The following is a 144,179-nucleotide window of genomic DNA, read 5'->3' as shown; positions in this document are numbered from 1 at the left end:
TAGATCCTTTTGTTTTTATACTTTGTACTTGTACCTATTAAAGAACTGCTCCTTGACAGCCACAGTCATAAATACACCACAGGACAAGGCCACACAGGCCTTGAAATGATGGGTACCGAATTGAGGCGAATGATCAAATGCATTCATTTAACCCTCTTTCACCCCAACCTGGGAGATTTCTGTCAAATATTCACATTTAACTCTAAAGACTATAAAAAAAACCTACTACTGCAATGCAGAGCCGTATAGTGGGAGAGTTTAACCAGTGGGTGTGGTGACAAACGTGACGGAGAGGAGGAAAAGGAGGAGAGCGCCGAAGGAGGGAGAGAGAAGGCAGCAAAAAGGAGACGACCGCTATTTTGACGCAACGCTGTTGGCGCGGAGCACTGCTGAGGCTATGTGTCGTCTGCTACTGGCTTAATTCATTTTTGCCTTTATAAAAGTTTGCGTTTAAACATGGAGAAACTTCTTTCTTTAGGTTTTTAAGCCACCGAGGAATAACACTATATTATTTTATTGCCAGAGCCTGCCAAATAAAAGCAAAGGGCAGGTATCTGGATAGAAAGAGTTTAGTTGGCGCACCAAGAGGCTAACCAATAAAAATGGGTACCACTCTGCGCAAAATGCCTAAAAAGCGTGCATCTCTACTTGACACTAACAGCGGCACACACTATCTATTTTACTGACTCAAGGGTACTAGATCATTATTTTCAGCTAACTAGTCAAACTAGATATTCTTGCCGACTTGCTTTTTAGGAAAATTTTTAAATTTACAAGAACTATTAAGACAACAGCTAAAAAAACGCAATGGCAAAACCAACAATCGAATTCGCCTGCTCTCCAGTAGCACGACATCTATAGAAGGCAGACCTGCAGAATGAACAAGCAGTCTAAAGAAGAGTAAGTCCCATGTATAATTTGTTTCCATGCTGCAAAGCAAGTGCTGGAAAGAGGTATCACGACATTAACAAAATTTCTTGCAATCAGTTGAGAACAAGTTAGAGCAGTGAACTTGTCCTTGCCCTTGGCATAACGTTTTAGTGTTGCCCATGGAAACTCAAATAAATTTGTGAATAAAAACAAAAAAAGACTAACCTTTATAAAAAAAATCTAGCTTTCGCAAAGAAAAGGTATCTTGAACAAAATATGCGGGATACGGTTCTACAGCATCCATTTCTGTGCTGAACCAATTTTGAGGCAAATCTGCGACAATGAAAAGAAAACGCCCGAGTACATTAGGGAAAGACAGAAAGGATGCATACCTACAAGAAAAAAATTTAGAACGACCACGGGCAGGAACCTCTGGTGAGGCTCTCGGAGTGACTCCCTGCAATGGGCCTGCGCAGACCAGAGAACAAGATCGGTCAGAGCTTGCAGCCATAAGGTGCTTCATACCATGAAGTTCCAGAAGTAGCTGCAATTGGAAGCAAAGTGCATTTCATTTCTCTGCAGAATGGAGAGTTTAATAGCTAGTATGCATTCATAAGGTGATACAGTCACGAATGCAGATTTTTCAATGCAGCACTATATCACCAAATTGTTAACCGTGCCGGGCAACACTAAAAACCGAGAGCATTATTCCAAACTATCTCAGTTTAAAGTTAACCACGGCAGAAGCTGCAAGCCATGTGACCTTCAAGTTGGACGCCATGGTACGTCGAGCTTATAATCATGTGTCACACTGTTTTTGCTGCAATGGCTTGTAGTGTAAAAAGTGGTCCAGCTTAAAGAGATGCAAAGTATAGACGTTTGTGAGTGGGGCCCTGACCTAGTCTTGAGCTACATTGCGAGGAAGGACGTTTCAACCGGGATGTTTGCTGCCTGTATCCACACAACCAGCTTGTGGACAGCGATTGCTCGAGCCGAGTACATGTCCTCGACAGTGCCATTATTTGACAAGCAGTTTTATGAATGTTAAACATGACTGACTTACAGAGAGACTGCATCTCAACGACTAATGACTTGGGATACCTAACTGAATACTGATATATTAACTGAATGCAAAACAAATTACCTGGCAGGCATTAAATTTATCAACAAGGTGGGTCGACTCCGCATTAAGTTGGAGTCGATGCGTCAGGCACGTAGCCAGGATTTTGTTTCAGGGGGGGGCCCACTCATAACAAAATGCTGTATGAAGGGGAGGGGGGAGAGGAGGACCCATGCAAAATGGAAGATATCGGGGGGGGGGGGGGGGCCGGGCCTCATAAGCCTCCCCCTGGCTACGTGCCTGCGATACGTAATAGGACAATACAAACAAAGATATGCCTTACAATTCCTCTTGCACCCCCAAAATGATGTGTTTTTGAAGGTAAGATACACAATGTTCTTGATTCAGAAAGTGCCTCAGCTGTACAAATGCATATGCAGTAAGGGCACTCGCCAAGCCTATTCTCCTCAGCTCTGTGCAGGTTAAGTTAAGTTAGAGTATAGAGGTACACGCTCACTGACAGCATGAGGAAGGCAGGGAGAAGTCTCCGTTGTTCCACCACCAGCCCGTCTGCTACCTTCGATGACGTTTCAGCGCCTCATGAGCCTGGAGCGAGCACATCTGTCCAAAGTGGGGTAAAAAGCACAAGCACGTGCTGGAGGACGCCCAGCCATTCTCTTTTTGTCATCGGCTATTCTACATATTTTAGTATGACATATTTTTAAGTGAGAAAAAGTATTGCAAATATGCAGTCCAACTTTGACCATAATACAGAAGTCTGATAAAGATAACAGTTGCCATTCACCATTTTCCAAATAAGTGGTCCCATGTATTGGAACATCTACACATGTGGTGCGTGAGTGGGTTCAGGACTGAGACGCTAGAAAACGAAGTGCTCACAAGGCTTGTCTGGCCCTTCCAACCATGCGGGTACATTCATCGCAAATCCCCGATTTTTAGACAAAATGATTTATAATGAGCAAATCTTGTCTACGCCCGAGGTAGAACATTGAATTGTGATTCCCCCATGTTGTGCCAACCATCCTTCAACCTGCGGTACCACCTGCAAATGAACTATGTTGCGCTGCGGCACGCGTCCATGCTGCCTACTTCAGGGAAAACCACTGCTCGTGTTGAAGACGACATCCCACAGTGTACAGGCAACAATGTTTAACGAACTAAAACAAAATTGATATCATTCAATAGACACAGATAGGCTCACAAAGTGTCGACACCATGATTGTTGTTGTTGGTTTTACTCTTGCATACAAACAAAATGACTTCCTCTTTCCTCCGATGTACAGTAAAACCCCCTTATCTTCGTGGCCCCTATTTCTTCTCGAATCGGTCACAGAGCACATAATCGCAGCCACTGAATTCTGCAAAATTAAAGGCCGCGAAAATTAAAGGTTCGCCAACGTTAAAAAGTTTACTGTTCTTCCGTGTGTCACATTATGTTAACATTTCAAGGAGGCTGAAGGTATTGGTTTAAGAAAAAATTGACCTATAAAAAAAATGCCCTTCTCCAGGTTAGGCACGCGAGGTTCTTTTGCACTACCTATAAGGCGGCAAGTTTGTTTCGGCAGAGCTTTTGGTTAAACGGAGTCACAAAAGTAGCTATACTTGGAGTCAACTATTTTGTGCTGCATTATAAAGCTAGAGTAAATTCCACTGTGCTTCTGCACAGCACTGCTTGTTGCGAGAGCATATGTGGTTTAGTGTTGCATCCCATTTGCATGATCTAGAGAAACTAGCACTAGCAGAGTTGGAGCACTCAAAAAAAAAAAAAAAAACACAGCCGATTGTGGAAACATTGAGAGATGCACAGATGCGAACTGTGCATTTCTTAAAAGTGGATTCCAGCAAAGGTAAAGACAATATGTATACTTACGGCGGCCATACTTGCCTTTCCCAAGCATGACCACTTTTCCCTCGGTAGCACCATCCAGTAAGCACCAGCAACACGCCCATGAGACGCCGCCGACTCATGGATTGAATGACGACCCGCCTGAGGTCTTGGAAGGAGATCCGGAACACTGCTTTAGGCCAGATGTGGTATTTAGAGGGGGCAGGGACTAAAAGTAAAAATTAACAAATTTATCTGAAGCGCTACATTCCTATAGCATAAACTCTAGGATAGCAGTATCTTTTTTTTTTTTTTTTGAGGTCAGTGATGCATTTTAATTAAACACAAATGGTTGGTTTATATGATGAACCAGCAGCCCCTATTTTCCTTAAGTGTAACGGAGTGCCTAACGTTACGTCCGACGGAACCCGAAATAAAAATTAAAGTTACGCCCAACGTAACTGTCAAGCATTCGAGTTGCGTCCGACGTAAACCAAAATAAAAATTAAAGTTACCGTATTTACTCGAAAATAGGTCGAACCCTATTTACTGGGTCCATAGAGAATAAAAAAAAGTAATTCAAATATAGGTCGACTTTTTTTTTTATTTTTAAGAACAGGGGAAATTTTGGGCAAAAGAAAGAAACAAACCTTTATTTACATCACTCTCAGCTAAATCACGGGGCGATGCCAAAAACTTCATCACCGTCAGAACTTCTGGACATGTCATCGTCGTCCGAAGCTTCTTCAGCTGGGTAGACATCCTCGCGTATTTGCAGCAATACTTCACTGACACCGTTGTAAAATGACGACAGGAAACGAAAGAAGGTGCGAAGCGACGGAAGACAAACTACAAAGACGCAAGCAAAGCCGCCGTGTCGCCATGAGCAACACGCGAGCCGAGCCGCCTCAAGCAACTAACAAAAGTAACTTTTTTTTTTTTTTTTTTTTTTTGTGCGCGTTTGCAAGGATGGAGGGTAAAGTGCGTGGCGCATCGCGTTCCTCTCCTTCCCCGTTGCCCAGCAAGGGGAACGCTAGAGGCGCGATGTCGACATCCGACGCCCGAGGAGCGGCACGGGCCACCGCGGGCGGCGAGCCATTTCGGTTACCAAAAGCTTTTTGAAACAAGAAGCGGCGCGGCTCTACGGCAACGCCGGCTCAGTGACTCGATAGCTTCATGCCTCCGGTAGGGTCACAAAATTTGGTCGCGAATACAGGTGTCGAAATTCTTTAGTCACAATTTCCGAAAAAAAAAAAAGAAAAAAAAAAAGGTCGACTTATATTCGAATAAACACGGCCGCGCGACGACACACACATTATGAAAGCGATTGGTGCGAGCGACCAAGGCGATGAGCGACGTTTTCTAGAAGCCCAAGAACCGAGCGGCGCAAGCAGCGGGAGTAAGAAATCTTCGTCGCTCGGCGCCGGCACTCGTAGCTTCTCGCCGTCGCTCGTCTCGTTGATCGCTATATTGCTTACATGCCGTTCAGAAAGGCGCTCTAAGTGCTTACCATTGCATTGGGACCAGCCTCGCATCCAACCGTAACCAGTCTTGACTTTCTTTAAAGCCGCACAGGTAGAAGTTAACATCGTACATACATCGTTTTCAAGCATGGCTCCTCGTTCATTGCTCGATTTACATTTGCGGTAAATGACAAACCGCAATGAAGCACAATTATTCTAGTTCAAAATTGTCACGAACACTTGGCACGCATGCTTACACAGTAGCGCACCAAACGTAATTTAAAAGTAGAACGAAAACGGGACGAGATTCGCTTACCGTTTCACGGAGACAGACGCCTTCGGATCCCAGGCCTAAAGAACTCGGAAGTCGCCGGCGGTCCGGAGATCGGACGAGGCGAGCCGACCGCGCTGACCCAGGCCGACCACACCCGGTTGAACTATGAGAGGCGCCGTCGAGTTTAGAACCAGAGACGCAGTAGAAACGGACCGCAAAACATCTGTCCCGTAACCGTAAACGAGCCAACGAACCACATCGCGCTATCTTCGCCATTGTTCGCCATCTCCGCGACGACCGGAAGTGGAAGCCGCGAACTTAGAAAAGCCGCGGCAGCGGAAGCACCGAAGCCACTGGGCGGAAGCCTTAAGTTTCGGTTTCGGTTTTCTCCAACGCCGGCTACGGTCGCTACGGTTGCGGGCTGGTGAGTTTGTGGCTGGTTGCGAGGACGCGAGGGGCCACGAAAAGACGCCGAGTTTGCCGAGTACGAGCAACGGGCCGTTTGCCACTGTCGACCGGCGATGCGGTATCCGCGGCTTGGTGTTACGATCGGTTTCTTGCCGTGCACGTTAACTCAAAGCTCGAAGTTCCGCAGTTCCGTTCCGGCACCAGCCGCACCACGTTTTCCGGTGCATCGCACGTGGAGTCCTTTCGACGCATTCAGTGAAAGTAAAGATCGTGTCCGCTGTCTTCGGTGCTGTGGAAGAAGTTGCGAGACGGAAGAAGCATCAAAACCAAGGCGTTTAGGACTCCAGGCCGGGCCGCCGGTTCACTCTGAACGAGAGGCGACGTGTGTGCCCACGCTTTGAGGAAGCCTCCGCGTTTCGCCGCGCCAGACCTCGCCGATCGCGACAGGACCAACCGGACCCCGAGTCCGAGAGGCTCTTGCGCAGCCAGGAACGGCACCGAAGTAGGAGCTGCTCGTTCTGCGCTACCATGCAGTGCTCTACAGTGCTCGGAGCTCTCGGTGTCATTCGTGCTTGCACTGAAGCCATTGTGACCCCTTCGGACGCGCAAGTCGTACTTCGCAAAGGTTTGGACGGGGCCGCCCTCACCGAGCAGCTCCGCTATATTCCGCTTACTTATGATCGCAACAAAAGCTTGCGTTTGTTCTCGGGAAAAAAAATTGCGGGACCGCTCTCCGCGCCGCTGACGAGGTTGGCCGCCGCCATGTTCTCAGCTGTTCACTCGCTCCTGCAGCGAGCGCCTTGCGATTATCCTTCCCGTTCCAAAATGCGATGCGCTTTGCGCATTATGCCGTTTACATGATCATATATTGAATGCGGCAACTGGATTCAATGCGACTAAGTCGCATTCATGTAAACGCGGCTTGTGTTCTTTTTCGACATACATGGTGTATGTACGATACCGGTGGTGAACGATGGACGTTTTTGGTGGAAGATGGTGGTCGTCTTTCTGCATGTATGATTTAGTTATACCGGTGGTCGTGTGGTGTAAGCGTTTTGTTGGAAAGAAGGCGGTCTACTACGTCATTGGACGCAAAATCATACCAGCCACACGGAATCATATCGGCAAGCAAACTGGCTGCCAGTATAGACAGACCCGGAGCCATAGCGGTGCCGGTATCTCCAGTTATGCAGAACGCCAAACCAAACTAGCTGCATACATAATACCAAGAAATTATGCTGGTGTCATACCTGAATTGTAAAAGCGGCAGGTTTGTTTCTTGTACGTTTTTCCAATAGGGTTTTGCGCTGTGTATGTGTAACTTCTCTGTCTACGTACGAATGTGCTTTCTGTTGTTTATGGCTGCTCTTGTGAGCTTCGTTTGGAATGTGTTCTGTCTCGTATATGCGCGTGTTTTGGAATGTTCGTATTTGCTTTGGGCTCCGAGCCTTTTGATTGGCGCTAAGAAAACCCCTCTTGATTGGTCCTTACCATACCTTCTGATTGGTGGACTGGAGGACCACAGAATGCTGCTGAACCCAATATAAGCGGCCACCGAGGGGCCGTAAGGCGCTTGGCCCCCGGATACCAAGCCTTGGACATCTCCCTGCCTCTGGAAAACCAACCTGCACGTCCGACTCCCCTTCGGCTGTGGAGCCGTCCGCCCGCTAGCTCGCAAACTTGGTCCCCCTTACGGCTGTGGAGGAGTTCGGCTCGCCCGCCTTTGTGTGGAACTGTGTTTGTCGAGTTTGGCTGTGGTCGGGGCCCCCGCTGAGGGTGTGTGTGGTCAGGGAGGACGGCAGGGAAAGTTTCCAGAGGTTAGGATTGTTCCCCCCAACATTTAATGACGAATTGGCCATATCTGTTGTAAAGATTTTATATCCTATCACTTAAATAAAAAGTTGTATTTGTTAATATCAGCATCTTTAATCAACGGAGAAAAGAGGAGTCTATTATTTTCTTCGTTACAGTATTTACTCGAAAATAGGTCGAACCCTATTTATTGGATCCACCAAGAACAAAAAAAAGAAAAAAGAAAAATTCAAATATAGGTTGACCTTTTTTTGTTTTTAAGAACTGGGGAAATTTTGGGCAAAAGAAAGAAAAAACCTTTATTTACATCACTCTCAGCTAAATCACGGGGCGATGCCAAAAACTTCATCACCGTCAGAACTTCTGGACATGTTATCATCGTCCGAAGCTTCGTCAGCTGGGTAGACATCCTCGCAAATTCGCAGCAATACTTCACTGACACCGTTGTAAAATGACAAGAAACGAAAAAAGGTGCGAAGCGACGGAAGACAAACTACAAAGACGCAAGCAAAGCCGCCCTGTCGCCATGAGCAACACGCGAGCCGAGCCGCCTCAAGCAACTAACAAAAATAACATTTTTTTTTTTTTTTTTTTTTTTTTGTGCGCGTTTGCGAGGATGGAGGGTAAAGTGCATGGCGCATCGCGTTCCTCTCCTTACCCGTTGCCCAGCAAGGGGAATGCTAGAGGCGCGATGTCGAAATCCGACGCGCACCGCGGGCGGCGAGCCATTTCGGCAACCAAAAGCTTTTTGAAACAAGAAGCGGCGCGGCTCTACGGCAACGCCGGCTCGGTGACTCGATAGCTTCATACCTCCGGTAGGGTCGCAAAATTTGGTCGCGAATGTAGGTGTCGAAATTCTTTAGTCACAATTTCCAAGAAGAGAGAAAAAAAAAAGAAAAGGTCGATTTGTATTCGAATAAACACGGCAGTCAGCCGCGCGACGAGACACACATTATGAAAGCGATTGGTGCGAGCGACCAAGGCGATGAGCGACGTTTTCTAGAAGCCCAAGAACCGAGCGGCGCAAGCAGCGAGTGAGAAATCTTCGGCGCTCGGCAGCGGCTCTCGTAGCTTCTCGCCGTCGCTCGTCTCGTTGATCGCTATATTGCTAACATGCCGTTCAGAAAGGCGCTCTAAGTGCTTACCATTGCATTGGGACCAGCCTCGCATCCAACCGTAACCAGTCTTGACTTTTTCTTTTTTTTTTTTAGCCGCCCAGGTAGAAGTTAACATCGTACATACACCGTTTTCAAGCATGGCTCCTCGTTCATTGCTCGATTTACATTTTCAGCAAATGACCGCAATGAAGCACAATTATTCTAGTTCAAAATTGTCACGAACACTTGGCACGCATGCTTATACTGTAGCGCACCTAACGTAATTTAAAAGTAGAACGAAAACGGAACGAGATTCACTTACCGCTTCACGGATCCTAGGCCTTCAGATCCTAGGCCTAACGGCCGTACTTGGAACTCGCCTGCGGTCCGGCGATCGGACGAGTCGAGCCGGCCTGACGCAGGCTGACCAAGCCTGGTTGAACTATGAGAGGCGCCGTCCAGTTGAGAGCCAGAGACGCAGTAGAAACGGACCGCAAAACATCTGTCCCGTAATCGTAAACGAGCCAACGACCGCCCACACCGCTCTATCTTCGCCATCTCCGCGACGACCGGAAGTGAAACCGCAAAGTTAGAAAAGCCGCGGCAGCGGAAGCCACTGGGCGGAAGCTTTAAGTTTCGGTTTCGCTTTTCTCCAACGCAGGCTACGGTCGCTACGGTTTCGGGCTGGTGGGTTTGTCGGGTTTGTGGCTGGTTGCGACGACGCGAGGGGCCACGAAAAGACGCCAAGTTGGCCGAGAACGAGTCACGGCCCACGATACGAGCAACGGGCCGTTTGCCGCTGTCGACCGGCGATGCGGTATCCGCGGCTTGGTGTCACGATCGGTTTGTTGCGTGCGCGTTGACTCAAAGCTCGAAGTTATGCAGTTCCGTTCCGGCACCAGCCGCACCACGTTTTCCGGTGCATCGCACGTGGAGGCCTTTCGACGCATTCAGTGAACGTAAAGATCGTGCCCGCTGTCTTCAGTGCTGTGGAAGAAGTTGGGAGACGGAAGGCGTTGAGGACTCCAGGCCGGGCCGCCGGTTCACTCTGAACGAGAGGCGACGTGTGTGTGCACGCTTTGAGGAAGCCTCCGCGTTTCGCCGCGCTAGACCTCGCCGATCGCGACCGGACCAACCGGACCCCGAGTCCGAGAGGCTCTTACGGAGCCAGGAACTGCACCGAGGTAGGAGCTGCTCGTTCTGCGCTACCATGCAGTGCTCTACAGTGCTCGGAGCTCTCGGTGTCATTCGTGCTTGCACCGAAGCCTTTGTGACCCCTTCGGACGCGCAAGTCGTACTTCGCAAAGGTTTGGACGGGGCCACCCTCACCGAGCAGCTTCGTTATATTCCGCTTACTTATGATCGCAATAAAAGCTTGCGTTCTCGGGAAAAAAATTGCGGGACCGCTCTCCGCGCCGCCGACGAGGTTGGCCGCCGCCATGTTCTCAGCTGTTCACTCGCTCCCGCAGCGAGCGCCTTCCGATAATCCTCCCCGTTCCAAAATGCGATGCGCTTTGCGCATTGTGCCGTTTACATGACCGCATATTGAATGCGGCAACTGGATTCAATGCGACTAAGTCGCATTCGTGTAAACGTGGCTTATGTTCTTTTTCGACATGTATGGTGTATGTAACGATAGCGGTGGTGAACGATGGATGTTTTTGTTGGAAGATGGCGGTCGTCTTTCTGCATGTATAATTTGGTTATACCGGTGGTCCTGTGGTATAAGCGTTTGGTGGAAAGACGGCAGTCGCTACGTCATCGGACGCAAAATCATACCAGCCACACCGAATCATATCGGCAAACAAAGTGGCTGCCAGTATAGGCAGACCCGGGCCATAGCGGTGCCGGTATCTCCAGTTATGCAGAACGCCAAACCAAACTAGCTGCATGCTTAACACAAAGCAATTATGGTGGTGTCATACCAGAACTGTACAAGCAGCAGGTTTGTTTCTTGTACGTTTTTCCAGTAGGGTCATGGCGACACGGCGGCTTTGCTTGCGTCTTTGTAGTTTGTCTTCCGTCGCTTCGCACCTTCTTTCGTTTCCTGTCGTCATTTTACAACGGTGTCAGTGAAGTATTGCTGCGAATATGCGAGGATGTCTACCCACTGAAGAAGCTTAGGACGACGATGACATGTCCAGAAGTTCTGACGGTGATGAAGTTTTTGGCATCGCCCCGTGATTTAGCTGAGAGTGATGTAAATAAAGGTTTGTTTCTTTCTTTTGCCCAAAATTTCCCCTGTTCTTAAAAATAAAAAAAGTAGACCTATATTTGAATTTTTTTTTTTTATTCTCTATGGACCCAGTAAATAGGGTTTGACCTATTTTCGAGTAAATACGGTAGCTTTAATTTTTATTTTGGTTTACGTCGGACGCAACTCGAATGCTTGACAGTTACGTTGGGCGTAACTTTAATTTTTATTTCGGGTTCCGTCGGACGTAACGTTAGACACTCCGTTACACTTAAAGAAAATAGGGGCTGCTGGTTCATCATATAAACCAACCATTTGTGTTTAATTAAAATGCATCACTGACCTCAAAAAAAAAAGATACTGCTATGCTAGAGTTTATGCTATAGGAATGTAGCGCTTCAGATAAATTTGTTAATTTTTACTTTTAGTCCCTGCCCCCTCCAGATACCACATCTGGCCTAAAGCAGTGTTCAGGATCTCCTTCCAAGACCTCAGGCGGGTCGTCATTCAATCCATGAGTCGGCGGCGTCTCATGGGCGTGTTGCTGTTGCTTACTGGATGGTGCTACCGAGGGAAAAGTGGTCATGCTTGGGAAAGGCAAGTATGGCCGCCGTAAGTATACATATTGTGTTTACCTTTGCTCGAATCCACTTTTAAGAAATGCACAGTGCGCATGTGTGCATCTCTCAATGTTTCCACAGTCGGCTGTGTTTTTTTTTTTTTTTTGAGTGCTCCAACTCTGCTAGCGCTAGTTTCTCTAGATCATGCAAATGGGATGCAACACTAAACCACATATGCTCTCGCAACAAACAGTGCTGTGCAGAAGCACAGTGGAATTTACTCTAGCTTTATAATGCAGCACAAAATAGTTGACTCCAAGTATAGCTACTTTTGTGACTCCGTTTTACCAAAAGCTCTGCCGAAACAAACTTGCCGCCTTATAGGTAGTGCAAAAGAACCTCGCGTGCCTAACCTGGAGAAGGGCATTTTTTTATAGGTCAATTTTTTCTTAAACCAATACCTTCAGCCTCCTTGAAATGTTAACATCATATGACACACGGAAGAACAGTAAACTCTTTAATGTTGGCGAACCTTTAATTTTCGCGGCCTTTAATTTTGCAGAATTCAGTGGCTGCGATTATGTGCTCTGTGACCGATTCGAGAAGAAATAGGGGCCACGAAGATAAGGGGGTTTTACTGTACATCGGAGGAAAGAGGAAGTCACTTTTGTTTGTATGCAAGAGTAAAACCAACAACAACAATCATGGTGTCGACACTTTGTGAGCCTATCTGTGTCTATTGAATGATATCAATTTTGTTTTAGTTCGTTAAACATTGTTGCCTGTACACTGTGGGATGTCGTCTTCAACACGAGCAGTGGTTTTCCCTGAAGCAGGCAGCATGGACGCGTGCCGCAGCGCAACATAGTTCATTTGCAGGTGGTACCGCAGGTTGAAGGATGGTTGGCACAATATGGGGGAATCACAATTCAATGTTCTACCTCGGGCGTAGACAAGATTTGCTCATTCTAAATCATTTTGTCTAAAAATCGGGGATTTGCGATGAATGTACCCGCATGGTTGGAAGGGCCAGACAAGCCTTGTGAGCGCTTCGTTTTCTAGCGTCTCAGTCCTGAACCCACTCACGCACCACATGTGTAGATGTTCCAATACATGGGACCACTTATTTGGAAAATGGTGAATGGCAACTGTTATCAGACTTCTGTATTATGGTCAAAGTTGGACTGCATATTTGCAATACTTTTTCTCACTTAAAAATATGTCATACTAAAATATGTAGAATAGCCGATGACAAAAAGAGAATGGCTGGGCGTCCTCCAGCACGTGCTTGTGCTTTTCACCCCACTTTGGACAGATGTGCTCGCTCCAGGCTCATGAGGCGCTGAAACGTCATCGAAGGTAGCAGACGGGCTGGTGGTGGAACAACGGAGACTTCTCCCTGCCTTCCTCATGCTGTCAGTGAGCGTGTACCTCTATACTCTAACTTAGGTTAACCTGCACTGAGCTGAGGAGAATAGGCTTGGCGAGTGCCCTTACTGCATATGCATTTGTACAGCTGAGGCACTTTCTGAATCAAGAACATTGTGTATCTTACCTTCAAAAACACATCATTTTGGGGGTGCAAAAGGAATTGTAAGGCATATCTTTGTTTGTATTGTCCTATTACGCATCGCAGGCACGTAGCCAGGGGGAGGCTTACAAGGCCGGGCCCCGCCCCCGATATCTTCCATTTTGCATGGGTCCTCCTCTCCCCCCTCCCCCTCATACAGCATTTTGTTATGAGTGGGCCCCCCCTGAAACAAAATCCTGGCTACGTGCCTGACGCATCGACTCCAACTTAATGCGGAGTCGACCCACCTTGTTGATAAATTTAATGCCTGCCAGGTAATTTGTTTTGCATTCAGTTAATATATCAGTATTCAGTTAGGTATCCCAAGTCATTAGTCATTGAGATGCAGTCTCTCTGTAAGTCAGTCATGTTTAACATTCATAAAACTGCTTGTCAAATAATGGCACTGTCGAGGACATGTACTCGGCTCGAGCAATCGCTGTCCACAAGCTGGTTGTGTGGATACGGGGAGCAAACATCCCGGTTGAAACGTCCTTCCTCGCAATGTAGCTCAAGACTAGGTCAGGGCCCCACTCACAAACGTCTATACTTTGCATCTCTTTAAGCTGGACCACTTTTGACACTACAAGCCATTGCAGCAAAAACAGTGTGACACATGATTATAAGCTCGACGTACCATGGCGTCCAACTTGAAGGTCACATGGCTTGCAGCTTCTGCCGTGGTTAACTTTAAACTGAGATAGTTTGGAATAATGCTCTCGGTTTTTAGTGTTGCCCGGCACGGTTAACAATTTGGTGATATAGTGCTGCATTGAAAAATCTGCATTCGTGACTGTATCACCTTATGAATGCATACTAGCTATTAAGCTCTCCATTCTGCAGAGAAATGAAATGCACTTTGCTTCCAATTGCAGCTACTTCTGGAACTTCATGGTATGAAGCACCTTATGGCTGCAAGCTCTGACCGATATTGTTCTCTGGTCTGCGCAGGCCCATTGCAGGGAGTCACTCCGAGAGCCTCACCAGAGGTTCCTGCCCGTGGTCGTTCTAAGTTTTTTTTCTTGTAGGTATGCATCCTTTCTGTCTTTCCCTAATGTACTCGGGCGTTTTCTTGTCATTGTCGCAGATTTGCCTCAAAATTGGTTCAGCACAGAAATGGATGCTGTACAACTGTATCCCGCATATTTTGTTCAAGATAACTTTTCTTTGCGAAAGTTAGATTTTTTTTATAAAGGTTAGTCTTTTTTGTTTTTATTTACAAATTTATTTGAGTTTCCATGGGCAACACTAAGACGTTATGCCAAGGGCAAGGATAAGTTCACTGCTCTAACTTGTTCTCAACTGATTGCAAGAAATTTTGTTAATGTCGTGAAACCTCTTTCCAGCACTTGCTTTGCAGCATGGAAACAAATTATACATGGGACATACTCTTTTTTAGACTGCTTGCTCATTCTGCAGGTCTGCCTTCTATAGATGTCGTGCTACTGGAGAGCAGGCGAATTCGATTGTTGGTTTTGCCATTGCTTTTTTTAGCCGTTGTCTTAATAGTTCTTGTAAATTTAAAAATTTTCCTAAAAAGCAAGTCGGCAAGAATATCTAGTTTGACTAGTTAGCTGAAAATAATGATCTAGTACCCTTTAGTCAGTAAAATAGATAGTGTATGCCGCTGTTAGTGTCAAGTAGAGATGCACGCTTTTTAGGCATTTTGCGCAGAGTGGTACCCATTTTTATTGGTTAGCCTCTTGGTGCGCCAACTAAACTCTTTCTATCCAGACACCTGCCCTTTGCTTTTATTTGGCAGGCTCTGGCAATAAAATAATATAGTGTTATTCCTCGGTGGCTTAAAAACCTAAAGAAAGAAGTTTTTCCATGTTTAAACGCAAAGTTTTATAAAGGCAAAAATGAATTAAGCCAGTAGCAGACGACACATAGCCTCAACAGTGCTCCGCGCCAACAGCGTTGCGTCAAAATAGCGGTCGTCTCCTTTTTGTTGCCTTCTCTCTCCCTCCTTCGGCGCTCTCCTCTCTTTGCTCCTTTCCGCCACCTTTGTCACCACACCCACTGGCTAAACTCTCCCACTATACGGCTCTGCATTGCAATAGTAGTTTTTTTTTATAGTCTTTAGAGTTAAATGTGAATATTTGACAGAAATCTCCCAGGTTGGGGTGAAAGAGGGTTAAATGAATGCATTTGATCATTCGCCTTAATTCAGTACCCATCATTTCAAGGCCTGTGTGGCCTTGTCCTGGGGTGTGTCTATGACTGTGGCTGTGAAGGAGCAGTTTTGTAATAGGTACAAGTACAAAGTATAAAAGCAAAAGGATCTATGTGCTGATCACGAAAGAATATGCTAGCCATTCTAATGTAGCTCTGCCAAGTACTTGATTGTGATTTGTTTTTATTTACAGCTACTTGGTTGCCTCAACATCTGGGGATCCTAGTGGACACAAGCTTGGACTCAATCTTCTTCTGTGGTCCGGCAACAAGAGCATCACAGTATCTCCCTGCTTGTGACTTTCGATTAGCATCACGACAAGGGAGTCCTCATGCCACCAAGTGTTAGGTATGCTACTCGAAATAAGCATTCTTACCTATTCTTGAAGTGGAACAGCAAAAGCACTGCTAAGCCTAAAATGCAAAAAACATTCAAATCTCGGGTTGGATGGAGTTCCAATTACAAAAAGGCGTCTGCAGACATGATTCACATGTGAACTTAAAGCCCACGGATGTAGGTTCGACGGAGTCACAGAAATAACTTCCCGCAGACGGCTTCGCTAGTGCTATACCCAAACAAATTCTTAAAATAATCATTGTGTTACGTTGGTGTCATCAATCTTATGTACCTACCCCACCCAGCAGTCGGGAGATTTGAAATATAAAAAAATGGGAACTTGCACATTGTCAGCTCTGCAAAGATAATATATTGAACCGAGCATAGCACGTTCAACTTAAGAAAGCAATTCAGTGCAGGCCTAGTTTTAAGGTTCACATATTTGTTACTGCCCTTCATAATTAAGTAAAAACTGCTGAAGTTGTGGCCCACTACAGGCCTTCTATTAGTGTTAAAAAGTGTTATGGCAGTTTAAACAGCTCGCTCCAAATATTTTCTTGAAATGCATAGGTTTATGGAAATTATTATGTGGATGTTTGCAGACAGTCATGGTGAGACCAATCTTTAGTGCCAAGTGTTCCACTTATTCAGAGTTGGTTGAGTCTGTAAATATTGTAGGTCGCAAATTAAATTTTTATGGTATGCAATGGGCACAATCATCCGTAATGACTAGCTCTACCTAGGGGAACTTTATATGTTTACTACGGCAAGATGGTTTCGCAAAACTAAGTATTTAGTTTATTCAACTCCTGCACTAACCTTCTCTCTAGAAACTTTTTATATTCTTTACGATGCTGAGTTAGGATTCTGGAAGTAGTTTTTCTAGAACTACGCTAGACATTTCCGGTTCATAATTTTTCTCGCCAAGCATTCGAGAGAGCCAAACCCTGTAAAATACGGAAGGAACTCGCAGAATGATGCGACTGGCAGTTTGAAACATTCGGCACTGCAACAGTAATAATGCCATGTCACTTGCCTATGTAATGCTCATTTTCGCAGATCAAACTGCTTTTTCCGTCTGCACTCATTTTCAGTGGACTCATTCAGCGAACTCGCACCCGAGACTGCAGCGCTGGGTTCTGCGAAGTAATTTGAATGAATATAGATGCAACAGGTTTCTTTGAGTGTGCGTCTAACACGTATTCTTCACATTGAATCTGCTACTGTATTTATGACCGTGTCCTTAAATGTATCCACATTCCAGCTTATTTTTATTTTGACGTTTGAGTTTTCTTCAGTACTTTTCTCAACATCTGTGCTTGTTGAGCCGTACTCAAGACCATACATCTTGTCTTTCCCTATTACATTAATATATAAAACTGTTGATGCCGAGTGAGAATTCAAGGTACCGAATCTGTCATGCGAGTTAAATAAGAACCAATAGAAAGCTCTACAAAGGAAATTTTGTTAAAGGAGGCTGTATAAGCATTAGAATAGCACATGCCATGCTAAAAAAAAATACAAATTCTTGTTAGGTAGGCAAGGATGACACTGCTGTGCTGTTTCTGATGTGTCGCAAAAAAATCAGTGCCATACAGTGTTCCTTATGGAAGTACAAACTGTCGAATTCAAAGCCCAAAAGTTTTATTCAAGAATGTTTCTCAATACAAATGTATTTAGAGATCTGAGCCACTGACTCATACATGACTATGTGGCGAACATTCATTTTCATGTGCATTATAGTTTACAAGGTCTAGTCTGCATTGATTTATTGCATTCATGCTGAAACTGGGAGGGGTTCTTTGGGTATGAATAAAGATATAAACATTTCTTGAAATCAAAACATTTGAGAACGGACAAAAGGAAGGATCTGAGAACCTGATCTTAGATTCTCTTTTCTTTTTCTTATCTCTAATTTTCACTTTATTTCACCTGATGCATTTAGTTTTTTTTAGCGCAGCTCTTAGCACCCGTTTCCGCGCTTTGCGGCGTCGCTGTCGGCGTAATTGCCCAACTAAACTTGGCAGGAAATTGAATTAATGTTGCGGTCATGTGACGTTAATATTTCCGCTAAGTCTAGCTGAGAAACTGAATTTTTTATGGATTACATGACACGGTCGTGCGACGTCATTTTCCTTGCTACTTTTAGCAGGAAAACTGCATTTGTGTTGAGGTCATGTGACATCAATTTCCGCGCTAAATTTAGTGGAAAACTTAACCCGCTAAATTTAGTGGGCAAATTTTCCCGCTAAATTCAGGGAAATTTCCCGCTAAATGGGAGGGAGCAGAAGAGTAGGAGGGTTAGGGGGTGGGGGTCATACCCTCCCATCCTCCTGTTCAAGATCTGTGCTCTAATTTCACATTACAGAGAATTGTAAACGTCTCATATTTCATCTCATGTTTATTCAACTTTTATATTGCAGGTGCGCTTGCAGCACAAATCTGGGTTGTGCTGATCCTCTACGCACAAGTTAGGAACTCCTGAGTGGCAAGAGTGGGAGTTTGGCCTGACAGCTCAAGGACACCATTGTTCAGTATTGAATTTTTAATTATCTTCTTTTGAGCAAAGTTAAGCTTTGCTGCATGCAGGTCTTCTAAAAATAAATATCTGCAACCAATTTTACCACGTCACGACATTTTGCCTCTGCTCTTAGTGCTCCTGGTGAGCCTCGGATAAGAGCTTTCTGGTGTGCAAACATCATGCTTGTTTGAAACCACTTACTGATGTAGAGACTCGCTGACATCCAGCATTCCAATGAAACGCTGGATGTCCACAAGTTTTTCTTGAACAATGCAAGCGGGAAAGGAACCATACAATCGTATCGTATTCGGGGACATTCTAGAGAGTGTTTATTTGTATGTTTTTCAGATATTTTTAAAAAAGCCGTAAAAGCTACATTTATGCGGTCTGTGCACGTGAGTTGCGTGTCTAAGGGGAAACAGGACCTTGGGCGCAGAGATGAGCTCTGATAAGGAACTGAAACCTAGAAACTCGTCCAAATAAAGCGTTTTTATAGAACGCGTAAAAGGCTACCCCTGCATTATATCCTTCTAAAAAGAGTTGATTTTGTGGTTTTCAATGACTCAGCAAGTTTCTAATTGAAACCATATTTTCATTTTCACTAATTAAAAAGTTAATTAACAAATTGTATTTAATTATCTGACTGATCGTTACGACTAGGTCCCTACACTACGTACGCCTGGCCGTATAACTCACCTGGACAAACCGCATTGATTTAGCTTTCACGACCTTTCTAAACATATATGTAAAGCTTAAAACTAAATCGCCCTGTACAACAGTGAAAAGGCGAAACCAGCATGTTGGAGCCATATGGCTCCACCGTGCTGGTATCACCTTTTGGCTGGTATAGGTTGTCCCATATTACGTTATGCATGTATGGTTCCACATGATTCCGCCATATTCCACTACGCTGGTATAGGATGTCCCATAATACGACATGCTTGTATGGTTCCGCCTACCTGTATCGTTCCGCTCTAATCCACTATACTGGATCCGATGATTCGCTTGTATAGGATGGCCCATATTACGGTTACGCTTGTATGAGCCTTTTCCGTCATCTTTCCATCATCGAAATTTTCCAACAGGGGGGTCATACCCTCCCATCCTCCTGTTCAAGATCTGTGCTCTAATTTCACATTACAGAAAATTGTAAACGTCTCATATTTCATCTCATGTTTATTCAACTTTTATATTGCAGGTGCGCTTGCAGCACAAATCTGGGTTGTGCTGATCCTCTACGCACAAGTTAGGAACTCCTGAGTGGCAAGAGTGGGAGTTTGGCCTGACAGCTCAAGGGACACCATTGTTCAGTATTGAATTTTTAATTATCTTCTTTTGAGCAAAGTTAAGCTTTGCTGCATGCAGGTCTTCTAAAAATAAATACCTGCAACCAATTTTACCACGTCACAACATTTTGCCTCTGCTCTTAGTGCTCCTGGTGAGCCTCGGATAAGAGCTTTCTGGTGTGCAAACATCATGCTTGTTTGAAACCACTCACTGATGTAGAGACTCGCTGACATCCAGCATTCCAATGAAACGCTGGATGTCCACAAGTTTTTCTTGAACAATGCAAGCGGGAAAGGAACCATACAATCGTATCGTATTCGGGGACATTCTAGAGAGTGTTTATTTGTATGTTTTTCAGATATTTTTAAAAAAGCCGTAAAAGCTACATTTACGCGGTCTGTGCGCGTGAGTTGCGTGTCTAAGGGGGAACAGGACCTTGGGCGCAGAGATGAGCTCTGATAAGGAACTGAAACCTAGAAACTCGTCCAAATAAAGCGTTTTTACAGAACGCGTAAAAGGCTACCCCTGCATTATATCCTTCTAAAAAGAGTTGATTTTGTGGTTTTCAATGACTCAGCAAGTTTCTAATTGAAACCATATTTTCATTTTCACTAATTAAAAAGTTAATTAACAAATTGTATTTAATTATTTGACTGATCGTATTTGTATTTAATTATTTTACTGATCGTTACGATTAGGTCCCTACACTACGTGCGCCTGGCCGTATAACTCGCCTGGACAAACCGCATTGATTTAGCTTTCACGACCTTTCTAAACATATATGTAAAGCTTAAAACTAAATCGCCCTGTACAACAGTGAAAAGGCGAAACCAGCATGTTGGAGCCATATGGCTCCACCGTGCTGGTATCGCCTTTTGGCTGGTATAGGTTGTCCCATATTACGTTATGCATGTATGGTTCCACTGTTTCCGCCATATTCCACTACGCTGGTATAGGATGTCCCATAATACGACACGCTTGTATGGTTCCGCCTACCTGTATCGTTCCGCTCTAATCCACTATACTGGATCCGCTGATTCGCTTGTATAGGATGTCCCATATTACGGTTACGCTTGTATGAGCCTTTTCCGTCATTTTTCCATCATCGAATTTTTCCAACAGGGTAGTACATCACATCGTGCCGATAAGAACGGTCGTCTCTCCGCATCGCCTGCCCCAGCCTGCCCCGATACAGCAATGAACAAATCTAGCATAGTAGTCGTTACGATTTGTCGTCGCCACGAATGAAAGATATAAAGCGAAATATTCCTAAAAAATCGCGATCACCAAAAACGTTACGGTTATGGAACGATACCCTGTTGGAAAATCTCGATGATGGAAAGATGACGGAAAAGGCTCATACAAGCGTAACCGTAATATGGGACATCCTATACAAGCGAAAAAGGCGGCTCCAGTATAGTGGAATAAGGCGGAACGATACAGGTGGGCGGAACCATACAAGCGTGTCGTATTATGGGACATCCTATACCAGCGTAGTGGATATAGGCGGAACCATGTAGGCGGACGGAACCATACATGCATAACGTAATATGGGACATCCTATACCAGCAAAAAGGCGATACCAGCATGGTGGAGCCATATGGCTCCAGCGTGTTGGTTTCGCCTTTTCACTGTTGTACAGGGCGATTTAGTTTTAAGCTTTACATATATGTTTAGAAAGGTCGTGAAAGCTATATTAATGCGGTTTGTGCAGGCGAGTTATACGGCCAGGCGTACGTAGTATAGGGACCTAGTCGTAACGATCAGTCAGATAATTAAATACAATTTGTTAATCAACTTTTTAATTAGTGAAAATGAAAATATGGTTTCAATTAGAAACTTGCTGAGTCATTGAAAACCACAAAATCAAGTTTTTTTTAGAAGGATATAATTCAGGGGTAGCGTTTTATGCATTCTGTAAAAAGCTTTATTTGGACGAGTTTCTAGGTTTCAGTTTCTTATCAGAGCTCATCTCTGCGCCCACGGTCCTGCTCCCCAGGGGCATAGACACGCAACACACATGCGACTTGCTTCCCTTCATCCTACGAGGGAGGCGAGGGGGCGGCTTCGCACTGCGGTCACCGGGCAGCTGGACCGCAGGTGCAAAGATGCGCTCTGGTAAGAAACCGAAGTCTGGAAATGCGTCCAAATTGACCATTTTTTTATAACGCCATAAAATGCTACTCGTCTTATATCTTTACAAAGAAAATTGATTTAGTGTGTTTTGATGATGCTTAGCAGGTTTCTAATTGGAACCATGGGTCTATTTTCACTGATCAAAAATTTCACGAACATACTATACTTAGAGAGAGGCTGAAGCAGTTTTGTATTTGAGAAAACACTTTTAAATCTTCTTCATTCGACCTCCAGAATCTCAAATATCAAAATTATTTGCTAATTTAATTAATCAAGGCTGCATAGTCATTTTTAAAGCGCTGTGAAAGCACCTCCCTAGAGAGCGATGTCACAACAGCAGCTTTCAAAATCTTTGTTCACGCATCTTCAGCGCCTATCAAAGCTATGCACGCACATGCTATTTTTTAAAAGGGCAGAAAAATGTGTCACGACTGGTGCCAGTGCCGGAGAATATACCTAGAAAACTTGCGATTGGACGCGCGGCCCTTAAGCGACACACGCTTGGCGGCCGAAAGGTCTTCTTACGATGTCACTGTTGGTGGGATGTTTTTTGTGTTTTCTCACGTTTAGTTATATCTTTGAGGAAAACGAACGGGATATTCAGATTCGCGGGATAAAACTACGCTAGAATGAACCTCCATCTAGTTTTCTGAAAGAAGTCTGGCACATCTCTGTAATAAGCCGACGGATCATTACAAATTAGCCTTTTATACTATGCCGCCCTGGCCATATAACTCACGTGCACAGACCGCGTAAATGTAGCTTTTACGGCTTTTTTAAAAAAAATCTGTAAAACATAGAAAAAAACTCTGTAGAATGTCCCCCAATACAATACGATTGTATGGTTCCTTCCCCGCTTGCATTGTTCAAGAAAGACTTGTGGACATCCAGCGTTTCATTGGAATGCTGGATGTCAGCGAGTCTCTACATCAGTGAGTGGTTTCAAACAAGCATGGTGTTTGCACACCAGTAAGCTCTTATCCGAGGCTCACCAGGACCACTAAGAGCAGAGGCGAAATGTCGTGACCTGGTAAATTTGGTTGCAGGTATTTATTTTTACAAGAACTGCATGCAGCAAAGCTTAACTTTGCTTAAAAGAAGATTATTAAAAATTCAATACTGAACAATGGTGTCCCTTGAGCTGTCAGACCAAACTCCCACTCTTGCCACTCAGGAGTTCCTAACTTGTGCGTAGAGGATCAGCACAACCCAGATTTGTGCTGCGAGCGCACCTGCAATATAAAAGTTGAATAAACATGAGATGAAATATGAGACGTTTACAATTCTCTGTAACGTGAAATTAGAGCACAGATCTTGAAGAGGAGGATGGGAAGGTATGCCCCTCCTCCCCCTCCCCTCCTCCTCTTCTGCTCCCTCCCATTTAGCAGGAAACTTCCCTGAATTTAGCGGGAAAATTTCCCCACTAAATTTAGCTGGTTAAGTTTCCCACTAAATTTAGCGCAGAAATTGATGTCACATGACCTCAACACAAATGCAGTTTTTCCGCTAAAAGTAGCAGGGAAAATGACGTCGCATGACCGTGTCACGTCAGCCATAAAAAAAATTCAGTTTCTCAGCTAGACTTAGCGGAAATATTAACGTCACATGACCACAACATTAATTCAATTTCCTGCCAAGTTTAGCAGGGTGGTTACGCCGACAGCGACACCGCGAAACGCGGAAACGGGTGCTAAGAGCTGCGCTAAAAACTAAATGCATCAGGTGAAATAAAGTGAACATTAGAGATACTGTAAGAAAAAGAAGAGAATCTAAGATACCGTTCTCAGATCCTTCCTTTTGTCCGTTCTTAAATGTTTTGATTTCAAGAAATATTTATCTCTTTATTCATACCCAGAGAACCCCTCCCAGTTTCAGCATGAATGCAATAAATCAATGCAGACTAGACCTTGTAAACTATAATCCACATGAAAATTAATGTTTGCCACATAGTCATGTATGAGTCAGTGGCTCAGATCTCTAAATACATTTGTATTGAGGAACATTCTTGAATAAAACTTCTGGGCTTCGAATACAACAGTTTGTACTTCCATAAGGAACACTGTATGGCACTGATTTTTTTTTTGTGACACATCAGAAACAGCACAGCACTGTCATCCTCGCATACCTAACAAGAATTTGTATTTTTTTTTTTTAGCATGGCATGTGCTATTCTAATTCCCATACAGCATCCTTTAACAAAATTTCATTTGTAGAGCTTTTTATTGGTTCTTATTTAGCTCGCACGACAGATTCGGTACCTTGAATTCTCACTCGGCATCAACAGTTTTATATATTAATGTAATAGCGAAAGACAAGATGTATGGACTTGAGTACGGCTCAGCAAGCACAGATGTTGAGAAAAGTACTGAAGAAAACTCAGATGTCAAAATAAAAATAAGCTGGAATGTGGAATTATGGACATGGACATGAATACAGTTAGCAGATTCAATATGAAGAATATGTGTTAGACGCACGCTCAAAGAAACCTGTTGCATCTATATTCATTCAAATTACTTTGCAGAACCCAGCGCTGCAGTCTCAGGTGGGAGTTCGCTGAATGAGTCTACTGAAAATGAGTGTAGACGGAAAAAGCAGTTTGATCTGCGATAATGAACATTACATAAGTGACATGTCATTATTACTGTTACAGTGCCGAATGTTCCAAACTGTCAGTCGCATCATTCTGTGAGTTCCCTCCGTACATTACAGGGTTTGGCTCTCTCGAATGCTTTGCGAGAAAAATGATGAACTGGAAATATCTAGAGTAGTTCTAGAAAAACTATTTCCAGAATCTTATCTCAGCATCGCAAAGAATATAAAAAGTTTCTAAAGACAAGGTTAGTGCAGGAGTTGAATAAACTAAATACTTTGTTTTTCGAAACCATCTTGCCGTAGTAAACGTATGAAGTTCCCCTAGGTAGAGCTAGTCATTACGGATGATTTTGCCCATTGCGTACCATAAAAATTTAATTTGCGACCTACAATATTTACAAACTCAATTAACTCTGAATAAGTGGACCACTTGGCATTAAAGATTGGCCTCACCATGACTGTCTGCCAACATCTACATAATAATTTCCATGAACCTATGTATTTCAAGAAAATATTTGGTGCGAGCTGCTTAAAACACAATAGCACTTTTTTAGCAAGTGCTGATTGTTGGGCAAGTTGGTACGGTACGTTAGAAAACATGACTGTGCTTTGAAGACGGGGACATAGGAAGGACAGACACCACAGAGTGCTAACTTTCAACTGATTTAATTCAAGAACCTCGGCGTAGAAACACACTGCGTCACCGCACCACATCTCAACCAATCCGTGGCCCTGCCACGGACCGCAAGTACGCCAACTCCTTATCCGCCAAGTCAATTAACGCCACACTGACACAACACGTGCCGGAACTATTTATAGCATCAGCCTCCATAATCTCTCTAACAGTCATATCTTTGTGCCTAGCAAGAACAGTAGACTGAGCAAATAATGGTTTGCACTCGCAGTCATGATCTGTCGTGTCACTGTCATGACTGCGGGTGCAAACCATTATTTGTTTCGTCTATTGTTCTTGAGAGGCACAAAGATATGACTGTTAGCGAGATTATGGAGGCTGACACTATAAATAGTTCCGGCACAAGTTGTGTCAGTGTGGCCTCAATTGACTTGGCGGATAAGGATTTGGCGTACTTGCGGTCCGTGGCAGGGCCACGGATTGGTTGAGATGTGGTGCGGTGACACAGTCCGTTTCTACGCTGAGGTTCTTGAATTAAATCAGTTGAAAGTTAGCGCTCTGTTGTGTCTGTCCTTCCTATGTCCCCGTCTTCCAAGCGCAATCATATTTTCTACCGCACTTTTTAACACTAATAGAAAGCCTGTAGTGGGCCACAACTTAAGCAGTTTTCACTTCATTATAAAGAGCAATTACACATATGTGAACCATGAACATAGGCCTGCACTGAATTTTTTTCTTAAGCTGAACGTGCTATGCTCTGTTTACTATATAAATCTTTGCAGAGCTGACAATGTGCAAGTTCCTGTTTTTTTATATTTCACATGTCCCGACTGGTGAGTGTGGTAGGGACATAAGATTGATGACACCAACGAAACACAATGATTATTTTAAGAATTTGTTTGGGTATAGCACGAGCAAGGCGATCTGCGGGAAGTTATTTCTGTGACACCGTCGAACCTACATCCGCGGGCTTTAAGTTCACATGTTAATCATGTCTGCAGACTCCTTTTTGTAATTGGAATTTCATCCAACCCAAGATTTGAATATGTTTTTTTTTCATTTTAGGCTTAGTAGTGCTTTTTATGTTCTATTAATAGGTAAGACAAATGCTTATTTCAAGTGGCATACCTAACACCTGGTGGCACGAGGACTCCCCTGTCGTGACGCAGACCGAAAGTCACAGCCAGGGAGATACTGCGATGCTCTTGTTGCTGGGATTACCTCCCCCATGGTCCTGCCCAGACCACAGAAAAAGATTGAGTCCAAGCTTGTGGCCACTAGGATCTCCAGATCTTGAGGCACCCAAGTAGCTGAAAATAAAAACAAATCACAATCAAGTACTTGGCAGAGCTACATTAGAATGGCTAGCATATTCTTTCGTGATCAGCACATAGATCCTCTTATTTTAGTCATAGTCACCCCCCAGGACAAAGCTACGTAGGCGTTAAAATGATGGGTACCGAATTTAGGTGAATGATCAAATGCATTCATTTAACCCCCTTTCGCCCCAACCTGAGACTTCTGTCAAATATTCACATTCAACTGTAAAGACTACAAATAAAACTACTACTGCAATGCAAAGCCGTATAGTGGGAGAGTTTAGCCAGCGGGTGTGGCAACGAAGGCGCCGGAGAGGAGGAAAGGGAGGAGAACGCCGAAGGAGGGAGAGAGAAGGCAGCAGGGAAACAAAGAGGAGACGACCACCATTTTGACGCAAAGCTGTCTGCACGGAGCACTGTTGAGGCTACGTGTCGTCTGCTACGGGCTTATTTATTTTTTTTGCCTAAATAAAAGTGCGTTCAAACATGGAGGAACTTCTTTCTTTGGGTTTTTAAGCCACCGAGGAATAACACTAGGTATATCATTTTATTGCCAGAGCCTGCCAAATAAAAGGAAAGAACCGAAATTTGAATATCGATCCCATGCCGGGCGAATGAATGAAAATGGCGGCCCTCCCCGCTCAGCTGGGAGCAGCCTAGAGTTCACGCGCATGCGCTCACGCCTCTTGCTCTGTGCCGCGAGCTGATCAGCTCACTCGGAAGGGAAACGTTACGGCAGCGAAATCATAGACTGCCAGACTCTCCCCATATATGGCTCTGCTGCAATGGAAAGATTTTCCTACCCTCGTGCTCAGCGAGTGTCGACTGTGGATACAACTCCGGTTCATACACTCGCTGAACATGAGGGTAGAGTGTACCAGCAGAGGGCAGGTGTCTGTATACAAAGAGTTTAGTTGGCACACCAAGAGGCTAACGAATAAGAATGGGTACCACTCTGAACAAAATGGCAAAAAAGCGTGGATCTCGGCTTGACACTAACAGCGGCACACAGTATCTATTTTAGTGACAAAGGGGTACTAAATCATTATTTTCAGCTTCCTAACTAAACTAAATGTTCTTCCCGGCTTGCTTTTTAGGAAAATCTCAAAATTTACAAGAACTACTAAGACAACGTCTAAAAAAACGCAATGGCAAAACCAGCAATCGAATTCGCCTGCTCTCCAGTAGCACGACATCTATGGCAGGCAGACCTGCAGAATGAGCAAGCAGTTTAAGAAACAGAGATGTCCTATGTATAATTTTTTTTTTATGTTGCAAAGCAAGCGCTGGAAGGAGGTTTCCAACATTAACGAAATTTCTTGCAATCAGTTGAGAGCAAATTAGAGCAGTGAACTTGTCCTTGCTTCTGGCATAACGTTTTAGTGTTGCCCATGGAAACTCACATAAATTTGAAAATAAAAACAAAAAAGACTAACCTTCATAAAAAAATCAAACTTTGGCAAAGAAAAGTTACCTTGGAAAAAATATGTACAATACAGTTGTACAGCGTGCATTTGTGTGCTTAACCAATTTTGAGGCAAATCGGCTACAATGAAAAGAAGACGTTTGAGTACAATTAAGGGAAAGACAGAAAGGATGCCTACCTACAACAAAAACATTTAGAACGACCACGGGCAGGAAACTCTGGTGAGGCTCTCGGAGTGACTCCCTCATATGGGCCTGCGCAGACCACAGAACAAGATCGGTCAGAGCTTGCAGCCATAAGGTGCTTCATACCATGAAGTTACAGAAGCGGGTGCAATTGGAAGCAAAGTGCATTTCATTTCTCTGAAAAACGAAGAGTTTAATAGGTAGCTTGCATTCATAAGGTGATACAGTCATGAATGCACAGACTTTTCAATGCAGCGCTATATCACCAACTTGTTAACCATGCCGGGCAACACTAAAAACTGAGAGCATTATTTTAAACTATCTCAGCTTAAAGTTAACCACGACAGAAGCTTCAAGCCATCCTTGCAAATTCAGTGCACAAAGCAAGCCATGTGACCTTCTAGTTGGACGCCATGGTACGTCGAGCTTATAATCATGCGTCATGCTGTTTTTGCTGCAAAGGCTTGTAGTTTCAAAAGTGGTCCAGCTTAAAGAGACTAAAAGTATAGACGTTTATGAGTGGGGCCCTCATTTAGTCTGCAGCTACATTGCGAAATAGGACATTCCAACCGGGATGTTTGCTGCCTGTAACCACACGACCAGCTTGTGCCCAGCGATTGTTCGAGCTGAATACATGTCCTCGACAGTGCCATTATTTGACAAGCATTTCTATGACTGTTAAACATGACTGACTTACAGAGAGACTCCACCTCAACGACTAATGACTTGGGATACCTAACTGAATACTGATATATCAACTAAATGCAAAACAATTACCTGGCAAGCATTAAATTTTTCAAGAGGCTGGGTCGACTCCGCATTAAGTTGAAGGAGTCGATGCGTAATAGGACAATACAAACAAAAATATGCCTTAGAATTCCTTTTGCACCCCCAAAAATGATGTGTTTTTGAAGGTAAGGTACACAATGTTCTTGATTTAGAAAGTGCCTCAGCTGTACAAATGCATATGCAATAAGGGCACTTGCCAAGCCTATTCTACTCAGCTCTGTGCAGGTTAAGCTAAGTTAGAGTATAGAAGTACATGCTCACTGACACCATCTGAAAGGCAGGGAGAAGTCTCCGTTGTTCGACCTCCAGCCCGTCTGCTACCTTCGATGACGTTTCAGCGCCTGATGAGCCTGGAGCGAGCACATCTGTCTAAAGCGGGGTGAAAAGCACAAGCATGTGCTGGAGGACGCCCAGCCATTCTCCTTTTGTCATCGGCTATACTACATATTTTTAGTAAGACATATTTTTAAGTGAGGAAAAGTACTGCAAATATGCAGTCCACCTTAAAGATAACAACAGTTGCCATTCACCATTTTCCAAATAAGTGCTCCCATGTACCGGAACATCTACACATGTGGTGCGTGAGTAGGTTCAGGACTGAGAGGCTAGAAAACGAAGCGCTCGCAAGGCTTGTCTGGCCCCTCCAAACATGCGGGTACATTCGTTGCAAGTTCCCGATTTGTAGACAATATGATTTAGAATGAGCAAATCTTGTCTACGCCCGAGGTAGAACATTGAATTGCGATTCCCCCATATTGTGCGAACCATCCTTCAAACTGCGGTACCACCTGCAAATAAACTATGTTGTGCTGCGGCACGCGTCCATGCTGCCTGCTTCAGAGGAAAACCACTGCTCGTGTTGAAGACGACATCCCACAGTGGACAGGCAACAATTTTTAACGAACAAAAACAAAATTGATATCATTCAATAGACACAGATAGGCTCACAAAGTGTCGGCACCATGATTGTTGTTGTTGGTTTTACTCTTGCATACAAACAAAGGTGACTTCCTCTCTCCTCCGATGGACAGTAAAACCCCCTTATCTTGGTGGCCCCTATTTCTTCTCGAATCGGTCACAGAGGACATAATCGCAGTCACTGAATTCCGCAAAATTAAAGGCCGCGAAAATTAAAGGTTCGCCAACATTAAGGGGTTTACTGTTCTTCTGAGTGTCACATGATGTTAACATTTCAAGGAGGCTGAAGGTATTGGTTTAAGAAAAAATTGACCTATGAAAAAAATGCCCTTCTCCAGGTTAGGCACGCGAGGTTCTTTTGCACTACCTATAAGGTGGCAAGTTTATTTCGGCAGAGCTTTTGGTAAAACGGAGTCACAAAAGTAGCTATATTTGGCGTCAACTATTTTGTGCTGCATTATAAAGCCAGAGTAGATTCCACAGTGCGTGCTTCAGCAGAGCACTGTTTGTTGCGAGAGCATATGTGGTTTAGTGTTGCATCCCATTTGCATAATCTAGAGAAACTAGCACTGACAGAGTTGGAGCACTCCAAATATTAACAGCCGACTGTAGAAGCATTGAGAGATGCACACATGCGAACTGTGCATTTCTTAAAGGTGGGTTCGAGCAAAGGTAAAAACAATATCTATACTTACGGCGGCCATACTTGCCTTTCCCAAGCACGACCACTTTTCCCTCGGTAGCACCATCCAGTAAGAAGCACCAGCAACACGCCCATGAGACGCCGCCGCCTCCTGGATTGAATGACGACCCGCCTGAGGTCTTGGAAGGAGATCCGGAACACTGCTTTAGGCCAGATGTTGTATCTGGTGGGGCAGAAACTAAAAGCAAAAATTAACAAATTTATCTGAAGCACTACATTCCTATAGGACAGCAGTATTTTTTTTAGGCCAGTGATTCGCTTTAATTAAACACAAATGGTTGGTTTATATGATGAACCATCAGCCCCTATTTTTCTTAAGTGTAACGCAGTGTCTAACGTTACGTCCGACGGAACCCGAAATAAAAATTAAAGTTACGCCCAACGTAACTGTCAAGCATTCGAGTTACGTCCGACGTAACCCAAAATAAAAATTAAAGTTACCGTATTTACTCGAAAATAGGTCGAACTCTATTTGTTGGACCCACCGAGAATAAAAAAAAAAGAATTCAAATATAGGTCGACTTTTTTTTTTTATTTTTAAGAACAGGGGAAATTTTGGGCAAAAGAAAGAAACCTTTATTTACATCACTTCACAGCTTGGTAGACATCCTCGCAAATCCGCCACAATACTTCACTGACACCGTTGTAAAATGACGACAAGAAACGAAAGAAGGTGCGAAGCAACGAAAGACAAACTACAAAGACGCAAACAAAGCCGCCGTGTCGCCATGAGCAACACGCGAGCCGAGCCGCCTCAAGCAACTAACAAAAGTAACATCTTTTTTTTTTTTTTTTTTTTTTTTTGTGCGCGTTTGCGAGGATGGAGGACAAAGTGCATGGCGCATCGCGTTCCTCTCCTTCCCCATTGCCCAGCAAGGGGAACGCTAGAGGTGCGATGGCGAAATCCAATGCCCCAAGAGGTGCGCGCGATAGCGGCATCGGCCATCGCCGTTGTTTTCGGTTGTTTAACAAAAGCCTTTGGAAACAAGAAGCGGCGCAGCTCTACGGCAACGCCGGCTCGGTGACTCGATAGCTTCATGCCTCCGGTACGGTCGCAAAATTTCGTCGCGAATGTAGGTCGAAATTCTTTAGTCACGATTTCCGAAAAAAAAAAAAAAATAAATAAAAGAAAAGAAAAAAAAAGGTCGACATATATTTGAATAAACACGGTAGTCAGCTGCGCGACGAGACACACATTATGAAAGCGATTGGTGCGAGCGATCAAGGTGATGAGCGACGTTTTCTAGAAGCCCAGGAACCGAGCGGCGCAAGCAGCGAGAGTGAGAAATCTTCGTCGCTCGGCGCCGGCACTCGTAGCTTCTCGTCGTCGCTCGTCTCGTTGATCGCTATATTGCTTACATGCTGTTCAGAAAGGTGCTCTAAGTGGTTACCATTGCATTGGGACCAGCCTCGCATCCAACCGTAACCAGTCTTGACTTTTTTTTTAAGCCGCCCAGGTAGAAGTTAACATCGTACATACATCGTTTTCAAGCATGGCTCCTCGTTCATTGCTCGATTTACTTTTTCGTAAATGACAAACCGCAATGAAGCACAATTATTCTAGTTCAAAATTGTCACGAACACTTGGCACGCATGCTTACACTGTAGCGCACCTAACGTAATTTAAAAGTAGAACGAAAACGGGACGAGATTCGCTTACCGCTTCACGGAAACAGAGTCCTTCGGATCCTAGGCCTAACGGCCGAAATCGGAAGTCGCCTGCGGTCCGGCGATCGGACGAGTTGAGCCGGCCGCGCTGTGCTGACCCCGGCTGACCACGCCTGGTTGAACCATGAGAGGCGTCGTCGAGTTGAGAGCCAGAGACGCAGTAGAAACGGACCGTAAAACATCTGTCCCGTAAAACGCAGAAGGAGCCAGCGCCAAAACCGCTACGTCTGGCTGCGTCGCCATCTCCGCGACGACCGGAAGTGTGTAAACCGGGACTGGCCGGGAAGTTAGAAAAGGCGCGGCAGCGGAAGCCACTGGGCGGAAGCTTTACGTTTCGGTTTCGCTTTCCTCCGACATCGGCCACGGTCGCGGGCTGGTATGTTTGCGGCTGGTTGCGACGACGCGAGGGGCCACGAAAAGTCGCCGTGTTGGCCGAGTACGAGTCACGGCCCACGATACGAGCAACGGGCCATTTGCCCCTGTCGACCGGCGATGCGGTATCCGCGGCTTAGTGTCACGATCGGTTTGTTGCCGTGCACGTTGACTCAAAGCTCGAAGTTATGCAGTTCCGTCAGTTCCGTTCCGGCACCAGCCGCACCACGTTTTCCGGTGCATCGCACGTGGAGGCCTTTCGACGCATTCAGTGAACGTAAAGATCGCGCCCGCTGTCTTCGGTGCTGTGGAAGAAGTTGCGAGACGGAAGAAGCATCAAAACCAAGGCGTTTAGGACTCCAGTCCGGGCCGCCGGTCCACTCTGAACGAGAGGCGACGTGTGTGTGCACGCTTTGAGGAAGCCTCCACGTTTCGCCGCGCCAGACCTCGCCGATCGCGACCAGACCCCGAGTCCGAGAGGCTCTTGCGCAGCCAGGAACGGCAGCGAGGTAGGAGCTGCTCGTTCTGCGCAACCATGCAGTGCTCTACAGTGATCGGAGCTCTCGGTGTCATGCGTGCTTGCACCGAAGCCGTTGTGACCCCTTCGGACGCGCAAGTCGTACTTCGCAAAGGTTTGGACGGGGCCGCCGTCACCGAGCAGCTCCGCTAAATTCCGCTTACTTATGATCGCAATAAAAGCTTGCGTTTGTTCTCGGGAAAAAAATTGCGGGACCGCTCTCCGCGCCGCCGACGAGGTTGGCCGCCACCATGTTCTCAGCTGTTCACTCGCTCCCGCAGCGAGCGCCTTCCGATAATCCTCCCCGTTCCAAAATGCGATGCGATCTTCGTTTACATGGGCTGAATGAATGCGCACTCGCCATCTCGATCCACCTCTGTCTAGCGACTTTAATGCGATGCGCTTTGCGCATTATGCCGTTTACATGACCGCATATTGAATGCGGCAACTGGATTCAATGCGACTAAGTCGCATTCATGTAAACGCGGCTTATGTTATTTTTCGACATGTATGATGTATGTAACGATACCGGTGGTAAACGATGGACGTTTTTGTTGGAAGATGGCGGTCGTCTTTCTGCATGTATGGTTTAGTTATACCGGTGGTCTTGTGGTATAGGCGTTTCGTTGGAAAGATGGCGGTCGCCTACGTCATCGGACGCAAAATCATACCAGCCATACCGAGTCATATCGGCGAGCAAACCGGCTGCCAGTATAGACAGACCCGGAGCCATAGCGGTGCCGGTATCTCCAGTTATGGAGAACGCAAAACCAAACTAGCTGCATGTATAATAACAATAAATTATGGTGGTGTCATACCAGGACTGTACAAGCAGCAGGTTTGTTTCTTGTACGTTTTTCCAATAGGGTACAGTTTTCTGAAGCCAAGATTCTACTCGCGAGATTAGGAAAATTCACTGAAGATTGTCTGAAAACTCAGAAAACGAAAGAAATTGAATTTTCGTTGTTTTATTATTTAGAAGCGCCGCAATTTAATGCGAACGGCAGAGGTGTCGACAATCAGCTGATCGCCGAGATCATGTACTGCCACTATTCAACGCGCTGATCGAATTGAAGGATACGCGCTGCATGTGTAAATAAACAAGGTGGTAAATAACAATACGTTACGGTTATGCGAAAATTAGTAAGTACATACGAATAAGCTCGTTGACAGAAGAACCAACGGGAAGACAGACGTGAGCCACGTGCTCCGTACGCATCTCGGTTAGGGCTAACACGCCCTGAGAGTGGAGAGCCAACTTGAAAACAGGGATCGATAAACACTTCACGCGACAATATTTTGCATCCTTGTCACAATCGAAGGTCATTTTGTCGAGACTTTCACGCTGATGTAGCCTAAAACACTTTGCACAACCAGTTTCGTCCACCGCGTCGACCGCGACAAACCAGCCGCCATGTTTTTAATCCAGGATTAAGAAACAACCAAAAGCAAAGCGCCCAATGTTGAGCGCTTAAGTTAAGCGTAGTTTAGTGCTAGGTTTAAGGCCCGTTCACACTCTTGCGACGGCTTGCGACCTCTTAAACCTGGGTTCCTTAAAACTTCCTATACCAGAGAACACACTGGCGCCATCTATTGGGAAGCAGTGTAAACTCGGCGGTCCGGCATATTTTTTTTTTATTTCTCGCGCAATATCCTTTCTTTTTTGGCTCGAAAAACTTTTGTCAATGTTATAAACGAGCCTTTCAATGGGTATTACGCACATTTGACCTCGGAAATCCCGCAAAACCTTCACTTTTGTGAAATGCAGTTCTAGGGTCACCGCATAGATGGCGCCACAATGTCAGTGTGTTCCCTCATTCTAGAAACATTTAAAGGCCCGTTCACACTCTTGCGACCGAGTACGACTGAGAGAGACGAGATCTCTTAAAGCCCGTTCACACTCTTGCGACTGCTTGCGACCTCTTAAGTTTTAAGGAACCTGGGTTCCTTAAAACTTCTTAAAACGAGAGAACACACTGGCGCCATCTATTGGGAAGCAGTGTAAACTCGGCGGTCCGGCATATTTTATTTTTTATTTCTCGCGCAATATCCTTTCTTTTTTGGCTCGAAAAACTTTTGTCAATGTTATAAACGAGCCTTTCTATGGGTATTACGCACATTTGACCTCGGAAATCCCGCAAAACCTTCGCTTTTGTGAAATGCAGTTCTAGGGTCACCGCATAGATGGCGCCACAATGTCAGTGTGTTCCCTCATTCTAGAAACATTTAAGAAGTTGTAAGAGATCTCGTCTCTCTCAGTCGTACTCGGTCGCAAGAGTGTGAACGGGCCTTTACAACTTCTTAAATGTTTCTTGAATGAGGGGACACACTGACATTGTGGCGCCATCTATGCGGTGACCCTAGAACTGCATTTCACAAAAGCGAAGGTTTTGCGGGATTTCCGAGGTCAAATGTGCGTAATACCCATAGAAAGGCTCGTTTATAACATTGACAAAAGTTTTTCGAGCCAAAAAAGAAAGGATATTGCGCGAGAAATAAAAAAAAAAAATATGCCGGACCGCCGAGTTTACACTGCTTCCCAATAGATGGCGTTAGTGTGTTCTCTGGTTTAAGAAGTTTTAAGGAACTCAGGTTTAAGAGGTCGCAAGCAGTCGCAAGAGTGTGAACGGGCCTTTAGCGATAAGCGAGTTTGGTGCAACCGAACGAAACCGAAACTAAGCTTAGGTTCCCGGCTAAGCTCCGCTTTGCGCTAAGCGGCGTTGGTGCAACCGGCCCTAACTAGGGTATATGTAAGACTCGATCACCCGAATGTCTTGTGGGCGCCACCATTTTCTCGGCTAGCACAGAGGGGGGGGGGGGGGGGGGGTGCATTTGACGGTAGATACGGTTATAAAATTCTACTTCCTCAACTTTCGTCACGGTGTCAGGTAGGACAGGTCAATGTTGTTTTTTATATGTCGTAGACTGTTTTAAAATTTGCGGAAGGAAAATTGCTTGCTAAGGTTTCGGATAAAGCTGCAGACACCTGGCAACAATCATTTTTAGCAATAAGATGGTTCTAAATACGACTAAAGCCTTGCTGGAACACTACACGGCTCACTTCATGCAATGGTTCAGAAAATTAATGATAATCAGAGCCGACTCCGAACATGTTCTTTATTATTATTTTTTTTCCTTTTAAGGGAAGGAGGTTTTGGCACGAATAAATTATTACCGGAACCCGGCTCCGGTTTCGGCAAAACTACCTCTGAACCAATCATTTCCCTCTTTCTCTTTCTTTCATATTAGGTGCGTGTTTACTTCCCAGCTTAATGGGAAAGTTTCGGCTCTTGCAGGTGTCGTACCGGAGCTCATTAAAACAGCGCCCCGTTCCCGCTAAACCTGTGGCCCCCCGTGACCGTCAGTGTCAGGTGTCCCTTGTTATTGCAGTCTTGTCGAATATATTGCGAAAGAGAACACCTTTCCCCCACCTTTGTTTTTTTCTTTCCCCGGTCAACATGTGCGTTATATTGCTCGACAGCCGCTTTCCATCTGTTACTGTTACCCGGGCTCGTCCATAGGAAGTCTCCGAAGCATTCCTCTTACTTAACGCTCCGCCCTTTGTTCGTTTCCAGCAGAACGAGTCCTGTTCCTCTCGTATAACTTGCGTGCTCCAGCAGTCAATGAGCCGCAATCGCAGCCGAGCCGTGGGCGGCACAGGGCAGGACGGGTGACGCTGTACGACACGGCCGGTTTCGTCTGCGGGCTTTTGTTCGGGCGCTCGTTTTTTATTTTTTTTTTACGACACAAAGGGGGATAAATCTCTCATTCGGACGAATGCAGTAGTACCACGTACTGAAGATAAATCTTGTGACGGGTTTGGCTCACAGTATACCTTCGGCAACCTTCGACCTTCAGCAAAGTGAACCGTAAGTAAAATAAATAAATCCTATGTAAATGCTGTAGTTTCTTCTTTATGAGAAGCTGAAGATAAACTTTAAACCTTTTTGTAATAAAAGAATTTTCGAAGTGTGAAAATCACCATAAAGTTTTTTCTTCTTCTTTTTATAGAAATGTAAGATGACCATACTTATAAAGTGCTTGAAAAACACAAAAATAAAAAGGAGAAAAAAGCACGTTTGCGTCCTTTTCTTTTTTCTTTTTTTTTTTTGCACGACCGTGATTACGCACTCCCGTTATTATGTAAGATGCTTTCCGGCAGTAAAGTGCACTTATGTGTGATTTGCTTAGGGCACGGTGGAAGAAACATTTAGGTGGTGACTCTCGGTCCGACGCGGTGACCCCATTATGTTCGGCGCACCGAGCGCTTCACTCGCACGGGGGTAGATGGCGACCAAGTATCGGGTCCCTACCACACAGACCACTCCGGTTGTTGCTTCCAACGGCGGTCTCGCATTCACTCGCTCAACGCTTCTTGTTGTACCTCACGGCCGCCACGCCGCCACGCCGCCACCAAGTCGCCAGAGTCCGTGTTCTCTTCCTTCTTCTTCTTCGGGTTAAGGCTCACCTTCGTGCACGATGGTGGCACCTGAGATTGACACAGCCCCAAACCAAAACACGAGGCCAGCCACTGGCCGCACACCACCACCACACCACCACACCGCGAAAAAGGCGAACACGCTACGCCGCCGACACCGTGGCCACCGGGGAGGGAACTCATACCCACGGTGCTCATACCTCAGCGCCCTCCGCGGCGGCGCAGAACTAATTATTCCTGGTTCAAGGCTAGCTCCGAACAGGATTGGGTCGCTCGCTCCCCGCGGGAAGAGCGGCCAGAGTCATCACCTAAATGTATTTATTCCACCGCGGCTTAGGGTGATGGCATTCTTTGTAGTATCCGAGGCCGACAGCACGCGCTCTCGAGCAAAATAAAAATAAAATAAGAACGCTGGTCACAAAATGCCGTCGTAGCACTGTCAATGCCAAGAGCTCGTGCCGGGATACGCGCTTGCTCGCGCTCGGGAACAAAAGAAAAGCGTCCGAAAAAAAAAAAAAAAGGTCAGATGTCATCACCCTAAGATAAGCGCACATGAAGGCATTTTATCCGGCAGCAGCTCCAGCCTCGTGCCTGGGTGTTCGACCAGCGCCTTCTATATAAGTTGCACTACGCCTGTCGGCTTGTCTCCACAGTATGTCCAGACCTGATGCTCCACCTCACAACATACACGAGCGGTTAGGCAGCACCACCAAGCGGCCGTTTGTTTCAATACTGTTCTAGCATGTCGTATTTACATTATTGTTAAAGATATACAGGGTGTTTTTCTTTTAACCTCACAGATTTGTTTTAAAAAAGTCGTGAAAGTTACACTTATGCGGCTTGAGCAAGTGAGTTGTATGGCCAGGGGGACAGAGTGTAGGGGGCTAATCGTAATGACAAGTCGTAATGACAAGTAGGCAAAGGGTTAATGAAGATATGTCAATAAAATGGGTACCGTCGCTCATGAGCCCAGCCGACCTGCCGTTGCGCGCTTGACACTCGATGGCGAGGTGGCGAGCCATCGAGTCCTCGCACTCTCGGCGCGAGGCATCTTTTCCTTCTCGTGCTGAGGGTGGCAAAAGGATCGAGGAAACGTCCAAAGAGTTTCCCGAGGTTTTTCAATAATTGTCAATAAATAAATAAATGAAGAAAAATGGCACTGGCAATAGCCCAAGGCAAAGCTCGTCCATGGCCCCGGCGCAACGCGAGAGCCAAAGCTCTGTTCTAAGTGTGTACAGGAGTCCCTTTTTCGGCAATACACGCGCACCACAACACGGCGAGTGCTTCCCGGAGGTATATTGGCCTCGGCAGAAAGGCGATAATTGCCTGCGCAGAATCCCGAACATCTACGCCGTAACCGACTCCGGAGGCATCCGCCCATGCGCTGTTGGGTAGCGGGGGGAAGGGGTGGAGGTTAGCAGTGCGGCAAAGTCGGTAAACACGCAGAAGAAAGGGAATCCAGTTGAGTGAAAGAGGAATTTGGTTTCAAACTTTGTCAAACAGGGTGTGAAGATTAAAAAAACCTAGAGCTAGAGAGAAAAGTAAAATACCAAATAGCCCGCCGCCCCGTGGAGCGCCTTGAGGGGAAGCGGACGCTCCAGCCAGCGAAGGACACGAGGAATGGCTCGGAGCTCTTCTGGCGCCTGCGAAATGGTGTCCTCGGCTGTGTCGAGCCTGAACCAAGAAAACCCATGCCTCGCGTGGGCTCTGCTCGTGTCGCGACTCGCTTGCCTGCTTGGCCGGGTGGACTGGCGGCAAAGGTCCCGTCGCTTTCGACTTGTAGGCAGTGCTACCCAGGTCTCACTCGGATTCCATCCTGTCGCCCGCCTCTGACCCCAGCAGCTGTCAGCACCTCCAGGACTACCTTGAGGAAGTGGAGCATTGGGCCCTTGCCAACCACCTCCACCTGAGCCCCAACAAGAGCGGCGTGATGCGTTTCAGTGCCAGCAGGAAAACTGATCCACCCGCATACAGACTTATGGGCGCCAACCTGGTGCCTTGCAAGACGCTCACCATCCTTGGAGTGGTGTTCTCTCTAACGCTGGTTTTTCAGCCTACATCGCTGGTGTTGTCGCCAGGGCCCGGCGTACGCTGGGCTTTGTCGCACGTGTGACGAAATCCTGTGAGCCAGGTGCGCTACGCACTCTATACACGGCAATGGTGCTCCCAACTCTTGAGTACTGTTGTTCCATGTGGTCCCCATCTCAGCAGCACCTGGTCGACCGCATCGAGAGCATCCAGCGAAAGGCATCTCGCACTATTTGCTATAGGGTGGGCGGCAATGCCTTCGGGCCGGACACAACGTACAACGACCGGCTGAAGACACTTGGGTGGCGTCCCCTTCGACACAGGCGGCAACTGTCCCGCGTGAGCCTGGGGTGCCGGGTCCTGGACGGTTCTTTGACCGGCTCGTACCTCACCACAGTTGTGCGAGTTGGGAGGAGGACCGGACAACCCGGAGAGCTGCGGGGGAGAACGATGCGCCACAGTTCTTCGACACTCCCAGCAGCCACCAGAGAGTTTTTGAGACTCCCCTTAATGTGCGGAACCCTCTGCCGACCAACAGAACTGAATCAAAGGAGCTGTCGAAGGTGTTTGGGGCCATATTGGCATCCTCGTGATGAACACTACCTCTCTCTCTTCTCCCCCCCCCCTCCCTTCCTTTCTGCAGTGGTCAGATTTAGTTATTATTCAGTCTGTTAAGTTACTGTTTTTTTCCCGCAGGTGGTGGTGGGCTAACAGGCGCTCCGCGTAAGGGTTCTCACCTTTCTGTTCAGCCCCGCACACCACCATTAGCGCCCTTGGAAGTGCAAATAAGATTATTATTATTATTATTATTATTTGATTGTGCTATGCTCCAGGAAGATGCCTGTTCTTTCTACCGATGGTGCTCTGAAAATGACCTTTTCTTGAACCCGTCCAAAACCAAGGTCATGACGCTCTCTCGGAAAACTCACAATATCTCTTTTGCATATAATATTCAAGGAGAGACTTTGTCTCGAGTAAGTGTAATGAAAGATCTCGGAGTCATTGTTGATTCTGGGTTGCGTTTCTCTGATCACGTTGGTAGGCTGGTTAACTCGTCTTTGCGAATGTTGGGTGTTGCCTCTCGCTTAACCAGGGAGTTCAAAAACCCGACGGCTTTTATCGCGTTATACTGCTCGCTATCCAGGTCACAGTTAGAATATGCCTCAGTTGTTTGGAATGGAATTTCTAAAAGTCACTCCTTGGAGATCGAGCGTGTGCAAAAAAAAGTTTGTTTCTATCTTTAAACATCGCTACATAAAGAAGGATGTTCACTGTTTAACATATGAGTCTGCGTTAGAGCGTGTTGGTTTGCTTAGCTTGCACCGGCGTCGGGAGAACGCGGACTTACTATTTTTGTTTAAAACGCTGCATGGACTCATCAATTCTCCGAGCCTGTTATCTGAACTGTGCCTTAGGGTCCCACGTGTGCCTACTCGTCTTCTGTCATCTTTTTATGTTTCTAGAACGTTTAGTCCGGTAAACCCAATTGTGAGAATGGCTCAGCGTTTAAATCATTACTCTGAAAAACTTGATATTTTCAACCCTTGCTACAGGACGTTTGTCCTTTCTATTAAAAACTTGCCCGTGCAGGATGAGCATTGCTGAATTGCTCTGTTATATCTGAATGTTGTCATCTCCATGTCGTGTTTTCTGGTGGTGCACTTGTTGTCCTTCGGTCTTGTGTTCCGTCTCTACTGTTACTGCCTCGTTTTTATTTCATTGTACTAATTACTCGTGCACTGCCTAGTATTATGCTAAAAATGTATCTTATTTTCTGCGGAGATGTGTATAGTGTGTTTTTTTTGTTTTTTGTTTTATCCACTAGTGTACCAGCACCAAGACCTCAGGGTTGTTCCTGGGCACTGTATAATAAAGATTGATTGATTGATTGATTGCTTATTATTATTATTATTATTATTATTATTATTATTATTATTATTATTATTATTATTATTATTATTATTATTATTATTATTATTATTATTATTATACTCCGTACTAGGCGGCATCTGCGGAGATGCCGCCTAGTACGGACGCATGCACAATCTGCTCCCGTGTCTTCTACGGAAGACAGAAGTTTCTCCGATGTTCTGAATGCAATCTTCGTGCGCACACAAAGTGTGTGTGCTGGCCGGACAACGTGGAGACATTCCTTCAGTCTGGGGTAAGCTCCTTTCTCTGGGAGAGCTGTGCGATTGTCGGCGGTGCTGTGAGGCCTAACAGCGATGGCGTCGTCGGCAGTCACGACAGCAGCGCTGCGGACTTTTCCCCTACCCCTGCGGCCCTCTCTCCGGCTCGACAACTTCCCGCGGGGCCACCCGCCTCCTCTCCTCCCGTTGACCTTGGAGCCGGCGTCGAGTCCCTGCGGAGCCTGCTCCTCGATGCTATGGAGGGAATTTCGTTCCTGACTGACGAGGTCGCCGCCCTCAGGGACGAAAACGCTCGCCTCCGACACGAGCAAAAGCGCGACGCCGAGCTTCAGGCGGGTGCCATGGCCTTACTACGGACTGAGGTCCGGGGTCTGCGTGACGCACTCGGCCAGCGACGAAAGCCGGACGCGCCCGATCGCCGGCGGCAGCCCGTGGATGGGGCTGCGGGGGGGTCTTTGGGAAAAGACTCTTATGCTGCCGCTCTACGCAGCTCTCTCCCCGAAGCTTCTCCTACGAAAATTGTGGCGGCGGCTCTCCCTTCGGATGGCGAGAATAATGCTCCGTCGAAAGACGACATCCCTCCCAGTGGCATCAACTCTGCCCGACCAAAAGCTAGGACCCCGGCGCTTATCGGGGCGTCGGAAACCTGCAAGTTGATCGTTGCGCCTCCATCAACTCGACGAAGAGCCCTGTTCGTCACCAAGCTGAACCCGGACACCAGCTGCGTAGACATCAGTTCTCACCTCTCTTCCGTCGGAGTTGAGGAAGTGGAGTGCCGGAAACTGAAGACGCGCTACGACTCCTACGCCTCCTTCCATGTGTCTGTGGCTGCAAAAGACTTCGAAAAGCTTTCCGATCCTACCGTGTGGCCCAAATCATGCCTCTTTAAGGCTTTTCGAGGCGCCCTTCGCGAAGACCTGCTCCATGCATCCGAGGCAGCCGCCTCCCCTTTGAACGTCGGATAGACCAAGGATGAGTCACATTGATTTATTTTACCAAAACGTTCGCGGCCTGCGTACAAAAGCCGATTGCTTTTTCTCTAATGTTACCTTATCCAATTGCTCTATATTCTGTTTAACTGAAACATGGTTGTGTTCTAGCATCGGCTCCTCCGATTACTTCCCTCCTTGTTTTGAGGTGCACCGTCGCGATCGTGATTCTACCCCGCGGAGCAGAACGGGAGGTGGAGTGTTGGTCGCAGTCGACAGGCGCTACCGCTCTAGGAGACGCGAAGACTTAGAGAAATTTCCCGAGAGCGTATGGGTCGAGATTGAGGCTGCAAAGGGAGTACGCGTTTTAATCGGTTTATTTTACCTCCCTCCCCAGACACCGCCAGATGAATTTCATAGTTGTCTTGTTGGCATAGAGAATGCAGTGAATGACTTACAGGGATGCGAAGTCTTAATCTTGGGGGATTTTAATGCTCCTGGAGTCAACTGGCCGCAGCTTGATGTTTTTACGGACAACTTTTACTGCAGGCAGAAAGGCACCCAGCTCTTAAACTTTTCTTCTTTCTTAAATCTCAAACAACACAATAATGTTTTGAATCACCAATTTAATGCTCTAGATTTATGCTTCTCAAATATGGACAGTGTGCGTGTAGCACGGGGTGAACTGCCATTAGTTCCTCAGGATACATATCATCCTGCACTTGATATAGTACTTTCTTTCGAGAATTCTTCTGTTCGTGCTCACTCTAGTGATTCCCCGCCGCACACCTCATATAATCTGTCGGCAGGGGACTATGTCGGGATGCATCATTACCTCACGAGTTTTGATTGGGCATTGATCTTGGAGTCGCCTGATGTGAATGACCAGGTCATGCTCTTCACGCAAACTGTTCGGAAGGCCATGGATACTTTTATTCCGTTAAGGACAGTTACTAAATCTCGCTTTCCTAACTGATTTTCCAGTGAGCTAAAAACACTACTGAAAAGAAAGGACTTCTTTCACAGGAAGTTTAAGAAAAGTGGCCTTTTAAAGTGGGAGGTGGAATTCAAGAACTGCAGAAAGCAATGTAAGACGGTCCTGGATCGCGACCGCCAGGCTCATCGTTGCTCAGTGGAATCAGATCTTGTCAATAATCCGAAGAAATTCTGGAGGTACATTAATTCACGTTCTGGGAGGTATATCGAGTCGAAGATTGTCCTGGATAATCACGAGAGCGATTTGAAGTCCGTGCCTGAGTTATTTGCTGAGCATTTTAGGTCCGTCTACAGGGATAGTACGCAGCGTTCTGCACCTGTGCTGCCTCACTTAGATGGGTTTGGTGACTTCTTAAGTTGCATTAATGTTGATGAAGAGTCCCTGCGATCCTGTATTAAGAAAATGAGAGCAACATTATCAGTAGGGCCCGACGGCATTCCCTCTGCGATTCTCAAAACGTATCACGACATATTCACGCCGGTACTGTGCTCTATATTTAACAACTCGTTAAGGTTGGGAACCTTTCCTGAAACGTGGAAAGTCGCTGCTGTTGTTCCAGTCTTAAAGTCGGGAAAAAAAGGTGATATTTGTAACTATAGACCTATTTCTCTTCTCTCTCCATTTTCTAAGCTCTTTGAAATGGTAGTTCATCAATTCCTGTCTTTCAAATTTCGAAACTTAGCAATTCCCAATCAGCATGGTTTTATGAGCGGCAGATCAACAACTACCAATCTTGTTAGCTTGATGTCTGCTGCATCTCGTGTAATATGTAACAGAGGTCAGTTAGACTTTGCCTACTTTGACTTAAGTAAGGCTTTTGACGTAGTCAATCACATTATTCTTTTATCCAAACTTTCCTCCTATGGAGTATGTGGCTCAGTACATGACTGGTTAAAAAGCTACTTGTCAGAGAGAGAGGCATATGTCCGGGTTAACAACATGAACTCTTCGTTGTACAAGACTCGCTCTGGCGTTCCTCAGGGATCTGTTTTAGGACCCCTTCTGTTCACAATTTTCGTAAATGACGTCTCTTTTGCTGTTTTAAATTCTTCATTCCTGCAATATGCTGACGATATAAAAATTTATCGAGAAATAGTTACTGAACGTGATTGTGCTAAGCTCCAGGAAGATGCATGTTCTTTCTACCGATGGTGCTCTGAAAATGACCTTTTCTTGAACCCGTCCAAAACCAAGGTCATGACGCTCTCTCGGAAAACTCACAATATCTCTTTTGCATATAATATTCAAGGAGAGACTTTGTCTCGAGTAAGTGTAATGAAAGATCTCGGAGTCATTGTTGATTCTGGGTTGCGTTTCTCTGATCACGTTGGTAGGCTGGTTAATTCGTCTTTGCGAATGTTGGGTGTTGCCTCTCGCTTAACCAGGGAGTTCAAAAACCCGACGGCTTTTATCACGTTATACTGCTCGCTATCCAGGTCACAGTTAGAATATGCCTCAGTTGTTTGGAATGGAATTTCTAAAAGTCACTCCTTGGAGATCGAGCGTGTGCAAAAAAAGTTTGTTTCTATCTTTAAACATCGCTACATAAAGGAGGATGTTCACTGTTTAACATATGAGTCTGCGTTAGAGCGTGTTGGTTTGCTTAGCTTGCACCGGCGTCGGGAGAACGGGGACTTACTATTTTTGTTTAAAACGCTGCATGGACTCATCAATTCTCCGAGCCTGTTATCTGAACTGTGCCTTAGGGTCCCACGTGTGCCTGCTCGTCTTCTGTCATCTTTTTATGTTTCTAGAACGTTTAGTCCGGTAAACCCAATTGTGAGAATGGCTCAGCGTTTGAATCATTACTCTGAAAACCTTGATATTTTCAACCCTTGCTACAGGACGTTTGTCCTTTCTATTAAAAACTTGCCCGTGCAGGATGAGCATTGCTGAATTGCTTTGTTATGTCTGAATGTCGTCATCTCCATGTCGTGTTTTCTGGTGGTGCACTTGTTGTCCTTCGGTCTTGTGTTCCGTCTCTACTGTTACTGCCTCGTTTTTATTTCATTGTACTAATTACTCGTGCACTGCCTAGTATTATGCTAAAAATGTATCTTATTTTCTGCGGAGATGTGTATAGTGTGTTTTTTTTTGTTTTTTTTTATTTACCAGTGTACCAGCACCAAGACCTCAGGGTTGTTCCTGGGCACTGTATAATAAAGATTGATTGATTGATTGATTGATTATTATTATTATTATTATTATTATTATTATTATTATTATTATTATTATTATTATTATTATTATTATTATTATTATTATTATTATTATTATTATTATATTGCAGAAACGAGAAACGATGTCCACAGACATCGTTTCTCGTCGCGCAATGCGTCCACCTCAAACGATGATCCAGCAGTCCCAGTCCAACATAGCTTGGCATTGCCCACCCTGCGGCGTAGGAGAGAACATGCCGACATCCTATTTCTGTACAAACTTATTCATGGCATCACTGACTGCACATCATTGATATCAAATGTGCGTTTGAAAATTCCCGTAAAAACTACAAGGCAAAATGCATCCTTCTACAATGCTCCCGTAACTAATCTTCACGACCCCGTGTCGAGAATTGGGCACACCTACAATTCCTCTTTTACAGACTCTATTGATATATTTAACAATAACACACCGGAGTTCATCAGGGCGCTAAAGTTCCTCACCTAAATTTGGCTTCCCATTTTTTGCACCTGATTAAGTTGCTCAGAACCAACTCTCGCTTTCCTTTCCTTTCGCTATCGTGGTGGTATAGCGTAGCGAGTTTATATGACATATGTGATCTTTTTTAAGTGTTTTATTGCTTACTGTTTGTTTGTTGTGTGTAGTGTTGTTTTTCATGTTTCGTGAGTGCACCTGTACTAAGACCGCAAGGTTGTTCCTGGGCACTTCAATAAAAACATTGATTGATTGATTGATTGATTATTATTATTACTCTGAAAAACTTGATATTTTCAACCCTTGCTACAGGACGTTTGTCCTTTCTATTAAAAACTTGCCCGTGCAGGATGAGCATTGCTGAATTGCTTTGTTATGTCTGAATGTCGTCATCTCCATGTCGTGTTTTCTGGTGGTGCACTTGTTGTCCTTCGGTCTTGTGTTCCGTCTCTACTGTTACTGCCTCGTTTTTATTTCATTGTACTAATTACTCGTGCACTGCCTAGTATTATGCTAAAAATGTATCTTATTTTCTGCGGAAATGTGTATAGTGTTTTTTTTTTTTTTTTTTTTGTTTTATCCACCAGTGTACCAGCACCAAGACCTCAGGGTTGTTCCTGGGCACTATATAATAAAGATTGATTGATTGATTGATTGATTATTATTATTCGACGTCGCGTTGTTTGTCTGTAGTGTGTTAAGCCCCCGTTCTTTCGGCACCCCACCGCTTGCCCTCTCTCCCGGCGCTTCGGTGCTCGAAATAACGAGTGGAGGGTGGGGACGTGTATAAAGGGAAGCGGTGACGAAGCACGGGGGCTGTTCGGGGAGTCGGGACTGTCAGGGAACACGTTTAAAGCTCCGCTCGGGACATCAATTAGTCTTTACGGCCGCAGGATGGAGAAGAGCTCGCGTGCCTAGGGTTAGGTGCACGGCTGGAGAATTTCAACAAGTGTCCGTGGAAACCAAAGTGCCTTGCGAAGACTCGGATGATGCCTAGATATAAACTGTTTGATTGGGGTCCAGTATAGGCTGTTTATTACGGTGCCTATTAGTGTTCGAGTTGAGTTAAGCTATGATTTGTTATGCTGAACTTATTTCACTGAACGCCAAGCAAGTTATGCATCGCAAAAAATTAAAAAATAAATAAATAAGAAGACCAATGTCGAAGTTTATGTTTCGTCACCGCCAAGGTTGCGTAGTAAGGAGGTGCACAGCGTTTGGGAGAATGAAGTGCTTGAAAAGATTTGAAAATACATATTTTTAATCGGTAGAGAAAGTGCCAGTTTTAATCTTAGTTTCGAGGGGAATTACGGATATCTTTAAACAAATTAGTTAAGAAAAAAACATTATGATAGGGCGCACGTTTTTCTACCACGTTTCCAAAAAAAAAAAGAATTAATCACCGGTTTTAAAACTTTTTTTTCGCTAAATTTAGCGAGGAAATTGACGTCACGTGACTTGAACATCAATTCAGTTTCTCTGCAAAATTTAGCGCGAAAAATGACGTCACATGACTTCGTGTCACGCTACCCACGAACAAATTGAGTTCTTCCTCTGGATTTAGTGGGGAAATCTAACAGGAGTAAGAGAGGAGGATGAAAGAAGGAGGAAAGGAGGAGGAGGGGAGGAGGGAGGGGAAGGAGGAGGGGAGACGCGAGGATCAGGGGAAGGAAAGGAGGAGGAGGGGAGGGTACGAAGGAGGAGGGGGTATATCCTCCCCTTTGTACCCTCCCCTCCCGTTGTCCTCCTCAAGAGCTGCTCTTTAATTTCGCATTACAGCAATTTGTAAACGTCTCTCATTTTTTATTTACCGTTCGTTTGTCATTGGGTGCTTTCTATGTGTATTTTTATTGTATTTAAATCCAAGAACATTCAAGCAAGATTTATATAAGACTGAACGTCAGAGAAAAAAAAACAAAACGAGCTCTTCTGATCAAATCGGAGTGCTGAGCTTGATTTCTGCCTTTAACTCTGTTCGGCAGCTACGTAATGTTCTGTTACAAACAAGGCAGAACGCAAATGCGAAAGAAAAAGTAAATAAAGCTTTTAATATACCTAAAAACGTCGGACTGTTTTAGTTCTAAGAGGGCAGGAAGTACATTACTAAAAAAGTTGCTTACTAAACCACGCACTACGTTACAGGTATTTCTTTCGCATTGTTTTTAGTGAGCTGACGAATGGATCAATCAATACGGCATGTCAAAAAATACATCTGGTTGTTAGAAATAATTATTTCTTGCTACAGTAATTAAAAAAATAATCTAATTTAAACAGAAGAAATCTTATCTAATTGCTTTAAAAACAAAAATCTTGATTTTTGCCACCCGAACTGCATGCCTGACGTTCAGAGTTTAATATCGTGCTAGCGTCACTACTCAGGTAACAATTTATGTTGTGGAGACAGTCGGCTCAACAAAGTTTCGCAACACGAAAACAGTTTTATTGCAATCGCGCAACAATGTTGTAGCAGCAGTTAAAACACTGCAGAAGTGTCCGCTGCTAAAGCACTGCGGCAACTGTGTCGGTCAACCGTTGACTGCTTCATGCTCGCAACAGTTACCGAAACGTCGCTTTTACCCAGCAAAATGAGCGCTGTCCTGATGTTGCTAAACATTCCGGAAAAGACCAGCCCAGCTGTAGGCGAAACATTATCACGCAACACAAGCTCCGCCAACGTCACGTTTGTATTTGCGAGAGTGCAAAGCTGCTGTTTTGCTACTATTCGACTGATGTTGCGGTGGCGTCGGGCCCTTCGATTCAGAAATGTTGTGACAACGCAACTTTTTTTGCTTTCGGAAAACAAAGCTTACAAACAGTCACCGCAACGTCCGTTGTTACAGTCAACAAACTGTTCCCGTGGCAGATTCAAAAACAGTTTGCGTTTATACTGCCAGAATGCAGTCGCCAAACATTGCTTTCCAAGTGTTCCAACCGTACGACACAACAGTTTTGCGCTAGGTTGGAATACATATTTCGAGGAATTGTTGCGGAAACACTGGGCACCATTGTTGGTTGACTGTTGCTCAAACCTACACTCTAAGAAAAAAGGGAGCGCGACTTTCTCCCTGAAGGGAGGAAATGCGCTGACACAACCATTGGTCCCCTAGGGAGCAACGGTGGTCGGAGCAACCCTTGCTCCCCTAACGTTAGTCCCTCAAAGTTTAACCCCCAGGACTAAGTTTTGCACCCTTGCATTTAGGCCCCTGGGACCATAGAGTTATTACAATACACGCTAGAGGCTCAGCTGGCGCTAGTGTGCTCTTGCATTTTGAAGCAGACAGCAAGCAGTCAGAAATTGACTTCCGGTAATGCATTTCTATGGGAAAAAGCGAGTGCATTTTCTTTCTGCGCTCGAATATAAGAGCAAATATCACGAATAATTTGTACGTTGGAACATTTCTCAGTCACGCAGACAAAATAATTGGTCAGTTACGGCATTTTTATTTGAAATTCGTGGCATGAAAAACAGTGCTAAAACCGCTTCGTAAGTGTATTTATGCGCACTGTCGGACACTGTTAGTTCGAACACGGCGTCGACGCTTCCCAGCATGGGGGATATACGTGCCAAACGAACGAAGGACACGTGGAAAACCAAGAGAGACGGCAAGAACTACGCAGTAACACTAGATAAGTAACTCCTTGTGCATACAGACGGTCAAAATAAATTAAATGCCATGTAATATAGTTTGATTAACAATAAATAAGGACTGCTTCATTCCTGCTCATGAATATGTGCGAAGATGCTTGTTCTGGGAATTCAAATCATCACCCATCACCCGCACGCTCCAAATCTTTGCAGGAGCCAGAGAGCAGGTGCCTGATAAAAAGTGCCCGACATAGGAAATAATAAAGAGACACACCTTGCGTAGTTAACGTGCTTTATTTTTTGCGTTCGAATGTTTTTTTAACCGATCGTAAAGATGCACGACGGAGTCGATCATTTTCATCCAATGACAGGACGGGCAATTAGCAACATATAAGCACCACCGAAATGCTATCAAACCTTGAACACATTCAACATTCCTTTCGATCGTTAGTTTGCTTAGAATCGTCGCTCGTTTTTACATACCTTCCTTGCAACAGAGGTTTGGGCCTGAAATAGAGCGAAGTTTAACATCGTTCAGTAGTAAAGAAAAATGTTGTAACTAAAGCAATTGTACTCTCATAATACCAATAAAGGTACATATTATCCGGTACAACCGAAATGACAAAAGTTATTCATGTTATCTTCCGGCGAAGAGACAAAATTCATGCACGTTTTCCCATAGGAATACACAGGGAGGCTGGAAATCTAGACTGCATGCTGACTGCTTCAATTTGCAACCGGAAGTCCCATAGACACTAGCGCCAGCTGAGCCTCTAGCGTTTATTATAATAACTCTATGCCTGGGACTAAATGTTGCGCCCTTACCTTACGTCATATTCAAAGTTGGTAAAAAAAAAAGTGAAAGCCGTTTAAAACTCCCCGTAACACCGAATTAAAGCGCAGCTCTTGAGGAGGAGGAGGGAGGGGTACTGGGGGAGGGTGAAGTGACCTGGGGGTAGGGCCGTAACCAGAGGGGGGGGGGGGGGATAGGGGGTTCTGACCCCCCCCCCCCCCCCCGAAATTTTTTTCTGTGTACGGCCCTGGTCGGTGCACTGGCAGCGAGCCGATTTTAATCTCCACCTCTGCGCACGCGCAGTGGCGCCCGTCGGCTACCCGGTACCAAACCGGGACCGGATCTCCGGTTTGCTGTAACTCTCCATTATATGCCACCGATGCACATGATTCATAGGCGAAAATAAGACAATAGACACTTTCAAAATGGCCGCCGTTGTCCCCGAAACCCCCCCCCCCCCCCCCCGAAATTTTTTTCTGGGTACGGCCCTGCCTGGGGGGGTCACGTGACCTTGGGGTGACCTTGGTGACGCCGGCGCCGCTCAAGCCGGGAACGGGCCCCTAAGAGCTGCGCTCTAATATAATATCGCTGGGGTAGATCTTTTCCGCGCTCATTACACTCACGTACGATCAACGCTTATTTCACATTTGCACACGTTATACACATGTAACATAGACTAAGAATTAGAACAGAGATGACACACACGCGACGATACGCTTTTCCGATCGCCACCCCAAAGTCAGTCAGTCAGAGTCTTGAGAGCAAGGAAATCAAAGGAAGTGTTGCTGAGCCGGAAGCTCAATATGTCACCTTTGTTTTGGGGTAGGGGAGGGGAGTGAAAGATAAAGGTAGGAGAAGGGTGGTTGCCCCAGTGTCGCGCCGCAAAATCGCGCCGCCGCGCCACGCAAGCCGCACGAGAAGCCCCCCCCCCCCCCCCCCCCCCCCCCCCCCCCGGCCGAGCAGAGCGGCCGGTGAAGCGCATTTCTTCCTCGTAGAAGTTATCAGAGTCTTCTTTAAATCATGAGTCAGTCTTCTTTAAATCTTCCTTGTAGTGGGCCGTCGCAAAATACACCAATGCCAAGCACCACCAAGGAGCCCTGCTGTAAGTACAAACCTAATGTTAAGCCGAATTAGGACCGAATCAGAATAATAGATAAATAAATAAAATAAATAAAAAAAATAGGGCCGGAATGATAAAAAATTGTGGCCAGATAGGATTTTGGTCCCTTGGTCTTGCGCCGCGATTGAAGTGTCAATCGCGGTAGCAATTTGTTACCGAGCGGCCCGCGCGCCCGAGGTTGTCCAGTCGCGCGGGTCGCCCCATAACAGGCAACCTTCCTAGGTCAGGATGGTCGGAGCTCCTATGATTCAGGCCGCCGGTGCGAGGGAACGCATCGCGGTGAGAATTCAGTTACCTCCGCTAGCGATGCAGAGGACCCCGCGAGCAAAGAGTCCTGCGCGAGAAGCTCAGTCAGCGCGAAGGACAAGGGAGCGGATCGAAAAGACAAAAGTCTCCACGATCGTAAGAGGAAATACCTTTGAGTTTGGTATTAATCCAGTTGGGAAGGTCGCCCCGGTGGTCCGGAACATCAGGCGATCGCATCCCGAAGCGGCAGCAGCGAGCGAACCGTCCAGGAGGACCGCAGCGCCGTAGAGTATCCAGACGCAAGACTAGGGCATTCCAGCGCCTTTTATACTGATCATATGATTGGAGTCGTTTTGTCAGTGACCATCTCAACCGTGAACGATGTTACGAATATGGTGCTGCTTTCGCACCAATATTGTTCTCCAATATTGTTGCTAAACTTTCCAAGGGGTCTATCTCTTACTAAGAAGTAACGGTACACATCGTAATTATTTGTGACAGTCTATAAAACAGCGTCCCCGTAAGCTCCCGGCAGTCATGTTCTCGCTTCCCCGCATTGACTGCCCTACTTCGCGTATGCGCGTCTCCGTGGCAATCGCATCGTCTCTTGCGAAAAAAAAAAAAAAAGATTGTAAAGGTTACAAAAAAGAAAAGAAACCAGAATTTATCTTTTTTGTCTTTGGAAACGTGTTTACCACGTGCTACGTAGTAAAAACACTTTCCTACGTTCCAGTTAAACCTAAAAGAAAATATAAACGCTTTCAAAGCATGTTCAAAAGTCCAAAGGGAAGGACGCCAGGACAATGGTCAAAAGCACGGCAGAGAGACGGCACCGAAGATGGCGAGCGTCGGAGTATACATTAGGGTTGTTCGTTTTCGGGTAAAACCCGATTTTACCTGATTTTTATACCCCGAACATGTTTCAGCCCACGTAGCATGAAAACGTTCTGAGAACATTCCGGGAATGTTCAAAATAACATAGACAACATTCTTGGAATGTTGAAGATTTACGTAAGAACATTCTATCAACATTGTCAGAATGTGGCGCAGGCACTTATCGCTACATTCGGGGAATGTCTTCAAAGGGATATTCTTAGAACGTTCTGAGAACGACATATAGAACATTACCAGGTCATTCAGTCAACATTGAAACATCCTAGCAAGGTTCTAAGACCGTTCTCGGAACATCCAAAGAACTTCTGCAACATTCTCTGAATGTTGCAAATTTACGTAAGAACATTCTATCTACGTTGACAGAATATGGCGCAGGCACTTATCGCTACATTCGGGGAATTTTTTCTAGGTGATATTTTAGAACATTCTGAGCAGCGTTCCCAAAACATCCAAAGAACGTCTGCAACATTCTTTGAGGAATGTCTACAAAGATCCATAATTATAGCTTGCTTACCTTACAGCCCCACTGAGCCGTACTACGTATAGTGATATAATAAATCTCAAAGAGCGATCGATATTTTTTAATCGAAATATATTTTTCTAGGCCTAGCACAACCTAGACGGCTTTATCAGCGCATTAGCCACAGCCTGCACTATAACAGCAGTTTACTCCTACGTACCAAAACGTACAGCATACATAACCGGTTACTCACTCGGATCATAAGAACAGATACCTCCAGCATCCCACACTCAAGCGGGACATACCTTCTTCAAGGTATTAAATCCGAGATGCTAAAAATCGGGTCTATTCAAAACTGCCCCTCTACATACGCAGTTAGTGCCAAACTCATTATCAAATTTTGAAGACCATTGCTTTTCTCCTACACCTTATCTCAGATTCCTCAGTACACTCGTACAAGATAAAACTGATCCCTTATGCTAAGTTTCCAAAACCTCCACTTAATTTGCATATTTTTGGCACAAAGTGGCATATAGTGGATGGTGTTTCGAAACACAGGTTGCTTGAAAGCTCCGTAAAGTTGGCTTCACCTGCGAAAATTCTAGGAATGTTCGGAAGCGAACGTTGTAAGAATGTTGCACATATGAATGTTCAAAGGGGAACGTTCCGAGAACATTGTGCATACGAATGTTCGCCAACAAACGTTTTTAGAATGTTGAGCAGCATACCTTGTAAGGAATGTTCGCATACAAACGTTCCTAGAACGTTCCGAATGGTGTTTAACTTTCCTTCAACATTCAGAACACCCAGGGAATGTTCGCACGACATTGGATGCTACGTGGGAGGAGAATCGGGTTAAACCCGATTTCTCCCCAAATTACAAAACCACATAACCAACCTATTTATTTTTACGCCACACGGAGTTCGCGGTGCACACACGCTAGCCACCTACCTCAGGACAACAGTGACCTAAAGTTCATTTCACAAGTTATGTGCAGCACTGTGGACGCTGCACGGCTCTCAACCAACCGCCCAATTAGCGTGTCTAACTCACAGTGACATTCTACGGAGGTCGGCTGAAGAAAAGCAACAATAGGCGTTGGGGCCTCGTAGGGACATTTCCGTCCCCCATCTGTGCATGTGGAACGCCACAGGCTAGGGTGCCTTCATGTCCCGCGAACATGAAGGTACCTTAGCCTCGGCGCGCCACGTAGTTTCGGCCCTGCTGCTCACAGCACTTTCAGTCTGGAGTCTTTGCTAGAAAATCCTGATGTCCCTTCGATTACCAGATTGAAACAGATCCCTAATTTCAACGCGTTGGCGTTAAAAATCTCGTAATACTCTCCTAAAAAAAAAGAACCGATAGTAATATTTAGTACATTTGTAAATTTAACCCGAAAAAAAACGAATTTCGGAAGGTGTCCACAAAAACCCCGATTTCTCCCCGATTATCAGCTTGAAAAATAACATTCCATTTTTGCCCCCCGAATTTAAAAAAAATATAAAACCCGAAAAACGAACAACCCTAAGTATACTCCTCGATATCGCGAGGGCGTTCGCCGTACCTCGAGCGTAGGTCGTTCGGGTGAAAACTACGCAGCCCAAGTCGACGTTAGGGGCAGCCGCGGTCACGGTGGCCGCGGTAGATGTAGTCGGCTTTTCCGCAGTGTTAGCAGTGTTAGCAGAGCGGGCGTCGGTCGACCGGCCGTTCGCCAAACGTCGGTCTTCCTCGGCGAGGGTCGCTTAGGGGCCTGGACTTGTCCTTCCTGGCGTCGAGGATACTGCGGCATCACAGGGTCTCGTCGGGGTGGCGCCGTGGCCTGGCGGTTGGCTTGCGGCAGTTGTCGGGCTATGGCGGCGTAGCTCAAAGTCCGTTCCTCTGGCGTCGTCGTGTTGATCGGAACCTCAGGTTGGAAGGCTCGGTGAACTTCCTCTCGGACGACCTCGGCGAGCGATACTGAGGACGGGCGATCCGCAGCGGGGAGTATCTTGCGGAGTTCCTCCCGGACGACTTCACGGACGATCTCCCGAAGGCTGTCGACACCGCTGGCATTCAGGTCCAGAAGGGAATCAGTGACAGTCGGAGCTGTAGGCGCGCCGGCGATTCGGTGATAGTGGCTTTCTCGGGCTGTCAGAGCGCGCTCGATATTGGTGGCTTCGGTTACAAAACCATTGACAGCCGTCGGGGGATTGCGTACCAATCCTCCGAAATTTTCACCCTTCACGCCACGCATGAAAGCGCGAAGTTTCTTCTCGGCGGCCTCCGGATCGGTCCGATCGGCCCGGGCACTTAGGCGCAGGACATCTTCGACAAAGCTTGTCACGCTTTCGTTAGAGCCCTGCACCCTTGTTCCAAGAAGGTGCTCCGCTCACCGCCAACGGTGGTAGTTGATGAACGTCCGCTTCAGTTCGGGGGCGCACGGCTCCCACGAAGTAAAGGAGGCTTCGTGGTTCTCAAACCAGTGCCTCGCGATGCCTTCAAGCGCGAAGTAGAGGTTCTGGAGGCGGTGCTCATCCGTCCATCCATTGTGTCGGGCTACACGTTCATACTGATGCAACCAGTCCTCTACGTCTCCGTGAGTTTCACCATGAAAGGACGTCGGAGCGCGGGGAGTGGCAGGCAGGATGACGACGGGTGGGGTAGTCATCGTCGCGGATCGCTTCTTTGGCTTCTTTGGCAGGGATCTGAATTCCGGGAATTGGCCTTCGGTACGGTGGCTTGCTCGGGCGTTGGAGTCTTCTGCGAAGGGTAGCCTCCCGGGGCGCGTATTTCCAAAACGTGGCTTTTCCGGATCTGCCGTGGAGCGGCGTGCGCTGATTGGCCAGATTACCGCCGAAAAAAAAAATATTGACGGCGACGCATATGCGGCGCCGGTCGCCGGCAGGAGCGCCATGCTACACTCCTCCAGATACTTGGGTGTCGTGGTGAGTTGGTGGACGCGCTGTTACGCAGAGTACGGGTTGTTTCATCTGCCATTTTACGCCCCATTGAGTTATTCAGCATATTACGCGCATAGAAGTCGGTAGCAGAAGCACCGTGATCACACCGTCCTCACAGTCAGATCAATAGAAGCCTGGGATTGGGCACGAGTGCTGCATCACTGGATCGGCCGGGGCTCGTGTTCAATCAGCGTGTCGAAGGTCGGACTCGGGCCCAGTAGCCGAGTTAATGCCATCTGACTCTGATGACGTTTCATGAAGGGTAGAGGAGGCGATGCAGAGGCTTCGATTATTCTAGGTGGTGTTGGCTGTCTTCGGAGGCTCGCTATCACCGGGACCACAGCCGACGCCACGATTCGAGTAAGCCAATGGAACGGCGTCAAAAGTGTGTTGTCAGAGTGTGCTGTCTCAACACCACCGAGAAAAGCAGAAAGCCTCCGTATCGTGATCACACCGTCCTTACAGCCAGATCAATCGAGGCCTGAGATTGGGCACGAGTGCTGCGTCAGTGTTTGGCCGGGGCTCGTGTTCAATCAACGTGTCGAAGGTCAGACTCGGGCCCAGAGATTCCTAGATAGCAGCGAGGACCTCTCTTTGATCGATCACCGCCGCCCGTCACTATGCGACATATAAAGACTTCAGACCATACAGTCACGTTCACTAATATCCGTAGCCTAGCTCCTTCCCAAACATGAGGAGCTCAGTGGCTTAATTTATTCAAGATAATAATTCTGACATTGTCATTGTTACAGAAACGTGGCTAAAGCCTGAGATAAGTGACAGCGAAATTTCCCCCCTAACTTAATGTTTAATATTTACCGATGTGATCATTCCGCACAGGGAGGAGGTGGTGTGCTAATAGCGGTAAAAGAAATGCATTTCTTCCTTCCATATTACTACCAGCTCCAATATCGAGGCTACTTTTGTTTGTGTTACATCGTCCTGCGCAATGACTATTATCGGTGTCTGCTACCAACCTCCGAATTATAGCGGCATGTTTTGCCACGAGCTTCATTCTCTGCTACTTGAAATCAATGAGCGGTACCCAAAATCAAGTGTCTCGGTCTTTGGCGACTTTAACTTTCTTAAAGGGCAACTCCGCTTCTTTTCCAGTAGTGCAAAACTATACAGTTCCCTTTGTTATCATCTACAAAACCCCCATGGCAAATATTACGACGGAATTCCGCCTAGAAGTTCATTAAAATCGCTGTCAAAGTTTGACAAGCACGAATCCGCTGGTTTTGGATGAGACGTGCGGGCCAGATGTGATGATCGCTACCGGAGGTAGCGGTTACACCACCCTTGGGGTCCCTTTTGGGGTAGAGAGGAGAAGAAATGCCACGAGACTCGGATTTAAATTAGGACGTTTATTGTCCGACTGGGGACGTAAGGTGTCCGCTCACCCGCTTGGGCCGGCGCTTGGAACCTGGCAGGTTGCACGTCATTCTCTCGTGTCGTGGCCTCTTGTCACACGGCACGGGCTGGTGAGGTCGGGCTGTGGCTGCTTGTCACCCGGCACGGGCTGGTGAGGTCTGGCTGTTGCTCCTTGTCAGCAGGCACGGGCTGGTGAGGTCTGACTGTGACTGCTTGTCAGCAGGTCGCTCGCCGACGTCCGTCCCGGGACAAGCTTCAGTCGCCGAGCCCTGACGGCCGATGCCTTTCAGTCCTTCCTTTCGTTTCCTCCCTGGCAATCGGGGCCGGCCTCGATTGGGACGCTCTTGATCTCCTCCTCGTTCTCGAGCCTTTTTCCCCTTCCGGAACCTCCGTGACGCTCTTCATCTCCTCCTCGTTCTCGAGCCTTTTCCCCCTTCCGGAACCTTGACGGACGCCAACCTCTAAACCCGTCAGGGTCACCAATTTTTACAGTCCCCGGAGACGCCACCCGTCGAAGATGATCCGCACGTGCAACACAAAAAGCGCGGAAACGCGCCAGACAAAAATAAGCCTCGCGTCGCCAGACAGCCGAAAGTTAGCCCTCTCCTTGACCCCATACCTCGTCTCCTTGGAACGGAGGGCGCGCTGAGGATTAAGATTAGCCACGGTGTCCCCACGTCCGGTCACGGATAATCCACCAAAGTTGTTCTCGGGGAAGGTCCCCAGTTTGTGCGCACTTCACAATCGCCACCACTTTTTTTTTTTTTTTTTTTTTTTTTAAACAGTGTAGTCAAGCTTTTGTTCAGGTGACAACAACAAAAAAAAACACATCACTGCACGTCGCTTCGCTGGTTTTTCCCCTTCTTTTGTAAGAGCGGAGACACACAAAGTCCCCAGTCTGACTCAGAATCCAAAGAAAAGGAACACGTTTGGTCAGGTGCATTAAAAGAAAGAAATACGCTCTAAACATACAAACATGCTCTATAAAACTATCATGCCTGCATCCGAGTAATAAATCTTGAAGAATATGCGCAAACGGGCATAGACACCCTCCATGTACTTCTCTATTGTGGAGTATAACTCAGTTCCCAAACATTCGGATCGATCGCGACTGCGTGACCCTGTGGCTGCTCCAAAGACTCTGGAGCTCCTTCCGTCTGATTCGCCGTCGGACTTCCCTGCTCCTGAGACAAATGCGCTCGCCGCAGCTCACGCTCGAACTCCTCGACGGCCTCAAAAAACTCCCGGTCTGATGAACGCGGAGGGCTCTCGTCGGGTAATGTTGGCTGTTCCCGCTGAAAATCTACCTGCCTTGTTCTTGGCCGGTCGGCCGCGGGCGCTTCTCCGTCGGCCTGAGGGTACGGGCCCTCATACATCATTCTCTTTAACCTGTTGGCGTGAACGGTGAATGTACCCCTTCCCCCGTTACTACACCTCAAACGGTAGACAACTGAGCTCAACTGTTCCACCACCCGATAAGGACCTTTCCACTTTGGGGCAAGTTTTCGGGACAGGCCCTGACCGGTTTGCTCCACGCGAAGGTAAACTCTTTCTCCAACCTCGAAATCGGCATCTGCCGAGCGCTTGTCATATTGCCCCTTCCGACTCTCTGCTGCCATGGAGGAGACCTCGCGAGCCAGCTCATGAGACACCCGCAGACGAAGTTCAAGCTCCTCCCTGTAGTTCTCGAGTGTGCCGTAGTAAGGAAGCTGAGGGCGCGTCAACAGCTCCTGCGGGAGATCCGGGTCTCTGCCATACACAAGGTAGAATGGAGTCTCGTTGGTACTCTCGTGTGTAGCGGTATTGTACGCAAACATTACATAGGGAAGCCAAACGTCCCAGTCTTTTTGGTCCTTTGCGACCAGATGTGAAAGCAACCCCTTTACGGTCTGGTTCAGCCTCTCGACTGCTCCGTTAGCTTCGGGATGGTAGGGGGTTGTCCGAAGCCTCTCTACCCCAAGAAGCTTGCAGACCTCTGTCATTAATCCCGACACGAAGTTACTGCCTTGATCAGTCAGAAGCTGGTGCGGTACCCCATGCTTTAGCACGATCTTTTCAACAAAAGCCCTCGCCACCGTCTCCGCTTTCTGATCAAACAAAGGGAGGGCCTCGGCGAATCTCGTGAGGTGGTCGACGAACATGAGGATGTATCGGTGACCATCGGCCGTACAGGGCAACGGTCCCACAATATCCATTGCCGTTCTCTCAAACGGCCGAGTCACCTCACCGAACACCTGCAGAGGCGCCCTCTTTCTCTGTTTCGAGGTCTTCCGGAGTTGGCAGGATTCGCAGCATGCGCAATAGTGCTTAATTTCCTTCCTCATGTCACTCCAGAAGAATGACTTTTCGATCTTTTGTCGTGTTTTCTTTTCTCCAAAGTGACCTGCGTACGGGGCATTGTGAAATGCCTTCAATACGTCAGGCACCATACATGCTGGCACAACGAATCTCTCCGAGAGGCACCCTCGGCGACTGCCCTCTCGCTGTTGGGAAATCTTGCAAAGCAAGCCCTGGTCATTCATTTTGTACTCCGATTGGAGTGCTGGCTCCGAGGGAAGTCGCCTGAGCAAGGCCTCAAGAGAGGGATCATTTTGTTGTTCCTCCCTTAGCCTCTCTTCGCTTATGGTTGGGACGTAAGATGTTACCAACTTAACGTGGGCCGGAGGGTCACGCTCGGGAGTTCTACGGCTCAGGGCGTCTGCATTAGTGTGCGCCTTTCCCGCTTTGTGCTCTACCTCGAAGTTGTATTCCTGAAGCTGCAGGTTCCACCTCGCCAGCCGAGAACTCGGGTCTCGCATGTTCATTAGCCATTTTAGAGGGCGGCAATCCGTGGTGATCTTAAAATCGCGACCATACAAGTAGCATCGAAAATGCCGGACCGCCCATACCAATGCTAAACATTCTTTTTCAGTCGCGCTGTACGACTGCTCGGCCTTGTTCAGCTGGCGACTTGCGAATGCCACCGGGTGCTCGTGCCCATTGTGTCTCTGGGACAGAACCGCCCCAAGGGCGTACTGTGACGCGTCTGTGGCGAGAACAAACGGAATACGGAAGTCGGGGTACCTCAGGATCGGAGCCTCGACCAGTCTCTGCTTTAAACTTTGAAAGGCGCCCTCGGCATCGTCAGTCCACTCGAACTTTACATTTTTGGCCGTCAGGCGTGTGAGTGGTTTCGCTTCCCTAGAGAACTGGTTGATGTGTCGGCGGTAGTACCCGATAAGGCCCAAGAACTCCCGGACCTCTCGCAGGTTCGTCGGGCGAGGAAAGCTCTGCACGGAGCTTACCTTCTCTGGGTCCGGTCGAACTCCCGCCGCGGACACCATGTGTCCGAGGTATTTCACCTCCGCCTTCAGGAACTGACATTTTTTTGGCTTTAGTTTTAAACCCGCGCCCCTAAGACGCCGAAGCACACTTTCGACATCTTTCATGTGCTGATCAAAGGTCTCGCTGTATATGACAATGTCGTCCATGTACACGTGGCAGACCTGACCCACCAGCCCTTCTAGCACCACGTCCGCAGTACGCTGCCACACCGCGGGGCTATTTACGAGCCCCATAGGCATCCTGGTCCACTGGTAGTGCCCGTTAGTCGTGTTGAACGCTGTCTTCTCTTTGTCAGTGGGATCCATTTCAATCTGCCAAAATCCAGAGGCCATGTCTACCACAGAGAAATATCTGGCCGACCCCAACTGAGACAGCGTCTCCTGGATATTTGGCAGAGGGTATGGGTCCACACGTGTCACGCTGTTCAACTTCCGGTAGTCGACGACAAATCGAAACGATCCGTCCGCCTTCTCGACCAAGAGCGCCGGCGACCCCCAGGGCGACTTGGAATGCTCCACTATGCCCGCCTTCATCATGCCTCCCACCTGGCGATCCATCTCCTCCGTCTGTGAATACGGAATACGGTACGCCCGCTGATACACAGGCGTGGCGTCACCGGTGTTAATCCGGTGCTTGATCTCCCCGCACTGCCCTAGGTCTAGATTGGTCCTGGCAAAGACGCCCGCATATCGTCTTATCACCTGCCGGAGCTCGACCAACTCCTCTCCGGTCACATGAGCAATGTCGAAAAGGGAATCAATCTCCGCGTCTGAGAATGCCTCGGCGGTCTTCTGAACTGCACGAACGCATTCCACCTCAGCACTGAGCTCCGCGCCATGAAACAGTGCTACATTCTTGTTCCGAGGCAGTGTCAACTCTTCCAACGTGAAATTGGCTATCCGCACAGGTACCCGGAGGTTTTCAGTTACGTGGACCAGCGCCGATGCTCCCGCGAGTCCGTGTACCGATAGCGGGCCGGTCTCCACAACGCCCAGCTCTCCCGCAGCGATTGGTTTGGCCAGTTTGGCCCAACACACGACTTCAGACATCGCAGGTATAGTGCAAGGACTGGCAAGGCGCACCGAAACGCCCGCTGGAGTAACCCGCACCGCGCCAACACTGTCGCCATGCTCAGTCGCAGGAGCAGTCCGCCAATTCCAGATGGGAATCTCGTTTTCACCGACCCTCAAAACTTTTCGCGTTGTGAGAAGGTCGATGCGCTGACTGGAAAGGACGTCCTGACCCAAAATCCCGTCAACGGGAACGGCCGGGCCGTCCGCAACCACGTAGCATGCGTGATCAAATCGGTGCTCCCCCAAAGCGAACTGCATCAAGAAACACCCTCTGATGTCAATTTCCTCCCCGGTTATTCCTACTAATGGCCCGTGGCTCATGTTCGCAACGGCCGGAGATTTTTCATTTGCCTCAGTTACCTTCTGCAGCACGCTCTCACGAATCAAAGTCACCCGTGATCCAGTGTCAACGAGCAAGTTAACGCCGAAACCATTAACACTGCACGCGATCACGGGGCTCGTCTCCCTTGAATACCGGATGACAGCTACCGGCTTCGCGACCACCTTGGGCGCCGGTTCCCCGCGGCCTCCTGCCCTGTCTTTCGCCCTTTTTGCGCCTTTCCCTTTCCGACTACTAACGACTGCCGCCCCCTCTTCCTCCCTAGCAGAGGGGACGTCTATACGTTTTTTGGATACGTTTGCGAACGATCCTCTGCGGGTCGCTCTCCACAGCTGCGAGCCATGTGCCCGACCCTGCCGCACGCATAACAGGTTGGAGGGCCGGTCGACCTGCCTGGGCGTCTGTTGAACGACGGCAATCGCGTTTGTTCCATCAACATCTTCTCGATGTTACTTAGCCTTTCTTTGAGCTCCTGCAACTCGGTTTTCTCCTTTCCGTCACCCTCACTCACTAGCCGGATTCCCGCGATGCCGTTGCTCAACGACTCGTTCGCCTCCTCCCTAGCAGCAAAGTCTACCGCGTCGTCGAAACTCTTAGGGTCACGTGACATGACAAACCTCCGAACAGGATCCCGGAGCCCAGCCACAAACTGAGAGCGCACCTGCTCGAGCAACAATTCTTGTCTCATTTTCGACTTCGCGTCCGGAGAGCCGTCCGAATCCATCACCGTAGCCTGAGCGAGTATCTGAACGCGAGTCGCGAACGTTCGCACGTCTTCACTCGGGAGCTGCCTCGCCCCCATAAACCTCTGCACGCGAATCGTTAGCGGTTCGGTGTCGAAACGGCTCAGGAGAACCTGTTTGAGCTCCGTGAACGTCTTAGCCGACCTGGCCTTCGCGTCATTCCATACGAATTCTTTCGCAGCCCCCAACATCTTACATTTACATAAGCACAGCGTGGTGGCGTCATTCCACAGCCCTATAGTAGCCACTTGCTCCACAACAGTCAAAAACTCTTTAACTGAGCCGTCACCCCCAAAACTTGGGATTAGGTTGCTTAATGCAAGCAGACTAGGAGCCATTGCACTACTGCTTGCGGCAGAATTCCCGGAAAGAGCCATGCCGGCCAACACACAGACCAAACGTGCTCGAAATTCCGTGGCACTCCTCCAGCTCTCTCTGGCAAAGGGGATCCAGACAAGTCGGGTCAATGCCAACCGCCAAAAGTTAAATGGATCCCACCGCTGCCACCAATGTGATGATCGCTACCGGAGGTAGCGGTTACACCACCCTTGGGGTCCCTTTTGGGGTAGAGAGGAGAAGAAATGCCACGAGACTCGGATTTAAATTAGGACGTTTATTGTCCGACTGGGGACGTAAGGTGTCCGCTCACCCGCTTGGGCCGGCGCTTGGAACCTGGCAGGTTGCACGTCATTCTCTCGTGTCGTGGCCTCTTGTCACACGGCACGGGCTGGTGAGGTCGGGCTGTGGCTGCTTGTCACCCGGCACGGGCTGGTGAGGTCTGGCTGTTGCTCCTTGTCAGCAGGCACGGGCTGGTGAGGTCTGACTGTGACTGCTTGTCAGCAGGTCGCTCGCCGACGTCCGTCCCGGGACAAGCTTCAGTCGCCGAGCCCTGACGGCCGATGCCTTTCAGTCCTTCCTTTCGTTTCCTCCCTGGCAATCGGGGCCGGCCTCGATTGGGACGCCCTTGATCTCCTCCTCGTTCTCGAGCCTTTTTCCCCTTCCGGAACCTCCGTGACGCTCTTCATCTCCTCCTCGTTCTCGAGCCTTTTCCCCCTTCCGGAACCTTGACGGACGCCAACCTCTAAACCCGTCAGGGTCACCAATTTTTACAGTCCCCGGAGACGCCACCCGTCGAAGATGATCCGCACGTGCAACACAAAAAGCGCGGAAACGCGCCAGACAAAAATAAGCCTCGCGTCGCCAGACAGCCGAAAGTTAGCCCTCTCCTTGACCCCATACCTCGTCTCCTTGGAACGGAGGGCGCGCTGAGGATTAAAGGGACCATGAAATGACCTTTTTACTTTTTCCAGATAACTTTTACATTAAACCGTCAATGTTCACTGAATGCCGAACAGGCATCCGTTTTCGTCTCGGTTTATTAACTTTTACACAAAAAATTATTGAAATATCGACTTTTTCATTCTCTCCAACTGACCGCAAAAGAAGCCGTGACGTAGACCGTTTCCGGAACCGGAAGTTCTCTCGGCAGTAGGAGAATGGGAGTGTTAGCAGTGGGGTGAAGCTCCCGGCTACTTCCGTCCCGCCGCGTATACTTATGACGTTTGTCCGGTCCGGCGAACTGCTTCCGATTGCCGCGCTCCCAGCGGCTGTTGGCACTTGTTATTTAATTTTAAATAAAATTGATTCATATATTTAATGATGCGAAATAAAAGTGAAGTTGTTTTGAAGGTGTGAATGGCTTTGAAGCTTGTTATTGTAACTTACTCTTTCACTCTTTCAACGTGTCTGGGCGCGCTTTCTCTCTCTCCGAACCCGCGCCTCTCGCCTCGAGATGCGCTGGCCGCTGGCGCCGGGAAGTCGGTGGACCGTTAGAACGCGCGAGGGACGCGAGCCGGCGAGTTGTTTCGCTTCTGGGAGTGCGTCGCGGCGCGAGATTCGTCCCGCGTTCGTGCGCGCGCGGCTATCTTTTCTTTTTGGTGGGAACTTGTTGTTGGTGTAATGTGGTCAAGCATGGATTTTCGTCATCAACACACCACCTGATGTGCCAAGTGGGGAAACAATGACTGCCGAAAGCCGGGATATCAATGGTTTCGAGTTCGAATGGACGTGCGGTACGCTCTTTTGGTCTTCTCTTGCTTAAGTTTCTGATTAGATGTTTGCAACAAAACCTAACTGTCGCAGTGGTAGTGAGTATTAATTGTTTGATTTTGGCAATAGCTGCAATGGTTTCCAATCACAAAACCAAATCCTATCATTGTTCAGGATTGCTCTTCACTCGCCGCGAGAAATATGTCATTGTCAAATTACTGGAGACTTCTGTGTAGACTTTTTCATACCAAGATCGAGCACATATGCTCACTTTAAAAGATGGCAAACCTTTTGCTGTGAGCTGTTTATTTGGCACTGTTGTCAGCGATTAACGCGTCTGTTCGCGAGGAGTGAAAATATGAGCCTAAATATTTTTCGATTAACTGAGGATGAGCGTTAGAGCGATCCGCTCTGGTTTCCCGTTTCGTTTAGCAGTGACTCACTCCTAAATTTAAGTGATAATATTAAAAACGAATGAGCAGGTTCTCGATGAAGACTCAATACCAAAGAGCTGAGCTGTTTTTCTTGGCACTCATTGCTTAGTTTCCTTTAGTTGCAATTAAGACACCGTCGTCGGTCTTTACTTATATGCTTACTTATATAATCAAATTTGCAAGGACGCATATCATCACCTTCGTCGCACGTAACCTTAACGTTTTATCCTGTTTTGTTGTTCATTTCTTTGTTTCTCGTGTGCAAAACAGTGAGAAATTTCGTCTGTATTTTCTACTGTCTGTTGAATAAAAATGAACGCAAAAGGACAAGCATTGCATATTTTTTGTGTATGTGTCACTTTCGTTGCTTTGCTAGGTTTCTGCTGCTTTGCTGCTGGTCTCGCTTTTCAGTGCTGGCTTGTGTGCGTTTCAACGCACATTAACCAGCATTGAAATGCGAAAACCAGCCGCAAAGCAACAGAAGCCTAGCAAAGCAACGCGCGAACCGAGCAAAAAAAAAAAAAAAAAAAGCTACAATATATATATTTTAACTCTAGGTGGCGCAAGCTACCGCCCATCCATCCAAACACAATGGCGCTGCCGTGGAGTTTCGGTTTTGGTTTCGCTGTGCCGCCATGTTGATTTTAGTACAGCCACCAGATACCAGGGGATTCAAATGGCGCTGCGGCCTCCCAGGGTTTTCCAATTTGCGTTCCATGGGCGGTATAGGAAGTTGCACTCCTCTGGTGTTAGCGGCAACGAGTTGGGGCGGTTGGGGTGCGCCGGTAGGTTTTACTGCGCTGATGTCACCGACGTATTTCCTGAATCGGCGCCTCTCATCGCCGCATCGCAGCTGAGCGAAATTCAATGAGATATGTTGCGCTACAGCGACAGCATGGGACTAGTCCCATACGCCGGTATGCCTGTTGGGAAGTGCAGCGAGTCTTGTCACCACCCCGTCATTGTTGGCAGAAGGGCCGGCCCGTGTCAGTCGTTTGCAAAGCGACGTAGATGGCGTTTTTCGCGGCCTCGGAGATGCAGGAGCGAGCCGACGTTAAAAAAGATACGTTTGAACTACGAGTGTCAGCAAGAGCCACGTAAATACCTGTTTACACTCGGAGCGGACGCGCGCGCTTGATGGAAGTCTTGTATTCGCGCTGTCGGTAAGCGCTTCGGGACCGTTCTTTTACGATTGCAACTCGATACTGACGCGACACTCGGCAAAGAAAGGTTGGACCGGGGTCGACAGTGACGTGCAGTCTGTCAGAATAAAAATGGCATACCAATAACAAAGTGTACATACCGTGTTACGAAGGCAATCCATACGGCGTTTATTTCAGCTCTATATCACACAAAACAAGAAGATAGAATCGACGAGAGTCCCTTTTCGACGAGTGTTCGTCAACACTGCCTCGGAAAACAAGGGGAAGAGATTGACCTCCTCACCTCTTAATCTAGAATTGAGGTCAGTGATCAAACTATAATACGGGAAGGGTCCACAAGGGTCGCGCGGGCATATTCCATTTAGCACGCCAGCCGGTCGTAGGCAGACGGTCTTGCGACGAAGCAACGCAGCGCCGAGTCGGAATGCCTGCTAGGCCTATACGCTTCGTCGGAGTCGGTGAATCCAGCGTTCTTGTTCGTCGTGGTCTGTTTTCAGTACTGTTTTCTTGCTGCTTCAAGTCGGCACGCGCGGGAAGAACACGTAGAAAAATAAACGTTCAGTCAGTCAGAGTTTTGAGAGGAAGGAAAACAAAGAAAATAAATGTTCGTCGGTCGCCGTCACCCAAGTAACTGGCGGCCCTGCCCTACTGCGCACGCGCAGTAGTTGCTTCGTTTACCACACGATAGATGGCGCTTGGCTCTCAGCATTATCAAATTTGGCAATTTTCGCCACACATCTCTAATTATGCTACAAAATGTGGATCTGAATATTATTTAACAAAACTTTTAGGAAACATTCGCCGGCTATTTATTGTTTACGATCGCGGTGCTGGTGAGGTAGGCTCTTACCCAATAGGCGATGTGGATTCGGCTGACGTGCACCGATTCTGCGTATGCATCGTAGTGAACAGGCGAAGGAAGGAAGGCGCAAAAGAGTCCAGTTTTCTTTTAAAAGTTCTATAGCAAATAATTTTTTTGGGCTCCCTATTTTTGTGTTTTTGTGTTTCTTTTCACACCTTTTACGACGTGCGGTGGATGAAACTCGATTTTAAAATCATTTCATGGTCCCTTTAAGATTAGCCACGGTGTCCCCACGTCCGGTCACGGATAATCCACCAAAGTTGTTCTCGGGGAAGGTCCCCAGTTTGTGCGCACTTCACACAGACAACACTGCCCGGCTGCATTTCCGCTTCCTCCAAATTCCTTCTCCCGGCACGTCCGCGACGTCATCAAACATGTACAGCTTCTTCTTTTTTTTTTTTTTTTTTTTTTTTTTCAATTTTGTTTTCTTTCTTGGTGAGAGCACGGGTGGCGCCAGCGCCGTGAAAGACGTGAGTGACGCGCTCGGCCGGCCCGGCGCTCGACTATTGATACTACTGATAAGCCGATCGCCTCGTTGAGCGCGGCTTGTGTTACATCGCATAGTTTTGATTCTTGAACACCAAGTAAAAGGAGGAGAGGGAAGCTGCTTTTGTAACAATTTTGAGTGACAGGTTAATCTTCTATAATCTTCTGGGAGGAGAATAGCGACGCCTGTGCTAATCCAGGAGGCACAAAGGGGGATCCTGATAAGAGGAGAGCTCCTTCTTCCCCTTGTATATCACGTGGGTGTACATGCTTATAGCGAGTTCGTTTCACGGCACTCGTGCCCACGCGTGCCCACTCGCAGCGTGGAACGGGTTCGTTTCGGCCGGCACTCCACGAGTGGTTGCACTCTCCGAGTTCGTTTCAGCGCTGACACCACACGCGTGCATGCACTCGCTGCGCCGAGAAAATCGGGAGTGCGCCAAAATGCAATCCCGTCATGCCTCGCTCCGGTGGGGCCGGCGAGGAGCGGGAGCAGACGACGATGGTTCGTCTGCTACGATGTGTCGCGGAACCGAACGGAAAAAGAAAGTAGATTTTCTGATAGAAATCGCGTCCCGCGGGCAACGAAATCAAACGCAAGCTTGGATTGTGAGCGTCTGCTATTTCACGAAGGAAGCAATCGACAACCCCTGATTTATTTGCAGGTTTTAAATCGCTCTGTCGCCGTACAAACGCCGAAATAAAGTGTAAAGAAATGCTCAGAACAAACGCAACAGCGGCCCCCGAGATGTCTATCACCATCCGTGTGCGGGTGAAAAATTTAACATTTGTCGACCAAACTCCTCCACCAGAAACCTCTGACTGCCCAATAAGCATCAGAGAAAGCTAAAGATGGAGACTTTACCCGAGGATTGGGCAACATCATCATGTTTAACATTTACCTACGTCAGCTAACTTGCCCCGTCGTATTTTGTTCGACGCCGTACCGTTTCAGTGGTCTTCTTCATAATACCATGCTGAAACGGATCAAGCTTCTGCTCGGACAGCAGCATCAGTTTTCTTCAGTGTAAACGGTTATAAGAATTGAAAGATCGCAACCAGTTGCTTTGTAGACGGCTGGTAGCGGAAATTTACGCCATCTGTAATTATCTCTAGGGCAGCCTAGCTGCTTGAAGTTATCGCAACTATAAACTACAGGTTGCCGCGACCAACGTTTGTAAATAAACGTTGGTAGCGACTGCATTCTCGCATTCCCACGCTAAATCTAGCGGGAAAAATTCCCCGCTAAATCTAGCGGAAAAATTTCCCCGCTAAATCTGGCGGAAATTATTTCCCGCTAAATCGAGCGGAAAAATTTCCCCGCTAAATCTAGCGGAAAAATTTCCCCGCTAAATCTGGCGGAAAAATTTCCCCGCTAGATTTAGCGGAAAATTTTCCCCGCTAAATCTAGCGGAAAAAGTTTCCCCGCTAGATTTAGCGATTTAGCGGAAAAATTCCCCGCTAAATCTAGCGGAAAAATTTTCCCGCTAAATCTAGTGGAAAAATTTCTCCGCTAAATCTAGTGGAAAAATTTCTACACTAAATTTAGTGGAAAAATTTCTCCGTTAAATCTAGCGGGAAAAATGCCCCGCTAAATCTAGCGGAAACATTTTTCCGCTAAATCTAGTGGAAAAAATTCCCCGCTAAATCTAGCGGAAATATTTTTCTGGGGGGTCACATGACCCCCCCCCCCCCCCCCCCCCCCGCGTCGAGAACAGGTAACTCTCAGTACCCTTCCCTCCTCCTCCTCAAGAACTGCGCTCCAATTCGGTGTTACAGGGAGTTGTAAACGGCTTTCATTTTTTTTTTCTGATCTTTATTAATGACATTCCAGGCAAAATATCCTTTAACATCCGCCTTTTCGTTGACGACTACGTAATACATCGAAGGATAGTTTCTTTTCAAGACCATCTTTTACTTCAAAGAGACCTGGACAAAATCCAGGCATGGTGCACCAGGTGGTTAATGACACTAAAAACAAATCAAAATGCAAGTTAGTCCAGTTTTAATGAAAACGACAAGGATCTCAGTTCTCATACAAATTAGAAAATAACTTATACCTCGGAGTGACTCTAACTAACGATCTCACCTGGAACGCTCACACCGAGCTTATATGCACTGCCTCGTTTACATAAGATGAAACCTGAAATTGACTCCCCCATTCGTGCGAAAATTGGCTTATGAGACATACATTCGACCCAAATTGGAATATGCTGCAGCCATTTGGAGCCCTCACCAAATATACTTATTAAATCATCTCGAGGCAGTCCAGAACCGCACTGCCAGGTTTATTTTGAAGAAATATGATTGGTTAGTTAGTGTATCCGCCCTAAAGAGTGAACTGAACCTTCCTTTACTAAACGTCCGCCGTAAGATAGCGCGACTCTGTCTTTCACAAAATTTACTACCGCCTCTCTGCACTCCGAGACCCTCTCCTCCTACCCCCCAGCCGATCTTCATCGCGGCTAAATCACGGCCGTGTCACGTTTCCCACATCTCGGGCAGCACAACCTATTTTAACTCCTCCTTCTTCGCTCATACTATTGTAGACTGGAACGACCTCCCCTCACTTATTGTAACCCAGACGGATCCCACTGCATTTCGCAACGCTCTTTGTTCTCATTTCTGTTAATCCCCACTGTGCCGTCCTGTTTGTCTTGTGCTTTACTGGTTGCAATGTATCAATGTTTTCATTCCCTTATGCTCCCCATGTACCCAGACTAATTTGTGTATTACCGTTGCCCGTGGCGATGCCACGTTTTTGCAGCACCCCATGTATTCGCATGTGTTGTTGTTACTGTTTTATACTCTCGTGTTATGTACCCCCCCTTATGTAATGCCCTCAACAAGGGCCTTTAAGGGAACTTGGATAAATAAATAAATAGCCGAGTGAGCGCCATCCGACTCTGATGAGGTTTCCTGAAGGGTAGAGGAGGCGATGCAGAGGCTTCGATTATTCAGGGTGGAGTTGGCTGTTTTCGGAGGCTCGCTATCTTCGGGACCTCAGCCGATGCCACGATTCGAGTAAGCCAATTAAAGACGCCAAAAGTGCGTTGTCAGAGACAGCACTGTCTTGGGAGCTTCGCTATCACATTTACATCGGCCCACATTTCCAGAACATCCTGAAAACTGAACTCTTCCCCTTCAGCAATCTAAGGGTTCCTTTTAGCACAGCCACACTGCCATGGGAAGGCCCCTACCTGAAGGCCTTGAACAGAGCAGACAACAGTGCGGAAGGAGGTCTGAAATAGCACTTTATTGTAAATAGAGAAACAGGGCTAAAAAATTGTGACTAGCTGGGCCATCAATGCCCGAGCATCCACATGGAGAATGATAACATTGAGCAAACTACACACAGGCAACCAAAGCGATTGGGTGCTTGCCCGCACACTTGGCGGGTCACACCAAAGCCGTCACTGGGGATTGCATCGGGATGCCGAGCGCATCCTCCGCACACATTGCACAACACCACAGAGAGACAGGAATGTGGTGCTTCCGATTGTATTGCATGGTTCTGTACCACCGAGCCCCACCGGCCAAACAACCCCGCTTGCGGACCTAACAAAATCTGGCAGCACTTATGGCACTTTATAACTGACGGTCCGCTACACGCTGTTCCACCTCAAGTCCGACTGCGGCGGATGCCAAGAGCCGTCGGAGCCAATCCAGGGCCACGCGAATTTCCCGCGACCTTCGAGAGGAAGCACCGTGACACGCGGAAACCGTAGTCCCCTGCCAGATTCACAAGTTGGAATGGCTGAGATGGCTCGTAGAGTCTGCTGCAGCCAGACATAAGGGGAGCCAGAGTATAAGAATCCTCCTTGCCAAAAGGTGGCAGCGCTCGAGCCCGACCCCATCGCTAACAAGGAGTTGTGTGTCTCGCAGCAGGGTCGGCCAAACATTTGGCTGCTGCGACTCGGCTCTGGGTAACCCCATAGATGAGATTGCTGCCCCCCAATTTCTCCGCGACAGCAACCCTCCCACTGCATTCACGCGCGGATAAAAGTTATCACAATATCGATAGCCACGCAGCGAAGTGATATGTCGGCCCGGCGACGTGCCCCGTCGGCTCGAGCTCCGACGGACAACAGCAACAACGGATTGCCAGAGCACAGGGCACACGACGGCGGCACGAGGAAGAAACGCTGTGCCCTGCGAGGCCCACTAACCCTAACACCACGCACTCCGGCCGAGCCCTCACGCAGAGCCGGGCCAACGCCGCCTAGAAGACGCCTTTCCCCCCAAAATGTCATCAATAGGGGATCCTCGCAGCGCTGCCTCTCTTGCGGTAGCATCGCCTCCCCCACGTCTCGCGGTAATTGCGACGCTGGTAGGGGGCGCCGCCAAGACGGATGCGCCCGGCACTTTGCAGCGACTTCCAGCTTTAGCATGTCTGCCGCTTGGGGCATGGCGGGGATCTACCGACGATGGCGTCTCGTCTTCTAGGTGCCATTGGCCGGGCAACTGGACGGGCGCAGCGGAGATCCACACACGCGAGAACATGTAGTCGACTGCCCCCGAGGACTGCCGGGGAATGTGGCCGCTGCGTCCGGTCAGACGAGCACCCGGCAGGCGACGTTCCTGCCTGCCAACAACTAGGGTGACGGAGACTGACGACTTTGCATAGCAGCATTACCATGGTTGGCGCCAATACGTTCTCGCCCCACTTGGAGCACCTTGCACATTTTTACCTGCCCTAACGACGCGGCGTCTATAGCATCGACGGTGGCGTTGGTAGCGTCACTACTGTAAATGACAGCCAGCAAGTCCTTTTGCGGCTACGCTAGCCTTACGGACGTCATTAGAGTTGGCACAGGTTAAAAGTAACATACGTGAAGGCCCGAAACTACATTTCCTAGCTATAAAAGTGTCGCTAAACCCGCCATTCTTCACGAAACAGCAATTTTCAAAGCCTGCTGCAAGAATAACACACCAAGGCAGACATGTTGTTCCTGTCAAAGAGCTCGATGCAACTATGGTCAGTGACAGGTCAAGAGTTTAGAAGCTCCTCCAGGGGTTGCCTCCAGAATTTGCTCAGCTAGGAGGTGGAAAGAGCTTTCCCTTGGCCTATCACAGTGCCAAAGAACTGTTTCGGGTCTGCATACTAATTTCTTTAGTTTAAACTCGCAACCCTAGCACAGAGACAATGGAACTACCCCTACGGCTGTGCACCCTCGGTGTACGCGTACACCCTGCCCCCGGCCTTCCCTTGGCCTGACACCCACGGGCCACGCAGGACGCTCGTCTGACCCAAAGGCAGATTGAAAAAGTCCCCAGAGGAAGGACGTCCGGCAGCCCCGGAGGCGGGAGAGTAACGGCAGAGAAAAACAGCACCGAACATGGACGCTCGTCCAGAGGGCATGGCGACGTGCCGCGAAAGCCCCGTAGAAAAAGTCCTAGCACAACTGCGGAGACCTGACACCTAGAGACCATGCGGGGGGCGGGGACGACGTCCGGTTAATGCTACTACTCTCGGCTTCTTGTAAAAGCTATAAAATTATCGAGGCACTTTCACAGACTTCCACTAGTAATGCCTGAGTGTAGAGAGCGGTATATAATATATATATCGTATATATTAACAGCCTAATGCAGACATCGAAAATACTTGGTTCCAAGGGCAAGCAGAGTCCTTCCCAAAGTCCTTTTGGCGGCGCGCCCGACTCGCGAGTTCTCGGTGCAGAACGCTCGCCACGTAGGACCCCGCACGGTGTTTCCCCAAAATGCCCTCTAGCACAACCAGACTCGAAGTTTCGCTAAAATTCGTACTGCTCTAGAGTCCATCGCGACTCTGCTCGCACAGAGAGGGGGGCCGGGGTACAAAATGAGATCAGGGTGTGCCCACTGCAGCCCCATAGTCTACCGGATGCAACAAAAAGCTCTTCATCTCCAATGCGGAGTCGTCCGTTCTGATTTCAGCAGCTCGCGTGGGCAAAACGCTTTCCAAGCTGGTTGTCTGTAGAATACTTATCTGGTCGCCCTAAGAACTGGCAGCGGCACGGTACTGGGAACACGGGACAATATCACATAGAAAAGCCGGTACTAACGCAGATGCGACGGGGTCAGCGGCCGTGTACGACCTCGTCCTCTGGGCAGATGCTGTGGCTCACCCAAGAAGTACCGCCACCAAACTCCAAAACCTGCACGTATCAAAGGACCTGTTGTCTGCATTGAGTCAACTTTTGGCCCACCATGTAGCCATTTCCCAAGTCGACACGTGAACTCGGTACCGAACAACCCGCTAGCTCAACTACGTTTCACGATGATATACAAAGTTTCACAAAATAAGGAGGCACACTCCCACCTCCCTACCTAGTCCGCAATATCGGGTTCATGGAGCTTCACAAAATGGAAATTGGTCGCAAAAGAACATTTCAGACGGAACGAGCCACTGCCCACATGGGGGAAAAACTGAATGGCACAAAGTGAAAATGTATGTACTGTGAGTAGCACCGCGTAGGGGACAGGAACACATTCTTCGACTACGTCGGTCGAAGACGTCGTAGAAATGCAATCTGAGTAAAATATCTAACCTTATCTGAAGGAGCGATAAAAATTTCGTGAGATCCAAACATGCGCACGGTATTGCACAATGCCCCTGCTTGTCACACAAACTGTAAAACTTGCTAGGCCCCCAAATGTAAAACCAATTAGCGTTCCAAAGGGGTTCTCTTCGGCAATCGGGTTAAAAGCTCGTCCAAGAGTCAACGGGTTTGAGAACTACGTACAAAGACGGGAATCTAAGGAGGGCCAAGGGCAACCTAGTCTTTTCCGAGAGAGGCCCGAGCGACCGCCCAGAAACAATATTCCGTTTAAATACACCCCACGCAGAACTAGCACGCTATGCGCCCAAACGAGAAAACGTTGCTCACAACATATCCACTAGCGTCGGCAGAACCGTGAGCTCCAGTCTCTCCTTAGCCAATGGTCTTCTTTCCAAAGGCATTTCAAGCTAAAGCTCCTCAACAAACTCGTGCCCTGCGCTTCCTACGCGCACAAACGGTCGTCAACAAACAAAATCCACAAGACGGACATCTCGCACAAATTCCCAAAAGAACACGGTGTCTTTGCAAACCGATGATTCTCTCCCGGGGTACTTTGCGGAGCACAACCACTCTGCCTGCACGTTTGACTAGCTGCTCGTAAAGAACAAAAACGCGTCGAGGGGCGTTCCTCGAGGCTGGCAGACAACCAGCAGTGCAAGGGACGGTGTGGCCTCTTTCCGACGGGGTTCAGTCGCTTGCTGCGCCAGTGGCGGGGGGCGCCGCCGGCTGCTGGAACGTGCGCTGTTGCAGCAACAGCGTGGTGGTGAGGGCGCACCAGAGGCCGGTGCGAGCACGCCGGGACGCCATGCTCAGCTGCTGGATGCTGTGCGCAAGGGCCAGCACGTCTGCAACGAGTCGGAAGCAGACGTCATTGGGACCGCTGGGACTCACTACGCCCCCGCGTGCCAAAACAAAAAAGACCCGGCCCGCGATAATATAGGCGGGTTTTAAATTCATCCTGAAAGAACTTTCGGGTGCAGAGGATCGAGAGGCGGAGGAAGGTAAGGCTATAAACTGTCAAAGAACCTTCCCATAACAAAGACTGATACAAAGAACCTCTCCGTACTTAAGAGGGCGCGATACCTTTATTTATTCGTCCGTTTCAGACACCAGATAACGCGCGGCTCATAACGTGGTTACGCACGACTTCTAGATGGCGCCAGTATCAAAGTGTGAAAAGGCTCGTGTTAGCCGCTGCGTGAAATAGATCCCCAAAACGTGTCGTGTGACGCTTTTCTCCGGCGGAGGAAGTTTCTGCCTCCCTCGCGCGCGCTTGGTATGTCTCTGGTCAGTCAGCTCAGTGTGCATTGCTTCGGACATCAGTGATAATACGTGTGGTGGCCAAGTCCGGCCTCTGCTGTTTGATGCAGTGGGTGGCACTTGTTTCTGTTCCGAGGAGGGAATAAAAATGTCAGTCCCCTTTTTTACGACGCTCGTTTCTATAGCTTGGGTTTTTATCTCAAGTCACATACAGTACCGCCTTTTTGAAATCGTATACTTTGCGGTGAGCGATTGAGAGTCATGTTGGCATTTTATTTTGGTCAGCACTACACGTTGAATGAAGACCTTGGGCAGCGACGTAAATATGTGTTGCTCCCCAAATTGTGTCCAAGGTGCGCAGTGACAATTGGAAATGGTATTGAAGGCGTGCGATCGTCGGTTGGTAATTGCGTGCATTAGATTCACTTATTCAATCTAACCATCTTTGCCAATGTCTTATCTGTTTCAACAAATGACATGGTCGAGTCTATTGATAACCTTAGGTAGACCGCACCTACGGAGTGTGCGGGCTTTAGATAAATTTGCTCCATTTGTGTTCGTACTCGGTGCTATGCAAAAATCGCTGAGATGTTATGCTAGCATTGTGTGATGGCGTTTTGCACGCCGACTCGCTATTGCATTCGCTGTGCACAGTATGTGTTCAGATGGAATGTGTCAAATCTTATTTCCGATCGATATGATAGACTTACTTAGCTACAGTGTTCATTAAATTTTCCAGATTTAAACTGGTCCGTCCCTGATCTGAGCCTAAGTTCAAATTTGAGAGTGTAGACGGACTTGGCGTCGTAACAGCCGTAACGCGCAGAAAGAAATTAATACAATGAAAGAAAAACAAAAGGATACGAGGCAGCTCAGTGTTATAGAAGTAATAAGTGTACAAAAGATGCCATCGTACGTTTCTTTTTTCCTTGTTGAACGTTTCGCATCGTTGTGAAACGCTCAAGGTACCAGCGAAGACAACGAGATGGCGTGAAATTTCATCGAGCGGAAAAAGAGCGTCACTTTCGGCCTCTGCTGAGTGAGTGAAGGAAAAGACTTTTATTGACACTGGTGAATGGAGGAGTCAACTTATTGGCAAGTTTAGAGATAGTTCTTTCATTTCCATATGGCGCAAAATGTGCGAGAAATAGTAGCAGGTAAGGGAGCAAAATTTAGATGTTGGGTCTGGAACACCGCCAGACTGACCCGTGTTGGGCCGTCTCTCGCGAGTCAATACGCCAAAGGTATTGCGCGTCGAACTGTACATGTGAGTTATCCATTTGAGCGAAACCTTGATTTCGGAAAACTATTGTGCGTTAGAAATATGCATTGTCTTAATCAGCTATAATTATCCCTTATCTCACTAGCTGCGCGCAGTACTTGAAAGCCACGAGCGAGAAATAAATGAAAGTGGCTTTTGTGGGACAATCGCGGCATGGAGACCCATAAAAGAGAGTCCCAAAAAGAAGAGAGCTCCCCCTCCCCCTTCTCTTCAAGTGTTGGCTTACGTTTTCAATCCTGCACCTTTGGTAACACTGCGCGCACCCGAAATCGCCTTCTTCGCGGAAAAACACGGTGACCTTCAGAATCGACGGGTGCTACGCGAAAGCGAGCGACGTGACGGGAACGAAGGCGAGGTGCTCCGGGCTTTGTAAACGCTCCTGACCGCAAAAACAACAAACTTTTTTCCTTCTTTTTTGTCGAAGCACTTTTTTTTTTTTTCGTCCATTTTGATACCACATCAACGCCAGCACTAACATAAACAAAATAAAAATAGTATGCATACAACGATAACGCACCCACTGGCACCCGAGTCAAGGCAAGAACAACCAACTACTAAAAGGAAAAAAAGAAATTAGTATGCATACATAGAAAGAACGCATCCATCGAGAGAAATGAATCGCGCGCTTGTTCTGCCAGTCTCTCGTTGGTCCTTCTGTCAAAAGCCACAGAAGAGGAAGACAGTCAGGGCCTAAACACCCCCTCCCCCATTTTTTTTTTCCGCCATAAAAAAAGGGAAAAAAAAAAAGCTTTCTGGACGATTGCGATCGCCCAAGCGATCACCTTGGAAGGGCATGCGATTCTAGCATGTTTGTCCCACGGCAGTTCCACGGTTCGTTTTTCCCAAGTACCAAGTCTTCGAGACGGAGAGGGGCCCGCAGACTGGGGGCGCCCGCAACAGGAACCCGCCCCCAACAAAAGCACACTACTTGGGCGTTGGGGTGCTGCGCTTTCCCGCGTTCTCTTTTTTTTTTTTTTTTCTCAGCTTGGTGAAAATGGCTACAGTTTATTTTCCTTTCTTTCTCACTTTCCTTCCTTCTTGTCGGTGCATGTGTGATCCTTAGAACAACTACTTATTCCAGCATAAAAATTAAAAAAAAAAACACACGAGAAGAATGAGTATAAGAAAATTAGTCGACAACTTGGACTCCGTTCTGTAAATCCTCAAGTGGAGTGTCTGAACCACCTCCTTCTCCTCACAGAGATCTGGCGTAGTCTCTCATTCTCGCGGAGAAATCCCTTTTGTAGGAATACACTATTGCTTCGCCGAAAGTCACAAGTTGCAGATGTTTTACAACGCGCGCGCTCTAACACATCGCTTGCCCAAACAGCCGCAGTCGTCATATGAGTTCCCCATTAGAGGGGGCTAACTCTCGTGTTAGCCGTTGATGACAACGTCCATTGGGGACGCCCTCATTAGGAAAAATCTTTTTATTTGTGTAGATCACAATCTGCGCCCGTCCGGCCAAACTGCAGACGCACAACAAAAGGGGGGCCCCTCGCAGCTGCCCCCATCTACGGATCTAAACTCTCCCTGAACTGGTCACTTCGGCGAGGGCAAGCGATCAGAGAATGTTTAGATAGACTGTTCCAAGGTCTTGCACAGGGATGGCCCTAGAAATACTTGCATAACAGACAGGCCAAACGACCCCCCCACCCCCCCTTTTTTGTCACCTTCCTTTTTTTTAACCTAATTTTTTTTTTCTTTGTATACGTGTTGTTGGAATGTTTTTTTAATCCTAGCAATCGTCACGCAGCAAGACCCAACTAAGTCAAAAAATGGATCCACTCTCATGGGCACGTAAGCAATAACACGTGTCCCAATCCGATGTTCTTCCAAACGCTTCGCCTGCGTGCACTGCGAATAAACGCAAGGAAATGAGACGTCATTTCCCCATAACTTGGCAAACGAAGAAAACTAAACCTCCCGTGAGCCAATGAGAGTGTTGGAGCGAGGCACGTGACAACGTACAGTGGTGAATGCCGTTCCTAAAAACAGCTTTCACGTGCTTTGCTCCGCGACTGATTCCCTCACAGCAGCTCTGACCTTTGAAGTTTGCCAATTACGGTGAAACCGAGTACAGACAAAACAAACAGGAGACGAGCTGCCAGCATATGCTAGTCATACTTCCAACAAAAAGGATTAGTTTCTCTCTAAGTTGTACGACATTTATCGTGAATCTTTGGAGCTATGAAGCTCTAAGTAACGCATACTCAAGATTCTTTTTCTCGCGAGTTTGTGATTTTTACAATGCCCTGCAAGCAAAAAAGATTTAAAAAAACAACCGGCGTTTTCTCGAAATGGTGAAGTCGCTAACAAAACCATCCGGGCTGGAACACGATGGCTCGATCTCACCAGAAACCTCAACGTGCGAAGCTTCCACACACTGTCGCTTACGAGTATTCTCAATCAGGGACTTCTTTAGCTTTCGCTTGCCGTAGGAAGCCTGCTTTCGACCCATGACGCCAGAGGCAAATGCAACACTTCCGAACGGCAAAAATTCGAACGCACCAAACTCCAAGCCATCAGGCAAGCGTATTTGCTTGCCTGATGGCTCCTTATCCAATTCCAGGTCGGGAACTTTAACAGCAGAGGGGCGTGAAATTCAGTTTCTTTTTTTTTGTTTAAAGCGCATTTTGAATGGCAATGGGTATCTAAAAATGATGCCTGCAATAGTGTTTAAGTAATGCGGCTCGGAAACAGGCTTTTTATGCGGTGCCACTCATTTCATCAAATGACATTTCCCCGACAGTTTGTTTCATCAACGCTGAGACGTTTTATCAACAGATTGTTTCATCGACACTCGCTCGTCGACATATCTTGCTATGCTTCGTTGACAACATTTTTGTTTGGTTAGGGGTGAGCTGGTTTGTTGGTGAGCAAGGGTACATGCACGGGGGCAGGACCACCCTTACACGCTGCTGTGAAGCGGCATGTACAGGTAGGCTGGGTGGGTCCACATTTTTGTAATGAACTGCTGGAGACTGTCGCCGCAAAGCGTCGGGAACTGGGTGGGTCGTATAGTTTAAGGCTGCGGTACCACGGCGGCCATCTTGAACAAAACATTAGTTGAACCACCAGGGCGGCGTTGGCTGTCCGTATGAGCAAATGCTGCAAAACCTGCGCACCAATTTCGAAACTCTTTTTCCCGTCGCTTGCGACCTTGAGTTTCGTTCTCCACTCTTACGCCCCTCCTTTCACGTGTTCACCCTCTGGCGCGTCGCGCCCACGTTCATTGTTGGGAGGACAATGTACCGGATAATCCCCAACTTGAGGCCCCCTGCCAAAATTGTCCCGCTGCCAAGTGATTTGAGCGAGATGGGGTTTTGAAGCGGTATGGAAAAGTGGGACCGTCAATTTTGAACTATGCCTTTTCGATACTGCATAAGTTGTGTACGGGGCTGGCCAAGGCACGGGCGCGAGGACGTAACTGTATACAATGCTTGGGTTGCAGGAGCACTCGCGCATAGAAATGGTAGGACGCGCTTTCTGAAATCACACGCCTACATTCCGCAGCGTTGCAATCCTACGAGTAAAACAGAGGGTTCCCGGACATTTCATCGAACGCCGTTTCGTCCAACGCCGTTTCATCGAAAAAATGGACGTTTCATCGAACGCCGTTTTATCGAATCGCTGACGACCTTTTCATCGAATGTCTTTTATATAAAAAGTGTGAAAGGTGCTCTTTTAGGCACGGATCGAGTGCATTTTCCTGTCATTCACCCATTTCATCGTCAGGTTTTTTTATGTCCCAACTTGTAGTTGTTACAATTTATTTTGATACAAGTAACCCATGAGGATATTTGTACCGATTGTTATGTTTGTTTCGCATAGTGTGCTTATCTGTTGACCCCCTCTGTATTATCCGATGGGCCCCGAGGGTATTGTAACGAATAAATAAAAAGTCGCACCCCCGGTAAGAGCGCACCCCAACTCATGGAGGCCAGAAGGCGACTTAGGTTTTGCGCAGGCGCAACAGCTTTGGCCATGTGAGCCTCCTAGCGTCTCATGTCTTGCTATTGATACTTTTTTACTGCCCGAAGCTTGCAATAGCTAAAGCTGAGGTGATATTTATGAAACTACAACGAAACATTGTTGTTGTTGTTGTTGTTTTTTTTTTGTAGTTCTAAGACTCAATGAAGTCAACAGTAAGTACGCCACTTCAAATTTTATTTGAAAACTGTCGGGGGTTCATGTGTTTGTGCGACAGCCATTCACCGTTTCAAATGATGAACAACTGCTCTCAAAAAGTCCCCCACAGCCGTGCTCCGTCGGATCTCATAAAAAAGGCGAACCTTCACTTTTCTTGCCGCTATGGCCTTCTGGCGAGGAGGCTCTTCGGAACTCAGCATCGTCTCCCGCTTGTCTTCCGTCAGTTGATGTTCTGCGGCGATGCAAGTAAAAAACTCCCAGAACGCGGGATGGACACCTCCGACCAGCTTCACGAAGCGGGAATGCCATCCTGGCGTTCGATAAAACGGTTTTCAATGAAACGGCGTTCGATGAAACGGCTTCGATGAAACGGTGTTCGATTAAACGGCGTTCGATGAAACGGCATTCGATGAAACGGCGTTCGACGAAACGGCGTTCGACGAAATGTCCGGTCCCAAAAACAGAGTACATCTTCGGACAGTGCATGAGTTGATGCCGGACGTACGAAAGACACATCTCGCGCTTCCTGTCACTACTGCCTATGCTTGCACGCGCTGCCGATTGGCGGTCCTTTCTTTATTTTGTTTCGTCGCTCTTTTGAAAATACTGAAACTAATATTTTCTCAGACCCTGGTCATCGTACCTCTGCACTACAGTTGTGTAAACACATTGTGATGTAATTTGAGATATGGGACAGAGTGTCTACATTCTTATTTCGTGTGTAATGCCGGCATAAGATTCCTTTGCTGCCAGAGGGTCAAAAGAATGGTAGGGTCGGCAGCAAAAACTATTTCAATGACCGAATTATGATCAAACACCAGTAAGAACATAAAAAAGAAATCACATGGGGACAATAAAAATATTGCTACAAGAGGATGGTGCGCGGGGCACAAACAATATTCGGAGTGACGTTGAGGGAACGCGACAAGCCAGATCTTTCCTGATGGCAGCCGTAAAAGTTGATCTGGTGCCTCGTTTTGATCGGCTTTGCACGGAAACTCGTCGACTACCGACTATCTTGTCAGTGGTGGACATAGTGAACATGAACTGGATGATTTTTTTGTTGTTTTTGTTTCTGTAGTTAAATGAGAGTATGGAAATATGAGACGTCCGCTGACGCTTGCGTCGGCTAACGGAGCCTCAATCGCCGATCGCGGCCGATGTCCTGGGCGTATACAAATACATCAAGTCGTCTGGGCGGGAGCAGTTGAAGCGCCGCACTTTTTTGGCCGGTCAGTAGAGACTCCGCGAATTCTGACTCGAGGCTACTCTGTGCGGAGGGAGCCGCTACTGAGCGCGACCAATCGGAAACCAAGGATGGCTGAAATTTCCTAATTGCCATGAGATTTGCAAATTCGTTCTTCCCGTCGTAGTAAATGCGTCCAAATCGCTATTCGATTTACTAATCGATTATTTGGATGAAAAGATATATTTCAAAATTTGTACGTGGCTCACCAAATGGCAATAAAATTCGTATAGGATTTCAAACCTATAGAGTGTCACCCTAATTTACAAACTTGTTTCACTTGAAATTAGAGTTCACGCGCAAGCGAGCTGGTGGAAGCCTATACTAAAAAGGCCAGAAACAAGAGAAACAAAAAATAAATAAATAAGAGCGGGATAAGCGCAACACAGTCTCAAATCACAGCTGAAAATGGTTACTTGGTAAGTGTAAATGTCCAGACATTGTATTAGTAAAATGTATATATATATAAAGTCAAAAATGCGTACTGTCGGATTTATTAATTCGAAGTTTATTCCGACGTTTCGAGCGGGGACTGCTCTTCATTAGGTGATGAAGAGTGGTCCCCGCAGTAACTCTGACAGTACGCATTTTTGCCTTTGTATATATATATATATATATATATGTGTATATATATATATAGAGAGAGAGAGAGAGAGAGAAAGAGATAGAGAGAGAGAGATAGGTAGATAGATATTTTTCACTATTTGCTGACGGCCGAAACTAACTATGCAACACAATTTTCGCTAAAGGCTACCGTTATTTACAAAATATGACGAGCGTAGTTATTATATCTGCAATAATTTGATAGCAGAAACATAATTCAATCAAGCTACTTGAGTTGGCGTTCAATGAAGCGGTGTTCGATGAAATGTCCACTATTCGATGAAACGCCAATCAATAAAACAGAGCTTCATCGGACGAAGATGCCTAGCTGTTGTGATCCGCAATATTTCGCGCAAAAACGAAAGACACCAGAATAAACAGCAAGTAAAACCACAGGGCTGCCCCGCCTCATATCACCCTCAGTTGGAGCTCGACTGACACATTGCGCCGATCAAGCATCACCAACAGCTCAACACCTAAACGCCACGGCGTTCACTATCTTTGTTTGGGTGATTCCACCCACTAATATAACAACTCATACAATGCGCCGTGATAAAGTGCTTTTTGTCTTTGTGTATGTGTTTTCGTGACATCTAACCTCTGTTTGCGCTCTGACTAAGAATGAAACCATGTATACTAAAACATCGATAGTGGTCTCTATTTTTAGCAACGCTCGCACACGTCTTGTCTTTGACGCAGTGGCATTCTCATCTCCCATACACGGACAATTGGACAAAATAGGTTGGTCGGCCTTCACTCATTAGCTGCGGAACGTTTTGACCGTGACGTATATATAATTCAAAGAAGCACCGACAGGCGGGTGCCCCTTTGAAAACAAATCATGCTCGCGTAGAGATATTTAGCGGCTATAGTACAGTCCGTGGGTATTTATTTCTAGGCCAACTCGTCGGCGTCAGTCGGTACAGGCGCTGGAGGCGTGATGAAAATGCTGGCAGATGTCGGCTTGACGAGCCCCACACTCTCCCCTTACAGCAGATGGCAAATAAACCAACAACAATATTTGTCGACGGGCAATTGATTGAAGAGGCCAATCGGTAGTAGGATGACTCGACAAAGGGTAATTCATCAAAAATTCCAACCCGTTGACAATTGTCTGTGAGGCCATTCAGTTTCCACATTGCACTCATCTTCTGTATTAGAACACATACACATGTTAGACATTTTAATATAAGCAAGTTTCGGGCACCGGATATTTTTTTGAAAAGCTGTTTCACCGAATTTCGCACCTCCCGGTTCGTCGAATTTTGATATGAAATCATAATATAATTATTATACTTGTCACTTCTTCAATTAGAAATGGTTACAGATAATTATAAAATAAAAGTGGGCTTTCGCAAAAATTATGTCGATTATAGGCTATGCCAACGTAGCCGAACAGTAAAAAAAAATGTTATGAGGGTGTTTTTGTTAGGGTTCAGAAAAGACAAAGGCGATTCTTCAAATGAGCACTGGTCACACAGGCCGACTGGTAACATAATTAAAATAAAAGCACCGACTTCACAGAAGAGGAAAAAACAATTTCACTATAAATAGACGTTTTGCCTCCCTTGCGGGAGGCATCTTCAGTAGTTACACAACAATGCCTGTGTAAGCTTCGTGGAGAGGGCCGCGTTTTTTGTTACACACGGATGTGTCCCTGCGAACAAACCACGATTCTAGGAGTTTTCGGGACCCCCATCTGTCCTCCCTCGCCAAGGTCGTCGCGGCCGGGAAGTCAAAATAATGCCCTATTGTCCACAGATAGTACACCAGTTCAGACTTCAGTCGGGTCGCGTGGGATGCGCACGTGACGTCACGCTTGTGTTTACAAAGCAAATGAAAAGTTCAACCTCAAGTCAACGCTATTTATCAAATATGTCCGTACTTCGTGGAGAGGGCCGCGGTTTTTCTTACACACGGATGTGTCTCTGAGAACAAACACGATTTTAGGAGATTTTCGGGACCCCCATCTTTGTCATAGGGTGACTCGTTTATCGGACTGTTCGTCGCAGCGAGAGTACAGGGAAGGATAATAATTCATACCCTATATCGTGCAGAAGAGAAGAATATTAAGAAAAAAAAAGAAAACGAAGCGAAAATTTCGATTTCCCTTCTTGTGGACAGGGCATTGTAGGTGAACGTGGCTTCCTTGTTTGATTCGCCAAAGTAGCAACAAAGCGGCATTTTACGATCGAGCGAGCACCGTCGGAAACACTGCCCAAAATAATTTTATAGGGAGTTTCACGGCTTTCCACTGCGACTTAAGCACGTGGATAGAAAAACAAATATTGACAGCAATAAATGTCGAATATTTTTGGCAGGCTCACACCTGGTTTTTTTTTCATAATTTGATGACTCATATGTTGATTTTGTTTGCGGAACCGTACTTCTGACCGGCAATTTTATTGCGTACACGAAGCTTTTGCGTGCGATCCACTAAAGTTAATTATTTTTGGGGTGTCCAAGTTGAAGCGGTGCGTGTTATTTTTCGATCTCTGTCCGAATGATACAAAGTTTCACGTTTTCACCCTATGAGTGAAGTGAGTTGGTCAGTGCTAGCATCGAAGGCTAACTTCGAACTCTAATTTGGAAATAATGTCTCTGTTGCCGCATCGCGGACAAAGATATATATGCTCTTATCACTGTAGCAAAATAACGTGGCAGGATTTGTGCTCTTGTTATGATCGTGTACCATTGTAGTCGACGTCATCCCAGCACGGCGTATCGTTTTTGTATTCGGTTCAGCCCTGCAAACCACACTTAGGAAAAAAATGAAAGTTTGCACCTTGTTTGTTCAATTTTTTGTTATACTGCAGAAACACATTGCGCCCCGTGTTTTTGAAGGCACGGTAGACGGTGGTGACGGTGAGGTGACCGACCCCCATGTCAGCCGGCATCTCGCTCGACCTCCTCGGAGGACAGGTCGTTTTTACTGGTGACTGGTGCATACGTGGAGCAACTCCGCGCGCATTGCGTTCTTCATCTCAGAGAACGCAATACATGACTCAGCTCTATCTCGTCATCGCTCCAAAATGACAAGTGGAATTCGCAACTGTAGTCGGTGACAGGTCAAGAACGAAGTGGGAGCTCCTCCCACCCTGTTCCACTTCAGCGGAGCGAACGGGGGAGAGGAGGTCGCCCCCTCTCCAGCGTTCGCAAATGGCAAATTTTAGTTTATTAGGCCACTAACTGTCAATTTACGCTCGTTCCTTTACGTCCGCCGCAGCCGATAATGTTATCCCCGGGAATACCAAAAGTATAATTTCTTTCAGCAAAAAAAAAAAAAAAAAACAAAACAAAACATAATAATAAAACACCCGGTGTATCACAGCTTTGACAACACTTCACGTGTGTGAGGTTCGATGACCGACAGAGAACCACCGCTGGCCGTGCTCCCGAACCTGGGAAGTGCAACTTATGGAGACCGATCATATTATCAGAAAGGTGCAGACTAGGGAGCCTTCATGTGCGCGAAGCGCACATTGAGGCACTCCAATGCAGACAATCCAGGAAGAGTATTCTTGCAACTATGAGGTTCCAGTTGTACTTACACATGCATTATCGTCAAATTTGACGGAGTTCCTTCCAACACTAAAGAGTTGTTAAGAGTGAAGATTATAAAAGAGAATATCAGCAGGAATCTATTGTCTGTTTACTGAAAACAAAACAAGCAACAGAAAAACGCATTTGGGCGGCCGGGGCGGCCAGAAGCACGGACTGCGCGCACCCGAATGGGAAGACACTCCTCGCAATTTGTTTTCAGAGCCACGGTATGCCGGCTGCCGGCCAAATAGTCACTTTAATTCTATTATGGCTTTCGAAACGTAAATACACGCTCGAGAATTTTCAACAATATCACGCGAGCGCCGACCGGCCTGTAGATCAGCGCATCGTCACGGCGCGAAGTAGCGATATCAATGACAGTACGCGCGTGCGCAGAAGAAACGCGCCGAAGTCGGCGTCGGCTGCTAAGCTGTTTCCCCAATCACGACCCACCCCTGGCGCGACGCCCACCGCTTGCTCCACCCCATAAGCAGGGGACCTAGTAATCAAAGCGACACACACGGTACGCAAACACGAACAGCAGCCAGTAGGAAGGACACCGACACGAGCTTAGTCAGCGAACGAAAAGACAGACACAAACTTCACTCTAGGCAAACAGAGCAGGGGTAGTTACAAGGATGAGAGGCGTGCGCAGACGGAGGTAAGCAGTGCACAATAAATACGCGAAAACTCGCAGCAACCGAAGAACCACGCAGCAAACACGTACGTGCACACGCACCAGAAGCACGTGCTTCACGCTGCGTATCTACGCGGAACTGGCGATTTTGGCATTTCGGTAATTTGAAACTTCGATATCGATTGCGTGAACAATTTATTCAGCAAACTGAACCGGTGGAGCCTTGCATAAAAAAAAAAAATCGTCTGACAATATGAAAGCGACTGAAATTCTTCCTAAAAGCTATATTAGCAGAAAGTACCGTGTTATAAAGGACCTCACGAGTTTCGACCAAGTTTTCCAGCACGTTATTTTGCAAGAAACGGAAGAAGCCAAGTGTACAACCAGTTTCCGAAGCTGGCAACCACAGCTGGAATCAGCGCCATCCTCGGCAGTTTCCTGAACCTCGCGTAGTCACATTTCAGCCACCGCCACATAGGGGGCGCAACCAGACATCCAATTTGTGTTTTCTGTATGTTTTATGATTTTTTTTAATAAATAGGCTCGATTAGTGAAAATGTGGGCTAATAACCAGGACCTGGAACAGTAATCTCCATTTAATACTAAAAATATCGACCTAAATGTCTGCCAAAAAGGGTCAAAATACTCGGTTTTGACTATCAACAAATTCGTGAGTTCGCCTATATTCAAACTTTTTTTATGGAAACTCAAAAATGAAATTAAGAAAAAGGGCCTCTAATGACAAAGCAGAATATGTTTTTCTTTGCAGGTCTACAATTTTATTCAAATGTGCCAATCCCTATGCGCTGTACCACTGTACTACCAAATGAAGTTTGCCAAAAAAAACTGTTTTTGTCACTTTTCACATGAGCATTCCGAAAAAAGTTTAGGCCATATTACAATGAAATTTAGCGTAGCTCTTTCTACCATAGTTGCAAACACATGTAAAAAGTTTCAAATAAAATGACCGAGTAGGCGGCCAAAAATCCGCGACTGAATGTGCTTCCGCGAGGTACATTTTTTAAAGTAAATATCTATCAAAATAAAATGAAAAACGAAAAAAGGGCCTCTAATGACAAGGAACGCACTCTTCTTCTATAACATTCTAAAATTTTAAATAAATTGCTCCAATTGTGCACCCTGTACCACTGTACTACGAAACCATGTTTTGCCAAAAAGGCCAATGTTCGCGGGTGCCCACTGAATTAGCGTTTTGCACAAGGAAAACAAATCCTACATCAGAGGAAAGATAATGTTGTACAGGACAAGATGTGATAAAACACATAAATTTAGAAAGCTTGAACACGCCACAATCGCATTTCGAAAACGTGCGGAAAGCGTCATATGTCATGGCCGGCCGCCGTGGGACCGCAGCCTCAACACGTGCCCCAGTGATAAATGCACAACAAAATGTTCCTACAGCGTGCAATTTGTGTGCCGATGAAACTTCACAGCACGGTGTGGCAGTATCAATGAAACAATCAGTGTCGATGAAACGAGTCCTAAAAAGTTGATGAAACGTGTCGATGAAACGACAGGGACCCTTCTTTCCGATGGTTCCATAGAGGCTCTGACAATGAGAACTGCAAAGTTGCCTCCAAGAAGCTCAATATGTTTTTTACACGAGTCTGTCTTTGCCAAGGTAGATCAGAAAGATGATAGACTCTGAAGAGCTCGTTCGCAGCTACGGCCTTGTATAAAGCAAAGATAAACATACATCAGAAATGTAATTAGGCGGTTTGAGCTGTTGCTTGATTCAAACATTGTTGATTTTATTGTTATAAAGACAAATCATTCTGCCACCTGCATTCGGACCAAGATCAGGACATCTGAGTATTCGGTATGTTTTCAATTTTTGATTTAAACAAATATTTCGCATATAAGAAAGCCACAATTCATGAAGCGAGAAACTGCCCTTGCAGTCAATTTTTATTGACATACTTTTCATCTTTTACAAATTATTAAACCAATGCTGCGATCCAATATTGTGGACACATTTTCCTTCTAAAGTAAATTGTACAAGTTGGTGCGTGTTTACCGGCAATACCTCAGGCTGCGACGCGACACGAGTGGAGGCACACGCGTCACGTACCCGAGTTTCGAAGCATAAACATACGACTGACAGGGCCTCTGAGAGCAAGCAGAATGTTCGGAAGCACTTGAGGGAACCAAATCTGCTTCCCTCAAATTCTCTGGTATTTTTTCCAAAAGAAGACATCAGCTTCTTAACGTCCAAAACAATATCGATTAAATGTTTGTAACATGCGCATCACTGGCTTTATCATTTGTATGCCACATGTATGTAACAGCTCATTGTTGCGAACAAGGGTGCACTCGCGGCTACTATCGCAGTCATAGATTACCGTGCAGCTGACTGCGACGCGGAAACTTGACAAGGACGCCACGTTTCACAGATGAATACATACTGCTTCGAAGGCATCATTTCAGTAGACAGACTATTTATTAACCCCAGCAGAGATACGGTCAAAATCGGGTGAAGGCACTTACTGTGTTCGCGGTTCACTTATGCTCCTCCCGCACAGCCCAGTACAGTGTAGACCGCATATAACGTATGTCGCGGGAGTCGCAAAAATCCGCACTATAAGCGGTACCGCGTTATAACCAAAACATAAATTTTTCAGGCCAAAATACATGCCATAAAACAACTTACCTTTGTAAAATAATTTATTTTATGTTATATGAAAAATAAAGCTTAGTTTGAGGAAAGTCTTTATTTCACCAGACTAGTACACTTCTCTCTCAAGTGTGTCACACATTTTTAAAGAAATGAGCGACTCTTGCCTGGCGCAGCCTTTTAACGGCGTCGCGGGTAGCGGACGGACGTTGCGAGCGTTCAGGATTGCTAACCCTAATCACTTTTCTCCGGAGATGAAAACGCGTGAAAATTCGCATCCTTTATACGGTACGCGCCAGTAATACCTTCAACTTTAGCACAAGCATGAAATGCTCCAAATAAGAAATCCGGGCGATGTTCGAAAACACAAATGCTTAGAAAGCATCACTGTAATCGAAGTAAACAAACACGACGACACGGGCGTTTCTGCCGTCTTGAGAGTGCCGCCACAACATCGCCGCACGAGTAGGTGGATTTTCCCTTCTACGTAGTACGTGCTGGGTTATCATAGTGACACACAACGAAAATTCACAGTCAAGGATAGCGCTTTTACGCGGAACGATGAGCTTTCACCACGCCGTCTACGTCGACAATCACAACCGACGCCATGTTTGCGGATAGAAGAAGCCGGCCCGCGACCGGCATGCAACGCGTGCGAACACTTCTCCTCGACCTGCGATTGGTCTGTCGTTGCGGTTGTCTCCAACGCAGCGGAGGGACGCACGCATGTAAACGACATGTGCGTGCGTCCCTCCGTCGCTATGGCAACTGAAGCCTCTTTCTTCGCTTCTCCCCGCTTCTTCGAGCAATTTCCTTGCCCCGCGAGTGTCGCACAGGGAAGCGTGCTCGCTGCGCTAGTTGGTCGGCGCGGTCGGCGGGCTGTTCCAGAAACTGCACTATAACCGGTATTTCCCTTCGCGCGCCTGCATTTTAAGCGGTATGTGATTACATGGAGTTCTATGGGTGGCGAACCGGCGGTTTAAAAAAGCCGCGTTATACCTGGTTCTGCACTATAAGCGGTTACGTTGTAAGTGGTCTATACTGTACACTCATAAAGAAGAGTTTGGTGACCGCTGCATTTTAAAGTCGCTCCACGGACACCACTGCAAAAAAAATCCGATGGCAGTCACGATGTTGAGGCACAACCTGAGGCAGAGAAGCAGACGGCGTTCAACGTATGTTTGATGCTAGGCCTTACTCCCGCATCAAAATTTTCTATGCAATGCTATCGCTGGATTCTCACGCTGTCGCGCAAAACCTATTGTGAATAAAAGTGGACGCGGTTACGATTTAGCGACGTATGCTCGGGTAAGTGAAAAACCGCATTAAAAAACAGAATAATTGCTGCAAAATACTGGAGTCGTAGAAAATCTGCCCGGCAGCCATGTTGGAAATATTCATTTGCCAAAACAAGATTGGTTCGGGCAGGTCGTGAGGTCACGAAAACAACGAGACGCGATTGGTGGCAGAGGAATACAAGATTCCCTTTGAGGGGCATTTGCCGCTACCTTCTTGACTTGTAACCGACTTTAGTCAACGAGCTTCCCAGAACGCCCGAGGCCTTTTCGCGGTGCGTCTGGTCAATGGCCGGTGGCGCTCGCTAAGCCCACCCTAAGGATAGAACTGGCGGAACGTCGGATGTGCAGTGCCCACGGTGAAAAGTGATTCTATCGTTTATGTTAAACGCCAAGTCTGCGCAAAAAGAGTGTCGTTCAAAAACGGTCTTTCTTTGCCGCCCACCAAGGCATTTCTGACGGTGCCCCGAGGAAAGCTAGCCGCCTCCGCAGCGGCGGGTAGCATATGGACAAGCTTTCGTGGAGCTCGTCAACATCTAAGAGGGTTCTTTGGGGGCACCCACCCCTGTCCTCCTGCAGGCGGGTGGCCCCCAGGCGCTGGCGGTGGGCGGCGTGGAGCACCTCGTCCCTCCGGGCCCCCTGCACCCCCCGCAGGGCCTCCAGCCAGAGCTCCAGGCCACGCCCCACCTCCGGGTGCACCTGGCAGCCTCGCAGCTGCTCCATCTTGGCCACCAGCGTGATCACCTGGGACAGTCACCCCTCATCAATCTCCTCCCTTGCCCAGTCTATGGGGCAGACCCCATTCAAGATTGTACGGTACGGCAAGGTTTGCATTACGTCTCCGGCCGGCACGCTTAGCGCCCTATCCCGCCCATACGTCCAAAATAGTTTCAAAGCGGCAACAAATGACGTCGCGAGAGTCGGCGTGTCACGCTGTCGGACGTCGTGCTCCCGACGGCTTGGCATAGGCGTCCCCGCAAAGAGTTTGAGCGAATGCGAGCGTCGGACTGCTCGAGCTTCTGTGGACTGTCGAGAGCGACCCGCGGTGGAACGGGCGTCGCCCCACATCTGCTGCTGCCACGCCGCCTGGATTGTGGCTGGCGACAGCGCTCGTACGACCTCGTCGAGTGGGTTTAAGGGTGCGGTAAATGTGCCCGTTGGAGACGCATTGCAGGCACCCAACCCGTAACTGCTCTTTGCGGTGTAGAACAAGCACAGTCTTGGCCGTGTTAGTGTTGCCAGTACCGGTCTCGTGGAGACTGGACTAGACAGTCAGGTCTGGTCAAGAGCCACACCACCGGATAAGTCTCATGTGACGCCACCAAATGTGCGAAGGTCTGGCTATTCGCGGCTCACCGACACACTAATAGCTTCCTCCAAATATACTACAATTGAACCTCAATTCAACGTAACTCTGTTTTACAAATTTTCTGACTTACACACAAATTTGGATGCCCCGCGCAGCCTATGCAGTCTCCTTTCCTTGATTTTACGAAGTTCCCAATGTAACAAAATCATTAGCAAGTTCCAGTGACTTCGTTGCATCAAGGTTCCACTGAATGTGGTGCAAACGACTCTTTTTTCTTTAGCTCTATATTTGGCGAATTAGGCTCAAGCTAGGGTTTCAAGATAGTTTGCTTGCACGTCTATTAAATGTTTCGACGCGAAAGATACGGGGGATACTCCCCTGATGCTGCTCTCGGGTTCAGTTCCAGGGAAACAGTGGTTGGCCCGCAGCAAAGGGAGCCGTATTATCTTGTACCCTAGAAAAGTGTTTCTCAAAGGCCGACACAAAAGGGGCTGGACGACGAGTCGCCAAAGAGCGGGGAAAGCGGGCAAAGAAGAGACCAAAAGGAAGTGGAGATGTTCTCTTCCCAAGTATGGCTGCCGTCTGGTCCTGGAGTGTATGAGGAAGTCGCAGAGGGGGCCACATGAAACTGCCCTAGGTTGCCGGCCCCTGGACTAAATGAGCCAAGCAATAAAAGAGTTCTCACGTGTCCCAGTGTGTTCTCAATGGCTTCTAGTTGCGAGCCCATTTTTACCGCGGGTTTTCTCGGAGAAAGCACTCATTCTCGTCATTGTGTTGTCACTGTGCGGAGAGTGAAATGTTGCCACTTTTGCTTTCTGCAGCGAGACTGCTTTGTCAGGGATCATTTGCAAGATTATAAAGACAATTTATGCGATTTATAGTCAAATTGGAAACTTGCAACTTAATCAATGAGACTTTGCAAATGACCCCAATCATAGTAAGAGGGCCCCTCAGCGACGCAAAGTTTGGGAAATGCTGCCCTAGAAGCAGAAATGATTTGAGGGAACAAACTGCTTGTGACTAGTGATGAGCAAATTGCACCCTCCCCAATGCCAAGATGAGAAGGACCTCCGTTCCAACCCAGTGGCACAGACCAGAAAAAGGGCCTCAATTTCTAGGACCGGCCCGAGAAGACCCGAGCCCAGCCCGACCGGTTTTCCAAGTCTAAGTACGGCCCAAGCCCATAATATATTTTTTATATATTAGAATGAATACGAATGATTAACATCATTCATTAAAGGGACACTGATAGGGTATTTATGCTCACTGACGTTTTGATTTGTACATGACACATGAGAGCCCAACCAGCCGTATGCAGCTCTGAGGTTCCACGGGTGGCCAAAGTGTGGCGCCAAATGAAGCTTCCGTACGTCTATCCACAAGTCTTCGTACATCCATTCATTCGTTCCAACCCAGACGTGGTTCTCAGTCTTACCGCCGCAGTTTTGAGCGTCGTGTCGCATAGGTTATCTTCACCACCATATAATATCAGTCTGCGCGCTTTTAGCCAATCATGGGCGTTCAGGGAGAGATCCGTTATCGACCGTCATTTTTGTTTGATCTTTCAAAGCGCGTGCAGGTGAGTCGGGCGAGTGACGTGCTGCGGGCGCGAAACGCTCGAGCGCAACCGAAACCTTCGGTGGTGGGGGTCTGCGCGTTAGATGGTTCTTTCAGCTTCCAGTTCGGCGGGATTGCTGCTGTCTATGGATATTACTGTGCAGCAAAGTGGTGCCAGCATACAACAAAATCCGCTGACTGCAGTTTTTTTTTTCGTTTTGCGACGGACGACAGGTGAGCCTACAAACTTCGTACGCGCGATACTGAAAGAAGTGAACGCGTTAAGTTATGCGCGCTATTTTTATTCTTTTCCGCTTACTTTTTTAAATAGAGCCAGTAAATGGATCTGCTATGCAAATTGCCCAAAGTTCAGGTTGCTGCCGTTGAGCAAACTCCGCGAACGTGGTCTCTGCGGCGAACGGCTTGTTTGCTTCTTGCTCGAGGTGTGAGTTTTTTTTTTATTGGCTGTGTGGCAACTTGGTGCATATATTCGTTACTTAAAATCCTGTCAATACTTCCCTGCATATTGTATATTGTCCTTTTAAGGTTGCTCATACATTGTGTAAAAAAGAATTTGAATGCTGTGCACTGGAGTTTTAGTCTGCGTTTTTGTGTGATGACTAGTACGGCATTATGGGGTATAAAAGTAATTTATAATTTCTTGTAAATATTTTATTGAATGTCATGGGTAAGAGCTTAAATAAATGAGATGTGCTATTTGTGAAAACTGCTTGTTTAAGACGTATGTAGTAATAAAGTAAATATGTAAAATGTGTAAATGCTAATTGGAAGATGGCAAGATGCCAGTGAACGCAATTATGTCTATATGATGTCACATGTTACGTGTTTGTATATCTATGCTCTTGATCTCGCCATAAAGCTGACTTATTCATTGTTTATGTATTCCTGTAAACTTTCTCTCAATTCTGTAAATAGCTAGGCATTTTTAGAACGTGAAATGACTTCAAATAAAACGCGTCTTATTCAATCTTCCGGTTTTGTGACGTTTCCTTGGCGAGGTTGTGTGCAGTGTACGCGTGCTTGTTGTTAGGCATCGATAAAAAAACAGCAAGCACAGATGTCCGTATCAAGCGACGTCTGTGTTTACAGTGTGAAAAAGCAATGCTTTAACACAGACGCACGAGCGCGCGCCGCACGCCAAATCTCAACACGCATCTCCACCCATCATCGTACACGCACGCGCGATAAACACACGCCGAAGAATGGATAGTTGGGCGAGTTGGTGGAAATTCATCGTAGGAAACAGCGCGAAAAACAAACGAGGACGAAGAAAAAACACACGGGACGAGCGCTCGTCCCGTGTGTTTCTTCTTCGTCCTCGTCTGATTTTCGCGCTGTTTCCTACGGTGAAACACACGCATACATAAAAAAACAAAAAGAATGGTCGAAAAAAGAGAAAAAAAAAAAAAGACAGGAGGGAAGGGGAGAGGATAAAGAGAAAGGTGAGCACGTTGATGATGATGATAGCTGTTCGCTTTAGTGGCGCCGTGGAGCCATCTGCAAGTAGTTTACAACCCAGACCTAGTTCGCGAGACTGCCGCAGCGCCTAGCGGCGCTAGTTTCGCCGTACCATGGTGGAAGCTACGGCTGCACCCGGCTGGCCCAACTACCCAGAACCCAATTTGCAGCTCGAAATTCATTTTCTTTCTGCCCGAAAACTTCCAATTGAGAACTGGCCGGTTGGAGTCGCGTTCACTCTCTTCTCCGTGGTCACGTGCCGTTTTCTAAGGTTGAGACACAACCACCAAAGATAATCAATGCCGTGGGTCACTGAAGGAACACACTCAATAAGAAAAATACTAGACAATAAATATGATACCCATTTTTTGTGGCTTCTAAAAAGCTGTAAATACGTCGATTAAAAAAAAAAAGTTGAGCAGCCACATGACTTTTAGTAACTTTTTTCTCTATATTTATTTCTTCTTCCTCCCCTGTCCAGTTTCGGTTTCGAGCAGTTGCGTTTTTTTACTTTATTAAAAATATATGCGACGCTATAGCAAAATATTGATTGGGTAGTCTTCCGACACGGTACCATAATAAACTGCCCGGCAAAAGATTTTAAAAAATTTTGGGGGGGGGGGGGGTCAGCTCCCCTCTAACCAAAATTTTAAAGACTTGGACAATTCCCCAATTGCTCGGGTTTTTCCCCTTTGCCCCCCAGTTTCCTCGCACAGGGCGTATTGGAGAGGAGGGCAAAGCAAACTATACTACAGCATATAATACAATCCAAAATGTATCAAATTAAGCAAAGCTCTGCGATTCAACACGCTTTGCAATTGCACATTTGCGAAGGCAACGCACATAAGCCACACATCCTTCAATCCTGCGGGGGAGGGCCTCAGCCACTTGGGGGCAGGAGCACTGGCCAAAGATGCGCTCCGATAAGAAACCTAGAAATGCGTCCACATTGAATGTTTTTTGAAACGTCATAAGATGCTGTACCTACCTTATATCTTTCCAGAATTAGCCGATTAAGTGGTTTCTGGTGATACTTAGAAAGTTTTTAAATGAAACCGTACGTAACTAAAAAAAGCAATCAGCAAATTGTAGTTAATTATTCGACTACGGTAGACTCCCGTTAAGGCAAACTCGCTTAAGCGGAATTCTCGGATATGCTGAACAAAGTAAGAACATTTGGTTGGTTTCCCATAGATGCAATGCAAAAAGAAATCGTTTAACACAAACTGCTTTGCGTGCACATTTGGGTTAACTCGAACTTCCATAGGTCCCCTTCGCAATGCCACTGCACCGACAGCGACGCCGCGCATTGCACCGGCTGAGGTGTATGTCAGATGTACCGTTAAAACCCGCGTATAATACGAGGTTTTTCCAAATTTTCAGCTTCAATGAGGCACGATCTAACGCTGTTTGACGTAGTTTCGGCTTCAAAGAAATATGGCGCTCAAAACAGTTATCATCATCATTAAAATCGCAATGTCCGAAGCGCCACCATTCGTACACAGTCAGGCTCGGCAATGGCGTCGGCGCGAAGACAATCATCGGTCGCCTACAAAAGAAAAGTTCTTTCGGTTGCGGAAGACATCAGTAACAGTGCTGCCGGACGACAATTCCCCGTAAATGAGGGCAGCATCTGCGTATTGAGACGACACAAGCAAGCTCTGTTCGCGTGCAACGGCACGAGAAGAAGCTCTAGAGGCCCAAAGAATGGCCTGTTCGCCGACATCCAGGCAAGTCTCAGTGACTTTGTAAAAAAGCAGCATGAACGGCACCTCGCCGTAAACATCGAGCTGCTGCATGAGAACATTGGCGAGCCGACATTGGGTTGCTCGCTTTATGCGCCGCGCCAGGTTTTCACTGCGTCGGCGCACGCTCGACGTTCGCTCTTTCAAGAAGTGTGGGATTTCAAATGCGCTCGACGGCACTGAAGATGACTGCCTTTGGGAGGAGGCGTCGGACAAGGAGTCTGATGGACGTGATGAGAGCGATTAAAGTTCAATTATGACATGTGGCCCGTGTTTTATCAGGAACACGGGCCACATGTCGTCTTTCATCGCTAGACACCAATTTGCACAGAGAAGGAGGCACTCAAAAATCACCGAATGGATCCAGGGTGTCTACCAAATTGTTTTTCTAAAATTCCTCACTTTTCCAGGTTTTCCCTGACTATTTTAATTGAATTCCCTGACCCACAACTACCGACACCAAAACACAATATATGATAGATAGACACTATTCACAACGTAATATATTTTATTAAAGTTAGATAAACAAACTTTGGAAGATGTTTAGAATACAGCATTGACCCGGGTTTACTGTTTCAGGGAGTTTGGTTTCAGTACCTGATGAGTACATCCATTTGTTCTCTTTCAGTTACTTTGTTCAGTGACTCATCAAAAGCAACTACCAGATATTGCACGCTAGAGAGGCTTGCTAGCAACTTCCCACTTTGTCTTTTCCAAGCTGCATTTTTCTGGCGGTCTCACACATGGGGAACATCAACGGAAACAGCGAGGCAGACGCTGCCGCTGAACGGAAAGACCCATGAGTAGTTATAGTGTTCAAGCACCACATGATCCCCGGCCTTTGTGACTTCCTTCTTCAATAAAAAAAAAAGCCACCACCCACGTCTTCACAGAGGGGCTAAGAGATTCCGTGGCAGTAGTTAGACGCATTGCCGGAGCCCTACAAGCAATATTGCTACCTCCGGACAAAAAGCACCTGTTGCTGTTGCGGAAGGCAAGTCCGCATTTGTCCAGTCTTGTGTAGTAACGCGTTACTGGAATTTTGTTACTTTTTTGGTAACTTGTAACTGTAACGAGTTACTTTTTAAAAATGTAATTTGTCACTGTAGTTCTATTACTTTTTTCTAAGGTAACGATGAAAGTAATGACATTACTTTTGTCATTACTTTCCAGATTTTTATGAATAATATATAATTGAATGAGTACAATCTAGCTATTCCTTTCACTTTCCAAATTGTCTGGTCCGATATTTCGAGTGTCAAGTTGGCTTTGCACAAACTTGTGAATACGTGCTCTTTCTCGCAAGTCATATCCTGAATGTAGCCACGTGTAAATTTGATGAAAAAAAAATGTAGTTATCTTTACGCACGCGCTTGTACTGTACAAGCGCGTGCGTAAATATAACTACATTTTTGACTGAACACTTACATCTTAGTATCTGAAGTACTGCCTATGTTGCGATGTGCTTTTTCTTGCACAAACGCTTTTTAATCGGATGAATCAACCGTGAATAACTATACACGCAGAGGGCACTGCGCATATTTGGTACTTTGATTAGCGCCACTACTCCGCAACGTGCATGTTTCGTATTTTGATTTTGCGCCACTACACCTGCGTGGTGTCAACAGTTGAGGCAAAATTTACTGCTGTTTGCACGGGCTTTGCTTCTGGCTTGCCAGGTACGAACTGAAATATGTCCAGGGACTCTATGAACCCAGCGCAACCGTCAACGAGCCAGCAATGTGCTAGCAGGGGCTGATCCAGAACTCCTTTTTTTTTGGGGGGGGGGGGGGAGGGGCGGAAAATTTGCAAGGATACTATTCTCCCATTCTTTCGTGTGCACAGGGTGGTCCACCCATGTTAAATTGCCCTCCGAGAAGGGGGAAGGGGAGGGGGGGGGGGGTTGACTTTGTTTAGGAAGGGGGGGGGGGCCGCCCCAGTCGCCCCCCCCCCCCCCCCCCTTGAATCCAATCCGCCCCTGTGTGCTAGTGCTACCAAAGATAGGGCATTTCTATTGGGTGCGCGTTTGCCTCCATGCAATTCCTTCCAGGGCGCCAGTTGGGCGCCTGTTCAGCAAGGGCAGACATGTGTTCGCCATTAAACGAGGGAAGCTTTCACACACCAATTTCGAGAAGCAGCTGCTACTAAGTCACAATATGAAGTAAAAAGCACACTTTTTAATTTCCCGCAAAGAAACTTGGTGAGGGGCGTTTTCTAGTTTTTCCCAATTTTTTGCGTCATAGAAAAGTAACGGAAAAATAACGTCGTTACTTTCTGAAAGTAACTGTAACTGTAACGAGTTACTCTTTTGTTCCGGTAACTGTAACGGTAACTTCGCTACTTTTTTCTGAAAGTAACTGTAACTGTAATTAATTACTTTTTAAAAGTAACTTACCCGAGACTGCATTTGCCGCAGTTTTGAAAAATAGGATTGGGCCCTGGGAAATGCTTTGCAGAAATTTCAAAGCAGCTTGATGTTTCTTACCCTCAACATGAGTAGTAATCACCCTATTCCCCATGTTGCTCAGGGAGAACTTCTTGCAGCACATTGTGCAGTGAGCTCTATTTGGATCATTTGGAATGGGCCGAATCCAACTTGATGTCCGGGTTTGTCCAGTTGAGGTTGAAGGAGCACTTTCGCGACAGCGACATAGTCACTTTCACATATCTCCACTTCCGGAAAATAACACAATAGAGAGCCCAACCCAAAGCCACAAACGCACGTGGCAGAGCTCGTAGAGTGCAGGCGTCCAGGTTGCGTTTACGGGGAAGCGCAAAAGCACCATATCTGACAAACGAATGGATCGCTAGGCGCGCGCCTCTCAGAGGGTAGATGAATGAACGACGGCTGTTCTCTTTCGAGTGAGTGGTGACTCACACCACCTAGTACCTGCTAAAGTAACTGTTTCTCCTCGTACTAGAGCAACACCACCTGACTAGAGTCACAAACTAAACAAAATGACCACAGCTGCTCTGCTTCACTAGTAACTGTGAGTAACTCTTTAGCCACCATACTTTAGCACTGCTACTCTAAAGTGTAGCTTATTTAGTGGCTTTAGAGTGTACTAAAAGAATGAAGAGCCGCCAGCTTCACACAGCGCATAAAAAATTGGACCGGTCGCATCGCGCCTAGGGGGTCGCGACGCCGCACTTGACTGCACTCGTGGCTATGCCTGCCTGTGCCTGCCGCCTCTAGCATAAGTGGGCGAGCATGGGATAAATTCCCTGACTCGGCAATCTTTTTGGAAATTTCCCTGACTTTTCCAGGTGTCTTAAAATTCCCTGACGATTCCCGGTTTCCCCGTCGGTAGACACCCTGGGATCGGTTCCCCCACCAGTGGTGTGTGAGATTTATTTTTTCTTCTTTTGGCATGGTAAGTCAAATAAATGTCCCTTTTTAAGTATCTCTTCATTGTAGGACTTTTCATTCTGTGTTTATTGGTCAACAGCAATTTAGACATGCCCAGCATGATCATTAGGGCACTTGTGTTAAGGCGAACATCTAATAAGTCAAACAAATTTTGAAGGTCCCTTTGTGTTCGTCTTAAAGGGAGTCTACTGTAATTAGTATGTTTTTGCAATCCCCGACGTACGCCGTGGGTGCCAGTTTCTTCCCGGAAAGAGTTTCTTTTTTTCTTAACCCTATATGTAGCGATTTTAAAGACTACAGAAACGTGGTGGGCATAATGTTTGCAGATCACTACCTTTGCACCCAGAAACTGCCCACACATGATGCACATTGTAATACTGGCTCAATGCACGGACCACTGGCGGCAAAATGAAACTTGGGAATTTCAGTAAGCCGTAAAATGGTCACGTCGCCGCCATTCAACGGGGAATAACGTACGACAGGCAGTGTGGCCTTCCAATCCCCTCCAAACGTCCCAGACAGTTCCCTCACTGGGACGAGTCGTGTCAGCCCCTTGCTCGACAGCTTCACCCTTTATCCGCCACACAATCAAAGGCATTGATGCGAGTCAAGTTAGTGCAACTAAAGTCAGTGAAAGAGTGAGAACGGCGGGGCGCGTCCTTCAAACGCTCTGTGCCTTCCGCCGCGCTTTGGCCGCGCACTCGAGGTGTACGAGACGCCGTATCATTGTCCAAGGTAGGAACCTGGAGGCGGGGAAAACTCAAGGTCCTTCCTCCCTGCCCTTCCAACCTCGTCGACTGCCGCTTGGCCGTAGTGACGGGCAGACAAACCACCATCTCAGTAAGCACACTCCATCCTTTGCTGTACCTTGGCATGCTCCCTGAGCTGGTCCACAATGAGGCGGTCCACCCTCGATGGATTCTGGGGCAGCCGGGGCACGGGAATGTTGTTTGCGCTCGACACCCGCTTGCCCGGGTTGTGCCGCGCCAGCTCCGCCTCCGCCTGAAACAACCGGTTGCCCCCGTCAACGCAGACCAACGCCGGGAGGACGCGGCCTAGACACCGTCCTCGATTCATTTTAATACGCCAACTGCTCCACCCTGATGAGCGGCCGTCCTTAGGGATAAGAGAAACTGTCGAAGAAACGCTTCCGTCGATTATAGATTTGCCGCTTTCTCTATGCCCAAAAGCGTGGCGACAGTCACGATCTCAACACCCACGCGCGTTTCTGTGAAGACCAATATCAATTGATCCCGGAATTTGGAGGAACATCCCTTCCTAATAAGGGGAATGTTCAGCACCACCAAAAATAGCCTAGATGCGTTAAAAAGCCTGCCCCCAGTGTTTTGTACGGCCCCCTTTATATCAAGTACAGTAATGTCCCGTTAATATGGACGCCTTTGTTCCCCAGAAAAATCGTCCATAATAACGGCACGTGACAGCCCTTATCAAAAGGGCAAGAGCGTGGGTGGCTTTCGCGTCACCATTGGAGAAGGAGGAACTCATGCACAATTTTGTGTGTCCCAGACCTCGCTTTGGCCCCGTCACTCAAAATTTGCTGAAAAGCGGCATTCTTCTGTGTCCCGCCCGTGTCTTCCACAGCACTGTACGCAGCTAGGGAGTCCCTCTGGCATGCTGAATGGCTCGCTTGGACCGTAGCCTTCGCCAAGGTACGGTGAAACGGAGTATAGCAGAAATTAGCTTTGTGGGTCCCAGAGCTTGTCTCCTGTTCCCCAAACAGTGACAAGGTCTACAATCAGGTGACCTATACAGTAAACTCTCACTTGAGCAAACTTCGGGGGACCCAAGGAAATAGTTCACGTAACTGAAAGTTCACTACACTGAATAGATTCGCTAGAACATGGGACAGCATAGGGCACAGCATACACCGAGTCAAAAGTGTGAAATCGAATTCATGGAGTCACATACATCGATATAGACAAAGTGCATAACAGATACGTTGCTTTCCCATTTTGAAAAAAAAAACAAAAAAAAACAGATCTGTAATTTTTATTTGGAGCAGCGCTCTTAAAGCGCATGAAGTAACACAGCTGTCTGGAAAGTCTGTTTTTTCTAACTTCCTCCAGCACAGCTTATTACTGTGAGGATAACGGCATTTTCCACTGGCTCCAAATATCCCATGCAGAGTCGTTTCCTGTTGGGATGGAACGCAGTTTCTCCTTCGAGCTTCGACTTTTACTTCACTATCGTCGACAATGTCGACGTGGAATCCCGTAGTCCTTCGCAACGTCCACTTGCCCTTGACTGAAGGATTGTGAGCTCGTCTGATAGAGACAAACGCTTCCTGAACGGGACCAATGACGTTTTTGTCTATCGCTCCGCCTCCTTGCCCCAGCGGCGCTGTAAACGCCAGCGATGATACGCCGCTGCTGCAGAGGCGAGCATCGGCTACACCAGAACTGCAGAGCACAAAACTTCGTTGAACTCATTGCAAAAATAATCCTGGGTCCACCGATCAAGTTCGTTGAGCCAAAATACTGTAAACGACTTAATTTTCGCAGGCTCAAATTTTCACAAATCGGGCCAAAGCTGAAAATTTAAAATTATTCGCGGGTTCTAATTTTCGCGAATCGAGTGTAACTCCTGTAGCATTCACATATTGCTCGAATAATTCTCGGGACGTATTTTTCGCGAACTGTAGGCGATTTGCAGGTTTCCGCGAAAATTTATTTGTTTACAGTATTCGCTATTTCGAAATTCGTTTTTCATTTAACTGAAACATCTTTGCATAGCAGGCATAGGAAAACCGTCGGCGGTTTTTTTAAAATTGGTTATTCTGAAATATTTGTTAAGGGGACACACCCCCTAGGAGGGTCAACTTTTGAACCCTTAGATTAAAATTAATGAAATTTACAGGGTAGGCTGGTGGTCATGCTAGAGAGTGCATAACAAAATTTCAGGTCTGTCAGTTAAGTGGGAAAGAAATTATGGCAGCTTCTATGAGCAACACGCCTACATTGTTTAGTTAATCTATCATCGGAAAACTATCACAATAATCAAGATTTTTATTCACTAGATATTAGGGCTGGGCAATTGATTGATTAACCTTCCGATTAATCAATTAAGGCTTTAACAGCGATCAAATTTTTTAACCGGTTAATCGGTTTTTTAATCAGTACTCAAAAAGAAGTCATAGGGGTGACTCATGCCGCCCCGCCCCCCGCCCGCCCCCCGAGAAGTCTGTTCTAGTGGGTTCTTAACTTGGCCAAAAACAGTGGCCTCAAAACAATCTAGAACTGTACAGCATTCCAATAATGAAAAAAATGGCTCTGCGCATCGGACTTTGAAACATAAGAAAAAGACGGGAAACCCCATTGGGCATTCTTTAAACAATAGGAAGCGTGTGACACCTTAACAGGGCACACCGATCTAACCGATGTGCACGCCAAATGACTGTTGATAGTCTCTTCCCGTTACCACTCCGCAGCCAATCAGATATCATTTCGGTGTTACTCATTATGGACACCCAAGAATGAATCATACGGCGCATGAACATAATAAGCCCTGGCGTTTTTACTTTGTCAGTGAGAACTGCAGGGCTCGTCATCTCCGTGCTTCTCGTTGCCCAACTCCTTCTTTGGCCCTCCTAATGTAACGCCGCAGTCTCATTGGCTGTGGAGTGATAATGCCCGGGAAGCGCAACGAGACAGTGGCGCCAAGGTGCAGCTCTTAACGGTCGTTTGGCGTGTGCATCAGCTGGATCGCCGGGCCCCCTTCAGGCGTTGCACACTCCCTGTAGAGTTTGCAGGCTGACAAACTATGCCCAAAATATGAAAATACGGCGTACACCACATACTTCTAAGAAAGCTAGGATTACGATAGTTCGAGAAATGCACCTACCGTTAAATACCGCGGTAGCACCCGCTTCATTAAGTGCCCACTATTAACACCTCTGACTTCTGCATTCTGCAAATTATACGTTAAGCGCCCAATTCCCCGACACAAGCGTCTATGCATTGATTAGTCCAGTTTTCAGTGAAGGCGGGGTGGGTGCTCCCCCGGTATTTTAGGGTATATGTTGCAATGCCCTTCTTAAACATTATCTTAAACTTGAGCAGCCCTCCAAGCAGAGATACTGGGTTGGAGCAGCACCACCTAGCAGCCAAGACCCGCACCTTTTGCGCCCAAACATCGCCGCTAGTGGATCTACGAAGCGCCGCCTACCTCGCGTCAGCATCAGCATCGCCACCGGCACATCCTGTAGCGTCTCACAACGAATGCAACGCTAGCATGTGGCGATGACAAGTCTCGTCGAGCTACAACGTGTTTGCCGCTTCGGGTGGGTCAAGAATCTATTACCGATGACGTCATGCGTGGGCCATTTCTATTAAAGGGTTATACCATCTAGGAGCCCAGAGGCTCAAACTCAGTTGGAGCAGTTACGTTCCCCCCTTTCGAGACTCTGTGTTCCAACAAACTCCGTGTGCACCCAAGAGGCCTCGTAAACCTTTCACCTTTAAGGAGATCAAAGGGAAGCAACGCAATCCACGCCGAAAGACTACCTAACATTCCCGTTCCCACCGACCAAAACACGTGCCCCCAACAACTCGGAGACTCCCCATTGGCCTCTAGTCACACGCATCACATACGCCCCTACGAGCATCGTGAAGGCCCCTCGGTACTTCATGACGACACGTCATGATAAGGTGAGCATTACCCACAAACCTATAACAATGCAGTTCCAGTGCATTCATCTTGGTTCGAAACCCTCACCTTCTTGCGCTCTTTCTCCAGGTTGTGAAACTGCTGGTAGCACACCTCCAGGTGCATATGAAGCTCGTTGGAGGGTCCGCTCCGTCTGCAAAAGAGACCGCGCCTTCGCAGCACCTAGCAACCCTGTTCCAGTACTCTCAAAAATGTTTTCAAGGAGATTTTTTAACGAGGGGTAATCAGCCTGCCTACAAGACGTGGCACCATCATACGGGGGCAATGTAGCCAATGTGGTGGATCCAGGTCCGTAACATGACTAGACAAAAGCATGCTGAAACAGACCACACCTGTCCAAATTAAAACCTAAGAAGAGCGCAATATATCGGATTGCAAAGCAAGTTTTTGCTCCCCGTGCTCCAAGGTGCTCGTGCCTGGCCCCCTGTCACGACACTATTGTTGGTGACAGGTGTTAAGAGCGGAGCAAACACTAGAGAGGAGATAGTCTCCTCTCCAGCATCTGCGAAAGAGGAAAAATGTGGGAGGTAAGGACAGAATGAGCGGGTTGGTAGGGATAATTAAACTTGAGGAAGAAAACAAGAAGGGACGGACAAACACAATTTGCGCGACCTGAGCACGTGACAAAAAAATAAATCCAGTTCATGCTTCGCTACAAAGATTGGTTCTCTCTCCTTTCTTATAGCCAACTTTCGAAGTCTGCTTCCAAAGCAGGATGTACTGCTTACTTGCATCGATGCATGCTCTGTTGATGTCCTGTTAGGAACCTAAACCTGGATTTCCTCAAATATTGCAGACTCAGAGTTGTCTTTTTCTCATTTGTTCACTGTTTATTGCGAGGATCGACCCGGTGCCAGGGGAGGCGGAGTAATAGTAGCTATTAGAAACAGCGTCCCATCCTCTGTTATCTCCCTTAACAGCACGTTTGAAATTTTGTGGGTCACCATAAAACTGGAATTTCAGACATGTGTAGTTGGCGTATGCTACCGTCCTCCGAACTCTCCGGCCGACTTCGTTGAGGGCCTCACAGAAGTTATCGACGAGATCCAATGCAGACTCCCTAACTGTCCCCTCATATTGGCCGGAGATTTCAACTATCCTGGCATTGACTGGGGTGCCTGTGTTGTACCTGATGAATGTGCAAGGAGAAGTGAGTGCCATGAGTTACTTGATATGGCCAATTACTTTAATATGAAGCAAATAATTACCGCTCCAACTCGTGGAGATGCTGTAGTAGACTTAGTCTTTACAACTCACCCAGAACACGCTAGTGTACAAGTGATCGACCAAATTAGCGATCATCATGCACAGGGATGGGCAGTATTTTAAATACAAGTATTTGTAATACGTATTTCAAATACTTTCTGTATTTTGCATTTGTATTTAATTACAAATTGGGTAATGTATTTGACGTGTGTATTTAAATACTAAAACATGGGTATTTCAAATACAATTGTAATTAAATACAATTTTGTGGGCGAAAATACATCCCTCAAATTTATTGTCACTGTCCAGAGCAGGAAGAAAACTATGTTCTGCACCGAATGCAGTGTCTCTCAATTAAGCACAAGCGTTTAGTGACTTTGTGATTACGGTGCTAGTCCAGGGCAAGAATAGTGACGAAATCGACGTTCACAGGCAGACTGGCTAAGTAAGTGCCCGTGACAACTTGTGATGCTTTCCAGCCTGATTTCCATCCGTATTTTTGCCTAGAACATTCTAAATGCGGGGGTCATCCAGATTTTCGTAACTGGTGCGAGTTGCAACAATAAAAAAGTATATAGCTAGTGCTGCGCATCTTGGTCGTCTCCATTCTTTGTTGGTCTATACCAAAATGTAATCGACAAAAAAAGCTGCTTGAAGCTCTGTACTTTTTCCACCTGTTACGTCCAAGCTGATTACATTTTTTTGTGATTATATTTCTATTACGTTACTAGAGCCTCGCACACTAACTCCCGAGTGTGCGATGCAAAATTAAAATGAGATACCCAGAAACCCATTGCAGGTGCCCTGAAGTCGCTAACGCAAAGTTTGAGGAATGTATTTGGAAGAGTATTTGGAGGAGACCAAATACATTTGGTTGTATTTGTATCTTGTACTTAAATGCTTTTTTGGAAATGTAATTAGATTTGTAATTAAATACATTTTTGACGAAGTATTTTGTATTTGTATTTCGACACATATTTGCATGTATTTTGCCCATCCCTGATCATGCTATACATTGTGACTTCTCTCTGGTTGTTAATAAGCGGGACTCAATAAGGAAAGAAATATTTGACTACAAAAGAGTTGATTCGGAAACTTTAGACGCTATGCTACGTGAATTTTCCAGTTCATTTCTTAGTGAATTTGATGAACGGTCTGTGAATGAAAATTGGGTTCTTTTTCGGGAAAAACTATTGGAGGTTCAATCCATATGTGTTCCGACTTTAACAATCGCTCCAAGCTTGCACAAGCCCCGGTTTACAACTACTATTAAAAGATCTATTCAAAAAAAGAAACGTCTGTACAGGCCCTTCACTTAGACTCGGAACATGCCTGGACCGTTTATCATACTTGCTCAATCATATGTAAAAAAGAAATAAAAACGGCCAAACAAATATTTTATGACGAGTGTGTCTCAAACATGCTTCGAACTGATGCAAAAAAATTTTGGAAAGTAATTACTCCTAAACCTTCACCAGTATTGCCAAGCATTTCTCATGATGACGGGTCTTTGTTGGGCCCCCGCCAATTGGCCGCTGGGTTTAACACCTTTTTAGCAGTGTTTTCACTGAGGAGGATGACTTCCCTCAGCCAGTCGCTTTGCCATCTCATGCTGAATGTATTATGCAGGACATTGTTATCACCAGTCAAGGGGTCGGGTCGGGCACGTAGCCAGGATTTTGTTTCGGGGAGGGGGCCCGCCCATGACAAAATGCTGTATGAGGGGGAGGGGGGAGAGGAGGTCCCAGCAAAACGGAAGATTTCGGGGGGGGGGGGGGTGCCGGGCTTCATGGGCCTCCACCCTGGCTACGTGCCTGGGTCGAGTGTGCCATTGATCATTTGAACGCTAACTCCAGCCCGGGCCCTGACAGAATATCAACCAAACTCTTTAAATTAACCAAACACGTATCTGGGGTTCTGCTCGGTAGGCTGTTTTAACAATCCCTTTCCTCTAGCGAAATACCTGATGACTGGAAACTTGCCCACGTCATCCCCATTTTCAAGTCTGGTGATAAGAATTCTTTCAATAACTACAGGCCTATTTCACTAACCTGCGTGGCATGCAAACTCATGGAACATATACCTTCATCCCAGATAACGACTCATCTATCCAGTAACAACCTTATCTTTCCGAACCAGCATGGCTTCCAACGCGAGCATTCTTGTAAAACCCAGCTGTTAGAATTAATTCATGACTTTCATGTTTCTGTTCATTCCTCACGTCCCGTTGATGCTGTGTTTATTGATTTCGCAAAAGCTTTTGACCGAGTCCCCCACAACAGATTGATATATAAATTGGGTACTATTAATATAAACAAATGAGTTATTGAATGGATTGCGAGCTTTTTATCAAATCGGGCTCAATCTGTCGTGATTAATAAACATGTCTCCTCTCCCACACCAGTAAAGTCTGGCATCCCACAAGGTTCGGTTCTTGGTCCGGTGTTGTTCCTTCTTTATATAAATGAGCTTCCTGCGAACATTGAGTCCACCATACGCCGTTTCGCGGATGATTGCGTCATTTATCGGCCCATATCCACACTTTTAGATGTGTCCGTACTCCAGCGCAACCTTGAAATAATCAGCCAATAGTTGGTGCAAATCAACGTTACAAAAACGAAAACAAAAACCTATTATGGAACCTTCATACTGAGCATATCATCAGCAAAGCGTCCAAAACTCTAGGATTTCTTAAACGTTCATTGTTCCAGGGTAATGAAGCAACTAAACTTCTTGCATATACCTCACTCGTGAGATCGTAGTTGGAGTACGCGTCCATTATTTGGCACCCTCATCAGATGTACCTAACCAATAATACTGAGTCACTTCGAAATAAAGCCGCCAGGTTCATAGCTAAGGATTACTCCCGATACGTGACTAACATAAAACATTCCCTCAACCTTTCGCCACTTCTTTGTCGTAGATATATTTCCTGCATGTCCTTCTTCCACAAGCTATACCATGGTTCATCTGCTTTCAGAGATTCATACATCCAGCCTCCTCCTCATGTCTCATCCCGCGTAGATCACCCCTTCAAACTACGCCCCATTTTTGCTCGCACCAACCAATTCAAAAACTCCCCTCTCCTCCTCGCTGTCTCCGACTGGAACAGCCTACCCAGCGATACTGTGTCGATCACCTCAGCCCAGATTTTTCCCAACACCCTAACCAATGTATAACCATGTATGTAGTTTTTGCTTACTTAATTTTCACTAAGCATTTTTTTGTTTTTTCTGTTATTATATGTTGCGCCAACGTCATCTTTTTGTCACAAAGTGCACACTACCTTTGTCTATTATTCCCCCCCCTCCCCTATGTAATGCCCAAAAGGGTTTTTAGGGTAAATAAATAAATAAACCAGTTTGTGTTTATCCGTCCTTCTCGTAAGTTTAATTAAAGGTGGGAGAAGTTTCCCCTCCACTCTTTACCTGTCACAGACTAGCACAATGCCACTATTTCAGCGGTCAACAGCCTACAATCCAACCGCCCATGGCCACGCATTCAAACACCATCGTAAGTGACACGTAACCGCAGGGAGTCTGGGATTGTCCGAAAAGGTAGTCACTCCCCTCCCCAAACCAAAGAGAGAGGGCCGAGGTCTCACCGCAGCAGACGGGGCCCAAAGGCCAGGGGAGCCCTGGGCTGCAGCCAGCAGCCCCACGGAGCCTGCCGCGAGCTCAGGTTGCGAGGGAAGTCCCGGTAGCTGCTCGGCACCTCTCGGCCGCCGCAACCGCCCTCGTGGCCATTGTAGCCGCCGTAGCCGTTTCTGCCACCGCAACCGTCCTCATGGCTGTTGTAGCCGCCGTAGCCGTTTCTGCTGCCGCAGCCCTCGTACGAAGCACCGTAGCCGTTGGCACGCCCGTACCCTTCGCAACCGTGTATCACGAAGCCGTTGGCGCCTCCGTGGCCGCTGCTGCCGTACGGCTGGCTTCGCAAGGTGTGGTCGCCCAACGGTTGCAGGCACGACTCTCGGCTTCCCTGCGTCTGTTAAGGAAGCCGTGTCGCGGGTGTCCGAGGTTGTGCCTCGTCCCACACCCTCTGCGGAGTACTAAACGGGAGGTGACCACGAAAATGTGCACATTTAATGCGACCCTCAGAATGGAGTTTGTGGCCTAAACACCCCTACTCCACAAGTCGGTAAATAATGTTTCCCCAAAGCTCGTTCTTTGTAATTTTTTAGAAGATTACAATGTACCAGTATTTTTTTCTAACATTTTTGTACCATTCATTTATGCATTTCTGGACCAGTGTGATGATGTGAACGGGACATAGAAGAAAAGGAAGACAACATTGCCTATGTGACGGCACGGGCAAGCTCGTGCAGTCCGTTTTTTGGGGGCTAGACAGAGAAGGAACAAACTCAGCTCAGCGACGTGGGCCCCAGCAGCCAAGTAATGTCCCGGACGGACATCCGAGGCCCCTGGGGGCACTAACCGGGCTTGCCGGGAAACCACCGCCAGCACCGAACATCGAGCCCTCCCCATTTGGAAAATGCCTAGGACATACGAGGTTCCGACAAGCAGCGAGTAAGCAGAACACCCCAGACTTGACTTCATTTTCAATAATATATTTTTCCTCACATCCACCGTGCCGGAATCAAGAGTCTATACTTCTTACCATCACAACCAGCCTTCTTCTGTAATGACGACTGCCAATCCCAAAACCGTTCATTTAGAGCGTCAATTCTCAAACTGGACTCCTAGGAACCAATGGGATCCCCGGGCACTCTAAGGAATTCCCCAATTTTCTCAACCATCCCTCTCTTAATGCAGAGTGCTTGTCCAGCTTGAGCACTATTCTAGAGGTCTGAAAAATCCACCGAGGCATAACAACGAGCAAAACACTCCCCGACGCATCCATTATTGATTGCTAGGTCAGTATGTTTATCAACTGCTTTACAATGCCAAAACTGGGAGGGGCTCCTCAACCATCAACCGAGAGATCGGCGTTTCTCGACATTGAAAAATTTGCAAACCCAAGCCGTAGAGGTTGTTAGTGGCCCCTCACCAGATATCCTTGCAGGTCCAGCCCAGGAATCTGTCCCGTTGGGCAGGCCGCCGGGTAGCTGCCCTTCGACAACAGGGGCCTTCCCATGCCCTGGGACAGGACCGGGGATGTGCCCTGAGACACGGGCAACCAAATTAAAGAATGCGCAATGAAAAACAATTCCTACAAAATATAAACCCAAGTCATAATAGCATGAGCAACGAACGGGCTATTTTGACTACAGATCAGAGCATTGGGCACTTACAATATGCATTAAAGTTTTTTACGCAATCGGGGGTAATTTGCGGCGCTGTAGAACACAACCTGCAGGGGGCTTTTGAGTCCCACAACAGAGGGGAAGCAGGAGAGGATCATCTCTTCCACCCCTCCCCCATTGGCTATTAGATTCCAAGACCCTCACCATTCCTCACCACCCTCTGTTGCCTGCCTACGCTGCAGTCGGCCGCAGCGTACCTTACGTAAAAGAAAACAGAGTACAATACCTACCCAACTGTAATGCCTGCACATTAGAACTGGATATGATACAGAAATCGGGGCACGTTAGAATCTAGGGTGTACGGTACTACCTAGCTGTCCATTAGAGTCATGGGAACGTTAGAATTGAGTAAATCCGCTACATAGAAAATCCAAGACTAAAACTAGGGGCATGGCGATAAGAAAGCCCCGCCATTCGCTACAAAACACACACGATAGAATTTCGTTTAGGTCCTGTACCAAAACCCACGGACAAAACAAAAACATTAAAACCTCAATGACACGTTTTCAGTTCATATATTTTCCTGGTCGTTACATTAATAAATGCGCGTCCCTTTAAACTCCCGTAGGGATTTGTGCGTCGATTTCCGGTTTATTGTGCTTGCCTTCCTAAATGTTCCATCCACAATCTGGCACCCGAGGTGGCCGACACGACGCGATGGAAGTCTGCCCTTTTTTTTCTTGCTCCTTTAACCTCTTTGCACGGCACTTCTCGCCTTGCCCAGGTGGGCATGAGCTTGGACTAGGCTCAGAATGGACTCGAATCTTATGAAAGAGCCACTTTGTATTAAGGTGGCGATGCAAGCGAGTTGGTTCATGACTTCTGAAATTGGAAAACAGCGCGCAACGTCGTCTTCGTCTTTTTGCGCGCTGTTTTCCAATTTCAGGAGCCACTTTGGTCTTTCCATCTCTCTCTCCACTGTACGCACACGCTTCAACCGTGCTCGGTGGCTCAGCCCCCCCAGTTCCACTAGTTCCATTTCGCGTAGAGTTTGTAACCATGCACCCTGTGTGGCCTTTGCACTGGAGCACATGTCACGTTTCACCGCTTCGCACCGCCCTGTTAGGAGCCGCAGGTCATGCGGGGTGGCATCCAGGTTAAAGGGATACTTCAACCAAATTTGAAACATACCCGTCGTGATCAAAAATAGGTTGGATACGATCCGCAATACCCATAAATGACAATCGCACGTTTGTATTTTGAGCCTGGTGGCTGTATTTGTCGTTATTAATGAAAAATACACCCATGCTGGCAAGCGCTCGGAGAACAGCCAGCGGAGAGCACGTAACATCCAAGGCAATCGTGACGTAGTTCGTCTCGGGACGAGCAAAGCTACGGCGAGGCTGACGTCAAGAGGATGGCGTAATCGTTCCAGCCACCGAAGCGGCTGCTTTTGTACAAACTTTGAGCGACGGGTTAATCTTCTATAATCTTGTACAGGGACAATAGCGACTTCTGGGACACACAAAAGGGGTTCTCGGGAAGAGGAGAGTTCCTCCTTCCCTTCTTCTCTCATCATGGCCGGAGGCGAGAGAACCTCCGTCACTAGCTGTCAAGGTTCCTAGACGGGCATTACAAATGAGGCGTTAGCGACATCCACCAGGTACTCTTTGCTAATCGTTGAAATCGTTTTAAAATTCCTTTTCATGTCGTTTTCAACAAGAGATTGGTGTGTCTGATGTGATAATGCTCCATTGAACACATAGAGACCAAAAAATGTGCACCAAAATTTCGTAGTAGTATCCCTTTAAAGAGGAGCTCCGGCGTCAATTGGAACCCTTTCAACTAAACATACTTTCGGGAAAAGCACACAAAAGTGAGCCTAGAGCAGCAAATAAATTTCCCCAAAAATTTGTACATTTTTAATCATAAAAATATGAGATAACCGAAACCCAACTTAATCTGCAACTTTACTGGTCCGCCAAGTGGTTGTGACATCAGATGTCGTATCAACATCAGCACATGGAAAGCTCTGCCCATTTTTTCTTCCTGGTTTTCCTTTTTTTCTGTTTCTGTATTTAAAGCGAAGCTGAAACACTTCTTGAAAAAAACGAGTTAGAGGTGAATTCTGGCGTATTTTTATCCCGTGAATCTGAATATCACTTCTGTTTTCCCTGAAGATGCAACTAAAAGCGAGAAAAAGCGAAAAAAGGTTCCACCAGTCGTGACGTCATACTAGGATCTTCGGGCCGCCAAGCGCGTGTCGCTGGTGTGTTCAGCGCGTGCAACGGCAAGCTTGCCAGGTATATTTCCCCGTACTGACACCAGTCGTGACGTCTCTTTCTGACCTTTCTGAAAATAGCAAGAGTGCGCGTGCATAGCTTTGACAGGCGCTGAAGGTGCGCGAGAGCAGATATTCCGAAGGCTCCTAGTGTGACGTCACGCCCCGGGAAGGAGGGGCTTCGGCGGTACTTTAAAAATTAAATTCTGAAGCCTCCGTGCACCAAATTGAAAATTAATCTTGATATTCCTGATCCTGGAGGTAGAATGAAGGCCATTGAAATGTTTTTTCTCAAATAGAGAACCGCTTCAGTTTCCCTTTAAACTACTATTTCAGAGGTTTCTTGTCAATTAAATTTTCAGTTGTGTTTGAGACTGTCAGTGATGTGACTGGTCCGAGTCATTTTGGAGCAGTCAAAAGTCTATTTCGGAGCAGCAAAAAGAACTTTTGAAGCATAAGTGCACATTTCATTTTCATTCGTATCGCTGCAAATATTACATTAAGATTCACGCGTTGGCCTGTCCGACTAAAAGGCAATGCCTACTTTGCCATCTCAGTTATGTGTAACCTTTTGTGAGCATCGATTGCACAGCAGGAGTGATTCTCTCAAACACAGAACTATAGATGTTTAGTTGCGTGCAGCAGAACCAGACACGATAACAAGGTGACCGATGAACTACAGCACAAAATGCCGTGAATGGGTATTTAGGCAAGAAATTGCGCCGAAACTAATCTAATACAATAATTGTAAGCGCAAAGAATTTGTTTTCTTTAAGTGCTACAGCTTGTAACAAAACTGGGAGTCTTAATTCAGACAACAGCAAAGCATAAACATGAGCCTACCGAAGAGTCCATATAAATCTTCTTGCAATACCGAAGTATCCTTACGAAATCTGGAGCTGAAAAAAAGTGCCACCAGGATATCACAGTATAGCGAGTATTCAATGGCGGCCATAGCTGCGCGCGTGACTGTGGAGTGCATGCTGACAGTGAGCATCCATAGTTCTTTTGCAAGGTGCATTCCAAACCATCGAGATGACCGATCTTAGCAGCCCACTTATCGGATCCGAGCGTCCGCTAAAAACGGCCCACTCAAATATAGCATCCAGACCGTTCTAATAAAGAGCCTCAGGCAGGCTCCATCTTCAGTTTGTGCGTATCCCGCGTGTCTTCCTCCCTTTCCAAAGACACGAGACCGTGCGTGTTGGGTCGTGAAGATTGTACGCTCAGATGTGGATTTGTATATATTTGTAAGCATCGGAGAGGTGTATAGAAGCCCAAGTTTTCTTCAGAAATAGCGCCACGTCTAGCTTTTGAGCAGTGCCTTCCCCCTTAGCATGCAGGTGCGCTGCAGTGAAGCAAGACACACAAAATCTCCATGACTACTTTGCGGTAGTTGGTTCACTGCAGTACATGAGTGCGCAGTCAGTAGCCCACTCAACGATAGTAACTAACCTGCCGGGACAAATCACAGACATGAAAATTATAGCAAGACTTCCCAGTGCTGCCGGTGTATGACGCGCAATCAAATTGAATAGTATGCTATTTGAGGCGTTTAGTATTGAAAGTTCTGAAAACTTGTACCAGCATATCGTATCAATCCAGCTGGGTAGTGAAGCCCGAGCAATTTATTTTCAGGATTATTAAAGTTAAATTAAGTTTCTTCTCAATGTTGGCACAAATTGCTCCTATTTTGGTAAAATGTAGCAGGATGTAGCAGGGTAAGCACTTGGGCACACTTTGGCGCAACAATAACATCACTGGGCCGTGTTTGTCCTGTGCCCTCTTGCAACCTAGCCTAAGAATTTTTCGCAGTTATGGTAAGTTTACGCAAGCTCATTTGCACACTCACTTTTTGTTCACAACTTGTTGTGCGACCCTGTTTCATCTACAGTCCCACAACAGTGTTATCATCCGTTAATTTTCCCCAGATCACGCATAGTTTTACCACGGTCCCCCGAAAAACGCATCCAGGAGGTTCTATTTCCCCTTTATCTCGGTCTGCGTCAACAAGAACCCTGTTGACTGAAAACAAATGTTACAATATCCAGATTGTAAATACCACAAATATGATTACAGGTGGCTCGCGCTGCAGCGAATATAAAATGCCGGTTACAGTAATGTGCAGAAATAGCAAAGACATTACCAGAACTGGCTATTGGCATTAAGAGGCTCGGGTTTCAAACTTGCGAGCATGTCACCCTGTATGTAACGGCTGTCCTTGGAAATCACTTTCATTTGAGGAAAAACAAGTTTGATGGTGTTCGTAAAGATCACGGACAAAGTCTGATGCGATAAAACACTCAGCACCAGCGGCAGCAATATCGAACTTGTCATTCTGGGCAGGTGCCAATCCCACTGCCAAAAAGCCGAAATCTTTTGACTGCAAATGTCACCTCAAGCCTATGGCGCACCTTGCATTCACGAGGGCACCCATTAAACCACTCTGGCATCGTTGCAGCAAGGCAGCTATGCAGTTGCCTCAGACACAATCACATGGTCGTGTCGCCGCAGGGTCGACTGGGATCTCGAATTCGGCTCCCGACGTGCCGCTTTCTCTCCTAGCCACTGGATGGCGCTGCAGGCGCCCCAGAACGGGCGAGGAGGAACCTCCTCACCCATCGATCGGTGGACAAGGGGGCGAAGAGCCTCTTAGGACTCCGGGCGGGTTCGAGATAGGCAAGTGCAAGCAACTGCTCTCGGGCAATAGCGGGACACGAGGCCTGGGGGCCCTCTTTGTGTGTAGCTTTGGCTTTACGTGCAAGTTTAAATATTTGTGTACTCTCACGTGTATTTGTAGTTCAGATTGAGTGTTTTGAGCGTTGTGTTTTATGTACTAATAAATGGGGAATCTCGTGAAAGAACCAGGCTGGACTCGGGTTGTTGACGGACCACGTGGGAAATGACTAATCGGCGGCAGTACGCGAATTCCTACAAGCTGCAGGCCCCTCCCAAAAGCCTAATTGCAGCAACATTTCACTTTGTCACCCATGAGGAGTGCTCACATCATTGATGCACACTGCTGAGCTGGTTGTCTACCCTTGGACCTTGTTGTTCTCAGAAGGGTGACAAGTTGAGAAAAGGTTGTGCGACCACCTGGCCAAATCTGAGGGCTCACCTGGCGTGCATTGCTGCCCACTGCCAAGCAGCCCAGGCGACGGTTTAGAGGCTCCAAGCCACAGGCCTCCTGTGCCCCAGAGCACCTAAAGCCCGCCTCCAGAGAAGACCTGCGTCAAGAGAGAACACACTCGTCTGCTCCCCAATGTGTACATCTTTCTTTATGTTTTTGGTAAATGCGGCATCATCTGCAGACATCGGGAGACCCTGTCAAATGGATGAAAAGCATCTTCTTTGGCTTTTCAAGGTTTCTGGCAGCACGCATTTCAGAAATTGCACGTATCACCTGTCATCAATTCCCCCTACGGCCTCTCGTTGATTCTCCTTTGTCGGGTTGCGGTTAAAAGCTCGATGAAAAACACAAAAAGGTGCGTCAGCCTGGTGCAGTCGGACGACTTGGATTCAAACCTGCATGCTTTTTGGTAGCTTTCTCATTTCATTCACTCATATATTTGGACTATGGGATCTTGAAAACCACAAGAAAACAAAGGAGCTACCTTTCCTCATTTTTAAAGAGGCAGGATTGGTACTTGAAGAGCTTAAAATGAAAAGGATTCTTTTCTGAAAAGAGGGATCTCGTGAAATTTCCTTTTGAGCTAAGAAATGGACAATGTTCTAGAGACCGACCCGCAAAGCAATTTTCTGCCTGGCAGAAATTTCCTCCCTTATCCTCCTCGACTTTCTGCATTTTTCACGCACAAATCAGGAAGGCGAGAAATGAGAAAAAAATGGCGAGGAAGAGAGGCGATCCTTTCTGGCTGCGGGTCAATCTTTAAGGCCATAGAAAACAACTGCTGCCATCTTGAAATTGTGCCTGAGGTGACTGCACAACGTAAGGATTGTAGGGCGTCCATACACATATGATGAGATGATCCTCTTGAGAAAGCACGAGCTGCAGCAGCGAGAAACTGACCTATGCAGCCTGGTTATAGTCAACGGCGTAGAAGGGAAATACGCCACCGGAGGAGTTTGTGACACAGTTAAGGCCAGTCCACACACTCGCGACAGCTCACAACCAAATGCCTTAAAACCTCTTGGGATCTCTTACGACCAGTGAACGCACTTTGCATTTTCGTACATTTTCTATATTCTTCGAGCATCGATTCTTTGTTTTGCCGAAAAACTTTCGACAAAATTACACGTTGCGTTTCAATTTCAGTTTCAATATGACTTTAGCAAGCTGTTCGGTAAGCCGATGGAAGACGAGCCAGTCCAAGGGGACCCATTCGGCAACTACGAATGAAGAAGGTTATTAGTTTGCATAACTGGCTTCTTCTTTCTGGTTTAACCACCAGACGCAACAAATGGGCAACGAGCGATACGTCCAACGTGACAAGGGAACCCCGTGCCTCCTCGTCGGACCACCGAAGGAGCGAGGAAGGTCAGTTGACCGGCTCTCGACGCTCAGAAAATTTCACGCAGCGTGGGTTCAAAGGCAAGATGGTGTCTGCTCCGTCTGCCAATTTTTCCGCCCTTTGATGTCAGTTTGTCTCCATCAACGCTTGGAGATCAATGGCGACATTTGGATCGACAGATTCAAAAATCTGTTGACGGCGCTCCATTTTAAGGACGCAAAACAAAAGAAGACTCTGCTGCTCCACTACATCAGCAAGAAAGGCTACGACATGTACGCGCCACTCACACCGTTGACGGCAACCCCACCCAGCGTAACCACTACGGGACAAACTGGCCAAAGCAATGCCGGAAGCACTTTTGGATCACCAGATGGCTACGAGAAAGCAAAACAGCTGCTCCACCACCACTTCACGCCGAGGGCTAACCGAGACTATGATATCTTCAACTTCCGAAAAACGACGCAACAAGATGGCGAGACCATCGATGCACTCTACACGCCCCTCCGTGCAATGGCAAGGCACTATTCTTTTGTGGACACTGGTCCAGAGATAAAGTCGCAAATCATACTCGGTACGTCATCCACAAAACTACGACGTTTCGCTTGAGACGCTTGAGAAGATTCTAACATGAGGATGGACGTACGAAGACATTTCGCGACAGCTAAAAAAAATGGAGACATCCGCAACAGACCAGGCGAATGACTCGATGCGCAAAGAGAAGTATTGGAAGCAGAGATCGACCCACACGTCGAAGCAGCAACACACTGCAATAACTGAAAGGAAGTGTTTCAATTGCAGTAGACTGTGGCTCCATGAGCAAGGTAAGTTCTGCCATCCAGCAAGGAACAAAACGTGCAAAGCACGCAAAATGCGAGGACACTTTGCAGATGTACGCAGAGGAAAAGGCCAACAAGGTGGTCCCACCATGACTCACAGGCTGGTTGAGCACAGCTTGGACTCTGATTCGGACGACCGAGTCTTCAAGCTACAGCACAACAACTCAAAGGCGTTAAAAGGTACATTGACCATCGGTGACTGCGACAGTGACTTTATCATGGACACAGGAACTTCGGTGAACGTCATAAGCCATGACACACACAGCAAGATCCCAGGCAAACAGACCCTGAGTGGCCCAGTACCCAAAGTGTCTGCATACAGATCAAGAACAGAACTTCCCTTCATGGGCAAGTTTTCTGCTGAACTCCGCTACAAGGACACCAAGTTGCGAGATACCATATTGGTGACAAGGAAGCTGGGTCACTGTTGTGCTTCAAGTCAGCTGAATCTCTGGGACTCGTCTCAATCGTGTACAAAGTTTCTCCCTCGCAGAGCATCCAAGAGACGTAGCCCGAGGTACTCAGAGGACTAGGAAAGCTCACAGGAATAAGTGAAACTGCACATTGATCACTTATTCCACCCGCGGCACAGAAGCTACGGCCCATCCCGTTCAACATGCGTGTGTTGGTCACAAAAGGGACGCGGCGACTGGAGCAGCTTTAGGTGATCGAGAAAGCCTCGGGCGCCGCTTACACGGGTCTCTCCCATCGTCGTTGCACCAAAGCCACATGCATTGTTCGGATGTGTGTAGACGTGCACCGGCAAACCAAGCCATCAACAGAGAGCGACACGCATCCCCAACGCTGGATGATCTCGTCACAAGCCTCAATGGTGCGTCTGTCTTCTTGAAACTAGATCTCAATGACGGATACCACCAGCTACTATTGCACGAGGACTCGAGACACATCGCAACGTTTGCAACTTATATCCAACTCTACCGATACAAGTAATTGAACTTTGGAATCAATGCTGCCACAGAGCTGCTCCAGAACACGGTCCGACAAGTGCTCGCTGGCACCCCCGGAGTCATTAACATCAGTGACAAAATCTTTGTGTATGGAACAGACCATGAAACTCGCTGGAAGCTGTGCTACGACGCCTCAGGGATTGTGGACTCACACTCAACCCGAAGAAGTGCTCTTTCTCCCAACGGGAATTGACGTTTTTCGGGCACGGCTTCTCAGGGAAAGGAATGCAACCCGACCCAGCAAAAGTCCAAGCGTTTCTTGACATGGCCCCGCCAAACAGTCCAGCAGAAGTGAGGAGTCTTCTGGGCATTATCACCTACTCCAGAAGATTCCTTCCCAACCTGGCAGACAGAGCTTGCCATGATGCCCGAGGGCATCGTTCTTTGAGGCACAAGGATCGTGCTGCCAGCAGGTATCCAGCAATGTGCCGTTGAGCGCACAAAGGCCACATAGGCGTCGTAAAGACCGAGCAACTCCTTCGCACCTCGGTGTGGTTTCCCAGGATGGACACACTGGTCCAACAGGCTGCACACAACTGTATTCCATCCCAGGCCTCAGCACCCACATCGCATCGTGATCCTGCAGAGCCAACGCCTTCCCCTCATGGGCCATGGGAAAACCTGCGTATCAACTTTGCAGGACCGTTTCCGACTGAAAAGTACCCACTCATTCTTATCGACGAGTACCCATTGGTGAGACAAGTAACCTCGACAAATGCGACCTCAACTCTGCAATTCCCGAGACGAACATTTGCTGAAATGGGCGTCCCTAAACAAGTCGAGAGCGACAACGGGCTGCCTTTCAACTGAAGTGAGTTCAAGGAGTTTGCAGCCGAACTGGGACACCCCTTTGGCCCAATTCCTTAACCAAGGCCATTGAGGCTCCGCTTGTCCACAGAAGAGATTGGATGCAGGGCATGGATGACTTCTCGATGTGCTACAGAGCAACCTCACGTGCCACAACTAAGAGATCTCCGTACAGACTTCTCTTCAGCAGACAGATGCAAACCATACTACCACGACTCCCAGACGACGGAGTGAACCAGGACTTCAATGTGCATCAAGATGACGAGGCCGCAAAAAAGAAATCTATGGAACACACTGACGAGCAATGACCCACTAGACAACACTCACTGAAACAAGGGGACATAGCATTGTGCAAACAAAAGCAGCAGAACAAACTTACTTCGACCCAGACCTATACGTGGTGACAAAGGTTCAAGGATCAAAGATCACGGCGAGATGGCGAGAAAGAGACATAACTCGAAACACAAGTTTCTTTAAGAAGACAAATGCTGATCTAAAGTGGCAAGAGAAAGAGGACGATGAAGATCTCCCTCCTTCAGCTGAAGACATCCCAGAGCAAGCAGGACAAAACATTGGAAAGGATGGACAAGACGACCGTCAAGAGAGAGCCAGTCAATACCCTGCCAGAGCTTCAAGAGGGCTCAAGCCCCCACATTACCGGAACTGACAGCTAACTGTTAGAAGTGTTCAACATCATTTGTACTTCATTTTTCTTAAACACCAAGCCTAAGTTGCTGCTCCAGTCATTAAGGTAGGGGGGAATGTTGTGTTTCAATTTCAGTTTCAATATGGCTTTAGCAAGCTGCTCAGTAAGCCGAAGGAAGGCAAGCCAATCCAAGGGGATCCATTTGGCAAACACGAATAAAGATGGTTATTAGTTTGCATAACCACCTTCTTCTTTCTGGTTTAATTACCAGACACAACATTATAAAGGACCGTTGCTCGTAGATCGTGAGTATGTTTGATCTCTCAAATACTGCAAAACCTTCGCTCTAGTGAAATGCAGTTCCGGGGTCACCTCATAGATGGCACCAGCATGCCAGTGTCTCTTTTCGTCGCAAGAGGTTACAAGAAGTCGGTCGTAAGCAGATGCAAGCGTGCGAGTATGGGCCTTTAGCCCACCCGCAATCTGGGACACCTCACCTGGTACAAGGTCTCTGGTCATCGTCCACCAACTGGGACACCATGTCGTCGAGGGCCCTCCCCTGCTGGTACAAACGGCTCCCACACATGTCGGGAGTTCTGGGGCTGCCCAGCTGCATGTGTGTTGCACGCACAGATTTACCGCGTGGATACGACTACACACACTACGGCAGCCAGCCTCCAAATATTCCACCTCATTCCACCGCCGTATTAGGTCCGTGCAGCGGGACGGTTACCCTGGGCTGTGTTCCAAATCTTGCCCAAATGATTTCGAGTTACTCCGGCGGGTCGTGTCACGTGACAACACAAATTGAAAAACGCTGGACGCAGGTAGAGTTTTGGAACGCCAAGGCACAAAACCCTTACCCTGGAGTAAGATTGAGTAAATTTTGGAACACAGCCCTGGGGTCTTTAATGTGTATTACACAATGGCACAAACTCGGACCGATGTGAGGTTTCTTTAAGCTGGGACTGACAGGAGCAGTGAGGGAGCTATTCAACTGCGACTTCTGGGAGCGGCCCATCCTGGCAGAAAAGTGTGTTCTGGTGCCGGATATACAAAGCCGCAGGGAGTGGGGCTCACATTGGACACGGAGCCATTGCCCCGGACTGGGCTGGGCTGGTTCCAGGGAGAGTAGAGGCGGTCTCCTGCCGCAGGCCCTGCCGACATCCACCAGGCAGCAACAGGCTCCTCCTGCAAGACTGAGCTCCCTCAAACCGAGCTGCCTAACCCTTATATCCATCTGCTACACACATGTACGCAAGATTATTCCAGGAGGAGGATGCAAAAGGAAAGGCCTGCAACAAGGGTGGTAAAAACAGTGACCAAGTGGTTACGAAATGAGAAGAAAGTGAACGGTCTCAAGTTCTCGCCTGTGGCATCACAGGTGTCTAGCAAGCATGCAATGCATAGAAATTATGCTGCACATCCGCAATATTGGATGGGTCATGCTGGAGAATGAAGAATAACCAATGGAGCTCAAGCCTCCACAACCCCCAGATATAAAACCCTGCAACTCCTGCTTGTGAGGATTTACAAAGGACACCATGTATCCAACCCCACTGCATTAGCAATTGGATGACTCAAGGCAAGGCATCTCCAACGCGGGGGAATTGACATCCCAAGGTCTGCTGAGGTGCACCTGGACAGAACTTGACATCTGTCGTGTGGCACCCACATTAAAGGTTAGTAAGATGCACGCACAATTTGGAAAGTTCTCCCTCTTTCTGTGCCGTGACAGTTGCAGTAAATCAGCTTTACTATTGCATCATCCTTCATTAATAACCCTAGACATGATTACACACAAACATAAAGCCCGCATGAAATGCTGATGGACACATATATGTTTCTTTAGGAGACAGACATATTTGCAAATCTACCGAGAAGCAGATGTTGAGCGCCAACACTAGCACCGAAGGCGGTACTGTCCTGCAGTGCATGGATCACGCAATCACTTATACTTTGTCTAAATAACACGAATCTCAAAGAGAACCTCCACCACCGTGCTCAGAAGTTATCTGCGTACTCATAAAGAACAAAAGGGAGTCGCACAAAGTCAATATCAGGACCACTGAATTGAAGTACAAGTGCCCTTATCAACGTCCTCTTCAGGGTGCACATAAAGGCACGTTCACACACTCGCAACTCCTTAGAACCGAGTGCCTTAGAACCTCTTCAAATTTCTTAAGCAGAAAGAATGCACCGACAGGCTGGCACCATCCATGCGGTGACCCCAGAACTGCGTTTTCACTGGAGCGAAGGTTTGGAAGTATTTGCGAGGTCAAATGTACCTATGTACTGCCCAGAAAGAAAAAAATGATGCGCGAAAGAAATAGGAAATATACGGGACCGTCGAGCGTTCGACGGCCACCCCATAGATGGAGGCTGTATTCTCTCGTTGTAAGAGATTTTAAGGGGTTTCGAGGCACCCGGTCCTAAGGAGTCGCAAGTGTGTGGACGGGTCTTAACTCTAGAAGCTGGGAGCCAGAGTCACACCCCTTTGAAACCACAACCTTCAACTCGCAGTTTGCACATGGAGTGTTAGGCACAGTAAGGCAATACCGAAGCTGCCCGTTTTCTTTTGTCGATAAAGACAATGAGCTTCTAACCTCGGGGATCATTATACTGACTAAAACTAATGCCGCCGGCTAAGTGAGCCAGCCACAAGTCTTTCCCATGTAATGGTTTGCAACCATTGGGTATCATTTCTATCGCCTAAAATTACCAAGCACTTATAAAAATCAGTTTTCTCCCGAGAAGCAGCAGGAAGGAGATACCGTGCAGTGCAGAGAAGAGTCAGTGTAGGGCAGGCCAGCACAGTGCAGCGTGGAGAGGCTGCTGCACAGGTCATCTTCGGTCCCTGTCGACCGCCGGCCATCTAAGCACCACGAGTCAGCCTGGATTGGGACCAAAGTACTTTCAGAACATTTCACTACTTCAAGTAGGTTTAGAACTGTACTTTACTTCAAGTACATTCTCTGAATATGTACTTATACTTTACTTATTTTTTCTGGTACTTTCCAAAGAAAGTACAACTCCGAACTTCACAGTACATTCCCCAAATTTGGTCTCAGTGAAATTCAGCTCTTTCAAAGACCATACACCCGTGTCCTTGGCTTTCCCAGTATTATACGCAACTTTTGAGGTCAAGTATAAAAGAGTTTACCAACCCTTAACAAAAATAATGACGTACCATTATGCGAAAATGCACCATCTTTTGAGACGTCATCCGGTCATTTCTCCGTGTGAAGTAATGGCAGCTAAAAGACCGCAAATAAGTGCTTTATAAGTTGACCATGCTAAATTGTTCATCAGCGAGAGTAAAACAACTACAGTTGAACTTCGACCTAACGAAGTCACCAGAACCCGCTAATTATTTCGTTAAATCGGGAACTTCGTAATATCGAGGAAGGGATAGCTTGCGCATAGGCTGCGCGAGGAATCCGTATTTGTTTGTTTAATCGGAAAATTCGTAAAATCAGATTTTGTTAAATCGAGGTTCAACTGTACTATTTGGCCATTTGACTTTATCCAATATTCGCCGCTATTTCCGAAAATAACTGATGCATTACCCCAGGGGTAATGCATACCAGTTTTTTTTTAAAAAACACTGTATAGGATAATGAAAGGACATCTTGAAAGAGTGTAAAAAATTACTTGTACTTTACTTTAAAATTACATTGTATCTATAGCACTTTTCTTCCAAGTATGTTGCACCCAGCATACTCATTTCATTTACTGTTCTCATTTACTTTGTACTTCAAGTACTTTTTAGGTGTACTTTACCAAACATTGATTGTGACCAAATTTTCGTTATTTAAAATGGTTACACAAGTTAGCCTACTATATTTATGTTTTGGATTTTCTGATTTTTCTATCTTCATCCTGCCCATGATTTTGTGACTAACATTGAGAAATCAATGATGCCAATACAATTCTGTGTCCCTTAGTTCAGGTGGAGTGCTCTACCAACTGAGCTAACCAGGGGTTAGACGTCAGTAGAGCAAACGGATCTTATCAGTCGCCACCAGTCTAACACACATATATTTAGGAACAGGATTCGGGTCTTCCAATAGCCCTTGTACAATTATTTGCCTTGTATTGACAAACCTAGCAAAATGCTGAAAGCTTTGTTTGTTCATCTCAATGCATAAGTCAATGGAAGCATGCGATAGAGCAACACTTATTTACAAATTTTTCGGCCTTCCGCCATGCTTTGCACCAATTCCCTAAATATCTACTAGATTTCAAAAAAGGCTGACGAAATTCCCTAAGTGCTCTCGTTCTTCCCTGTTGGTATATACTCTGGTTAGAGGGCAACTCCACTTATGTTGTAGTTTTTCCTAGATGACGACTCGTCTTGAACCAGTGGTCCTCCCAAAGTACAAATTTGCATGAAACTTGGCCTCCAACTTCCAGTCAGCACAAACCAAAGCTGTGCACTGTCCCTATAGTCCGTGATCGGTTCAGGGAGAAGCTCCTCCCACCTCTCTCCACTTTAGCATAGCCTCTTTTCTGGCATTCGCTCTGCTGAAGTGGAAAGGGGTGGGGGGAGCTTCCTCTGAACTCTTAACCTAACTACAGGCTGACGTGCTATTTACAAACCCACGAGGTGTGGGCAAATCTGCAGTTGCCACACGAGGTGTGGGCACAGCGTGTGCGCAAAAACCAGATTCGCGTGGAGCATTTGCCCATGCCAACAGCAACACCACCACAGCGGCGTGACATCAGTGTTGGTGTAGGACCCCACAGAGAATCGCATGATTGATGTAAGCGTCATCTCGCACACATTTTCCCAGACCCCCATTGCAAAATCAGAGCCACTACACTGAGCCAGTCGGACATGCCAGGAACAAGAATGTCACAATTTTACATTTTTAATGGAGCATTGTATCTTCCAAAGCTCTACCACGAAGCTATGTGGGGATTTGTATCTACAATTCCATTAGGGAATGCAACGTCACGTAACACAAAATTTCTTGCGCTCCTATTATGGCACGCTTAACTCAAATATGAGATGCTCGTTTCATGAAATACTGTCGGCAGAACTGATCTTCAATGCTACGATAGGAAACTGGGCCTTGGAGCTGATTCAAGGGCATTTACAAAAAGGGCTCTAATCTCCAGAATTGCATAAACATTTGCTACGACTTGTCACGATTGATGAGCATTCTCATCATTTTCACACTCACCCTAACAGCTCTCATCTTCAAAAACAGATCAACATGCCTGAACGACCGTGGAAGAAAAAATCAGTCTCGATCAATTTCGTGCCGAAGGTATGCCTATTTGTGCGCGAGTTTTTTAAACGATACTCAAACGAAATGATGGATACTAATTATGTCCTGCATTTGTCTTTTTGTTCCGGCCCTGATGTGAGAAGCATACTCTGATCACAAGTGTGCAAGCACAATTCTTCTCCAGGCTGAGGAAATACCACACGGCGGGTGTCAACTTCATTCGTGCTAAAGCGTCGCGCTGACTGGGACGTTGACGATCGGCACTAATGAGAGCGGCCACAGCTAATCCCAGAGCCGCACATCCATCCCTGGCGCAACGAAATCGACCTTGATTTGGGAGCGAGCACTCCGCGAACGGCAGCGTCGGCGAAGCACACGAGGCGCCCAGACATGACGCGTCGGATGCGATCGAGCCCACTTGGGCGACTGGCAGTATTCGACCTACCATGCAGGAGATCGCGGCTTGCATCCACTACGCGGATGACAGTAGTCGCCGAACGACGCAGGTCCCAGCCAAATGGCGCAGTCGGACGCCTGGAACGTTCCTCTCCAACAAGCGTTCGCTGTCAGCGTTCTCCAAGCCGTCGCGTGCGATTTGACTTGAACGCTCGCACGCGCTGCTTCTTCGCCATCCTCGCGCACGATTGGGGGAGGGCGACGAATCCCAGAGCGTTTGTCTGTGCGTTCGACAGCGGTAGTGCACCGGCTCCGCGTTTTCAAAATAATCATCTCGATGAAAAGTGTGCGGCGCGCCAAATTCGGCCACTTGTTCAACTCACCGCAGCGACAGGGCCAGCACAGTGTGTTTTCTGACCCCAGCCCACTAGTGCTACAAGCGCCTGGGATTCGTCTGAAGCCTGGCAACTGAGCTCAGTAACGTTGCTCGGAACCACGGCTCAAATAATTCGGCGACTTGCCTTTCTGCGGCGCCGCGGCTGTCCTGAGCCGAAGAACCCTGCGAGCTAGCTGCCTTCCGATGCTTCGTCGACTGCGCTCAATGGAAGCTGGAGCACGCGACGCCGCGGAGCGCCGTCAAACGTCACGAGCCACCCGCGGCAAGGAAGCGATCCACGAACTGACTACGACGACAGCCCAGTCGCCGAGTCCGCACAACTTTGGCGCCAGAGGAGCCAGCGATGGTTCATCAGGTGATCATGGCGGCAGGCGGGAATCGATAGCGAGCAGCCGAGAGGAACCCACCTGAACGTCGAGCAGCGAGAAGTCTTGCAGGGACGTTGTCGGTGGGAAGGCGTCGGCGAGTCCCTGGAAACCACCCCACGACGGGCTGAACGCCATGGGGATCGCCGAGCATCCCGAATTGCACGTCGTCCTCCCCACCGCACCGACGGGAACGAGTGGCGAATTCGGGTGCTCCTCCGCGCTCTAGCCGGTTCTCCGCTGTCTGCGCATGCGCGACAACTGTGCTTTTTTTTTTTTTTTTTTTTTTTTTTTTTTTTGACGATTTAGGGAGTAGGGAAATTCGGGGGTGGCTTTCATCGCTGTTCGTTCCTTGTTGCCTGCCCTCAGAGTCTGCCGTCCTCAGGGATATCGGGGAAGTGCCGATCGCCTTTGACGCCTGTATCTAATATTGGCGCGTAATTCAAAATTATGCGCTTGTGTATGGGCGTTCACAAGCAGACAGAACGCTAAAGAGAGAAGGAGGTTCTCCCTCTCTTCTCCAACGTTCCGTCTGCTTCCTCCTCCCCGGCCCGTCTTACCCTCGCCCTACCTTCTTGACCTTCACAACGCAGTTGAAATAAATCGAAATTCTTATGTCCAGCGTTGGAAAGTACTGAAAGTTGGTTCAGAGAACGTGTACTTTACTTGAAGTACATTCTCTGAGTATGTACTTGTACTTTACATAAAGATTTGTTTCTCTACAGCCGAGCTGCAAAAGGCTAGTTTCCCCAGTATCATGTCCGCCCGCAAACAAATGATGACACAAAACCGCACAAAACTCTGGACAGCTGCCGCCATCTATGAGCGACGGCGGCAACCTTTCCGGCTTTTCTACTCTAGCTTGCTCCATTGCTTCATTCCAGTGGCGTACCAACTTGTTTTTGAGTTAGGGGGCAAACCAGACCCGCTCCCCCTCCTCCCCCCCTCCAGGGCCGGTGCCCTTGGTATCCCTTGGGCGCCGCCGGCCAGTGTTTGCCCCACCCAGTGGCGGCTGTTTCAGGGGGGAGGGGGGCAAAACACGTGCCTTGACACGTGCCCCCCCCCCCCCCCCCCCCCCCCCCCGGTTGGTACGCCTATGCTTCATTCTGCTTCACTTGCCTTCCTCCTTCACCAGAGTGGAAAAGCTGAAAAAAAATTTCTGGTATTTTTCGAGGGAAGTACCAACTCCAGATCTAAAAATACTCCCCCATCTTTTTTTTTTCTTTTCTTTAATCGCAATATGATGATTTGTCAACTTTGAAGAAATACTGAGAGGGATAATCCGCTCCCACCAGAAACACGAGCAGACGATGCATCGCTCCGTTTGTACTGGGGGCGGCTCTCCCGCAGCCCTTTTCGAACTCTCACTACTTCTCGCTCGGTCAGCGCAAGTAAGGAGGTTAAAAATTGGGAGTTTTCGCAATTTTCTCAGTAGTCCGCGTTTTCCCCTCCGCTAAGCCCTCCGCAACTGAGAAGCTGCTACTGCGCCTGCGCGCCGATGGCCTTGATGGACTATTGTTAGCCGCGCGTGCTAAAAGCGTGAGCTAGTCGCTTTCAATGAAGCCGCGGTGGCTGCACGAGCGCTCGTGCAGCAAGTGCTCTAGCCAAGGCTGTCAAGGTTGGCCGCTCGCGCTAGCACAGCCTTCGCGGTTAGTCCATGCTAAGGTGAGATGAAGCTTTTTTTTTTTTTTTTTAGCTCGGATGAGCGAAAGCTCGCGCTGCAGAGCCCAGGCAAGGGCAAATACAGAACTCCGTTTTTTTTTTTTGTTTTTTTTTTTTAGTGCCCCCTCTTCTTCCCCCCTCCCCCCCCCCCTCCCCTTCCACTAAAAAAAAAAAAAAAACGAAAAAAAAAAAACAGACAAACGGAGTTCTGGATTTGGCGGAAAATTTATAATAATAATAATGATAGTTTGTTTTCCATGAAGCATAGTGGAGCAAAGGGTAAAAGCCTCAAAGCCTTCGTGTGCACCGGGGGGTCCACCCATGTCAAATTGCCCTCTGAGAAGGGGGGAGGGGGGTCGACTTGGTTTGGGGGGAGCGGCTGCCCCCGTCGTTCCCCCCCCCCCCCCCCTTGAATCCGCCCCTGAGCCCAGGGATCCTGGGTTCAATCCCCACCCCTGCCCGTTTCGATCTGGATGAGCATCGTACCGGCGTGCAATCGTGTATCACTTTTTTTTTTTTTTTTTTTGCAAGCGCGAGATGTTTCGGTTTTTGCATCGCGGCGGAGAAACGCTATTCTAAAGCTCTCTTGCGTAGCGTGCGCTAACGCAAGCGCTAAATTTAGCTCTAGCGTGCGCTAAAATTGCGAGCGTTATTCTAAAACTTGCTATAAGCACAATTTCTCAAAACTAGCGCTGAGTTTGGACACCGTGACTCTCAGTCGTAGTCCATGTTGAGCTGCACATTGTTTTCATCGACGCCACCGCAAAAAAACCTAGTTAACATTTTTTTTTTTTTTTTTTTCAAATTTTTGGGTTTGCGCATTGCGAATCCCCGCTGAATCTGTCGAGACCCCCCCCCGTTGTCGCGACCCACAGTCTGGGAAACGTTGACGTAAGCAGAATTTCGACGACGACCCTCGTCCGAAAATATTTTCTAGATACGTCACTGACGCACACGCCCAGGGGCGGATTTAAGCGCGAAACACACGTACGACCAAACCGTCCGATCCGACGTCCGACCGCGCAATACGACGGTCGGAGGCGAGGGTTTCCAACGCTCTCCGATGCTACGGAACCCCCTCGCCCCCCAAGGTCATTCCGGCAGTCCGCACGTCGGATCGGACGGTTTCGTCGTACATGTGTTTCGCGCCTTAGAGAGGGGTTTCCGGATGTCCTGACCCCCTCTTGACTTCTGCATGTGTAAAATTTAGGGCGTAAAACGAAGGAGAGGGGGAGGGGCTCCTAAACATATGGTACGCTGACCAACACTTGACACCCCCCCCCCCTTTCATGAAATTCCTGCATCCGCCCCCGACGTCATATTACAGCGAGGCTGAGCCTGGCTGAGCCATCCACGATCGAAATCAAAACTCGCGCTTGGGCGGCGTTGCCACGACGACACCTCCTCGTCGGCGTTTCTCGCGTCGCCATGGCGACGACGCTCGCCTGGCGTACCTAGGCGAACCGCGCCGGCGATTTCCGGCGGCGCTGCGCCAATGGGCGGCGAGCGAGAGCGCGGGGAAGCCGGCCGTCGGCGACCGATGTTCGCCATGGCGGACGGAACGGCCTCCCGCGTCCGGTACAACGAGCGCCTGATCGCCGAAGTGGAGCAGCGTCCCTCGCTCTGGGACAGCCGCAGCCCCAAGAACAGGAACGTGGTGACCAAGAACGCCGACTGGAGGCGGGTGGCGGCGGCCCTCAACAGTTCAGGTGGGCGTCAAAACGCGGCTCTTTGGGCGACTGATCGCCGAGCCCGAGTGCACGCTTCCGTCGCCTCCGAGGGGGGGACGGCCGGCTGAGGGGGGCTGTATCTCAAAACGTCCCATTCGCATTTGAACCTTGCACATTTCGTCCCATTCTCATTTGGTCCTTCTCATTTGAACCTTCTCATAAGATCCGAATCGTGTTTTTCGCAACTGGGCCCACTCTCATTTTGCCCGTTATCTGAAAACGTCCCACTCTCATTTTGCCCGTTATGTGAAAACGTCCCATTCGCATTTTGACCGTGCGCATTTCGTCCCATTCTCATTTGGTCCGCCTTGTTTGAACCTTCTCATAAGATACAAATTGTATTTTTTCGCAACTGGACCCATTCTCATTTCGCCCGTTCGAAATACGACCGAATGGCACTAGTTCGGCATGCTCCTAACGTCGTTATGCCTTCCCGGTTTTGTTGATGGGCCTTACCTTGCTCGGGCCCCTAACCTACCATCAGATATATGTTATATGTAGAGGTACGCACTGAGAATCGTACAATGACGCCCGCTTCCCTTCCTTTAAGCAAACGAAAAGAAAAAAGCGATGAACATTTAATTCGGAAACTTTGTTTGAACAGTGCAATAATCAATTTACGAATTTTCATCATTTTCATCTGGCGACCAGGCAACACCGCCCAAGTTAGTCACACCATGGTGTCCACAAACCACGTGATCATGAACGCTTTATCATTCTAGGCGCCCCCATGATCGCCCAAGCTCTCCTCGCCACGGTACGATCAAAACCACTCACGCAACTCGGTGATCCGAACGCTATTCTCGCTCTCGGCCTTAACCTTCCACCCTGCATGCGCCTGCGAGACGCTCCCGGGCGACGGTGACCACGGCGAGTTCGTCCCGCGCCGTCGCTGGAGCTGGTCGCCAGCGGGTCGCAGTCAAAACGAACAGCTTCCAACATCTCTGGATAGCAATCACTCTCTTTGTTGCTGCGATCAATGTCGAACACTTTGACAAGGCGAGCGATGCCGTAGACGTAATCGTCACGGCACCGCATGCTCGAAACGCGGAAGATAAACGAGGGAGCTGAAACTCGAGATGCCAAGAGGGCCAAGTCTGTGAGTGCATGCAAGGGGACGCCGCACTGGAGGCTGGCTACGTCACCAGCCTCCAGCCATTCGGTCTTTTCGAATTGGGCGGACCCGAGGGACCCGCAGAGAAATTCATTTATCCACAAAGCTATCATGCCATTTTTTTTTTTTTTTTTTTTAAATTAGCAGTGTCATAGGAATATACCATGGGTCCTAGCAGTGTAGTTATCTCGTATTTTATTTTTGGCGTGTCATAACCGCTTTCAGTAATAATAATAATAAATGTTGTCTAGATTTGAAACAATAATATCGCAGCACTGCCTGTGTCGTGGCTAACACCCCTTCGAGTGAAAGCTCTCCAACGATTTTTGCGCTTCCCGAATTATCAACGGAACATTCCAATAACTTGGCACTTTTGACCTGGGGGTTATGTTCGACAAATGTTTCGTTTCTCCTAAAAAGAAACGGACGTGACGGAAGTGGCGCTATCGTGTCGAAATGGTTAGAGGCTCAAATGACGAAAGTTCCATCTTTCGTGATTTGAGCCTCTAGCCCCTAGCCCCTCTAGATTATGGAGTTTGCATTGACTTTTTTTTCTACCTCCGCTACGCTCTCAGCAACGAAGGCGCCCTGCGCATGCGCGCCGCTGGCCTCGCCTGTAGAGTTCCGGGTCTCGTAAAGAATTGTGGAGGTCGTTCTGAGACGGTGGAAACGATCTACGCCTCGAGCGGAGCGAGGGGTGATTGCGGTCAGACGAGGTACTTTTGCGTGCACGTCAATCAGGGATGGGCAGTATTTCAAATACAAGTATTTGAAATACGTATTTCAAATACTTTGTGTATTTTGCATTTGTATTTAATTACAAATTGGGTAATGTATTTGACCTGTGTATTTAAATACTAAAACGTGGGTATTTCAAATACAATTGTAATTAAATACAATTTTGTGGGCGAAAATACATCCGTTATATTTATTGTCACAACTCATTTTGCTCATCCTAAGACGTGCCCAGAGCAGGAAGAAAACTGCGTTCTGCACTGAATGCAGTGTCTCTCAATCAAGCACAAGCATTTAGTGACTTTGTGATTACGATGCTAGCCAAGGGAAAGAATAGGTAGTTTGCACATGACGTCAATCCGCCATTTTTTTGTTAGTTTGTTTTTTCAAACAAATTTACTACTTTGAAGGATTACATCGCAACCGGTTGAGATGATATCAGCGTGGTAAGACATAAGCTTATGTGCTCTACGAATTTGAGGGGTCATGTAAATCCTTGGAATGCTCGAGTTTGACACACGCCAGATTGCTCACAACAACAAAATGGTGGGCGAAATTACGTCAGTGAAAACTCCCTATAGTGACGAAATCGACGTTCACAGGCAGACTGGCTAAAGAAGTGCCTGTGACAACTTGTGATGCTTTCCAGCCTGATTTTCATCCATATTTTTGCCTGGAACATTCTAAAGGTGCGGGTCGTCCAGATTTTCGTAGCTGGTGCGAGTTGCAACAATAATAAATTCTCTGGCTAGTGCTGCGCGTCTCGGTCGTCTCGGTTCTTTCTTGGTTTATACCAAAATGTAATGACGAAAAAAAGCTGCTTGAAGCTCTGTACTTTTCTCACCTATTACGTCCAAGCTGATTACATTTTTTTGTGATTATATTTCTATTACGTTACTAGAGCCTCGCACACTAACTCCCGAGTGTGCGATGCAAAATTAAAATGAGATACCCAGAAACCCGTTGCAGGTGCCCTGAAGTCGCTGACGCAAAATTTGAGTTATGTATTTGGAAAAGTATTTGGAGGAGACCAAATACATTTGCTTGTATTTGTATCTTGCACTTAAATGCTTTTTTGGAATTGTAATTATATTTGTAATTAAATACATTTTTGACGAAGTATTTTGTATTTGTATTTCGATACATATTTGCATGTATTTTGCCCATCCCTGACGTCAATTGAACAGACGCTGCCATCGTACGGAAACGGGGAGATGAGGCTTTATCTCCCGGCGTGCAGGTAAAGAGGTACAGAGACGCTGGAAAAACCTGCGTGACACGTTCCTGCGTCGGCTGCGAGACTCGGAACTGCCCCCGACCTCCAGAGACAGGGCAGCCTGCGTGCGATGGGCCTACTTCCACCAGATGATGTTCCTCAAGGACGTCCTCGATATACGCCCGTGAGAGTCTTCCAACCCTCCCCTTTTTTGTAGCCATGTTCCTCGACAGTAGATCAGATCACGTAGGACAAGTTTTTACTTTTTCCCAGTAAATTTTCCCAGTAAATTTTCAAAACAAGAACTACAGCAAGAACTTCTGCTGTAGATCTTGTTTTTTTTAGTGCATTGGGTGTTACCAACGTCGCTATTACTGCGCGTTAAGCGCCGTTCACGTACTTACAACTGAGTAAGACCGAGAAAGACCAGACCTGTTTTTAAGCCTCCTGCGACGTCTTAGGACCAGCTCCGCTGCAGCGCATCCGGTCCTAAGACATCGTAAAAGGCTTAAAACCCGGTTTGGTCTTGCGACCGAGTAAGACCGAGAGAGACCAGACCGGTTTTTAAGCCTCCTACGACGTCTTAGGACCGAATGCGCTCTGGTCCTAAGACGTCGTAAGAGGCTTAAAAACCGGCCTGGTCTCTGTCGGTCTTATTCGGTCGCAAGAGTGTGAACGGGCTTTTACTCGGTTGCATATGTGTGAACGGCGCTTTAGTGACAATCCCCTGGTTACAACAGATACCAAACGACAAGCGTGTAGAGCCGGGCGCCATTACCTGCTCGCTCCCGAGCAGTGGCGTGTTGAGTGGCGTCACTAGGGTGAGGGGGGGGACCGGATCGGTTGCAGCGCTCAGGGAGGTGTCGCGGCGGGCTACGAAAGAGGGAAGGGGGGGCGGGCCACCGCCCTGGGTACCCCTGACCCTAGTGACGCTACTGCTTCCAAGACACTGCGCCCTCTGGTTGTGTTTATTGCAACGTCCAAAACAAGATTATTATATCAAAGTGACCAGGTCATTTCGTTGTTGTCCTAGAACTGTTGGCACGTACGCAAGGAGGGTATGTGCTTCTTTCTAATTTACTGCTTCCCTATTGGTCAGTGACGTCGGAACAGGGGGGGAGGGCAGAGGGGGCGACCCTTCCCCCCCCCCCCTCCCATATATATTTCAGAAATTTTGAGTAAGAAATGCGGTGGAGGCAATAAAAAATCTCCCCCCCCCCCCCCCCCCCCCCCCCCCGAAATAGTTCCGACGCCTCTGCTACTGATCCAATCGTATCGCTTTGCCATCTGACTGAGCATCGAACCGGCGCGCTTTCGTGTACCGCCGCTGTCGTGATGCAGCTTACAAACGCCGGACTAGCGGTCGTACTGCACTGACTGAAGTTCTCAACTACAGCGTGAACGAGTGTCGCCATACTATGGCAGACGAACCTCTTGCGTATGGTAGGTAATTAGGAGGACAGAACATTTTTAAGGCGTCTTGTGTGTACTAGAGGGAGCTAGAGAGCACACAACCAAAACATCGTAGATAGCAGGGCCGTAATTTTGGATTCTTTGTGTACTTTGCCGAAGGCCAGCGCGGTGCAGAGGGTGGACTGTAGCGTTCGAACGGGGCTCGTGCTTGGTCAGTGTGTGCAGTTATCTCAGCCGAGCGCTGCCCCGGTAGGTTTCGTAGGAAATCCAACACTGCGGCCGTGGTGTTCAGGATGTGTTACTGCAACACCGCGTCATCCGTCGCCCCTGTGGAAGTTTAGACTATTTGAAAACTACGTTGCAGGACCGCTTCCAGCGGCTATGTTCCAAACCGCCCGAGGGCGGCAAGGACGGGCGCGGTGCCGCGGCCGGCCCTGGGGGACTCGTGGGACGTGGCCATCAGCACGGACGCAGAGGAGCCCATCTGCGAGACGATCATTGAGGTGTCCAACGAACCCCCGGCTGCGCCTTACGACGCCCCGTCGCCGACCGACCGGGTAGACCTGGACGAGCGCATGACCTGCGAGGTCCAGGTGGCACAAAGACCGAGCCCGAGCCCGAGCCCCAGCCCGGCGGCCTCCTCGACGGCCGAGGAACTGCCGCCGAAGCGCCGGAGGCTGGACGACTGGGACCACTTCCTCGTGTCGCTCAAGAGGCACCTGCGATGCACCCCCGACCACCTGGTGGGCAGCGCCCAGATGCACTTGCTCCAGATGGCGGCCACCTACGGCGCCGGCAGGACGCCGCAAGCTCTGATGCCGCTCGATTTGTAGCAGCTTGTCCGTTCTTGCAGACGACCGAACTGATTGCCTCCTCGCATTTGTTGGTGTGTCTCACAAAGTCGTTTGTCATCATTTCTTTGTTCAGAGCGCCTGCTCTTGGCTGGTGTGTGCGGACAACCGAACTGTGTGCCACACATCTGTGCATTTGTCTTACAATCATCTGTCTTTTTTTGTTTTTTTGCACGTTTATTTTTGGGTGCTGTGCGCAGACAGCCTGTGTGCCACGCGTTTGTTTATTTGCCTTACAGAACCACTTGCCATCATTTGTTCTTTTTGTTCAGCCTCTTTGCTCCCACGCATTGTTCATTTGTCTTACGAAGCCGTGTGTCGTCATTCTTCGTTTCATCTTTATATGAATCTGGACTGTTCATCGTGAGAAGGGAACTCAAGCGGAAGTGATCCCTCGTGTTTTAGTCGTCGTATAGTCGTGTATGTTTTGGCGGCTTTGCGCTGTGTCTAGCGCAGACATTGAAGGCACATCAGTGTTCGTGATTCGTGCGCTGGAAAGAAAGTCCTGAACTGCAGGACACCGCGGTGAACCGTTTGAGGCTGAAATAAAAGTGTTCAGCGTATGGCTGCCTACAAAAACTCATTGGATGTGGAAAAACAACAACCACGGAGAATGTCATTTGACAGTGGTCTTCTTCGGCATGAAATGTTTTCTAATGCTTGGTTCCACCATAACTCAGATGGGAGTCGAGGGCTGCACAAGCACGGCCATCAAAGATAGAACTGCAGGTAAGAGCTTCAGTTCCGCCTCCAGCGCAAGCTCCTACCTTCGACAGCGCTCCGCCGTCTCGTGCACCCCGAGCGCAGTCAAAGCACGGCGGAAGGCATGGAGCGCGTTCTGACAGAATGTGAACGCCTCGTCGTTCTTACTCTGTCAGTGACTACAGTCCCTTTGGGTGGCCGGCACCGCCACCTCGGTAGCGTTAAGTGACGGGTGAAAAACAGGCAGCGCTTCTACGAGGCTGTACGAGTCAAAAATGATGCCGATCAGTAGTATATCTTGAAAGCTATCATTCCCTTCAAAATGGCAATAATTGAACAGTCAAATGCCGTCCTTGGAATTCTGAACAGGCAACCTTTTCGTCTTGGGCGATTGACTTGTTCCTTCTTGCATGTTGTTGATGAAGTTGAAGCGAGCCATGCATGGGGGTTGTTCGTTTTCGGGTAAAACCCAATTTTACCCGATTTTTCCACCCCGAACATGTTTCAGGAGAATCGGGTTAAACCCAATTTCTCCCCGAATTCCATAACCACATAACCAACCTATTTATTTTTACGCCGCACGGAGTTTGCGGTGCACAAGCGCTAGCTAGCCTACCTCGGGACAACAGTGACCTATAGTTCATTTCGCAAGCTGCGTGCAGCACTGTGGACGCCACACGACTCTCCACCAACCGCCCAACGAGCGCGCCTAACTCACCGTGACATGCTACGGAGGCCGGCTGAGGAAAAGCGACGATATATGTTGGGGCCTACACTTCCGTCCCCCGCTGTGCAGGTGGAACCGCCTCGGCACGCCACTCGGCCCTGCTGCACGCAGCTTGAGAAATGCACTTTGAATCCCCCTTGGACCGCTGAGGTCTCGACGCCCAGCCTCTCGGGTAGCATGGCCATCTCGCTGGCGTCCAACCTTTTTCACGAACAACGTCCGAGCCAGTCAAGGCTGAACTCCACGGAGCGAATTATGCGACGAATAACTGGCGAACGTCGCCCGACGGCACGCTCGCTTTGCACGTGACGTAGCAGCCACTGTGTCGATTTCATGCGCAGAGCAAAAGCCGCCGGCCAAAATTCGTCGAATTTTCGCAGCATATTCGTCTCATTGAATTCAGCCTTCAGTCGTGTAAACATATCGGGAAAAGCTTAACATGTTTCTTCCATAGCGAAATATCTGATCGAAGACGATCGTCCCTCGAACGGTCAGGGTTTGTGTTGACACCTGAGGATCCCGTGGGCTTCCCTCGAAGCGACCGACGGCAATCGGAGCTGGAAAACCCTCGTGTCTCCCCGATTACCAGTTTGAAACTGACCCCTAATTTTAACGCGTTAGCATTAGAAAACTCGTAATACGCTCATATAGAAAAAAAATTGTGTATTATTGAGTATATTTGTAAATTTAACCCGAAAAAACCCGAATCTCGAAATGTTTTCACAAAAAAAAAACAAAAAAAAAACGATTTCTCTCCGGTAATGAGGTTGAAAAATAGCACCCAATTTTTACCCCCAAATTAAAAAAAAGAAAAAAAAAAACAATATATATATATATATATATATATAAACCAAAAACGAACAACCCTAACTATATTCAGTCCCCGTGATTCAGTCACAGGTTAAGAATGCAGTAGATGCCCAGCACGAGCCTTGGAAAACACTCGATCGTATGCAGACGCTTCCTCCCCGCGCGGTGGAATCTGGGATTGACCAGAGGCCTCGTGAGATTTTCCCTCCGGCCGGCGTTTTCTCGCTGCCTCCTGATATGATGCGTGAACACTCGGAAATAACGCAGAAAAAGGCCAGCATGAGCGACGGCTAACAATACAGATCTAGCAAAGCGTCGTTGCGCGTACAGCTTTCGCGTAGTTTTTAATGCGAGACCACTCGAGCCGACGCGGTCGTTTGTTCACATCGAGGGCTTCTCCTAGCGCACGCGTGCGGTTAGAGAAGCTGCAGATTTGGAGCTGTCAGAACTGGATTGGCCGGCGTCGCGCTCGACCTCGGCGCCGGCCCAATCGCAGCGCTCAAATCCCTCGCCGGCTTTTCCGTCGAGTGTCCAGACCCGGACAGCGCGCCACTGATAAAGGTGGAACCTGGTTAATTCGGAGCGCAAGCGCTGCAAACACGACGCGCGCGCGCCTTGTCGCGTGTTTGCTTTTCTTTTCTTTTTTTTTTAAATACTTGACGGGATTTTTTTTCGGCTAAAAAAAGAAAAAAAAAAAAAAAACGCGCAACGACGTTTCGCAATTTTCCAATGCACACCTCGGCCCTTAAAGTTAGCTAAATCAGTTTGAATGAAATAAATAACTCGGACCACTAGAAAAAATCGTGCACTTTCGTAAGACGGCTGGTAACAACATCGCACTTGGGTAGTAATTCAATTGCAGTAATTGCATTACTATCATTTAATTAATTTCTTCGTAATTATAATGAAATACTTTCGGTTAAAAGAAATTGTAATTTAGTTACTTTTTAGCGTCAGTAATTTCGAAATTTCGGGCACAATTACAATGACTGTTTCCAGGCTTTCAGGCGCCGACGGAATCTCCCAGAAATCCTGAGCGCTCGCACACATAGACACGCGTTGTTTGTTGGCTGCGGGCTGAGAGACAATCCTCTTTGGAGCCTACATGGACAGTGTGGCGCCGTCTGCGGTGCGAGCAGAAAGCAATAGCGTGTGGGACCTCCCCTTTGAGGCTGTTACCACTTAGAAACACGAGAAGGTTCCTCGGGTCCGGATAAAGACGTGTTTATTGACTGCAATGCCAGCACGCTTCGCTCTTAGACAATGAAAAACCTGGGCGCTGGCTCAATTGCCAGTATCACCCGGTCGGTTTCCCGCGCTGCCGCATTAGACAAATTCACGGGAAGTCGGAGGCCCACAAAGAAAAACCGAGCTCCGTAGAGCCAGGGCCTCCGCCGACGAGAGCCCCTCCTGGCACTCCCTCGGGGCCAGCTTATGTAGCCTCGGAGAATGGACGCGCCCGGGGAGGCCACTAGCAGTCGCGTCCATTATACTTCTCAAGGGTGTGCCGATGGCGCGTTCACCCAAAAGGGCAAGGGAGAGCCGGCCCCTTCGGGGAATTCGGCCTCGTGGTTCCTTGTATCCGGGAGGCCGACGCCATTGGTGACGACGACTCCCACGGCCTGCTTGAAGCTAGGCCTGAATAGGGATAGAGGGGACCGCGTGGTTCCCACAAGCGTAAACATGCCAGAATATTGAAAGACACAAATTTGAGCTTCAGCTTTTAGCCGAGGTTGGGGATTTTAATTGTCTGTGAAGTTTTCTTTCTTTTTCTACTTTTTTTGTCCGTTTTTTACGTCTTTTTTCAGTACTGTCGCATATTTGTTTCTTTGTATTACTTTCAAGTTTATTTCTTCTCGGTGTTACTTCAGATATTATTTGCATAAGTATTGTGGAGACTGATCTCGCAGCTGGGTATATTGTCACTAATGATTCGGAAGCCTCGATTCGGTTCTTATATATTTCTGAGTCATTACAATTTCAACTCAATGTAAATAATTCGCAACACGAAACGTTTTTATGTGAATGTATTCTTGTTCGCGCGTGTTAATTGTAGCTACGCTATTGAAATATGCACACATGACTAATTGTCGCATTTCCATTTGCCTGGCTAACAAAAGTGTGTCAACCCTATTTTATTTTACCGATCTGGCGTCTTAGGGTATATAAAGTAATTTATAATTATTTATTGAAAATATAAAAAAAAACGCACGCCTTTAGTACCCCAAACTGTCAAGTTCTATGAATAATTTAACAAAATTCACAAGAGGTCAACACGTGAGATTGATACAGCAATGCTTAAATGCTGAACCGGAATTCGGATTTCCCAAAATAAGCTTGCAGAAGTGTTCAACAGGGCGCCATAAACCACGGAACATCGCTCATATAGCCATATCTCGAACGGATGGACGTTTGAGGTTCTATGGCCCAAGTCGGAGTTCACTGTAGCCCAAGTAGGGTCGCTCCCAGAGTAAGTCATTGTAAAGTAGTTGCATTACTTTTTAAAAGTAGATTGTATTTGTAATGAATTACTTTTTACGTAGCAGTAATTGTAGACTACTTTTGGAGCAAAGTAATTGTAATTAAACTACATTTTGGAAGTAAATGATAGTACAACGTACAGTTAAATTCATTCTCGCAAAACTCACCGTTTTTTTAAAGTTTGATGCAAGTTATTGTGGACACACTGTATAATTATGAACTCCGTATACAGATGCCCCTCAGAAGAAACCAAATGTAGAGGGCCGTCGTCTCTGAGGCATGACTTCGCACGAGAGATATTTATCTCCAGAGAAATGAAAAAGACAGGAGAAGGAGCAGGCGGTGCAGAAAATCCAAGCGAGCATTCGCACGACGCATGTAGTTGAGTCGCCGAGGTCTTTTCGCGAACCTGCTGGCGACCTCTGGAAGCTCACCAAACAAAAGGCAAAAAAAAAAAAAAAAAAAAAAAATGAAAGCCGTTTACAACAGTTGTAATGCCGAATTAGAGCGCATCCCTCGAGGAGGAGGAGGGAAAGGTACAGAGAGGGGGCTATGCCCCTCCTCCTCTCCTGTTCGCCCCCATTCAGGGGAAAATTTTCCGCTAAATTTAGCGGAAAGAATTCTCCGCTAAATTTAGCGGGAAATTTTTCCGCTAAATATAGCGGGGAAAATTTTCGCTAGATTTAGCGGGGAAACTCTCCACTAAATTTAGCGGGAAAATTTACCTATCATCCACCGCGCGGTTACGCCGACGCCGCTCAATCCAGAAACGGGCGCCTAAAAGCTGCGCTCTAAAAGAGAGAAAAAAAGGCACCACACGTTTCATAATCCTCCCCGAAAAGCAGGGGAACAAGGGAAGAGCCCGGTCGCTCTGACGGATATTCTGTAGGCCGATCGCAGATTCTCCTCGGCTCCCCTCGTGCTCGGGGGATTAGCGAACATCCGCGACGCAGAACACGTGACCTCAAAACTCGATGACGTTAAATCCTCTCATTCGGGTGAAATCCCTTCGAGCGAATACACCATTATAGAAACAAAGTGACAGGGTCTCTTATGTTATCCCTAAGGTCAAAACTACTTGAAGTCGAAAGCCCAATTGCCGATGATAGCGAACCTCCGAAGACAGCGCGCTCTCTGACCAGGGGCGTAGACAGGGAAGGTGACCCCCAAGGTCACGTGACCCCCAGAGGTCACGTGACCCCTCCCCTAGGGTCACGTGGCCCACAAAGTCACGTGAACCCCCCGAGGTCACGTTACCCCCTCAGGGTCACGTGAACCCCTCCCCCGAGGTCACGTGACCTCCCCGATGACGTCATCGTCACCGGCATCCGCATCGTCATCATCACTGATGGCGTCATCAGTGACGTCACTGATGACGTCGACGACATCCGCATCGTCATCATCGCTGATGACGTCATCTGAGTCCGCATCGTCATCGTCACTGATGGCATCATCGGCATCATCACGTGACCCCCCCAGGTCACTTCACCCCCCCCCCCCCCCTCAGTACCCTTCCCACCTCCTCCTCAAAAGCTGCGCTCTAATTCGGCGTTACAGGGAGTTGTAAACGGCTTTCACTTTTTTTCCTGCAGTAATACAAGCTTATATAAACGTCACTATAGGAGGTATTCACTGGACGCCATATTTGAGGGCGACGCCATATTTGAGGGCGACGTGAGCTCAGAACGAGCTCACGTTAATAGCCTGCTAAGACCGGCAATCTTGATGGTGCTAAATGCACGCTCCAAAAGGACTGCGGAAGCTCAGCACGCGCTCAGCAGCAGCGCACACGGATATGGCCGCCAGTGAATGCTCCCTACAAGATCATCGAGGGTGTAGTACTGCACATCCATCATAACCACGCACACGCGCGCAAAAAAAAAAAAAAAAGACGAAAAGTTGGGGTTTTAATTTATGCTATGAAGGTGGTTGAATAGTGAAGCTGTGGTATCACCAGCAACGATTGCCCACTGCACTACGGTGCATACCTTATAACGATGCCACATACAATGATGTCCTGTATAGACCATTCCATTTAGCGCTCTCTGGGCGGCACCATTTTGTTCGACCGCAGCGCCCATAGAGATCATACATACTAACTCTAGAGGAAAAGGTCCGCCATTTTCCCACACATTCTGGCTGCCGCAAGCGGCGGAGCATGCAGGCAGACCCTCGGGGTCAGGGGGGTAAAGGTGGGTGAGGAGGAGTGGCAAATCCCGTGCGCCGACCAGTGTTGCGGAATGGGCACCCCCATTCTATTCCAATTCCATTCCGGGGAATTAGAGATTAGACCATTTGCAGTCTCTCCCAAGCGCCCCGGCGCGCGCGCGAGGAATCTTGGGATCGGTGTTCTGTCGGCCCCCGTCGTCTGGCTGCTCTCCGTTGGAATCGCATCACCTCGCCCTAGACATACTTTTCATCTTCGTTGTTTATACTTAATAATCCTCTTTTTTATCTACTCCAGTGTATTTTTCTTGTTCATAAGTGTATCTATTTCGTTCAGCGCTTTGTATTTCTTCTGTATATTACGTGTTTTTGTGCATATTCCATCGTTTTCGACGCGGCCGTCGACGGACACCACGCCGCTTCGTTCGCCGCTCCCGGGGTGAGTACTGACTGTTGCCGTTACGCTCTATCCCGCTCCTAGGCCGTTCATTTAACTCGTGTGCGGTCGCGAGAGAGCAGTTTCGAACATCACTACAAATGTCACCGCTGTAAGCAGAGAAATAAAGTAGTCATCACGAAGCGAAGGCCGACATGCCTTCG

General features: G+C 47.4%; 2 protein-coding genes across 3 annotated transcripts; one reads left to right on the top strand and one right to left on the bottom strand.

The window, feature by feature from the left end:
- Nucleotides 1–71,054: 71,054 nt before the first annotated feature.
- On the bottom strand, nucleotides 71,055–128,193 carry LOC8033044. Of its 2 annotated transcripts, none has more exons than XM_029992228.4 (11): nucleotides 128,015–128,193; nucleotides 124,352–124,471; nucleotides 122,658–122,768; nucleotides 122,075–122,187; nucleotides 116,967–117,075; nucleotides 111,372–111,485; nucleotides 109,969–110,348; nucleotides 105,207–105,291; nucleotides 101,340–101,474; nucleotides 91,576–91,756; nucleotides 71,055–75,204 (listed from the first exon to the last, which is right to left on the bottom strand). In XM_029992228.4, the coding sequence occupies exons 1-11, from the start codon at nucleotides 128,108–128,110 to the stop codon at nucleotides 75,047–75,049; spliced, it is 1,602 nt and encodes a 533-aa protein (XP_029848088.3). In that variant the 5' UTR covers nucleotides 128,111–128,193; the 3' UTR covers nucleotides 71,055–75,046. The 2 variants fall into 2 exon arrangements, with proteins under 2 accessions (XP_029848088.3, XP_042144314.1); XM_042288380.1 differs by lacking the exon at nucleotides 128,015–128,193 and adding an exon at nucleotides 124,768–124,828.
- Nucleotides 128,194–131,114: 2,921 nt separating this feature from the next.
- Nucleotides 131,115–137,256, top strand: LOC8033045. The gene is made up of 3 exons (XM_042288379.1): nucleotides 131,115–131,343; nucleotides 134,454–134,613; nucleotides 136,207–137,256. Exons 1-3 carry the CDS (start codon nucleotides 131,130–131,132, stop codon nucleotides 136,673–136,675), a joined length of 843 nt encoding a protein of 280 aa, XP_042144313.1. The 5' UTR covers nucleotides 131,115–131,129; the 3' UTR covers nucleotides 136,676–137,256.
- Nucleotides 137,257–144,179: the final 6,923 nt, after the last annotated feature.

This window comes from Ixodes scapularis, unplaced genomic scaffold (genome assembly GCF_016920785.2).
Source record: "Ixodes scapularis isolate PalLabHiFi unplaced genomic scaffold, ASM1692078v2 ptg002543l_1__unscaffolded, whole genome shotgun sequence".
Classification (NCBI taxonomy): domain Eukaryota; kingdom Metazoa; phylum Arthropoda; class Arachnida; order Ixodida; family Ixodidae; genus Ixodes; species Ixodes scapularis.
Note: the sequence above shows the minus strand (reverse complement) of the source record. Positions and strands in the feature narration are given on the sequence as shown.

What these genes read in the sequence shown, in the direction of transcription:
- LOC8033044 (XM_029992228.4), bottom strand. Translation starts at nt 128,110, where the DNA reads ATGGCGTTCAGCCCGTCGTGGGGTGGTTTCCAGGGACTCGCCGACGCC. An exon ending in ACTCTTCTCTGCACTGCACG is followed by an intron (nt 122,769 to 124,351) that starts GTATCTCCTTCC and finishes TCAGTCTTGCAG; the next exon opens with GAGGAGCCTGTTGCTGCCTG. An exon ending in TGGACCTGCAAGGATATCTG is followed by an intron (nt 110,349 to 111,371) that starts GTGAGGGGCCAC and finishes CTTCCTTAACAG; the next exon opens with ACGCAGGGAAGCCGAGAGTC.
- LOC8033045 (XM_042288379.1), top strand. Translation starts at nt 131,130, where the DNA reads ATGGGCGGCGAGCGAGAGCGCGGGGAAGCCGGCCGTCGGCGACCGATG. An exon ending in GGCGGCCCTCAACAGTTCAG is followed by an intron (nt 131,344 to 134,453) that starts GTGGGCGTCAAA and finishes CCCGGCGTGCAG; the next exon opens with GTAAAGAGGTACAGAGACGC. An exon ending in GACGTCCTCGATATACGCCC is followed by an intron (nt 134,614 to 136,206) that starts GTGAGAGTCTTC and finishes ACTACGTTGCAG; the next exon opens with GACCGCTTCCAGCGGCTATG.